Source organism: Xenopus laevis, chromosome 9_10L (assembly GCF_017654675.1).
Source record: "Xenopus laevis strain J_2021 chromosome 9_10L, Xenopus_laevis_v10.1, whole genome shotgun sequence".
Classification (NCBI taxonomy): Eukaryota; Metazoa; Chordata; class Amphibia; order Anura; family Pipidae; genus Xenopus; species Xenopus laevis.
The window spans coordinates 5,755,213-5,862,630 of NC_054387.1; the positions used below are offsets into that span (position 1 = coordinate 5,755,213).

Below are 107,418 nucleotides of genomic sequence, written 5' to 3' on the forward strand. Positions count from 1 at the left end.
TCTTGTACCGCACATGAGATATTTGGCCATTTATAAACACAGTATTTATTTTTCAATTACAAATAGTGCCATTGCTTTTGCACAACACTTTACTTTTAGTTAAAGGGCAACTCTACATTCATTTTTTCCTTTGAATTTTTTTCCCTGGAAGTACTAAGATATGGTTGCTTTATGCTTTTCTTTCCTAAATTCCATGGAGGTTACTGATTCAGCTTCCCAGACTTCCCTATTGTACCTTATTTACAGTTCTCCATATTCTCTCTCCTATAGCCCTAGTGCAGTATTACAGTGGTTCATTAGGCAGAGCAGCAGTAGAAACAGACACTAAGTTGCCTCTCAACTAGGGATGCATCGAATCCAGGATTCAGCCGAATCGTAATTTGCATATGTAAATTAGGGGTGGGCATAAATCAGGTTACTTTTTTTTGTCAAACTAGGACATAACAATTTTTTCCCTTTCCACCCCTAATTTGCAAATGTAAATTCGGATTTGGCCGAATCCAAAATAGTGGATTCGGTGCATCCCTACTTTCAACAGAGATACCATAAAACTGTAGGTATTCAATACCCATACTAAGCACAATTTTGCTCGTAGCCTGTACAGAGACTGTCACAACATTGGTATTCCCCCCCAATACTAAGAATAAGGCAGCTGGCAGTTAGGGGATGGTGGCCTCTTAAGATCAACATTATGCAGAGGATACATTTATGTCCAGCTAAACCGCAATCACCGTCATAAATAAAAGGCAAATGCATTTATAACTTGGCAATGACTCCCCTGCATTCAAACCCAAAAATTGGCAAGCACTTCCACTCGTAGGATAAAACGTTCAAGTTTATTTCAACAGGTTAAAAACATCACCATCCTGACGCGTTTCGTATCGAAGATACATAGTCATAGACATTTCACGGATATCCCTGTAGTAACTGCCAGTTTGCTCCTTTTGTCTACACTGCCATCTGAACCAGCTTCTACTCTCATCTAATTTTTGGGATTTAGACTGAACCACAGTTGGAACCTCACTGGTTGAACTCTTGGCTTGTAAGCAACTCATCTTGGTGCAGCTCATGATATTTTATATTTGGTTCTGTGCGCTACAGGGAGAGATTGGCAGCATCCAAGCAAATCCAGCTGAGACCAGGTTACGTCTATCAAGAAGTAGAACTGCAGACATCGGGTGCAATGTGACAAGTGAAGGGTTACTAGTGCAACAAATCACCAGGAAATTAAAATTCCCCAAAGCATAAATGCAAAATGTGCACTTTCTAACATGGGGTGCTTTCCATAACAGCCCTAATGATTGGATCAGAGCAATGGTGGAGAATGCAACTTGTGTGGCATGTACCACGTGGTATAGGAGAAAATAAATTATGGCAAATTGATAATTTGTACTGTGACTTGGCCTTGAAAAAGAAGTATTTTGGCAGGATGTAAAAACGCTTGAAATAAGGAATGTTCTAACCGCTTGCAGGCTCATTGTTTCCTATAGTGAAAGTGCTTTTTAGGATAGGGACATCCATTTACTGTATAATGTAAAGATTCAGCCAATGCCACACAGGGGTCTCTCTGCAGGTTGGAAACCATTGGTGCTACCTTCTCTTGACTTTTAATGGAAGCCTGACAGTGCTAGGATGCATTAGATGATGATAACACAAAAACAATGAGGCTTAAAGATACATTCTTAGGAAGAAAAAATGCCTGTCTGGCCCAAGTTTTTTTGAGATAAAGACCATTTCTGCTGGAGCAGGATAAGAGAGGTGGCGTAAGAGCTAAAAAGCCAGCAATATAGGTAGTGGCACCAAAGAGAAGAGAGATCTTCAAGGAGATGATGCCAAGAGGCTCAGTGATCAATATTTAAATTAATACTAATTAAAGGTAAGCATAGGATACACACTGTGACCCAAAGTATCCCAAAACCCTTTCATGAGCTGAACTGGGCTTGACTTTTATTGGAGCCATTGCAGTGGAAATATCATGGACCAACTAGTTTAATTGAGAAGGACACTTGGAGCAGAGTTCCTTTGTGTGGAAGCAGTGTCAGCACAAGGATTATTCTGTGGGTGCTCAACAACATGGGTTTCCACCATAAACATTGACCGGAGGGGTGTAAAGGTCTTGAGATAAGTGTGGAGAACATTATTGGCCAACTGTAATATTTAGAGATAATGGTCAGGGTCTATTTTTCATGGTTTGGGTTAATGTAATAGTGTCCTGCTTTGTGGTAACTGTTTGGAAAAGGCACTTTTAATTTTTCATCAGGATAATGCCCCCAAAGCATCTTTGAGATGGGAGTAGAAGAACTTGACCAGGCTGTACAGGACCTCAGCCCAACCTCTGAGATGAACTGTAATACCAACTATGAACCTGGCCAAATACCCAACGACAGTGCCCAACCTCTCTACTGCTCTTGTGGATGAATGGAAGCAAATCCCACCAACAATGGTCCAACATCTAGTGGGAACCTTCCCAGAAAAGCAGAAATGTGAAAAAAAACTTCATTTTAACACTCAATGTTTGAGAATTAGATGTTGGACAGGCAGGAGGCGATATAGTATTCAAAAGACTTGCCTGTCGGACCATCTAACGCAAATTAAAGCCAATGGTGAGGGCACATTTTCTGGGACCCACAAGCCTATGTTATAATATCTAGACCTTGCTTTCAATGTTTTTTTGTAGTTTGATCAGTTACACCATGTATCGCTAGTTATGCAATCGAGACTGAATAGATGGAATGTAGACAGGTGAGGGTATATTTTTTTATTTTTGTAAAACTTCCTTCTTTTCTGTTTTTCATTGCTGGTAAATGCCTTGTTACGATAGATTTAGCTGGAAGCATTTGTGGTTGTCATTCAAAGTATTTGTAATTTTCTTGCCTTTTTCTTCTGTGACTTCCCTGTAATGTCTAGAGTGGATTTTCCCCAGTTCAGAATCAAAAATATGTATTTTGCAACAGAAAATTCTCCCTTCAAAGAGGTAAAGTCTTTATGGGTTTAAAAGCACTTTCTATGGATTCAGGCCAAAAAATATTGGCACCTTTGCACTTTTTTTTTTTTCCAACTAAACATGACTAAAATAAATTGATCTAGTGCAAAATAAGTTTGAAGTGGAAAAACCGGTTTCCACCATACCTTGTTTCAAAGCGAAAGGTTGCAAAAAAATGGAAATTTAAGCCGTGGTTGCAAATTTAGTTTTCGGGGGGTGCCTTTGTGTATAAGATATATCGAACTGTTTCAACAGATGTGGTCTCTCTACAAGCAGGATTTGTGTTGGAGTTAGTTATTGACCCCACAAGTTGACCTGGTATTGAAAAACATCAGCAAATCTCCTCCATGTTTGACTGTAGGGAAGTTGCTGTTTTCTTTGAAGGCTTCGTTTCATTCTTCCAAACAGAGATGTTGTGCTTTACCAAAAAGCTACAGTTTGTCTCGTCTATTCACAGGACAATCTCCCAGAAAGATTTTGGGTTGTTCGTGTGTATTTTGAAAAACATGAAGTGAGCTTTCTCTTGGTTCTCAGCAAGTAGTTGGGTCTTGCTGGGTCCTCTACCACTGAGTTGGTAATAGATGGTACCAGTTAAAACGGCTTTACCTTTGTCTGAAGGGCAACTTGGTTCTCCTCAATTTGAACAATCCGTCTCTACAATAGAACTTTTGATTGTTTGTGTCCCAGGGAGGTTGGCTACAGTGCTGTGTGCCTCAGGCTTCTTGATTATGGTGGACAAAGGAAGATTTAGGTGGACTTGTAGCCTGGAGATACTTTCTTACAGTCTTCTGTCTCACAGTTCTCTGCTTTTCTGTCTCTTCTCCATGTTCAAGGTGGAGCACCTTGTGTGCCACTAATTGGGTCCAGTTCATTTTACAATCTCTGGTTGGAATAAGACCGGGTTTAATTCTCCACTGTACAAAAAAGCAATAAATATGTGGCATTGTTTTTGTCAACCATTTTCTGACAGGATTGGTGCAAAGGTTTCAATATTTGTGGCCACGGCTGTAAGTGAAGGTTGTTTGGACTTTATGTTTCTATAAATAATGGCTGAAACGTGATTATTAGATTGCATCAGAATACTTCCTGCAGCACTCCCTGATGAGTTTATTTACTAAATATTACTAAGCGTTCATCATCCGTCTTGCTGGGAGGTCAGACAAACTGGGATGTCAGCACTTGCCTAGCTAGGGCCATTGTCTAACCTGAATGCCTTTATTATGGGAGCCTTGGACAGACACTGGTTCCTGAGTTGGATGCCCAGCTGGGCACTATCTGCAAGGAGTCGATTATAATCATCTCATGTACTGACATCTATGAAGCCTCTGAGGGGCATAAAAATGTATTTGGAGGGCCACATCTGACCTGCTGGCCTCCAGTTGGACATCTCTGTACTATATTAAGAAATGGTCTCCTTTGTGTCCATGTCCTGAGATCTGGGCAATACCAGAAACCCGCCTGCCATTAGTTATGTTCTTATACCATCTAATTCCCAAACAATGAGTGCTAAAGTATGGAGCAACTGTTTTTATCTTCTTCATGCTTGAACTTATATTTCACTAAGACAAATCCTGTAAAGCGTTCAACTTGCACTCGGAAAAAGTCCCAACACCCAGCAGGTTCATATTGGGTGGCCTTGCGAAATACTATTGATGGCGAAATCTTGACCTCTTTCACATATATAGGGTCATGGCTAGCTACACAGGCAGCTAAAAGGGACTCTTCATGGCAGGAACATAAGCCCAGGTTGTTTTGTTAGTTTTAGATGCCATTGCCAATACTGAAAGATAAATAAAGCTATGCCAAAAAAGATATTCACATGTACTAAGCACAATTCAGCAGGAACAGCCCCTACGTCTGCTCATAGTCTGTACAAAGAAATGCCATAAATCTATAGCAGCATAGGTATTCCCTGTACTAAGCACAATTCAGCAGGAACAGTAAGTTTGCCCATAGTCTGTACAGAGAGATCCCATAAAACTATGGCAGTATAGGTATTCCCTGTACTAAGCACAATTCAGCAGGAACAGTCCCCTGAGTTTGCTCATAGTCTGTACAGAGAGATCCCATTAAACTATGGCAGCATAGGTATTCCCTGTACTAAGCACAATTCAGCAGGAACAGTCCCTAAGTTTGCTCATAGTCTGTACAGAGAGATCCCATAAAACTATGGCAGCATAGGTATTCCCCTGTACTAAGCACGATTCAGCAGGAACAGTCCCCTAAGTTTGCTCATAGTCTGTACAGAGAAATCCCATAAAACTATGACAGCATAGGTATTCCCTGTACTAAGCACAATTCAGCAGGAACAGTCCCTAAGTTTGCTCATAGTCTGTACAGAGAGATCCCATAAAACTATGGCAGCATAGGTATTCCCCTGTACTAAGCACGATTCAGCAGGAACAGTCCCCTAAGTTTGCTCATAGTCTGTACAGAGAAATCCCATAAAACTATGACAGCATAGGTATTCCCCTGTACTAAGCACAATTCAGCAGGAACAGCCCTTAAGTTTGTTCATAGTCTGTACAGAGAGATCCCATAAAACTATGGCAGCATAGGTATTCCCCTGTACTAAGCACAATTCAGTTGGAACAGTCCCCTAAGTTTGCTCATAGTCTGTACAGAGAGATCCCATAAAACTATGGCAGCATAGGTATTCCCTGTACTAAGCACAATTCAGCAGGAACAGTCCCTAAGTTTGCTCATAGTCTGTACAGAGAGATCCCATAAAACTATGGCAGCATAGGTATTCACTGTACTAAGCACAATTCAGCAGGAACAGTCCCCTAAGTTTGCTCATAGTACAGAAATATAATTATCAAACTATTAAAACAGAGGGTGCAGGGGTCCTTTAAGCATCTCATCTATTTGGTTTTGTGTGTCAAAATAGTTTTTTTACAGTAGATAAAAAGGAGATGTTGTGTCACTGTGTTGTTGGTTGCTGCTGTCACATTTAGCACAGGATCTCACACACACAACAATAGGGTGAACAGTTTGGCACATCCTCCCCCAAATACTTGTCACTTTGCTCCGTCCTGGTCCATTATATGGTTCATTACAATTCTCATCCTTCCTCCCAGTTCCTACAGCCCCATTATAAGACTTCCCAGAATCCTCAGTGGGTTTAAATAATCATGGATTTTGGACACCTTCTCTGTTCCGAGGTTATTGCTTGGTCTGCACTTTTCCTTGATTCGTGATATATATCAGTGGATTTATTTAATCACATCCACTCCCACTCAAATAAGCAGCAATATGCAGAGAATGAAGGCAAAATCCCTTCCGTTGATCATTATAATAAGGGTTCTCCCATGTTGGAGGGGTGGGGGTGCTTCACCCAATCAGAGATACTCAGTAACCCCAAGCTCTGATGTTCTTATTCCACAACCGGTCCCCTTTCAGCTTTGGTTTCTGTATCAGCATGGCAGCTCCCATGTGTACTAGATGCACCGTTGCAACAATTAACCAATTAAAACGTGGGTTTCTTTCCCTTTAAGTGTTGCCAGGGCATGGATTTAATTATGACATAAACATGAGCGTTTGGTGCTCCTGGCCCTTTAAAATCAGGGAGCAAGGTAAAGGGTTAAGGAAGAAGGTAAAGCAAGTGTCTGGGGTGGCTGCAGCTGTTTCCAGAGAAAGGGAGGCGTGGCTGATGGGAGTGGGAGGAGCCAGGTTTGTGCTGAATCTGTGACATTCATTAGAGCACAGATGCTCAGCGTGCTGCCTGCCCAATCTCTTACACCTCCTCAGAGAGAGCAGCGAGTAAGGCCAGCGCTGATACTGGGCATAATATATATATATATATATATACACAAAGCTAAACTGGATCAGCCTCCCCAGAATTAGATTTGTCTGCATGTCCTAAAGACCCAAAACCCTGTGCTGGATTATTATCTCCAGAACCAGCCCTCCTGCTCCATCTGGAATCAACTGCATCCCTGTGATGGTCATCATCAGATCCATACTGGACCAGGCCTGGCTGTGAGTGACCCAAATTTGGCTCAGAAGACACCATTGTCATCAGAACCAACTATAACCCAAGTCAGATCAAATATCCTTCATCAGAACATTTCTGACCCAACTCATTCTCAAGGCCTTTATCGTCAGAACACTCTCAGGTCAGGACAAGTCCATCATCCAAAGCTTGGAACGTAGAACCATCAGAACCACCTATAACCCTGGTCTGGTTGACAGAACTCACTCATCATCAGAACCGATTGTATCCCAAAGCCTGGGAAATTCTATGCAGGGAGCCTGGGGCCAAGAGGAGCCGTATTTACTCCAGGTTGGACTCTCGAGGGATCAGAACCAGCCCTGCTTTGAACGAATCCAGGGCAAAGCTCATTGACTTCTGAATAAACAGAACCAGCTCTGGGCACAATACTGGGAAGATGAGACTCTCCTTGTACTGACTCCAGTCCTGACCCACATTGCAGCACCTTGGACAGGAGCGAAACGCACAAAGGTAAGAGCCATAAGGCATCAAGGGGGAGGTCCATATAATGGGAATAACAGAAAGCACTAGGGATCTGATGCCATGGTATTGATTTGGGCTCACGGCACCCCCCCATCCCATACGACTGCATTATAATTAGGTTTCAGGAATCCCGGCATGTCATAGGATCAGCATTAATGGGAAGAAAGAACAATAGATTCCCTTCTTCTCACAAGGTTAATTATCTGCCGCCTTTGCTGGGAAGAAGCTGCAAGGTAATCACAGTCTTATTCCAAGGGATCTGTGTGTCCGTCTCATGTCTGTCTGTCCGTCTTTGTCACCATCCTCCCTGCCTGGACGTTGTCAATGTCTCCGGCTCATTTGCCCATGGCTAATTCCTTGGGTTTTCCTAGAGAGATTTCTTTCTTATGTATATGAATCAGTTGTTTATGGAACAAATACATTTCCTTTATTTCCTCTACAATGAGAATTCCTTTGAGCAAACAATAACAATGCTGTTTATCCTTACAGATATCATTATTCCCAATCCATACCATCCATTATAATATAGATCTCACAACTCTATTAGTGCATGCGATTTATTATTATTATAATAATAATAATTATTATTATAATAATAAAACCATATAAAAGACTAGAACTGGACCAGGCAGGACTCAGATCCATCTCGCTTTTGCAGATTGCTTAATGAATAAATAGGACTGAAACTGGGCCAATCCAGTGCAAGAACATGACGGGGTTCTGGTTCTGATTGGGCTTGTTTTTAAGATACATCAGGATCTGTTTCTGGGGCCTTGTTCCAAGGTTTTTTCCTGTTGTGACCTGCAGGGGGCATCTTCTGTATTCTCTTGTGCATTTTTCATATTTAGAGTATTTGTTTGGTTATGCTGCTATATCCTACTAGTAATTTACATGAACTATGTTATTGTTATTTGCTATAAGCAGTCCGTATCTCAGAATACAGTATCACACACTAATATATTAGCTGCACCCTCCCTTGGGGTTGCAGAATTCTGTAGCCAAGACAACCAACATGGCAGCCTCTTCTCTAATGGACACTGTAAATGCAGAAAGGAAAATATAGAACATATGGCACGTATGACCACCTTTTAGCATTGCCCTTCCCCCATTAGGGTTTCTAGGACCCTTTGCAGAGCTGACCTTATTGATGGCAGGGCCCATTACATGTTGTTGTTCAGCTCTTATTGATTTACAAATCCCAGCATGCATTACAGCCGCTGGTGTTGGTGTCAGTGGGAGTTGCGGTGCAACCACATCTGGAGGCTCCATTGTACCTTTATATAGACTATTCCATTCTTCTGTCTATTTTATAATTCCACTTCTCCACCCCATTCCTACCCTAAGGACCCCATTGAACTCATTGCCGGGATATTCCAGGGGTACAGGTTGGCTATCTGCTTTAATAGCAATAATGATGAATGTAGCACATCTATTTCTATGCTTCTAATGAGCTCTGACTCTTTACTTTATAATTAACCCAAATACAGGCCAGTGACAGGCTTGCAAGGTAAGGCCAACCCAAACCGGAATGTTAACTGATTCATAGTCCTTTACCTTCCCTACGACTGTAATGAGGCCGTTCTGTATGGCACAGCACACCCATATTTGGCACATTCAGACCTGGACTGGCAATTTGCGGGTTCTGGCAAATGCCACAAGGGCTGCTATAAGTTGCCATAGACACTGACTGGTCGGGGCTATTTGGGCCTCTGTGTACTTGGAATGCCAGGGCCTATTTTGACTCCCAGACCTGGGCACATTCTGCAGATAGACCTATTGATCCCAATAAGAGGGTAGGAATATGCACGTATGTATAGATTGAACTGAATGTGTGGCTTGTGTAAAATAAGGTTGGTCTCTGGGGGGTTCAGACTCATTGTTTGATCCATAAGGAAAGTGTAGAAGTGAGAGGGAGTAGGGAAGGGATAGTGGTGAGGAATTAGCACATAGGTATTGTTACAAAGGGGGTCGTAGAAGAGGGTGGCACAATGGAGTGAGACCTAAAGGTAAACCACAGAGCAGTGTTGGACTGGCCCACCAGTATACCAGGAAAACTCCCGGCAGGCCCAGGTGTCAGTGGGTCCTCCAGCTCACCCAACTATTTGACTTGTATGCCTACACCATGGCCATTCCCCATTTCTATTTGAAAACAAAGATGGGAAGGATAGATGATAGTATGTAAAGAGAAGCCAATAAGATAAGAGAGAGAATAATGAAAGTCAGTGAACAGAGACAGAAAAATAGCTTGGAGTATGGGCCTATGGTCTTATTGATGGCCCCCTGGCCCCACAGTCCAAATATGTAAGTGTAGCAGGCAGAAATGTGTAAGGGAAAGAATGGAACCTTGATGAAGAGAAGACTGGAGACTAGAATGGGAGGGGAAGAATCAGAGAATGGAGGCTGGTTACGCTGTTAAAGGATACATGAGGGGGAAGGAAAACATAAACAAGATAAAGAAAGGGGAGGGCGATGCTTGGCACAAAGGGGAAGAGCATTGGTGCAGAAGATGGAATAGAATTGAATGGTTTCCCTAGGGCACTATAACGCCTAGGCAAATGGTTCCAAATGGAAGATTTGGAGGTACAAAAATTGGCTTTGGCAAATTTGTCACCAGAGTGATAGTTAAGTAAATGCAGACCCAAATGCAGACTGCTCCAGTTCCAGCTCAGTCTGGTCTTATCTGGTTGGTCAGTAGTAGGACAGGACTTGCGTGAGACCAGAAGGACGCTTTCCGTAGAGTAACCAGATCTTATCAGTTCTCTAATTACCTCCTTTAGTTCATTAGGTTGCAGTAGAATACAAATTGTTGGACCATCCCCAATAGCAGAACTCAAAGAAGTGAATGTTTGGAAATAGGGTGAGATTGGATGATATGGAGCTATTGCAGAATCCTGTTTCAGTAGGATGACTTGAACTATTTTCTTTTTTCCTACCCAGGTTTTTCTTCGCGATTCCCAGGATCTGGAATGACAACCAGCAGCTTCCTTACTTTATAAGTGTTTCAGCTCAGCTCTTGAAGACTTCTGCTCTGAAATCAGAAGCTTAGCGGCCATGGGGACTGTCCTTTCCTTATCTCCTAGCTACCGCAAGGCAGGGCTGTTTGAAGGAGGCTCAACAAGCGTCGGCCACTACACGGCTGTCCAGAATAGCAAGAATGGAAAGTCTCTGAAGAGGCACTCCATTATTTCTGTTTTGCCATGGAAACGACTTGTGGCTGTCTCATCCAAGAAAAGGCAACCCAAAAAGGGTCAAGCCAACAGCAGCTACCAGAACAACATTACGCATCTCAACAGCGAGAACCTTAAGAAGTCCATCTCATGTGCTAACCTATCTAGCTTCACTCAGGACACAAAGGACTCTGTTAGCAAGGGTGTTGGGTCTTCATTTACTAAGGCAACTGGGCAGCAGACCCATGCATCTCCAAAACGTGTAGTGGTGCAAGCCTCCACCAGCGAGCTGCTGAGATGTCTTGGGGAATTCCTCTGTCGAAGGTGTTACAAACTCAAACATCTTTCACCTACAGAACCTGTGCTGTGGCTTCGAAGTGTAGACAGGTCTCTTCTTCTCCAAGGTTGGCAGGACCAAGGGTTCATCACCCCAGCCAATATTGTTTTCCTCTACATGCTATGCCGAGATGTCATCTCCTCAGAGCTGAACACTGAACAGGAACTGCATGCGGCCTTGTTGACCTGTGTTTATCTGTCCTATTCCTACATGGGCAATGAAATCTCTTACCCTTTAAAGCCCTTCCTTGTGGAGAGTTCCAAGGAAGACTTTTGGGACCGTTGCCTCTCAATTATTACAACGATGAGTGCCAAAATGTTGAGAATCAACGCTGATCCCCAGTATTTCACCCAGATCTTTGCCGACCTTAAGACTGAAGGCAGGCGAGAGGATAAAAATCGACTCCTGATAGGGCTGGACCGATGAACGAGAGCAAGTGAAAGGGACAATAGGACTCAGTGGGATACCTTGTTGTGTGCTGAGATATCTGATGAGTGTGAGTTGAGCACCATTGTTTTGAGAAAGCGATAGGGTTTTGGGATCCGGCAGATACTGTGTTATTTACTCACATGTGCAGGTCAGTGGTTTATGACTCTGTTTTCCTCGCCAGGTGCGTCTGGATAGTTGTCGAACCGGATTCCCAAAATGCTTTCCTGTGGATAAGTGTTTTATGTTTTCATTTATCAATTGTTTTGCACAAATGGTACTGTCCAACAACTGAGCCAATTTCTAGGTCATTTGTGCACTGCCTCGGTGCTGCTGCACTTTGAGTTCCCTGTTTTGTCGGGACCTTGGTCCCAGTCGGACAAATGGCGGATGTGATTTGCTTAGAGGCTAACACTAATCTGTCAGTCTAAACGCCGCCTCACTAAGCACCTGGTTGGAAACCATAATTAACCTTTGTAATTAGATCTGTTCTTTCATGTGCATCGTCGTTAACCTTTCAGGCAAGGCTGACAGACTCCCATGTAACCAGTTTCTGGTGCATTCTACTGTAGGGTTGGCTTTACCAGCAAGTGGGTTGGATCATTCGTTCCTGTTAATACTTCCAACCTCTATTAGCAATAATGCCATTGTCAAACACTCAACACTGATGCACTATTAAGTCCCTGTCCACTTGTCTGGACTACAACTACCAGCACTCCACACTCAACTGGTGTCACTAGAAATCTGGGAATTGTAGTCCAGCACAGATAAGGTTGCCACCTTTTCTGGGAAAAAAATACCGGCCTTCCTATATATTTATCTTTTATCCCTATTAATAACATTGGGATCAGCCATCATTTTTACCGGCCAGTCCGGTAAAATACCGGCCAGGTGGCACAGGCTCTCCAGATGTTGCTTTAACTTCAGCAATGGGAGACATCTACTTGGACATTCCATATGTAAAAAAAACATGATCTTCAAAACTTCGAGTCTCCAACCCCGTTTCTGGTTTTGAATGTTGGCTGCCAAGAGGTCAACCTAAATTAAATGTGAATTATTGGGTGGCCCTTGTTTCTTCAAGGGCTCGTTTACACTACAGACGTCGGTCTGCCGATGTACCATGCGCTGACTAGTTGCACCAAAGTTGCAGATGGTTCATCTGGACATGAAACTCACATTCAACCTCAGTAGAGGTCAGTAAATAGAAGTGATACTTGATCACTTGATTTGATTGTCCCCATTGTAACTTGACCTGTGCCTGTAGTGCGACCCAGCCCTAGGGGAACAGCTGCCTGCGGTGTTTGAGGTGGCGCACAGGATTTTTCGTGGCCATCTGCCTGAACTCAGGGACTAGCATGAAGCGAGGGAGAGTCAGATATCCTATGCTTAGAACAATTTTTGTTGGGGAATACACAAATATTGGAGTTCTAACATACAATCCATGTGCCATTAGTTCGTCATTTACCAGTGCCACTTAACCATTTGGCTGCTTGTAGGGGGAAGCACGGGGCTTGTGCGGCTAAAGGGTTAACACATGGGCATGCAAGGGGAACGTTCTCTTTGTTTATATTACATGTGCAGTATTAGAACAAAAACAGTGACTGTATTATTGTGAGAAGTAGTAGTATTGTTTTTGTGCAAGTGTTTTTGGGAATGGAGTGTTGTGATCTGGGTACTTGCCCGCTGCGTGTGTCGGACCAGGGTGGAGCACGGTGCATTCATTATGGGAGAAGGTGCAGTTGTTTTGATACGGCCAATGTTTAGTGACATACAGAGAGTTCATGCCCTGTAGGTTAATAACAGATGGGACGCATTCTCCACCATCAACTTCAGGAACCTTCTAATGATAGGCTTCTCCGCAAGGGTGTGACCTGGAGCTGCACTGGAGCTGCTGTTCCAATCCAGGTCATATCCCTACTGGACAGCTGCAGAATGACAAGTTCTTGGGGCCACTGCCAACATTCCCATAGACCTGGGCTTACTTGACCCAATCTAAATTTACTGTCATTTACATTGAAAGCAGATATAAATCTCTACTCTTAATAAGACTCTACTTATAAGACCCCTTCTCTCCAGTATAGGTGGCCCAAACTTCATTACAGGTCCAACAGGACTTCCTCAATGAAATTCCTACCTATCCGTCTATCCATCAGCCATCTTGCTCATATAAACAACAATGAGGGGATCCTCTTGGTGGCCCTTAAGAGCCAAGGAAAAGATGTCTCAAACAGTGTTGCTCAATGTCAGTTCCCATCATTCTTTGAGCCGTAATGGTTGGAATAAGCCAAGTTAGAGTAGGGTCAACCATAGCTGAACAACACTGTTATGGACAATTGTATCCCCTTTATTTATTTAATCTTTGCAAGGGCTGAAGTAACCCTTTGGAGACAGTGGAGCTAAACATCGTTTCTAGAGTCGTATTGACCTACCCGGATACCAGGGAATCTCCCAGCAGGCAGCAATTCTTTTATTTCCGCCATGAAACCAAGTCTTGCTAATAGCATTTTGTACATGTTATAGCTAATGGATATTTGGAAGGCCTCCTACCTTTGTAGAGGTGGGTAGGTTGTGTTAGGGGTAGCATGTATATTATATATTCATATATCTGTAGTGTAATGAATGCACAGAGCCAAACCCCGGGCCACATACATAAGCTGCATCTGTATGCTATTGAGTAGGAACAACTACTACCACCCAGGTCACATGAAGACGCATTAGTTACATACGTGTTGTGTGTTTATGTGTGAGCGTGTTTGAGTCACATGATGAGCAGAGAGGGTCGCGGATAAGAAGGAAAAAAAAACTCCATTCCGTGCTGTATCTCTGTCCCTTTAATTTATTTTTGTACAGTGAAAATGAAAATAAAGATACTGTGTGTGATCAGCTGTGCCTCGTGCTTGGTGTGTAGCAGTTTCACATGAAACCGCTTTCTCTGAGATCTGATCCCTGCAGTGCTGTGCGGCCTGCAGCTGCTGTCCTACTACATTTCCCAGAATCTCGCGGCTGACATTCAACATATATATCATATTCAACATTATATCTCTCAAAAGACCACAGGATTCCAAGGCTGCAATGTCCATGATTTTTATTACTCCGCGTCGGTTCATGTATTTTAAAGCTTCTAAGTGAAGACAGTGGTATGGTAGGTAGGAATGTGTGCACAGTCCTGCTGAAATAAAAATTATAGGGGAGCCAGTCCCCCGCCATTCAATCAAGCAAGCCTGGAAAGCGTGGAATTGCGAGCTGCTAAGCGTTGTGCCGAGATACAGGAAGGTTAATTGGCTGGAACACTGAGTGTGAAACCTGCACGGTTTTTGGTGAACTGAGGCTGTGACTGGTTGATCTTGGTTTCCACCGTAATTGAGCAGGACCGGCCGTGCTGTCTGCACTGGATTGGGTGCGATACTGTCACCTGCAGGGGCCTCCTCTCACTGCAAGGATAGAAAAGGGTAAAGACTGATTATTACATAATGATTCTTATCAACTTACAACTTCCTGCTGTAGGCCCATCTAACTCCTTTATAACTCCTCCTATACAGTGGCGTAACTTGTGAAAGCAGACTGCCCCCATAATCACCACCTGTCTGCAAGTCCAAAGGTTGTGCCACTGTTCCATATAACCCACCCTTCCTTATAACTCCTCCTATTGCTCCATATAACCCTTCCTTATAACTCCTCCTATTGCTCCATATAACCCTCCCTATAACTCCTCCTATTGCTCCATATAACCCTCCCTATAACTCCTCCTATTGCTCCATTTAACCCTCCCTATAACTCCTCCTATTGCTCCATATAACCCTCCCTATAACTCCTCCTATTGCTCCATATAACCCTCCCTATAACTCCTCCTATTGCTCCATATAACCCTCCCTATAACTCCTCCTATTGCTCCATATAACCCTCCCTATAACTCCTCCTATTGCTCCATTTAACCCTCCCTATAACTATTGCTCCATGTAACCTCCCTATAACTCCTCCATTGAGAGACTCTTGCCCCAGACTCCCCCAGCAATGACTAAGGATTAGAAATGAACACAAGGTTCAGCCTTACTCTGTACCATACACAATCCTGTTGCAACTTCCCTTGTTACCGAACTGTTGACGCAGTGAGAGGAAAGGGGAGGATGGTGTAAGGATGGTGTAGCAAGTTAGTGACAAGTCTGTACAAGGCCTACAGGTCCTGGTGCTATAGAATTATTCAACAGAGTAAAAGTAAAGGCACCGGGACTGACGGGCCCTTATTGAAAACCAGACAACATCAGATTCACAGAATTATAGCTGTCATTCTATTGATTCTGCTGATGGATAGAATTCTGGCTTAAGCAAAGCCAATTTAAATAGGTTATGGCGGGTTGGAAGGAAAGCAAGCTGGCTTCTATTAGGTATATATGTCCAAGTAGAGATGGGGAGGTGTTATAAGAGACCCAGAAACATATATGTTGGTGTAATAGGCTATAGAGGTTCATATAGAGGTCTCACAGCACTTAATGAAAGCAATGAAGCCCCTTCATACCAATAGTTAGGATAGGGATGTTCACCAGAAGCCCTGGGTCTGATGAAGGGGCACGCCCCCGAAACGTTACATCACTTGACGAAATAAACGTGCAGGGGAGATCCCCGTTACACTAGCCTGCGGTGTTTGGCAAATTTTTGTGCAGATATTGTTGGGAGAGGCGCTGACCCCTCCAGCCAGCGCTGGGCACCTATTATCAGGAAAGACCCAGGGGAAATTAGGTAATCTTTTTTGCTGCTGATAACAACCCTCTAAGGGTGGTGACATACGCTAAGATTCCAGGGAGATTAGTCGCCCATCGATAAATCTCCTCTTCTTCGGTGACTAATCTCCCTGAAAAGCCTTCCCGCCGACTAGAATGTAAATCGCCGACGGGGTGGCACTCAGAGTGCTTTGTTTTTTTGCCCGAAGTTTCCTTGTGAGGCAAGGAAAACAAACCGCTCCGAGTGCCACCCCGTCTTACATTATAGTCGGCGGGAAGGTTTTTCAGGGAGATTAGTCGCTGGGCAACTAATCTCCCCGGAATCTTAACAGTGTGTCACCACCCTAAGGGTTTTTTTTGCCCAAGTGGTTCCTGAGTCTTCTTTGTATGATATCACCAGTTTAACTAGTGAACATGTGACTCGTTCCATTATCTGCTAAGACAGGCATTAAATTAGCCTAAAAATGAGTATAAACTGGTGTTTTAGGGAAAGGGTAAATCAATGGTGGAGTAGAGAGCTACAGAGGAAGACAAGCGTGAGAAATGAGGAATGACAGCTAAAATTCTAGTAATCACAGGGGGTACATGCCAAGAGAAACTGCCCCAGGGCTCGGTGTTACTCAGAGGAGTGCATGGCAAGATGGGAAGGTTAAAGCTGGAGACAGATGCAATGCTGGGAGAATTCAATGCCCCCCTCTTTGTCTCAAATCCAAGAATGCTCCCACCATGGATCTATTCAGATGCTGATGATGTCGTCATAGCAACCTCCAACCCCCCTTTTGTCCCCTATAATGAAAAGAGATGTAAATCTAATAGACTGCAGGAGAGAGAGTATCAGAATGATTGGAAGAAAAGGGCTAAACAATGTACAAGGCGTGTGAATGGGAATAGTGAGTGCACATGCGTGTACAGGAGGCGAATGGATCAGAGAGAGAGAGAGAGAAGCCCAGGGAAATGTGATATGCATTGAGAGAGAGAAAGAGAGAGCGGCTAGATCAGACGAGACAGGGAGAAGCTGAAGAGTGAGAAGCGACGGAGAGAGGAAACACATGTGAATAGCAGAGATCATTCTGCTTCTTTCTCTTTCATTTCTTCCTGCCCAGGAATTTAGTCCTGTACAGCTGCACCTGTCGCTCACACCGCTCCCCAAAACGGGGGGGGGGTGGGGGTTATAGAACAAGAAATGAAATATAAAGAGATAGGGAGATACTAGGCAGGGAGGCCATGAAGATTGCTGAAATTGCTCAAAGGAGTAACAATTATTAAAGGGCAACTAAAGGTTGTATTTATTCCTCAGCCCATGGGTATTCTAGGCACACCAACTGCTACCATGCTGAATAATGGTTTCATATGGATAATGGAGGAGACGTGAAGCACGGACAAGTCTAACGGACGCCATGTGGCCAGTGATATAGCCCATAGAAACAAATATGACCTCCTCCCCATTTAGTGTTCACTGATCCCGCCGAAAAGGGGCAAACTTGCATGTGGCCAGTAACCCCCTCACCTTTTGAAATGGTTTGCCAGGACTCCAACCAGCTCCCCTATGCGGCTGTCGTAAGGGCCTTGGCCAGAACATCCCAGGCACACAATGAGGTCTTTGTTATCCTTCATGTGGAAGACAACCAGCTGATCCTTCCCACTGGTCACACTAATGCCAGACACCTAGAGACGGCACAGAAATAAAATAAAAAAACATTCAGTTAGGCTGTGCTCACTATACAGTATTGAAGAAATAAAAACCACAATGACAACACCAAGAATAATCTAGTCTGGGGTCTATGACCCTAGTAATCAGATAGAGAAAAGCAATTAATTAAAGGAGAGATATTGTGTAAAAAAAAACAAAAAACAAGAATATGCCAGTGCACTATACTCCTCTAAATATAGAAGGAATGTGCTTTAAAAAGTTCTCCAAAAACCCTACTAGTCCCGCCCATCTGTTCCACTTCCTGCTGCCTCATTTCCCTTTCCTCCCATTGTAGGATAAGAACCAATCAGCAGCCAGGCTGAACTGATAAGGGAACTAAAGCCTGTCTCTGCTTGTGTAACTGTAAAGGTGGCCATACACGGATAGATCCGCTCGTTTGGCGATGTCTCCCTCCGATATGCCCACCTTGAGGTGGGCAATATCGGGCTGATCCGATCGTGGGCCCTGGGGCCCAACGATCGGATCCTAGCGTTCGCCAAACGGGCGGTCGGATCGCGGGACCGCATCAACGAACAGATGCGGCCGCGATCCGACGGGATTTTTAATCCCATCCGATCGAGATCTGGCCGACTTTCGGCCAGATCTCGATCGGGGAAGCCCGTCGGGGGCCCCCATACACGGGCCAATAAGCTGCCGACACGGTCTGTATGTGTATGGCCACCTTAAGGCTGTGATTGGCTGTCCCCCTTCTACTGTGCATCTGGCAATGATGATTAGAACACACCCACACCTCATCTGAAACATGCACAGGGCTCTATGGGGAGCTCCAATAAAGGGGTCATTTTAAGAGGTAATGATCATTTTTAGTCCAGAGTGAATCCAGCATCATATATTATTCATTACTACCTGCAAGATTGGGGGCACTTTCACTTATGTTATACGTCTCCTTTAAAATACCACCTGCAAATTGCCTCAGAGCATCAATATTAACACTTTAAGCTTGGTTGGGGGCTAAAGCATGCTGGGAGATATAGTCTAGCAACATCTGAGGACCTAAAAAGTAAAACAGTTAAAGGAGAACTAAACCCTAAAATTAATATGGCTAAAAATGTCATATTTTATTTAGTGAACTTATTGCACGAGGCTAAAGTTTGAGCTTGTCAATAGCAGCAATGATCCAGGACTTCAAACTTGTCACAGGGGGTCACCATCTTGGAAAGTGTCTGTGACACTCGCATGCTCAGTGGGCTCTGATTGGCTGTTGAGAAGCTAAGCTTAGGGCTCGTCACTAATTATCCAGCAGAAAATGAGCTTCCCTGGCTGTAATATAAGCTGATGCTACAGGTTTGCTGATTATTAAATTCTGATGCTAATTGCACTGGTTTCTGTGCTGCCATGTAGTAATTATGTGTATTAATTACTAATCAGCCTTATATTGTGACATTTCTATTCTATGTGTACTGTATATTGTGAGTGGGTCCCTAAGCTCAGTAAGTGACAGCAGCACAGAGCATGTGCAGTGAATCATCAGAAAAGAATATGGGGAGCTACTGGGGCATCTTTGGAGACACAGATCTTTACTGCTAAAGGGCTGTGGTTGCCTAGGACTGGTACAGAAGCACAAAACATGATGTTCAACATTTCTAGCTACTTCTTTAGTTAAGGTTTAGTTCTCCTTTAAAAAAATAACATTTTAAAGAGTTTATATTTCCTCTTTATTCCTCATTATGTCGCACAGAGAGAGCAATTTCATCTGTAATCTTTTTTATTTGTGCTGTAATGGCTGCAGTCTGTGTCGGGAGAAACAGTATGGCACCCCCTGCTGCTTCCAACATGTATAAATAAATAGATTGCACCGTGTGTATCTGGGTAGGAGGTAAGAGTGATTTATATATGAAAACCAGAATAAATCTGCATGGAATGAGGAGAAAGGGCAAGTAAGAGAGGGAGGGGAAGGAGTAGAAAGTAGAATGGGGGGAGTAGAAGGAACAGAAGGTGAAAGGAAAGGGGGTGGATAATCTCAGCAACACGATGTGAGTAAAAAGCTGAATGAATCCAGAGCTGGACCACGCATCGACTGATCCCGTCTCCATGGAGATCCCCATGGAAACTACCCCCCCTCTGACGGGGCTCTCACAGAGATGGGATGCTCTTTCAGGCGGAGATATTGAATGCAGTTGGGTGTAATGTCATAGAATGAAGCTCACGCTCTCATTCTGCCACATTCCCCACCATCTTCCCTTCCTTTGCCCTCCCTTTGTATTGATTGGAGTTGAGATTAAAAAAAAACACAGTGTCCATCAAATTGAATCTTTTTGTCCAAGTGTAACCTGTCTGAGATGATACTATCTGATATATTCCCTATTGTCTAGCCCTGTTTTCAAAGCAGTTGCCCCACCTTTCTGCGCCTAATCCATTTCTTCTATACACCCCCTTATCTCTCTATAGTGTCACTTTAACCTCATTTTTGCTCCTATAATTCCCTTGCACTGCTCCAGCCTATAACACTTGCCCCTATTCTCTCCTCTCTAGTATTCATGTACTCCTAATAATGTATTTACATCAACAACATCCATCACCTGTAAATATTTATGCACTTTAATTCCCTTGAGTGCTCTTTAATCTGTTCTGTTACAAGGGGTTGGCCTGGAATACTGTCCATTCAGCCGGAATGTTCCGTGTATGCTATTGATTATAAGGACAATCAGCCGAGGCACTCGCCCAGGGTAATGTTCTCCACATCTATGTATAGCATATTGCTGAGGTCTGGGCAAGGGGTTGGACAGAGTAGCAAAAGCTTATGAATTACTTGCAAGTCTTTAATTAAACCCTATTTATGTTCAATGCTAAGGTGATATATTGCATTAAGTCAAACCAAGGTTGCAGACACAGTTTAGTCCATTCCAGACATCCATGTCAGCCTTCTTCCTCTGCAATATATCCGACTGCTCTAATGAGCAACCAATGCCATCATATAACCCTGAAACTGTCTATATCCGAATTACTTACATTATAAAGTGGAGTGCTGGTCATTACTTTATACTCCTTCCCAGGATCCATCTTATATAAGTGTCGGTCTGTGATAAAGATGGCGCGATCTTGTACCTTGTTAAACCGGTTGACCTGCAATAAATGAGAGAATCAAGTCAACTTTCAGTAGCTCTCACAGAATAATGCCCACCACTGTACACCGAGCACATAAACACAATAACAGAGAGAGGCAAGAAGAGACTGGCAGCCACTTTCCAGGAATACCAGCAGATACACAAGCACAACACATGTGTCCCATAGGGTAAAACAGTCCCAACTATTAGAGACCAACATGGTTTTTAAGGACATGGCCGCCCACTCTTGCCAATGTAAAGAGACCCAACAGTAACCAGCCCACCATGTATTACCCTCTCCAATGTGTGTGTACCTTCTGCACATGGCAGGAGAACAGTGCCTGCATGAACTTGTCCTTTCTTTGGAGCTCATTGGAGCGAGAAACAAACTGGTTAGAATTGCGAGCGTTCTCTTGATTCTGTAATGAGAACAGACTTGTGAGAGTGACAGAGGAAAGATGTCCTGCCTATGGACAAATGGTGTCAGGTTATTACAGAGCAATCTAAACCAGACAGACAGTTTGCATTAGGTCCATGGCAAATATAGAAGAGCAATGGAAAGAAGTAAATATGGTTTAATGCTATGTTCTACTGACAGACCCACTCTGGTGCCCCTCATGCTCACCGAGGCCAAGTAGCTTCCTTCCCAGCATCTCTGAAGTCCCATATCCACTCTGTGCCCTTTAAGGTTCTCAAAGGCAGCGACTTTAGCCCTGACCTTGGGTATTTCCGCTGGAGGCAAGCTCTTGATTATCTGGTACCCTCTCCATCTGAAGAGAAAGAACACAAACAGACTTATCATATGCACTCTTGGTGCCAACTAAAACCTACTCATATACTGTCCAGCTCAGACACACTTCGTACCTGTTGTAGATGTTCTGCAGGGCCTCCTGGAAGCGCCGCAGCACCCTGGGTGGAGTAGGCCATTTCACGTGTTTGCCATAGTCTCGACTGTTCTTTACTCCGTTGAACCTGTGCATGACCTCACGCAGGTAAGACTTCACCTTGTAGCGTCTGTAGTAGCGAAGGATTGTGAGGCCTGCACGAATCCTCTTACACCGCCGGCGTGCAAGTGTCCCCCTCCATAGCTGGTAACCCAGAAAAATACAAAAACTAACGACTGAACTGTTCACAAGTATACTGTATATGTGCATTTTAAAGGATAAGTAAACCTTTAAAATAAGTCAATGTAAAATTGATGAGGGTGTAATTCTAAGAAGTTTTGCAATTTACATTCATTATTTATTTTCTTTTTATTCCAAGATATTAAGGGATACATGTACTGTTAATATGAATGAATTTTGTTACAACAGCGCCACCTGCTGGTCATTTTTACCACCAGTCTGACCAGCAAGTAGTCAAGGAAGTTGTCAGGAGAAAGAAAGAGGCTGCTCTGATGTTCTTCTGCTTAGGAAAGATTTGAGAAAGGTTTCTAATTTTATTCCTACGCAGAAGAACATCAGAGCAGCCTCTTTCTTTCTCCTGACAACTTCCTTGACTACTTGGTGGTCAGACTGGTGGGAAACTGACCAGCAGGTTTCGCTGTTGTAACAAAATTCATTCATATTAACAGCACATGTATCCCTTAATATCTTGGAATAAAAAGAAAATAAATAATGAATGTAAATGACAAAAGTGCTTAGAATAGAATTCTCATCAATTTTACATTCACTTATTTTAAAGGTTTACTTATCCTTTAATTCAAACAATGAAGCTGCCATGTCGCTTGCATACAAGCATCGATTTAACATAGGTGTTGAGCTCAAACAATTCCTACCTATAGCTGATTCAGAGAAAGGTTAAAATTACACATTCATCTCCTATTTCTTACTGAAAAAAATGATGCCCTAAAAGCAGCAACTCTGACCACTTGGCCTTGCAATAAACCTTACTCACATATTGCTTTATTTTTTAAACTAACAAGCTGAAATCCTCCCATGCAACTGAGCTTTTATTTGTAGCTTTTTGCAATGATGTGTAATTACAGGTTACAGGCATTGCTTGAGTTTCATCCAGTAAGTTACCAACCTGCATCAGAGTGAAGCTTCAAACAACCCCAATAGGATTTTGTGGCAGATTTTTGGCCAGATATTGGTTGGCCCAATAAACTGGACAATAAGCTGCCAGCTTTTCTGATCTCTGCACATTCTGTCTTCCTGTTATATTTAAAATAACAAGCGGCACTACCAATTGCCAGGTCAGCTGCAGCTGGAATCCTTTAGGCCTACAGCACCTGGTAGTTCTGTCAACTGGGTGCTGAAATGCTGAATGCTGAAATCTATGTATGTTACTGGCCTCCACTCAAGACAGACGGATGCACTGACAAGTTGGGAAGGAGATGTGGGTGATTTGTATGTAAAACCAACCAAATATAATGAATTATTTTTTTTATTGAATTCCTTACATAAGACTGAAGAAGTATTTTGTATTTTTCATACTCCTTGTTTATGCACTTTAACATTTGGCCACTAGAGGGCAATATAATAGCATATTTACAACTATATATGTGTGTGTGCATAAGGTGCCATCATCATTTATCTGAAGAAGGCCCTAATAGAAGACCAAACGTTGCTGCTCCCTGTCAGCAGCCTCACAGATGCCTCAGAGATAACATCAGCTGAAAGAACAGTGAGTATAAAGAATGTTTAGCCTGTCTGTCTCCAGTCTCACCTTTTGCAGAAAGAGGATGATTCTGATGAGCATCTCGCTGCGCCTCTCCTCCAGGGAAAACAAGGTGCGCGGCGTGCGGATGAAGATCTTGGTTTTGCCATAAGCCGCATCGTGGTTGAGGCCGCAGTCGACCATGAATCTTTCCACAGCTATACGATCTGAAGGCAGGCTGTGGTTTGGCCAGGTCAGAGACGATATTAACTTGTACCTGAGCAAAACACAACATCTTGGTAAATACAATTTGCCCCTGTCACAGCGAGAGACTGTCTTGTACCGTGACGTGAAGCTGCTGACAATGTGAGGCACAAGAAAAACAAAATGGCCGACTAACCTGTGGAGGAACTTGTCGTACACTTGGCGATATGCAAATCCGGCTCTTCGGACCCGAACATTCTCCAGCAAACCCAGGTATTCCACTTGGTGCCTACACCTCACCTCATCGAATAGAGCGGGAGACTTCTTTTCGTTTGGTTTAATACAGCGAACGTAGTACGGTTCCTGAAACAGGCAAGCATGACAGTCAGGCCCTGTTCCCTCCTCGGCGGTTTCTGGATGATGTCACACATAAATAAACATTTCATAATGATGTCAGGAGTCATACCTTGGATGCCAGGTTATCTACTAGAGCAATCATGGAGTTTTTGAAGAGCGTGGCTGCTGTAAGTGGTCGCTTGGTGACCTCCGTGATGCTGAGCTTCCCTTCTGGCCACATGGTCTTCAGAACTGGGTTGGAGCTGAGGAATGAAAATAATAGGCATCCATGACAGCTGTAATCTCATTTTCTGCTAATGTTTTGATTTTTGAGGATCTCTTAAGTTTAGCAAGTCAGCAACAGCCCACAGCAGACTGAGCATGTGCAGTGTCACTGACACTCAAAAAATGTGGCCGTGGACAATGTGCAGGGCTGGATCATTATTGTTATAGGGCTCCAGAACCGACAGTAAAGTCCGTATATAAAATACAGCATTTCTAGGCCTTATGAATCTAATAGATTCCTTACCTGTTAAACATCAGCCTCTTGAAATCCTGGAAAAGCGTGTCCTTGTTCTTATCAATAAATCCCACCACAGAGTAACTGTTACAAAAGAGAGGGGAAAACATACAGTCACTTGATAGTCCCAGTGGAAAAAAAAACCAACTCTCGAGCAGGGGAGATTTGAGCTCAGGATAAACATCTATCATAATTCCCTGACAGGCTCAAGAGTAATACGGAAGCTCCCATTTTTATGTATAAATGAAATTATGCCGAAAAGGCACACTGTATGTTATGTGCTTATACTATAAGCAGAAAAACATGAAAAATTTGGAATATAAACTTTTTTAAGCTTATATATAGTACATTATTCTATAACCTTATAATAGAGTTGCAGGATAATGCCTTAAAATGTACTTTTAGATTGATGTAGAGAGGGATATTCTGAGACAATTTGCAATCGGCTTTCATTTTTTATTATCAGCAGGCTGGTTTCTAGGCTCTAAATTTCCCTAGCAACCATGCAATGATATGAATAAGAGACTGGAATATGAATAGGAGAGGCCTGAATAGAAAATGAGTAGTAAGTAGCAATAAATGTGTAGCCTTACAGAGCATTTGCTTTTTAGATGGGGTCAGTGACCCCCATTTGAAGGCTGTAAAGAGTCAGAAGAAAAAAGCAAATAATTCCAAAAACTATAAAAAAGAAAAAATGAAGGCCAATTAAGGAAATTAGAGAGCCATTCTATAAAATAGGAAAAGGTGAACCAGCCTTTTAAAGGGCACAGCACAAAAACTCACACCACATCTCCAGCGTAATGACGGATTCGGAAGTCTCGATTATACTCCAGCGCTTTATCTGTAGCACAGACCTGCAAGATGGAATCATAGAGGAGAAGGGATGTCAGTGAGACTGTTAGGAGAGGGCAGCGTGCATGATCCAATTACAGTGTACATCTATTGGATCTATTATCCCGAATGCTTGGGACCTGAGGTTTTCTGGATAAGGGATCTTTCTGTAAATCTCCATACATTGTGTGCTAAGTATCATTTAAACATAAAATTAACCCAAAAGATTGTTTTGCCTCTAATATGCAAGTACAAGGTACTGTTTTATCATTACAGGAAAAAAGGAAATCATTTTTAAATATTATATTTATTTGCTTAAGGGCAGAGACACATGGTCAGATTCGGGGGAAATTAGTCCCCCTGGCGACAAATCTCCTCTTCTTCGAAACAACTAATCTCCCCAAACTGCCTTTCCGGCACGGAGTGCTTCGTTTTCCGAAGTTGCCTCACAAGGAAACCGAAGTGCTTCGATTGCCATCCTGTCTGCAATTTTCTAGCCGGCGGGAAGGCAGTTCAGGTTGATTAGTAACAGGTTTCCGCGTAAGTAAATCCATTATTTCAGCGTCGGATTGGGGGTCCTGGGGTTCACTGGGACTGCTGCCTCTGCAGTCCGAGGAGGAGGGGACCAGGGAGGACATTCAGAAGGCGCAGTAGGCTTTGTGCAGGGAGCAGGTCTGGGCCCATGAGGACAGGGGCCACCTGTTTTTTTCCCGGTGTCCCGATGGTCCAGTCCGACCCTGGTTTATATAAATAAACTCAAATCTGCTGTTTCTGTGTTTAGTTCCAGTAATTAGAATGTAAGCTCAATGGACATGGGCTTTTTTCATATCTTCCCATGAAAGTACAGGTGACTATTCTCCCTACGTAATGGTACATGTGCCTTGTGTAGGGTTGCCACCTTTTCTCGAAAAAAAAAACCCGGCTTTCCTATCTATTTATCTTTTTTCCTATTAATAACATTGGGATTAACCATCATTTTTACCAGCCATGCCTGTAAAATACCGGCCAGGTGGCAACCCTAGCCTTGTGGAGCAACATAAATACACATGTATACGGCCAAGCAAAGGCCAATACCAAACTTCTGTCCTGTATTTTGTAACTACAGCAAGAATGGTTGCTTAAACAATCTGCCAGCCATTTTGTTTGTGTTAATCATATCACTCCCTTTCTGTACCAAATTTTATACTTGTATTAGCTGCTTTCACTTTACGCTGAGGTAAAAGTACCTGAAAAAACAATTTTAGAGTTTTAATTTTTGCAAGACGGCTGAGTGCCTTGAGAAGCGTGTGTGGAGAGCATAAAATGTATGAATTATATCTCAGCAATGGCTTCCGCTGGGGGCTTTTATCACGCACTCTGCTTAGGAATTTAGCTTTGATGAAGTCCCTGCCCCACTTCAGACAATGGACAAATAGACAGAGAGGCCACACAGATGAGACACAGTGCAGGAGGCAACATGAAGCAGTGAGAGCTTGGTAACAGGCCAGCAGTGTTCAGGCAGCCTTGATCAGGTGACCCCACAGACCTGTTCTTATTGGCTAGACATGACATCACTTACTGAACAAGGGTTTACCTCAGCCGTGCGCACACAAACAGACCATATAAATGAGCGAAGGCAATTAGACACACATGTCTGTGCCATTCGTGTTTACTTCTCCTCGCTGCCACCCATAAGTAACCGTTTATTCACCGGCCATACAAACTGACTAGGCCAATTAGGAAGCATTAAAGAAGCTCAAAAATCCAGTGTTGGTAATACATACCCTCCTCCTCTGACAGGACTATTTTAATTAACATTAATAAATGGAAGATTATAAGCATTGCGCACAGCATAGGTTGGCATTGGCACCCACAGACACTGTGTGGCATCTCCCATACCTTCCTGCTCGAGTAATGCGCGTGTTTCCCGAGCTGTTTGTTCAGAGCTTCCAGGAACATGTCGTCCGTCACCTTCCCGACATTCATACAGGCGTCGTCCAGCAAAGAAATGATCCCTTTGTGCTGCTGCTCCACCAGGTCCACAATGATCTGGTTATCAAAATAGTCAATCTGTGGAGATACAGGGGGCACGGGGGGAAAGGCCAGGGTAGTTGAGCTTGTGTAAAATTTTAATTTTTTACCGTAATTGTGCGTTTATATATTTTCATTAACTTTTACCCCTTGAAAGTGGTCTAGATGGATCCACTAGGAGGGTGAACATGCCAGGGGACTGAGAATCAAAACAGGCCTGGCATTTTAGATACACAGATGTCCAAACTGTCTCCCACCAGCCTAATAAATAATTACTGTCTATGGCAACTTACAGCAGCCCCTCTGCCATTTATCAGAACCCACAGATTGGCAGTCTGGGCCTGCCAGGGAAGATGTGACTAATGCAGCAGAACCAGGGCCTTGCATCTATATGTATGTGTCCCCTTATGGATATTCAGAGTATCATACATCATATCAGATTATACATTATTAACATCACTCCCTGCCCCAGTGCAGCTTATGATCTAATGGTCTCTATGACACACACATTGTAAACTGACCCAATAAACATAAAGATCAAATGATAAAGCCCAGCTGCATATATATATATATATTTATAGACAGTGATATGTAGTGTTTATCTATTTGTATTTGTCTTATCTGACCATAAATGATCAGGCTATATTGTGATAAATGCACTGACACATTCCTTTTCCGTTATTAATGTACATTAGCCAAGGACAGATACTTGCCCTACTGCTTGCTGGACAGATATAGCAAAAACATCATGTTGATAAACACTGGGATGAACAGCAGTATCAAGATGAATAACCTGAGTGGTAGCAGTTCCAATGCATGCATATAAATATAATTAGGCAATGAAGAAGTGTTGTGTGCACAAGGTAGGCCCAGTGGGAATGACCATGAAACAGGCCAAATGGTTATGAATAGAGTCCACTGACACCGGAGCCCACAGGGAGGTTTCCTGGTATACTAGTGGGCCAGTCCAACACTGAGCAGGCCTCATTCTATCCCTTTAGTTCCTGGTTATTACTAAACCAATAAACAGGTCATAAGAAGGCGACTACTGAGCCAGCCATACTGCTGGGCATGGTATCCCTACAAGCAAAATAAACCATTAATGCCATCATTACTCACATGTTTCCAGGGTATCCCCTCTCTCTGATATTCTGCCTGCTCCTGGGTTAATACAAGTTGGATGAACAGTTGCTGTAGCTTCTCATTGCAATAATTTATGCAAAATTGCTCTAGGCTAGAAAACAAGAGCAGAAAGGACACCTTCAGACTTTATTGACTTAAGCTCCCTTCCTTCTTTTGCATTTGGCCCCTAGCTTATTAAAAGGATAAAGCATTGCTATTTCACCTGTTTAATCATAATATGTAGGGTTGCAAGGACACCAAAAATTATCCATCCCAAATCCCACCCAAATTAAACTGCAGGCGTGTGTTCTAGGTGTATCTTGGAGAAAAAAGAGGAATTTTACCCCATTCTTACTCTAACTGGCCTTCAGACTGAGCCACTCCACTGGGCTCCACCAAGGGGGCCATCCCCACAGTTTGGGAACCACTGCGTTATAACAAGTGGTGGCACCTCAGCAGCTAATGGTTCTAAACAGTTAATCATGGTCTAATGCCCAAATGAATGGATAGCCTCTAACATGTTTAACTAAATCATAGAAACCAGAACTGAACTGGAGCAAGCCTACCAAGTGGGAAATCGGTAACATACTTGCTACTACAACTCCCACCAAACTTATCCAGTCCTTTATTACTAATTAACCCAGAAAACACATGTATATTCCACTCATGACATTCCATCGTCAAAGTGATGCCACTTCTCACTGCACCTCACCTGTTGTTATCAAAAATTTCAAAGCCGTATATATCCAGTACACCGATCACGGTGTTCTTTCCATGCAGAGAGGCATCCTGCTGTTTCACGTCAATTACATCATTTATCCGATTCACAATCCAGCAAAAGAGGCGTTCATAGATGGCCTGAAAGACATTAGAAGAATGGGTTTCCTGTTGTAGGACTTCTCTACCTTCCATAAAGCTGTTACCGACTCAGCCTTATCTTGTTGCAGCCATTCCGTTTAATGCTCCCATAGACTGACTTATATCCAGGCCTGACAAGAAACCATTATAGAGAATGTAGGGAGGACTATTTGTTTTTACCTTGGCAAAAGCATCTCTGCCGTAATTGGCTTCCTTCTCGGTATGCTGCTTGTCTATTACATCCCTTCCTGTGGCCACCGTTCGGAAGAGAAGGGCTTTCTCTACTTGCTCAGACCTAGTGCCCAGAAGGTCTGCCACTACTGAAACGACTTTGCCATTCTCTATTAGAGTGGTGTCCCCGTCCACAATGAACTTGAGATTCCCCTGGAATAGCAAATGTGAAAGAAATTGTAGAAAGACACTTTGAGGTTATGGACTTACTGTATACGAGACAATGGGCAGATTCTGTATCAGGATACCCTATCTCTGTCAGCCTGCAGGAAAACAGACAGACCCTGTAACCCTCTAAAAGAAAAGGGACAGACTTTACATCTTACCCTAAGAGATAAGGGGCAGATTCTGTATCCTCAACATGTGTTAAACTACAAGGCCCTATCTCTCTGCAGGAGAAGAGACATATGTAATATCCTTTCCAGGTGAATAGACAAACTCAATAGATGTCCCTATATTTGTGCCAGATAAGGGCAAGAAAGAGACTCTGGGTATAGGAATATATATTGTACCATGTAGCATCCTAAATCTGTGCCACCCGTCGGGTTAAGGGATGCAATTAGTAACCAACATCTCATCCTATCTTTGTAGACAAAAGCCACTGTGCAGCCATTAGTTTCCCTGCGCTGTGCCACCGTAGATGACATTGGGGAGACTTTGCTTCCTATTGGTAACCATTAGGAATACCCTCCCCCCTAAATCTGATATCTCATACTCACCAGGTGTAGAATGGCAGCCAGAATTTTGTACACTGTCTGAATCTCCTCTGGCTTGAACCCAATCACTTTCATGGCCTCAGCGACTTCTTTAAAATCTCCCGCATCATTATTAGAAGACTAGGAGAGAGATGTGGAGAGAATGTGGGCTAAAATATTATAGCTCCCCCTTGCTAAGTAGAACAAAGAAGCTCCTTGCAGAACTGACTTGTAAACCATAATGCAAACTTAAAGGAGAAGGAAAGTCGTCTTGCACTTGGGGGTGCCAAATGTTAGGCACCCCCAAGTGATTGTATTTACTTACCCCGGGCCGGCGCTCCTATTAGCAGAAAACTGCACAGGCCCGTGGTTATACCAGTGAGCACCACAGAGCGGTCCTCTTCCGGCTTCTTCTTTCTTCAAATTTCCCGGGGAAGACACATGCGCAGTAGAACGAAATAGCCGACTTTTTAGTTAAAGTTTGGCTTTTCGCTCTCCTGCGCATGAACAGCCGCGCAAAGAAAGAGGAAGACGGAAGAGGATTGCTCCGTGCTGCTCACTGGTATAACCCCGGGCTGGTGCAGTTTTCTGCTGATAGGAGCACCGGTCTGTGGTTTCAGGTAAGTAAATACATTCACTTGCGTAACATTGGGCACCCCCAAGTGCAAGAAGACTTTCCTTCTCCTTTAACAATGTGAAATTTTGGTTGCCCATTGCAACCTCCCCCTTAATGCACTGCTGGTTGGATGTTGTTTAGATGATGGATTCTTACCTTGAGCTGAGCAAGAGAGCGGGTGTAGGCGTATGAAGAGATATCCCTCTGTAGGTGGAGGGAGCGAAGGGTCTGCTCGGGGGCACCTAGAATCATCTGAAAGAGAATCATAACATCATTATACCAAGTGAATATCATGGGAAACAAGTACTCAGCTGTAATATGTGTAACAGTGCCCCTTAAAAGCAAAGGGTGGACTTTAATGAAGAAAGTAAGTAGGGGAATAAAAATGTAGAGCGAAGCTTCCATAGCTCTATACTTAAAGTGACAGCTGCAAATATAGTGTCACTTGTGTGTCTGTCCCAGCAGGTATCCAAACTACGATAACTTTCTCAATGCAGTCATCCTTCCAACTAACCCCAGACCTCCCTTGTTCCTGTCAGTACAAGACTACATTGCCATTCATGATTTTATAAGCACACCCAATTACTATAATTGTAGCATGATGTATGGTATAGAGAATGAATGGCTGCCACCCACACATGCATTAGGATGTGCACAGATGCTCCAGGCTATTTCCCGTACACGTGGTGCTATCAGTGGATGTGTCATGTTCTATTTATCCTTATCCAAACATAAAAAGAGTTTCAAGGCTGGGCCATAGGTCAATTCATCCGTCTTTCATTCTCCCTTAATCTCACTGCATGTCGAATCCTCACTGACCTGTCTCGGGCACTTCCATGTTCATCAGGTTTTCTTCATACTCTTCAGAGTAGAGTGTGAATGAGAGTTGGCAAAGATGACTAGAGGAAGAAAGATCGCCAGAGCAAAGGTTGAAGTTGGGAAGGAAGAGCACGGGTTGGTGAATGAGAGTAGGCAAAGAGAGATCAAGATAGTCAGGGATGAATAGTGAAGATCATGCGAGTGAAAAGTGCAATGAGTGAAAGTGTATAGTGGTTGAAGTAGAAGAGAGTAGTTGGGGAGAAAGAGAGAAAGAAGGCACAAGTTAGAGAGAAGAGAGAACTGGAAGCTATCAGTCAGGAAAAGAGAGAAGAAGGAGAAGTCAAGCAGATGCAAATAGACTGAAAGTGATAGGGATGGAGAGAAAAAAGGCAGAAATGCAAATAATAAAGAAGAAGGAAGATATAAGTGCAGAATCCCCAAGTTATATATCAAGTCTATGCAAAGCCGTCTAAGGCAGACATGATCCATAACAACAAGGCTCCTCTACAATACTATTGCATGTTGCTTGCTGCTATGTCAGGGCAATATCACATGCTCCATTTATTCCCTGGAACAGCCATATTGCAAGAAAAGCATCATAAACCCCAAAATCTCACAACTAACCTGATAAAAGGAGTGGAAGTTCCTCTCACCCAGTTGCTGCACAATAACTCGAGACTAAACCAGGAGACAAAGAACAGAATATGAGTAAGGCAGCTCCAACGCCGGTACATCATAGAGACATTAGGATTGTTTTAGTGATTGACAAGGTTGTGGTATAAACTTGTTTTGGTACAGCAGCAGCCAATCAGCAGTTCTATTTTACTGGCGTAATGCCCCTAAAATAATGAAAGAAAACATCCAAAAAAACTGCTGTTGTTATTGGACAAATTGAAACATTTGCCAGTGCTGAGTGTGTTTGGGTTGCACTAAAATGATTGTCAGAATCTATTCTTTTATACCGATCAACTAGTTAGTTACTGGACGATTAGTTGGAGTTGGACAATACTGGCAGAACTATATTATTTCATTTTCTAAACCTAGCTATCCTATAATGTCCCATTCTCCCTCATCACCTTCTCCAGTAAGTAGTTACTGATGTGCCCCCCGATGGGGTCTCCCTTGAAGTCAAAGTTTATATCCATATATTTCCCAAAGCGACTGGAGTTGTCGTTACGATTCGTCTTGGCATTTCCAAAAGCCTCCAGGACGCAGTTGGATTTCAGCAGCATGTTTTTCACCCTGCAAAAAAAACGATGAACTGGTAAATGCTACTCCTAAAAGGCGTATTCAGGCAGTGCAAATCCCTTATGGTGGGTGCCCAGGAGGTAAAGGTGGAATGAGCTCCAAGTCTAGTAACCTGTAGCAACCGTATAAAGCTCCATTTACGTAAAGCCTACAGTGGGTAACCATGGGGTATTTGAAGGAAATTACGCTTACCTCTCCACCTCTGCTCTCTGGCTGGGGTTGGTGATTGCAGCAATGTACTGCATGATGTACTTACTGGCTTCTGTCTTGCCAGCTCCACTCTCCCCTAAAATATACAGTTTAAAATTAAAAAAGAGCATAGGACAACATGGTTGGATGCCTGGCAAGCTGCTTATTGGCTGTTGAGTGACATCAGACCCCTGATTGGCTATCCCCGTATTAAACCTTAGAGCAAGTAGGGCCCCTGGATGAAGGCCCACTGGTTACATACGCACCTGATATGACTATACATGTATCCTTGCATCGTCTCTTCATAGCTTTGTAGGCAGCGTCTGCAATGGCAAAAAGATGGGGTGGTCTCTCATACAGCTCCCTCCCTTTATACTGCTCGATGGTATCTCTCCCATAGATAGGCAGGTTCTTGTACGGATTTACTGACACCACCACCTCCCCAATAAACGTATATATTCGGCCCTTCTCAAACCTGCAAGAGATGGAAAAAAAACACAGATTGGGGGTCACAAACCAAAAAAGGCAATCTCTTACTATTCATTGCATATCATCAGTAATAGTGAGACTCTGAAATCCCACCCTGGTGTGTCCAAGCCTTATGGCATTGCTACATCTATGAACTTGTAAAAGAATAAACCATTTTCATTGTTTACTATGGGGCAGACCACATGGATAACATTATTTACCCTTTACAATTCTCACTATTGAATTTTAAAACATTTTCTGGTCGCTAGGGTCAGTGACCTAGGCGACCAAAAACCAGATTTTAATTCCGAAGGACAGATGCACAAATCGCAATACTATAATCTAGCACAAGAGGGAGAGCTTGCTCAACTGTTTTTAATCAAGTCTTTTTGAACATTTTTCTGCTTCCCTTCAGGTCACAAACAAGGAGGTTTTTTGAACTTTAATGCATTTTCGGCACACAGTATATGATTTAAGTGACAGAATGAGGAAGATGCAGCTTCTTTTTAGCACTTCGCCTGGTCTGAGGTGGCGAAGTCAACGTTCAGTCAAATCTGCACTCTATTGAATTTGCGGAGTAACCTTTTGAAAGAGCGAAAAAGTCGCCTGGCGATAGAGTGCGAGCGAACGCTAGTGACGGTCTCTTTCGCTAACGAATTGACGCCTGCACCTGTTAGTGAATTGGTGATGTCCCTGCAGATGTGATTTCTGGCGGAAAGTTGCCAGCGTTAGCCACTTCGTCCTTTAGTAAATCTGCCCCAGAGATTTGGAAATCTTACGCAATCACAAAAGATCTGGGGCTGGTGCACCTTTATAGGCAACACTGTATTTCCCAGCAGGCCCGGACTGGCAATCTGTGGGTTCTGGCGAATGCCAGAGGGGCTGCTATAAGGTGCCATAGAAAGTCAGTATTTAGTGGGCTGGTGGGGGGCTGTTTGGGACTCTCTGTGGGCTGATTGGGCCTCTGTGTACCTGAAATGCCAGGGCCTATTTTAATTCTCAGTCCGGACCTGTTTCCCAGCATGCTGTGGTTAGCTGAGCAGATGCTAAAGGTAGCGGGTGCTTAATTAAAAAGCACTGGAGTCTTGGGTCTGGCTGCACTAGGTGCAACAGGGTGCAAAGTGCAGCCTCAGCGGGTGCAAGGCAGCCCTGTCCTTAGTGTCTATGATTCAGCAGCAGCTGGAATGGGGCAGGGTGGACTTGCTTGCGTTAAACAGCCTGTAGAGTGAAAATGAATATGATTGCATATAGTGTAGGCTGCCCTGACTCTCTCATTTAGAAATCAGGGACATATTGCACCCCCACAGCCTTCCATGGCCTAGAGCTGCACTATATAAACTCCCACATGGAGGATCAGATTGCAAGCTGCCAGGAGACGGTTATATAAACTCAGCCCCACGCTCATGGCTGGAATGTGAGTGGCAATCCTCCCGCTTACTCAGTGGTTAGTCACAGTGCAAGTGGGCAGGAAGCACAGCTATATATAGGTCCCTCACCCCCTCACTTCCCCACCGTCGGATAATGCCTCTGTATTCAGCAAACGGCCGGACAGACAGGGGCCCACAGCAGGCACCAGCGCTTGCCAACCTCACCCCTTTGAACCAGACATCCACATCCTGAAAGGCTTACAAACAATCCAAAAGGGGAGTTGCCTCAGCATTCAATTTTAAAAACAGGGTAGACATTTATATTCTCAGACAATTTGCAGTTGGTCTTTTTGGATTATTTGCTTTCAGTGCTGTCTGGTTGCTGGGGCAGCCACTCCCGGTAGTTCATGCTAAGATCAGGATTTTATTATTTTACAAGAGCCACAAAGAACTAGTAAAATATATATTATAAATAAAGCTTAGTGATGCCTCTGGTATCACAAATATGACTCTCTTATAGATGTCCCCATGGAGTTCCAAGACCTTTATAAAAGCACTATGAGGTTGTGTGCCATTTTATGGTACAGGTATGGGACCTGTTATCCAGAATTCTCGGGACCTGGGTTTTTTCCGGATAACAAATCTTTCCATAACCTTAAGTCTACAAATAAAAAATTTGAACATGAATTAAACCCAATTGTTTTTTCCTCCAATAAGGATTAATTATATTTTAGATTGGATCAAGTAAAAAGTACTGTTTTATTATTACAGAGAAAACGGAAAACAGTTTTAAAAAATATTTAATAAAAATGGAGTCTATGGGCTTCCCGTAATTCTGAGCTTTCTGGATAACGGCTTTCCAGATAACAGATCCTATACCTTGGTGTAACATTATCACTATACTACTTATCAGGTGTTCTACTGTTCATAGTGCATCATTCAAACCGACGTCTGGTTGCTAGGATAAGTGGGTCCCTAGCAACCTGATATAGGGCTAGACGTAGCCTTCCAAATTGATGTTTATATACTCCCAGCGTGCAACCTCTTTGAATTTAAATCAGATCTGGCCTTTGTATGTGCAGTATAAGAAATAAAAGAATATATCAACTACATGTAGTATAGGAGCATTAGGCTTTAGAACACAAGAATTGGGACTTGTCAAGGGGCGGGATTATATCAAATTGATGACATCATAAGCAAGAGCGAATGGGGCCCATAGGTAGTTGGGGGGTAAACTGAGGATGATGGGAATTGCAGTTTAGTAACAGGAAAAGGGTTATGGGATTATTCGATCACCTTATTTATTGCCTATTCTGGGAGAAAATATCATTTATTTAAGGGGATATGGGGAAACCAGTTTTTCTATATTAACGGTAGAATAATGGATGGGGGCGGTACTGTGGGTTGAAGCAGTCTCCATAGACCCGCAACTGTTGTCCCAGGGAACAATTGGATCCGGTTGATTTTCCCTAATGCCTTGGGTGTTAATTTTGCTTAACAAAGAACATTAGATCATAGAGACTTGAGAAGAATTGAGTGGTGTAATTGAGAGTGATCTTCTCAGATTGCCACATAGGGTGCAAGGAAATGCTGGGGCGTGTTCCAAGACTCTCCCATCCTGTGCCGGGGCGTGACACGTACAAAATCAAGTGGGAGAACATAAGAGCACCCTCCCTTGCCTTGCTGCTCACTTCTAATCTGTCTCCCCTCCCTATGGAATGAGTGTGTCGGCTGCACCCGTGTGTGGAAGGAAACACAGCAGGTAAAGGTTCTATACTAACAATGATACACTGCCCATACACAGGTAGATCTACTCAGCTCTAATGAGTTGGGCCAATGAAACTGTTGGAAAAGGTCCACATCAACCACTGTACCCCTTACATGAGTCAACTCAACAAGCTTCCAACCCCTAAGGCTTGTGTAGGCCCAGATTAATACCCAACATGCATCACTGCATCAACTACAGCCATCTTCAGCCAATCGTCCAATCAGAATTCTTTGAACTGAATAATGGTTCCTACATACCAAACACGTGGCTTGCTGCAATATACATTTCCCATGGTTCTTCACAAGCCAGAAGGGCCTTGTCCCTGATTTCTGACTGTTTAAAGAAAGATGGGCTACACGTATGAAATCCCTGTGGAGCATCTCTAAGAAACCTTTTCCGTTGCCATCTCTCCAGGTGTTGCTAATTCTCAGTATTCGTCCTCAAGGGGGAATGTTAGGCAGGTGCACATAATCATGGTCTCACCAGGGAGAAGCTTATGTTTTGCACAATAACGTATCCTGCATTATATATTGCAGGCCATGAAATCAAACTATTGACACAAGGGTAAATGTATAAAAAGGCTGCAAAGCACAAAAATAGTTGCAAAGTGTTTCTGTATACAGAGGTGGGAGGCACATGGGTGTCCCCTGGGAAACCCCTAGCTTGCCTTGCGTGTCATTCAGAATAAAATCTAAGGGAGCACTGGGGATTGCCATGTGTTTTGGGAGCTCCCTTCTGCTCATATGAGATACAATCTTCATCTAGGCAGGTGCAAACTAAGCTTTACATTGTTCAGATTAGTTTGCACCTTGGAGCAAGGTATAAAGCTTAGTTTACATCTGCCAATGGCACCGGTGATATTGCTTCCTATATGGGACCACTTACTGCTCCAGCTCTTACTCTCTTAAATGAATAGTGTTTTGCTAATACAGGTATGGGACCTGTTATCCAGAATGCTCAGGACCTGGGGTTTTCCGGATAACGGATCTTTCTGTAATTTGGATCTCCACACCTTAAGTCTACTAGAAAATCATGTAAACATTCATTTTGCTTCCAATAAAGATTAATTATATCTTAGTTGGGATCAAGTACAAGCGACTGTTTTATTATAACACAGAAAAAGGAAATAATTTCTTAAAAATATGGATAAAACAGATTCTATGGGAGACGGCCTTCCTGTAATTCGGAGCTTTTTGGATAACGGATCCCATTCCTGTATTATACCGTGTGTTCTCGGGGCCTTAAATATCAGGTTGGCTTTGGATTCTGCTCATTGTTCAGGGGGCAATGCATTTACTGTATGTGTGCATACAAATTTCGGTTATTTGGATAAAATTGAGTCTATGGGAGAGGGCCTTTCCCTACTTCGGAGCTTTCTGCACAATGGGTTTCCGGATAACGTATCCCATACCTGTACCTTTAATCACTTGGGTATTTCCACGAGCAGTGCAATAGATAGACAGATGATAGACAGATAATGGTTAGATAGATAATAGACAGATAGATGATAGATAGATAGATAGATAGATAGATAATGGTTAGATAAATAATAGATAGATAAATAGATAGATAGATAGATAATAGATAGGTAAATAGATAAAAAATTATAGATATACAGATATATAGAGACTGAAATAGACAGATAGGTAAATAGATAATAGATAGATAAGGGTTAGATATAGAGATATATGCAGAAACATATTAGGCATGTGTGTCCCTCTTTACATGGGAGAGTTGGCTTGTTCTCAAGCAGAGATAACAAAATGGACTGGGAGCATTGGAAGGAACTTTTCATAGCTGTGCGCCAATGCCCGGGTGGGTCAGAAATATCACTGGTGCTGCATGGAAATAAAATGCAAATAAAGAGATATATTTTCTCCATGGAAAGCATCTTATTTGTGTGAAACAGAACACGTGTAGGAACATGTGTCAGTCGCATCCAAACTGCACGCGGTTAATAGTCAAAGGACATGTGGCCTGAGTATCTGAACAGTGTTTTGGTAGCCTAGAATAGAGTGGCGACTATGTTACAGCGCTGGTGGCCCGGACACATTGATGACACAGGTATCATCATGGAAAGCACCTTATCTTTAAACATCAGTTTTATGACATGACTGTCAGTGACACCTCTGTATACTCTGCATACGTCTCTGTATACTGATACAGGTATGGGACCTGTTATCCAGAATACTCGGGACCTGGGGTTTTCCGGACAATGGATATTTCCGAAATTTGGATCTTCATAAATTATGTCTACTAGAAAATCATATAAACATTAAATAAACCCAATAGGCTGTTTTTGCTTCCAATAAGGATTAATTATATCTTAGTTGGGATCAAGTACAAGCTACTGTTTTATTATTACACAGAAAAAGGAAATCATTTTATCATTTTACAATTTGTAATATCATTTTTAAATATTTGGAGCTTTTTTTTAAAAAAATTCAGAGCTTTCTGGATAACGGGTTTCCGGATAACAGATCCCATACCTGTATTATTTAAGATCATAAAATCGTGCCTAACTGATACATGAACATTTAAATTGCCTGTGAGGCAGTGAGCCGTAAGTTACCCCCCCCAAGTCTGCTCATGGCCTCCATAGATGTTATAGTTTCAGCAATCCGGTTGCTAGGGTCCAATTGACCCTAGCAACCATGTATTGATTTGAATAAGAGGCTGGAATATAAATAGGAGAGGCCTGTGTGGAGCGGAGTCCTAAAAAGAATTAAAAACAATACATTTGTAGCCTTACAGAGCATTTGTTTTGTAGATGGGGTCAGTGACCCCCATTTGAAAGCTGGAAAGGGTCAGAAGAAGAAGGCAAATCATTTAACAACTAGAAAAAAATGAAGGCTAATTGAAAAGTTGCTTAGAATTAGCTGTTCTATAACAAACTAAAAGTTAACCTTGCTATGTGTACATACAAGCCATATTCAGAGTACAGAGTTTAGCCTGATGAAGGACACCTGGCCCTTGGATGTGTATGTTGATGATAACCCTGCTGCTTAATGCCATAAAGTCATATGTAATGGGCAAAATATGCAGCAGAAGACTTTTTATGACTTAATAACCGCTAAAGGAAAATAAACTCTTTGCCCTTTAAATGCAGAAGGGAAAGAGGGATAAGGGGGCGGCCTGTGACCCCCAAAGCCGTATATTCAGCCTGGAAACACCTGCATGAACAGCTGCCTTCAGCCAAGCGCTCAGCATCCACGCAACATTCATTCCTAGTGTAATTAAACAGAAGCCTTGTCATTATATATCAGTCTCATCTCCTTCCTCTCCACGCACAGCCAGGACCGGGAGCTGGAGGAACGGCACCTTATGGGCCCTTTAAAGGCAGTGGGTGATTGTTCTGCTCATTAAAAGAATATTCTATCTAGAAGGATTCAGCCATAGTAACCCTACACACACACACAAAAACATGCGCAAATAAATGCATTCAACCCGGGAACAATGGGCAGAATCCAAAGCCAACTTGATATTTAATACACCCAGAATTTTCATGAATAATACAAGTATGGGATCTGTTATCCAGAAAGCACCGAATTACAAGAAGGTCATCTCCAATAGAATCGGTTTTATCCAAATTTTTAAAACTGATTACCTTTTTCTGTGTAATAATAAAACAGTCGCTTGTACTTGATCCCAACTAAGATATAATTAATCCTTATTGGAAGCAAAACCAGCCTATTGGGTTTATTTCATGTTTATATGATTTTCTAGTGGACTTAAGGTATGGAGATCCAATTATGGAAAGATCCATTATCCGGAAACCCCCAGGTCCTGAGCATTCTGGATAACAGGTCTGATACCTGTACTTGATCCCAACTGAGATATAATTAATGTTCTGTTATTCGGAAACCCGTTATCCAGAAAGCTCTAAATTACAGAAAGGCCATCTCACATAGACTCCATTTTATCCATGAATCCACATTTTTTAAAAGTGATTTCCTTTTTCTGTGTAATAATAAAACAGTCGCTTGTACTTGATCCCAACTAAGATATAATTAATCCTTATTGGAAGCAAAACCAGCCTATTGGGTTTATTTCATGTTTATATGATTTTCTAGTGGACTTAAGGTATGGAGATCCAATTATGGAAAGATCCATTATCCGGAAACCCCCAGGTCCTGAGCATTCTGGATAACAGGTCTGATACCTGTACTTGATCCCAACTGAGATATAATTAATGTTCTGTTATTCGGAAACCCGTTATCCAGAAAGCTCTAAATTACAGAAAGGCCATCTCACATAGACTCCATTTTATCCATGAATCCACATTTTTTAAAAGTGATTTCCTTTTTCTGTGTAATAATAAAACAGTCGCTTGTACTTGATCCCAACGAAGATATAATTAATCCTTATTGGAAGCAAAACCAGCCTATTGGGTTTATTTAATGTTTACATGATTTTCTAGCAGACTTACGGTACGGAGATCCAAATTACAGAAAGATCTGTTATCCAAAAAACCCAAGGTCCTGAGCATTCTGGATAAGAAGTCCCATACTAGTACTTGATCCCAACTGAGATATAATTCATCTTTACTGGAAGCAAAACCAGCCTATTGGGTTTATTTAATGTTTATATGATTTTCTAGTAGACTTAAAGTACAGAGATCCAAATTACGGAAGATCCGTTATCCAGGAAACCCCAGGTCCTGAGCATTCTGGATAACAGGTCCCATACCTGTACTCCAGAACACCTGGCAGGAGAAATGTGGCATAACTAGCAACGGATGCCACCTCCCATCTCTCTGCCATCAGCTATCATGGCTCTGGCAGGCACCAAGGGGGTGCAGACCTAGATGTGATCCCTCCGCACCCCAAAACAAAATCCCTATTTTTTGCAAAATGAAAGAAAATGCAATTCTAAGTAACTTTATAACATAAATTGATTAAATATGTTCAGTTGTTTAAAAGTTATTTGCAAATGTAATTGCTGTTGAAAGCATTAACTGTCTGTTTAGATGTTCTCCTGGTTCTGACTCCTGAAACAGCTCACTGAAAGACCTGGACAAGTTCTGACTCCAGAGAACAGAAAGGGATAAACAAATAAGACTTTACACAGTATGAATAGCTTTAAAGCCATTTATTTAATGAATGTATATTGGAAATAATTTTGAGTGGAGTTTCCCTTTAAACCTACCGCAATCATTCCACTTCCCCTGAAATAAAGTGTAAAGGTGAGTTAAGATATTACAAAGGATTTGTCTTGAAATGATGTTGCCCAAAGCTCTTAAATACAAAAAAGCCAGGAATAGTCAGTGAACTATATACTTTAATGGCACTTAGTGACATCATTAGTTATAATCTGCGCTTAGTGTTGTCCCTTGTTTCACGTGGCTTCTACCTGACCTGCAAAACTCAGCCTGCAGCCTTGTGCCTTTATATGGTCACAGAACAACCCCTCAGTGACTTCTAATATCCTTATCATTTACAGTAGGGGGTACATTATCCCTTATAATACATGAGTGATACTCAGAGTTCCCTGTATAACTCAGCCTGCAGCCTTGTGCCTTTATATGGTCACAGAACAACCCCTCAGTGACTTCTAATATCCTTATCATTTACAGTAGGGGGTACATTATCCCTTATAATACATGAGTGATACTCAGAGTTCCCTGTATAACTCAGCCTGCAGCCTTGTGTCTTTATATGGTCACAGAACAACCCCTCAGTGACTTCTAATATCCTTATCATTTACAGTAGGGGGTACATTATCCCTTATAATACATGAGTGATACTCAGAGTTCCCTGTATAACTCAGCCTGCAGCCTTGTGTCTTTATATGGTCACAGAACAACCCCTCAGTGACTTCTAATATCCTTATCATTTACAGTAGGGGGTACATTATCACTTATAATACATGAGTGATACTCAGAGTTCCTTGTATAACTCCTGCAGCCTCAGTGACTTCTAAAATCTTTCTAACATCTAATTCCTACATTCCCTTTATTAACTTTGTTGCTGCACTTTCTCTACATCAATAACATGCTTTTGGTGGCTTGGTGATCAACATACTGCACATTCTGCATAAGCTCCTTTAAAAAAAGAGGCAAAATAAGGTAAAGTGAAGACTAAGTAACAGGTAGCGCCATTCACATTGGGATTCTTTCATAGATCTCAATCTGTTGACAGAGATTTAGGAAGCACGCGCACTCGGCACATCTACACCCGGGGCCTCTGATCTCGCAATGTGTTTCCATTTACTAGGGACATTTTTGTGGTGTAATTGACTTATTCCACAGGGGGGAAAAACCCTACAGTCTAGAAATTCCTACACTCAGATCTTGGCAAAAAGAGTTTAACCCCTGCAGAGCAATGCCTGAAAATTTTAGGGTCCCAATTTTAGAAAAAAAATGGGTGGCTCTGCTCCGCATGTCAGTAAATTCGACATATTGTTACAATAAGTGAGCAGTGAATATATACCTACGTGCCATTAGCCAATCAGGAATGGAAATATACAGCAGGGACATATACACAACCAATTAGGGGTGTGCTTATAGGAACATACTGCAGCATTTGGGGTTTATAGAATCTGTTGCAGAAGGTGTTAAAGGGGTTGTTCACGTTTGAGTTAACTTTTAGTAGGATGCAGAGAGTGATTTTGCAATTGGTTTTAATTTTTTTTTTTATTATTTGTGGTTTTTAAGTTATTTCGTTTTTTATTCAGTAGCTCTTCAGTTTGTAATCTCAGCAATCTGGTTGCTAGGGTCCCAATTATCCTAGAAACCATGCATTGATTTCAATAAGAGACAGGAAAATGAATAGGAGAGGCCTGAATAGAAAGATGATAAATAAAAAGCAGCAATAACAATCCATTTGTAGCCTTACAGAGCATTTGTTTTTTAGATGGGGTCAGTGACCCTCATTTGCAAGTTGTAAAGAGTCAGAAGAAGAAGGCAAAAAATTCAAAAACTCCAAATCCCAGCACCCCCTTGACATATCCATCCAATGTTACATTTTGGATTTACGTTTCACCTTTTGATGTATATTTGTGTATGTTCAGATAGAGGGGTCTTTGGGGATAGACGCCATAATATCCAGTGCCCTCCTTTTTCAGTTTGGAACACAAGGCGTTCACGTTCCCCCGACACTCCCTTGTCACCATGAAACCCTTTCTATTTGAGGAACGAGCAAATTGTAGGATAAGTGTGCGGTCGCACTCCTGGCTGCTCTGCCACAAACAACGCCCGTGGTGCTAGGAGGGGTGCTGGTGCTAAATGTGGTGCCGTCTTTGAGGTGGGATGGTCCCAGGCCATGTTAGGCCACATTATGTCTCTTTAGGCAGCTGGAAACATTTTTAAGGATCACTGAACCGTAGGGGTAACTGTTAAAAAAAAAAAAAGCCTTAAGGCCCCATAGACGGGTCGATAAAAGCTGCCGACATGCCAAGTTGGCAGCTTATTGGCCCGTGTGTGGGGCCATCCGACGGGCTTCCCCGATCGATATCTGGCTGAAAGTTGGGCAGATCTCGATTGGGCAGGGTAAAAAATCCCGTCGGATCGCAGCCGCATCTTCTCGTTGATGCGGTCCGGCAATCTGATCGCCCATATGGCCTCCATTCTGATCCGATTTTTGGGCCCTATGGCTAGGGTTGCCACCTTTTAAAATAATCTTTACCAGCAGGTGGAGGGGGCGGGGTTAAAAGGGCAGGGCCGTGACGCTAAAGGGGGCGGGGCTGTGACACGCTATTGGCTGGCCGGGTCGTGCCGTCAAAGGGGGCGGAGCCAAACACGCAAATTTGGCAAGAAGCCCAGGAAAAAAGGTGAGTTTGGAGCAGGCTGGGGGCAGGCCACGGGCTTTTTTTTAGGTGTTTTACAAATTTACCGGCAGCTACATTGCTGGTAAATTTGTAATACCGGCCCCGGCCTTGGCTGGTGTTTTACCGGCCGGGTGGCAACACCACCTATGGCCTACAATCGGCTCGTTTGTCGATGTCGCCAAACGAGCGGATCTCCCTGTGTATGGCCACCATTATGCTTATGTTTGAGCAACACTACAGGAGGGCACTGCATGAGGGCAGCTAAAGCCCCAGAGGATTAGACAAGAGTTCAGTATCTTGTGTCCAGAGCATCTGTAAGCCCTTTGGAGTCTTCGTCAGCTTTACTAGACATGTAAGTACCCATGGCAACTCAGAGTACACTGAGCATGTGCAGTGTCACTGACACCTGGAAGAGGGGCGGCCTAGATCTTAAAAATACAGAATTACACAGATCAAACTGGATGAACCCAAAATCACTATTGTGGAGTGCTCACCTCCCAGAAAAGCAATTTCTTGTGTCAGGTGCATAATAAAGGGCCTGGGAGGCCCGAAACGTTGCCTTTTTGTATGATGTGGCCTTAATAAATTCTTTTTTGTGCACTACTGCAACTTGTTACAGTGTGCTGCAACCCAAACCTACATCTTCCAACCCCATGCCCCTCCACTACCATCATAAAGCCATAAGCTACTTCATTCAAGTATGTTGGAAGAGAGATGGAGCACCCTATTTTCCAACCAGAGAGCCCTAAATACCAGCCTGTACCCTGATCTGCATTAATCCACCCTATACCGCAGCATCATGGGCAGAACTGTTCTTAATGGTTAGAGGGCCTGGGGCAAAGCATAAAGTGTTGCGGCCTTCATATTGCAGGATCCCACTCCCAAGTTACCATCAATGCAGGACCCCCTTTAAATGAACTTTTAGTATGATGCAGAGAAGGAGACAAGTCTGAGACAATTTGCAATTTTTTTTTTACATTTTTTTTGTGTTTTTTGAGTTATTTAGCTTTTTATTCAGCAGCTCTCCAGATTGCAATTTCAGCAATCAGGTTGCTAAGGTCCAAATTACCCTAGCAACCATGCATTGATTTAAATAAGAGAGGCCTGAATAGAAAGAGGAGTTATAAAAAGTAGCAATAGCTATAAATGTGTAGCCTTACAGAGCATTTGTTTTCAAGATGGGGTCAGTGACCCCTATTTGAAAGCTGGATAGTCAGAAGTTGAAGGCAAATAACTCAAAAACTATTTCAAAAGAAAAGAAGAAACTATTTGTATGTTTAATGATTTATCTGCAGTTAACTATACACGGGGGGTGCAGCACGTACAGTTATAAAGGCACTTACTGTATGGTTATAAAAAAACTGTGATTACGTTTTACGGCCAAGTATACAAAGGACATACTACCACCCCCACCTGCTCTCCTGTAGCCTTTGCCTTTATTTTTAGGTCTTTGACTTGGGGGCGACCCCACCAAATAAAGAGGAGAGCAGGATCATCTCCAGATGTGATTTTATTCTCTGCACTGCTGGATCTGACTCCTGAAACAATGTAGCAGAAGCCGTCCGATGAACAGACCTGGAAGAGAACTGACTTCTGCCACATCGTTTCAAGAGCCAGAACATTGGATGGAAAGCTCCATGGCTGTTTTCCAGTAGGATTCGCACTGTCGGCAATGGGGAATGCATTCCTTGCGTTATTTTTAAAGGGGATATCTTTCGCTTTATTAGGCAACAGGATTAGCCACCGACCTTCAGAATTCTGACTTTGCACTTTGCACGTGTATTGCTTTATTCTAGAGCCAAGAGGATAAAGTTATCACTGCTGTAAAGGGAATGAGTTGAACTGCAAGGGCTGTAAACTTGGGTCAGGCGTGGGTAGGTATTGCTCTTTCACATACAATGGACATGACTGGGAGCTGCCATATTGCTTTGGCATTCTCTATAGGCTTGAAAGGGCTTTTCTATGCAGTTGAAGTAACAAATGTATACATATAATTCAAGAAGTAAATATTCTATGAATAGAATCGCCTGCGTCTTTCTATAGACAGGCAAATACGTGGGAGGTAAGTTATACAATAAGTTTTATTTTTCCATTTTAAAGCAGAAGTAGAGCCTGTATTAGGCTGTAAGGGCTGGATATAAACATGCCTGCCTTCCACTAATTCTTGCCTGTGTCTCAGGTTTATTAATAAGGAGGAGTTCCAGTTAACACTGGGGGGCAAATTCACTAAACGACAAAGCACCTAACGCTAGCGTGAATGCCTAGCATAACGCATTTTCATTAATTCGCCGATTCACTAACGGACGCTGGCGTAAACTCGCTAGTGTTACTTCGCACCCTTACGTCTGGCGAATCTGCGCAACGGACGTAACTACGCAAATTCACTGACCCGCAAATTATTCTGAACGCTACCTTTTACGCCAGACTTCCTTCGCCACCTCAGACCAGGCGAAGTGCAATAGAGTAGATAGGGATTGCTTCAAAAAAAAGTTAAACATTTTTCTAAGTCCCAAAAAACGCTGGCGTTTTTCTTTTTATATGGGTGATAGGCTGAAAAAGATCGAAAAAATTTTTGGGGCTACCCTCCTTCCCCCCCTACATTTCTACTATACAGTGGGCACATGTGTAGGGCAAAATAAAAATGCTATTTGCTGTTTTGAAGGTTTCCCAGGCTTGTGTAGTGATGCTACATATACCTCCATTGTAACTTCAATTTGGCGCCGTATGCAAATTAAGCATCGCTAGCGTAACTTTGCTTGGCGAATTAACGCTAGCGCAATTCGCAACCTTACGCTTCCCCTGAGCGCAACTTCGGATTTTAGTGAATTTGCGTAGTGCTGGCGGAAATACGCCTGTCGAAGTGGACGCTGGCGCAACTACGAATCTTAGTGAATTTGCCCCTGGGTGTCTGGGGCTGCCACCTCAGTCATAAGTTGATGCTGCAAATCTCAACACCGTGTACCTTATACGTCTCCGTTGCGGCTGTGATCAGAGGGAGCACCGATCGTTTTCCGGAGCATTTGAAAATGAGCCCCATTTACCTTTCCTACCCTGGGAATCTAGCAAGTGAACTCTGCAACACAGAAGGGGTTAAAGACGCAGAGATAGGGGAAGAGAGAGAGAGAGAGGTGCTATACTTTTATTGCTGCTATAAACAAAGTATTCACAGGAGATGCATACCAGATGGCAGATAGGGAGGAGGACTTTGTACTCCCAACAAAACCATAAAACACCCCCCCCTTTTCTTTATCATTTTCTCATTAAAGCAGAATTAGGGGCCATAATCCACTGCTCGGTCAACAGGGGAGAGGTAGACTAGCGAGGACAATGGATCAACTCCAGAAGAAAAACAGAAAAGAAAGGAGACCAACTGCAAGCTGTCTTTCTACACTGCTGTCATTATTCATTCTAAAGGGATACTGTCATGCGGAGCAAAAAAAAATTCAAAGGGGTTGTTCACCTTCAATCAACTAGTTGGTTTCAGACAGTTCACCAGAAGTAAATACTTCTCCTAATGACTTTCTATTTTCTATGTGTCACCGTTTATTGAAGTGTAAAGTGTCATTTTTCACCTTCTAAAGCAGCTCTGGAGGGGGGGGGGTCGCCGACCCTGTAAACTGATCTAAATGGATACATTTAGTTGATACATTTCTTATCTTTGTCCCTGCTGAGAAGAATCTCTTGGTTTTATTGCAGGTAGCTGTTTGGAAGGTGAACAACCCCTTTAATAGTGCTGCTCCAGCAGAATTCTGCACTGAAATCCGTTTCTCAAAAGAGCAAACAGATTTTTTTATATTTCATTTTGAAATCTGACATGGGGCTAGACATATTGTCAGTTTCCCAGCTGCCCCCAGTCATGTGATTTGTGCTCTGATAAACTTCAGTCACTCTTTACTGCTGTACTTCAAGTTGGACTGATATCAGAACAGAACAATGGGTAGGTAACCAGATAGCAGCTCCCTAACACAAGAACAGCTGCCTGGTAGATCTAAGAACAACACTCAATAGTAAAATCCAGGTCCCACTGAGACACATTCAGTTACATTGAGTAGGAGAAACAACAGCCTGCCAGAAAGCAGTTCCATCCTAAAGTGCTGGCTCTTTCTGAAAGCACATGACCAGGCAAAATGACCTGAGATGCACCTACATACCAATATTACAACTAAATACACTTGCTGGTTCAGGAATGACATTTTATATTGTACAGTGAATTATTTGCAGTGTCATTTAAGACATAAAAAAGACATCATAAAAATCATGACAGAATTCCTTTAAGTTCTACTTGCCCTTTAAGTGTGCACCCATAGACGCAAAGATCCGATCGTACGAATCATCGACCGATCGGACTTCCGCATCTCCCGACCTGCCACTAACCATTCAGATCAAATAAAGTAGTAAAAGAACAGATCAGCCGATGTTCTGCCCCTGACAGTAATCGTACGAAAGTTATGTCCGACCAAAACTGGTGACAGTCTCCCTCTGAAAATCGTACGATCGGCAATAAACGCAGAGATATCGACAGCCGAAAGAAATCTTTTTAACCTGTCCGATCCACCAAACGACCGATCTTCGCCCGACGAAAAATGTCGGGACTCTCCACACAAGGTCCTAAATTCAGACGAATCCTCGATTCGTACTATCTGATCTTTGCGTCTATGGCCAGCTTAAGGGCTCTTACAAATGGGCAGGAGTAGACGCACTCAATTATTGTGAAGGGGGCTGTACTCACACAGACGCATGTATGCGCCGAACGCAGGTGAAATGCAATATGCTGCGTCCTTACATGCGTTTGTGTGAATACAGCCCCCTTCACAATAATTGAGTGCGTCTACTCCTGCGCTCCCCTGCGGCTGAACGGAAGGGCAACGCAGGAGAGCGCAGGTAAAACCGCCCGTGTGTAAGAGCCCTTAGGCCGTTGCTCTAGTGGCTCATTAGGGCAGGCGGTGGGATAGCCCATGTGTAATTAGATGCAGTGATTGCAGGTAGAGGAATGATGTGGGTAATTAAAGTGAAATTCGCCATTGCGTGAGCCTCACGTTTCCCATAGAATCTGCCCCCCCCTTCCCTCTGATAAACATCTGTGCACCAAGTGTGTTCAATTGCGCGTGACAACAATTCTGCCTGCCCCATGCACATACCTTGCTTAAAGTGTGCTGAATTTATGGGGTTTGCTGCTTTTAGTCTGTACCCTAAATGCCTGAATTCATTTATGGTCAGCACTTGGAGTCGTAGGTTTGATACAGGGCATTTGCTATTTAGATGGGGTCAGTGACCCCCGTTTAAAAGTTGGAAACAGTCAGAAAAATAAACGAATAAATAAAGAAATAATAAAGACCAATTGAAATGAAATATTAAAAGTTAACTTAAAGGTGAACCACCCCTTTAAATACACTGACATCTGATGATTGCTCTGTGCGAGGAGAGAGTAAACAGAACCTTTGGATCTCTCCCCGCCCGGCATTTCTCTCTGCTTTGTAGGTGGGTGTAACAGGTCGAGGGAGAACATCCTTCATTCATAATAAAGCTTTTCTGTAATGAGAAAATATACCCCCCTTTTTGACAGGTGCTCATTCAGTTGGGCATATTTAGGAAAGGTGCATAAATGTATCATTTCCCCGACCCCTTAGCCTGGCAGGGTCCTGCCTTGAAATACCGGAAATACAGGTATGGGACCTGTTATCCAAAACGATTCGGACCTGAGGTTTTCCGAATAACAGATCTTTCTGTAATTTGGATCTTCATACCTTAAGCCTAGCATGTAAACATTTAATAAAACCAATAGGCTGCTTTTGCCTCCAATAAGGATTAATTGGGATCAAGTACAGATATGGGACCTGTTATCGAGAATGCTCGGGACCTGGGGGTTTCCAGATAACGGATCTTTCTGTAATTTGGATCTTCATACCTTAAATCTAATAGGAAATCATGTAAACATAAAATAAACCCAATAGGCTGGTTTTGCTTCAAATAAGGATTAATTATATCTTAGTTGGGATCAAGTACAAGAATGGGATCTGTTATCAAGAATGCTAGGAACCTGGGGTTTTCCGGATAACGGATCTTTCTGTAATTTGGATCTTCATCCCTTAAATCTACTAGAAAATCATGTAAACATGAAATAAACACAATAGGCAGGTTTTGCCTCTAGCAAGGATTAATTAGTTGGGATCAAGTACAAGCGACTGTTTTATTATTACACAGAAAAAAGAAATCAGTTTTATAAAATACTGATTAATGGAAAAAATGGAGACTATGGGAAACGGCCTTTCTGTAATTCAGAGCTTTCTGGATAACGGGTTTCCGGTTATGGATCCCATACCTGTATGACAACTCCCCTTTAATCCACTCACACAAGGTTTGGGAAATCTCTCCCAGCATACTGTATATCCATGGCCAAAGCTACATAGGAAGGGATCCTGGAAATCAGAAAGTTTAGGGCCCCCGCAATCCAAACTTCTTGCAGCTATAAACACATACCCCAGGTTGGGGGTAAATCCCAACATTTAAAATATCCCCCCTTACGCCATTCGTTTCCATTGTTATATATTCCTGCGCTATGATAAACACATGAATAATCCAGCCTCTGCCATTCACCATTATAGACTTCCAAGCCTGTCTTTCATTGCACTAGTTTGGGTTTGCTTGACCTTTATTCTTGCTGATGTAGCATCTCTCATTATCTCTTAATTGCCCTGCAATAATTAGGACAAGTGGTTAAAGTCAAAGTGCTGACTAAACGACATTCCAGAAGGTTTTCAGACTGCAGGTATGGCTGGGCCGTGGGGCATGTTCTGGTATCTGGTTTGGTGTCAGAATGCTCGCGACCTGGGGTTTTCTGGATACCGGATCTTTTCATAATTTGGATCTTCATACCTTAAGTCTACTAGAGAATCATAGAAACATAAAATACACCCAATAGGCTGGTTTCGTCTCCAAAAAGGATTAATTATCTTAGTTGGGATCAAGTAGGGCACCACTGCGAAATACAGGTATGGGACCTGTTATCCAGAATTCTCGGGACCTGGGGTTTTCTGGATACCGGATCTTTTCATAATTTGGATCTTCATTCCTTAAGTCTACTAGAAAATCATGTAAACATTAAAAAAAAATAAGTAGGGGTGCCAATGGGCAATACAGGTATGGGACCTGTTATTCAGAATGCTTGGGACCTGCGTTTTTCTGGATACCAGATCTTTCTGTAATTTTGATCTCCATACCTCAAGTCTACAAGAAAATCAAATAAACATTAAATAAATAGGCTGGTTTTGCCTCTAATAAGGAATAATTGTATCTTAGTTGGGATCAAGTAGAGCCCCACTGGGCAATACAGGTATGGGACCTGTTATCCAGAATGCTTGGGATACTGGGGTTTTCCAGCTAAGGGATCTTCTTAAGTCTACTAGAAAATCATATAAACATTAAATAAAGCCAATAGGCTGGTTTTGCTTCCAATGAGGATTAATTATATCTAAGTTGGGATCAAGTAGGGCACCACTGGGCAATACAGGTATGGGACCTGTTATCCAGAATGCTCCAGGCCCTGAGGTTTTGTGTATAATGGATCTTTCTGTAATTTGGATCTTCATACCTACAGTCTACTAGAAAATCATATAAACATTAAATAAAGCCAATATGATTGTGTTGCTTCCAATAAGGATTAATTCTATCTTAGTTTGGATCAAGTACAAGCTAGAGTTTTTAAAAATTTGGATAAAATGGAGTCTATTGGAGACGGCCTTTCCTTAATTCAGAGCTTTCTGGATAACGGATCCCATACCTTTTTAACTGCATGGCAAATGTGGTTCTTCCCTGCACTGCTTTCCTGAATGCATAAACAATGTATCAGTAATCAGCCTGCGAATAAGAGACTTATGAAGAAGGAGAATAACAGGAACGTGCAAGGCATTGTGGGAATTGTCAGTACTTTCATTCTGCGCTCCAGGAAGCAGTGCAGAGAACAGTAAAGGGTGTAACTATAAAAAATCAATGAATGTGTATGGGGAAGTTGCTTAGAATGAAATCCCCAGTAAATATTTTTTATATAAAATACAGTATTTCTACCCAGATTCTGTTTTAGGTTTTTAGTTCTCCTTTAAATGGGGAAGCTGGCCAAACAGAGCGGATTCGAACGCAATACAAGGCATTAGCCTTGTTTTGTTTGTCAGACAATAATCATCATTGTGCAAATACCAACTAAGCCTGGGACTTGTTAGCCAGGGAGGTAAGTGGCCGCTGCGTGTAGCTGTCTGCAAAGACACAGTGTACAATGCCCCATAGGCAACAATGAAAGCTATTTCTACAAGCCTGCGTATGCTGCTTACTTATTGAACTACCTGCTGGAGAAGAAACACATGTAATAAAATAATGTCCTTCCCCACCCAGTTCTCCGTTTCAGCTCCATTCCTCCGAAAAATGACAAGAATGTGACTTTATTGCAGCAAAGCAAACACAAAAGTAAAAGCTAGACATGACCTACCCTTCTGCCCACTGGTTCCCACTAAACTGCCAGCACGACAGCGGCCAAGCAAAGGTGTCAACTAGAAGGTTAGGAAATATGCCACCCTTTCAAGGGGAAGTAAAACCCACACTAGGGGCACGTCTGCGCCAGCTGGAAAATGCGGTTGGAGAATAAGCCATGAATATTAAAGGAGTGGTTCACCTTTAAGTTAACCTTTAGTATGTTATAGAGTGGCCAATTCTAAACAACTTTTCAATTGGTCATCATTGTTTATTTTTCATAGTTTTTAAGCTATTTGCCGCCTTCTACTGACTCTTTCCAGTTTTCACTGGACCCCATCCAAAAACAAATGCACGTTAAAGGACAAGGAAAGTTAAGTAGCTAGAAATGTTGTACATTATATTTTAGGCTTCTGTACCAGCCCCAGACAACCAAAGCTCTTTAGCAGTAAAGATCTGTGTCTCTAAAGATGCCCAAGTAGTTCCCCATCTTCTTTTCCAAGATGGTGACAAGTTTGAAGTCCTGGATCATTGCTGCTATTGACAAGCTGAAACTTTAGCCTCGTGCAATAAGTTCAGTAAATAAAACATTACATTGTTAGCCCTATTCATTTTTAGGGTTTCGTTCTGCTTTAAGGCTACGCATTTATAGTTATTACTCATCTTTCTATTCAGGCCTCTCCTATTCATATTCCAGTCTCTTGTTCAAATTAATGCATGGTTGTTAGGGTCATTTGGACAAATTACAAACTGGAGAGCTGCTGAATAAAAAGCTAAATAAGTCAAAAACCACAAATAATAAAACATTAAAACCAATTGCAAATTTTCTCAGAATATCCCTCTCTACATCATACTAAAAGTTCATTTAAAGGGGAACAAGCCCTTTAATCAATGGTACCAAGTTAGGTTACTCCCCCGTTCCTTGCACAGCTCCAGTGTTTGTGCAAGTGATGCACTAGTGAGAGCAAAGCTATGGGAAGGAAAGCACACCCTACTGTAAATATCTTCCATAGTGTCAGTTGCTATGTTTATATATATTCTCTGAGCCCCAGCGTGCCCAACACACTGCAGATAAAGCCCTATATACATTGCTACTGTATGTGCTACAACTCCATGGGAACCCCTACTGCTCCATCTCATGATGACAATGAGGCCTACACGCAGCTACTACTACTACTTCTAAACTATATTGTTTTCCTATTCTCCATGTGGGTAGGAGCTGCCCTATAGCTTGGCATGGCTGAGCCATTATGCTTGGACAAGTCAAGGCAGTGCCTAGGAGTTCTCTCAAGAAATTATAGGGCAAGTTTGCTATTTATTTTTAACTTTCAATGGAATAATGCCATGAGTGCAAGGGGGGGTTAAATGCCCTGTAATGAATGCCTGCACCAGTTGTGGTGCCACCCATCCAGAGTTGGACTGGTCGGTTCAGGGCCCACCTGAGCTGCCTAGACTCCCCTTTAGGGCTCCTGCTGCTCCACCAGCACCCCCATGGGCCCCTACACTCCCCTATAGGGCCCCTGCTGCTCCTCCTGCACCCCCTTTGGGACCCCACACTCCCCTATAGGGCCTCCTTTACCCCCCCCTGTGGGCCCCCATACTCTCCTATAGGGCCCCTGCTGCTCCTCCTGCACACCCCATGGGGTCCCCACTACGCCAACCAGTACCCCCCTATATGGCCACCACCACCAACCCTACCCCCTCCCCTGTGCATGCATAAATTTAAAGTACCATAAGCTCATCAGTGGAGATCTACAGCCTGGGGGAGAGATGGCGAGCGTGGGGTCTGGGTCGGCAGGTCCCACAAGGGTCGGGTCCCACCAGGTTTTTTGCCGGTGTCCCGCCAGCCCAGTCCGACCCTGCACCCATCCATAACCATCTGCTGCCGTGCCTATAAGCACCAGGGAATTGCCCCCTAGAGAAAAGCTACCTGTAAGATTTATGGGCAAATATCCCAGCTGACACTTGCTGTGTGGCTGCCGGCTGGTGGTATCCTTATGATTATTATTCTGTAGGGTAAGTGGCACTGCCGTAGCTTGACATGGGGGAGATGAGGAAGATCAGGGTCCATTATCAGCAAGACTGAAGGTGCAAATATACAGAGATACCTTTACAGAGGCCAAGGAAAGCCCTGCAACAGGAATAGCGAACTTTAATCTCTTAGACAAATACAAAGGCAAATAACGGTGGTGCAGCGCTGGCATCCAAGGCTCTACAATGAGTTTCTATGGCCTCCCCCACCCATGTGTACAAAATCTGCACCCGTTGGATCAAGTTCCATCTAATAAGCTGTGCCCTATGCAGATGCCTCACTGGGAAGGTAGATGAGAAGGATAATTGAAACCAATGGCTTTACTTGCCCTTTAAAGGGGTGTCTCACCTTTAAGTTAACTTTTAGTATGTTGTTGAATGGCCAATTCTAAACAGCTTTCCCATTGGTCTTCATTATTGATTTTTTTTTATAGTTTTTGAATTATTTGCTGCCTTCTTCTAACTCTTTCCAGCAGCCTTCAAATGGGGGTCACTGACCCCCCATCTAAAAAGAATTGTTCTGTAAGGCTGCAAATGTTATTGCTACTTTTTCTTACAAATAGGTCTCTTCGGGCCTCTCCTATTCATATTCCAGTCTTTTATTCCAATCAAAGCATGGTTGCTATGGGAATTCAGACCCTAGCAACCAGATGGCTGCTGAATAAGAAGCTAAATAACTCAAAAGCCACAAATAATAAAAAATGAAAACCAATTGCAAATTGTCTCAGAATAGCACTCTCTACGTCATACTAAGGGGTAAATTTACTAAACAGCGAAAATTCACACCCATCGCAACACTTTGCCAGGTGAAAATTCGCTGGGACGACGCTAATTTAATAAAATGCATTTTCATCCTGACTGACGGAGCAATTCAAAGCGAAGATGCGCTAGCGTTCAATTCTGAATAGTGCAAATTCATTCGAGGTCTTGCGCTCAGGCTAATTTGCATACGGTGGGAAATTTAAAGTTGAATGCAACTCTTTCTGTTACTTCACCTGGTCTGAGCTGGCAAAGGCAAGTCTGGCGAAAGAGGTAACGGTCAGTAAAATTGGTGAATTTGCAGAGTAACGTCCATTCGCCAGAGCAAAAAGTCGCCTGGCGATAGATTGCGAATGAACGCTAGCCTGCGCCTGTGACGATGTCCCTGCGGGTGGCAACGCTGGCAAAAAGTCTCTAGCGTTAGCCACATCCCCCTTTAGTGAATCTGCCCCTTTATAGGGCAGGTTGCGGCAAAAAGAAAACGCACATGTGCGGTGTGTCGGGGGAACTAGCGTCCGACCCTGGTATGAAGGGGTCAGTGTGTATATGTATAGATGCTGGGTTTCATTTGGAGGGATTGAACTTGTCTTAATGGTATTTTTTCAACCTGTTTTACTATTTGCGGAGTTAACGTCCATTCGCCAGAGCAAAATGAGGGTTAGCCTGCGCCTGTTAGTGAATCTGCGAATTCCCTGCGGGCGGTAACACTGGCAAATCATCGCCGGCGTTAGTCACTTTGCACTTTAGTAAATCTGCCCCTAAAAGTTTACTCAAAGGTGAAGAACCCCTTTAAATGAAGGCTAAACACTAACAGAGCACGGGGTATAGGTTGCCCTTGAAGGTTTCCAGCGGGAGGTGATCCAGCTAAAAGGGCAGCAGCAGCCGCCATGTGGATTCAAACAGAAGAATAACAGCTGTGCCAGGGTTAAATTTGTGTTCCAGAATCGTCATTTCCTCCCCAGATTGTGCGATCCCAGACGTGAAATCACAAGGAGAAGCCACTTGGCACACCTCTGAGACGGATCTGAAGGGGGGCAACAGGGAATGAATAGAGGGGAGGAAGTGGGCAGGGCCCTGTCTCATGCACAACCAAAATACACACAAATGGCACCAGATTATAAAGGCTGCCCTGTGTCTGCTCAATGGGATTAAAGCAGATGTTGCTGCTCTATAACTCCCCTATGGCTGCTGGGGATGCTGGGAGTTGTAGTGCAGCTACATACAAACTGGCCAAGCCTCCACTATAGGGACACTAAAAGTAAACATATATATATATTATAACAAATGTAAGCATAGAAAGGGTGTTTCCTGGAAGTAGGTTGCTCATTGATAAAGGGAAAGTTAACCTTTAAATGACGATAAAGTGATATCCAAAGAGAACCTGCATCTGGCCCCCATTTATTTGACGCTTATTTTTTTTTCCAGTCTGCCTATAATCCTGCTAGATAGTTGCTAGGGCACGTGAACTTAGCAACCAGCTAGCACTATACATGAAAGGGAGAGATCGGTGATCACTGGCAAAGTGCAAAAACTGATAGAAATTGGCAGTTGCCCTGCAACATCCCCTGTCCCTTGTCATTCTGAAAGCCCATTGTGACATCCCCAAGTTGTGTATATTGTAACACAGTGATTTTTTACGTTCTTGTTTAAGGGCTCTTACTGACGAGCGGTTAAAGCTGCGCTCCCCTGCATTCCATTTTTTCTGCGTTCAACCGCAAAGGAGCGCAGGAATAGACGAATTACGTTTTTTCCAATGGGGCTGTACTCACACAGGCGCAAAACGCAGGAAAAAATGCAGCATGTTTCGTCTCAACCTGCGTTTGGCTTCCCTGCGGCTGAACGCAGAAAAACGGAACGCAAGGGAGCGCAGCTACAACCGTTCGTCAGTAAGAGCCCTTAGAGGGCTCATTTTTTTTAACATAGGGGCTAAACTGCAGCCAATCTGCAATTAGCCCTGAACAAGGGCAATCAGAATACTGCTGATATTTTAACCCAAAAGTGGCCCCCATTTATTTGATGCTTATTTTTTTTTCCAGTCTGCCTATAATCCTGCTAGATAGTTGCTAGGGCATGCGAACTTAGCAACCAGCTAGCACTATACATGAAAGGAATTGATCGGTGATCATTGGAAAAGCGCAAAAACTGATCGAAATTGGCAGTTGCCTTGCAACATCCCCTGTCCCTTGTCATTCTAAAAGCCCATTGTGACATCCCCAAGGTGTGTATATTATAACACAGTGATTCTTTCCCTTCTTGTTTAAGAGGGCTCTTTTTTTTTAACATAGGGGCTAAACTGCAGCCAATCAGCAATTAGCCCTGAACATACAGCTGATATTTTAACCCAAAAGTGGCCATGGTCATATGGGAAAGTCTAGGACCTGCTATAGACAAGCTGTTGGGGAATTCTTAATGTCAACATTGCACTATTAACCCTTGGCATGCTTTTGGGGGAATCTATACACAATCAGACAAAAGGAGGGGGGGTAGAACTATCCCCCCTCATTAAAATAAACAGTCCATGCAGACCACCCCTAGGACCACCCATTCTACAAAGCACTACTTTTTAATGAGGCTTCTGCTGGGGCCAAAGTGCATCAATGGCATTTTACAGGCATGAACTGAGACCCCCTGTATGTCCCACCCTGTACATATAAGTAAGTTATGTATAGTGACTCCACACCCTGCATTTACAGCATCACAAAGTACTTGCTCCACAGCATCAGGAGCGGTTAAGGCTGTGAGTCAGGGGTTGTGATTCAACTGTCAGCTCCTTATGGCAGGCGTGGGGCTGACTATTAGCTCCATCACTTACTGACAAGTCATAATCACCCTATACCTCAAGTCACCATCTTTAGATTGTAAGCTCAGTGGTTCAGGGACACCCCCGCTCCTGATTATTCCTGTCTCACATCTTTAGATTGTAAGCTCAGGGGTTCAGGGGCAGCCCCTGCTCCTGATTATTCCCGTCTCATACCCCCTGTTGGATTATTGGGGGCACAGGGTTACTCACCTGAGCTTTAGGTTCTCCATGAATTCCGGTAAGGTGACCGAGTCCATAAGAACAAAATCCGCCTTCCCATACTGCAGCCCCTCTTGTTCCGCCATGTCGGCTGCCACACAAGTATATCACGGCACTGAAGGACCACGTTCACACCTGTAGCGCAATGGAAGCACAATGCCCAAGGGATAAAGAGGGGTGACAGGATCACCAACCTATTTGTCCTGCACCCCAACTATAGAGAGGCAGTGGGTACACAATAAGCAGCACTTTTATACAGATACACAACGACAGCAGTGCTCAGTGCTACACCCTGCCAGCAGGGATAGGAGTGTCTCCCTCTCGCACAGGCTCAATCTCCTTTCCCAGGGTGTCTCTGTCATTCCCAGGAGCCCTCTGATTTCCCCCAGGCAGTCTCATTCATTCAGTAGCCGTGTCCCACAGTGCAGGTGTCCAGCCCAGGCTTAGGCAGTTTTCTCTTTCTGTGTCTGAGAGAGAGGGGAAGAAGTTTGGAGCAAGAGACGAGACCCCTGTTAGAGTGCAGTGCAGACCCCCTGGCCAGGACTCAGGAGGGGGGAATTCAGGGTGGGGGTCTGGATGCTTCTAGGACTGTGCTCCTCTCCCAATGTCCCAGACCGGACTTCAGTAAATCCATAGAGAAAGCAGGAAGATTGGGTGGAGGGAGGTGAGAGGAGGAGAGAGGGGAGGAGTGTGGGAGGGGGGGAAAGGTGAGGAGCGTTACAGTAGGGGAGGCAGGGAAAGGTGAGGGCACGGGTGAATATAACAGAAAAAGAGCAGAGCAATAGGGGTGGAGGGGACGGGGTGGAAATGAACACTATAAGCACAACTTGAGCATTCCAGCTGTTACAGAACTCTCAGCATCCACAATAACTGGCTACGGGGCACATACAGGGAATTGCAGTACTGCAAGAGCTGCCCAGCTCAAAATCAGACCCTAATTGTTCCCTCCCAGCACTTGCTGTGAGGAATGGGTCTAGGGCAATATCCACAGATGTGTAGGGGAAACATTAGATCCCCAAACTAAACCAGTTTTAGTTTGTTATAGAATGGCCAACTCTAAGCAACTTTTCAATTGGTCATCATTATTTATTTGTATTAGTTTTTAAATGATTTGCCTTCTTCTTCTTCTTCTGACTCTTTCCAGCTTTCAAATGGTGTCACTATCTAAAATAACAAATGCTCTGTTAAGGCTCTTACACACGGGCCCTCTCCTATTCATATTTGAACCAATGCATGGTTGCTAGGGTAATTTGGACCCTAGCAACCAGATGGCTGAAACTACAAACTGGAGAGCTGCTGAATAAAAGGCTAAATAACTGAAAACCCACCAATAATAAAAAATGAAAACCAATTGCAAATTGTCTCAGAATCTCACTCTCTACGTCATACTTAATGTTAACTCCAAGGTGAACAACCCCTTAAATGCTGTGTTTGACGTATCACCTAGTCTTTCATTCATTTAACAGTTATTAAATAATAAATAATAAGCCAAAGAACTGGAGGCAGTGTCTGCTCGGCGGCTATCTGACCATTTCTATTTCTATTGACATGAACGGGAGCTGCACTACTGGTTGCTCAGATGTGGGAAATGCTGAGATGATTTATAGGCTCCAATCAATCTAGTGGCTCCCTCTAGTGACCACATCATAAAAATGTTATAAAAATATTTTTGGAGATGATCATCTTGGGCTCTTATTCCCAGTATTGGATTTATTGCCCACCTGTCCTGCTGAATAGTTTCCCATATTTCTCCTTCTTTGTCTTTTACACGCTTTAACGCATTATTTTATTGGTGAGATTTTATACAGTATTTTTTATATAGTCATCTTGGGTATTAATATTGGAAATTAACACCCTTGACAGCTCTGGAATTTCCCCAGCCTCCCTATATTGTAATTGATTTTTTTTTATATTGTGACTTTACTTGTCCTTTAAGCACACCTCCCAATCTATTAATATTGAACACATTTTAGGTCACACCCTTGACAGCAACGCAATTTTTTTTTATTGTGACTTTACTTGCCCTTTAAAGGGAATATCAACCCCAAAAAAATTTTTTTGCCTAATGAAAGAAAACAATCCTTTTTTTCTACGTTTTTTTAAGTTATTCGTACATGTATTGATACAACACAGGCCTGTCATTGCTGGGGAACTAAGATTTTTGCGACATTGTTTAACAACTAGACGTTAGGCAAATGCTTTCAATAGCAATTGTATTTATAAATAACTTTACAAGCAACAAAATAATGTTTAATAAATATATATTGAAAGGATGCTTAGGATTATATTTTCTTTTATTTGGCAAATTTTATGTTGGGGTTGACTTGTCCTTTAAGCACGCCTCTAAATATTTTAATATTGCAAACTGGGACAATATAGGCATAATATACACACCTCCAGCCTATCAACCTAACATGCCTTCAGCACCTAACATGCCTTACTGTTCTTAATTATGGCCAGAATCCCAAAATGGTACCTAGTTGTCAGGCTGTAAATGGTAGCCACCACTCTCACTGCACTCCGCTAACTCTCCTAACCCAAGGGCATATATAGAAACTTTGGGGTAACAGTACCCATGGCACAAATAATGGCACAAATAATCACTCACTCCAAATCTCCCCCTAACTGGCCTTCAAGCTGGGCCCCCTTAGCTCATAACAAGGTTACAGATATATAGAAACATTGGGGTGTCACCCTGCTATAGTTCCAGGGGTGCCCAGGACACAAATAAGTACTCACCCTAAATCTCCCCCTAACTGGCCTTGAGACTGGACCCCCCTTAGCTCATAACAAGGTTACAGATATATAGAAACATTGGGGTGTCACCCTGCTATAGTTCCAGGGGTATCCAGGGTACAAATAAGTACTCACCCCCAATCTCCCCCTAACTGACCTTCAGACTGGGCCCCCTTAGCTCATAACAAGGTTACAGATATATAGAAACATTGGGGTAACAGTCACCCTGCTATAGTTCCAGGGGTGCCCAGGACACAAATAAGTACTCACCCCAAATCTCCCCCTAACTGGCCTTGAGACTGGACCCCCCTTAGCTCATAACAAGGTTACAGATATATAGAAACATTGGGGTGTCACCCTGCTATAGTTCCAGGGGTACCCAGGGTACAAATAAGTACTCACCCCAAATCTCCCCCTAACTGACCTTCAGGCTGGGCTCCCTTAGCTCATAACAAGGTTACAGATATATAGAAACATTGGGGTAACAGTCACCCTGCTATAGTTCCAGGGGTACCCAGGGCACAAATAAGCACTCACCCCATATCTCCCCCTAATTATCTTATTATTATACTCCACTTTCTTCTGCTATTCCAGTTTGCTCACAGCTCAGCCCATCGGAATGAATCACATGAGATTGTTTTGAGCCAACAATATCTCAACGCAACGGGTGCACTGGCTTGGGATTTTGGGGAATGCTGTAAAGCAAATATAGGACAAGCCTTTAATAAGCAATTTAATTTGTGCTTCCTAAAAATGTATTTCTGTTTAATTTATTAATAAAATCCCATTATTGTGCAGAGCTGATTTATTTAGAATTGTAGTTTTAGTGACCATTACAAGCATCATGTCTTTGTAGTTTCTCTATACCTCCACTAAAGGGCGCCATCAGGTCGCAAAAGTTTTGGGTCTGAATTTTTTCATTCTGAATTGCTTGGAATAATATCTCTGGGTGCATATTTTTTCCAGAGCCAGGGTAAAACTTTCTGCCATATATAAGGAAAAACTTGGTGCCGACTGGCTGGGCTAGAGGAACATAGATGGGTGCCATATGGAAACCTTGAGGCTATTTACACTAGCACATGGGTCAAGGTGTTGCACAGAACCTGCCCTACTTTCACAGTGGAAAGAACAAGTCTATCTCTTGGGAAACTGTAGGAAACCCAGAACCCAACATGAGATTTTCATACCCTACATCAGTGGTGGTCAAACCTTGTCCATTCAAGCACCACTAGAAGGTCCAAACTTTGGCCAAGGTGAGCCTTTGGTCAGCACTCTCTTCAGTTCATTCAGTCATTGTTTCAAGAATAACTAGGATAGCAATACTTATCCCAAAGCTCACCCTTACCCACCTTCAAGTTTGACTTTCAGGTGTATCTAGGACAAACAGCCATTTTCCCCAGCTCTCGCTATAACTGGTCTTTAGACTGAGCCCTGCCTGCCATTGATCCAAGTGCCCCCCAAGGGGCCAGCCCCAATATTCTGGAAACCACTGCCCTACAAGATGAAGCTCTACTCTCTCTCTGGATTTTGATTAGATCCCAATAACCCAACACGCCCAGCATATGTGGAGCCAGAGAGTGGGCACACATGAACAGCCCATTTGAAACAGCCTAAAAAAATGTGTATGCAAAATTCTGGGAAAGCAACCCATATGCTGACTGTAAAACCCTGCACTACTCTGACAAGCCCCACTAATGAAAGACTGGTCTATAGTTATATCTGTAAGCATCTACCCATCCTTGTTGTGCTTCAAAATCCAGATGGTGAGCTTCAACGTATAGAAGTGGTTGTACTTCTGCAGTTGAAGCTCAACTTGGAGTTACATTTGGTTAGGGTCCCCTTTTACTCATAACAAGGTTACAGAACAGAGGAAATCGTTATGTTCAGGTTAGTTGTTGAACTGTTATATCAACAGAGCTACAGATGTCCCTGAGTATTTCTCATGCTCTCTAGATCCTTTGGGAGAAACCAGCTCATGCCAAAAAATTAATGGAGAGCAGCTTGTGTCTTCTGCTAGTGACTTCTTATTCTCCTCGTTGGAGCCTCTGGCTCCTCTGATAACTACCCTGGTCCTTACATCCTCAGGCCAGTTATAAAACTGCCAGTAAAATACTTTAACCCAGAAATGGGAAACATCTTCCCCCTCCCAACTGTAAATTGGGACCAGCTCTTGGTCGTTCCTAACCTTCCTGGAGACCTACCTGAAATAAACGTTGGCAAAACCTTTACCCCTTTCCAGTTATTTATTTATTTTATTTTTTTTGCACTGTATCTCTCTGGATGAACAAACATTCTAGAAACATATTAAGGTGTAGGACTAGAGGAGTTCCACATGTAGTTTTTGCAATGACCTTTTCAATGTCATTGGTGGGTGGTGGGGCTGATTCCAAAAGTGGAAACTCAGCTGCGTTGGAACCACAGTTCCTATCTCTTGAGCACAAAGTGAGAAAGGCTGAGATTTCACTTGTTGTTTGAACGTGGATTGCGGATCTGAAATGTGATCTTCGGCTTTTGCATGTGGTCTCTCCGACGCATGCTCCACCGCATGGCTGTCTCAGAGCAAACATCCCAGCCGCACGTGTAATGAGCTTTAATTAAAAGAACTGTTCCATTCTATACAATGACAGCTGTCACATGTGCATGGCTTCAAGCTAAGGCAGGTTTAACCAGAAGGACAACTATGTTTGTGAAGATTCTCATTCATCCAGGTCATGGTATATCTGTAGAAATAAGTCAAATCAACATTTTGAAGACGTTTCACTAGTCATCCAACTGGCTTTCTCATTCCAGAATAACTTGTACATAGGATCTTTCTTCGGTATTTGTTGCTCCAATCAGCATAATCTGTTTATCATAATCCACAATGATGCCATTAAATTAGGTGTTGATTGTATTAGCAGGATTGGACAAATACTTATTATAAAGCACTTTCTATTCCAGTTTTCTTGCAAGAGCGTGCCTCTCAGTACTTATTCAGGCAGCATTTCTGTTTGGTCCCTTTAAATTCTCATCCATAGTAAGAGTCCTGGCTTAATAACTTTGGAATTAGTCATCCTGGAGGCTGAGGCTCATTTTACTTAGTAAGAAAACTGAAGCACGGCCATATAATTGCTCAGCCAGTGTCATGTTCCTTAAACATTCCCAGTCGTGGAACACGGGCTGCATTTACACTGTCAGCTTGCAAACATTCCAGCTTCAGGATAGCTTAACTACTGTAGCACTTAATGTCTGATAATATTAATATTACTGTCACATGTTAGTAAAGCTTTCACTCTTATTTCTTACAGGATCCATTGCTACAGGGCAGCACCAACCTTGTATTTCCTTATGTCTCAGGCTTTTTTTTAACCTCCTGGCCCACTGGGATTCTGGTTCTGCCTCCTCATCTGGATCTCAGTTACAAGTTTGTTTTGATGGCTACAGAAGGGTGGCTTTCCTAAAGGGGTGATCAAACCCCTAATCCAGCAGAGATCAGCTGGGAGCCATATGGGGTGACTCACAAATCCCTAAATGTATTGAGTGGCAGGAATTGTTTCCCATATCTCTAACCTTAAATCCAGCTTATTCATTTCTTCTAGGCCTCAAACCTTGATTTACGTTTGCCCAGGAACCATGTATAGTCTGTATGTTAAACACACAGGCGCTGTACAGTCCTGCTACCTGTTCGGTGGGATTAAGGTCACCCCTTAAATTTGGGAAGCGTTGTCAACTCTACCTAATTTTAAGGCCCCCAGAAAACAGTGTGACTGACCTATCAATGTCCCTTTTATAAGTTTACCAGTGGGACACAGGTGTTTTAAAGGGAAAGTTAACCTGATTGTTTTCATCTTAACCTCATTGGGTCCCTCCTTAAGGTGGCCATACATGGAGAGATCCGCTCGTTTGGCGATGTCGCCAAACGAGCGGATCTCCCTCCAATATGCCCACCTTGATATGCCCAACGATCGGATCCTAACAATGCCCAAACGGATAGATGCGGCCGCGATCCGACGGGATTTTCTGTCCCATCCGATCGAGATCTGGCCGACTTTCGGCCAGATCTCGATCAGTGAAGCCCGTCGGGGGGGGGGGCCCCATGCACGGGCCAATAAGCTGCCGTCACGGTCTGTCTGCAGTTTTTATCGGCCCGTGTATGGCCACCTTTATTGTTAGGACCATAGTTTAACTGGTTGTTGTGATCAAGCCATGAGCTGGGGGGGGGGCAAGAGAAGTGGAATTTTGGGTCAGAGTAATGCGAGGGTCCTAGGTACAGTTCCAGTCAGTCATGTGTAGTAGGTTTTCTTAGAGGCATCCATTAAGGTCTGGGCCCAATGGGAGATCCTTTGGAATCCTGGCAGGTCTACCTGCAAATTGTATTGGGGCCAAGTCTCCCCTCCTCCATATATAGAGGCAGGGTCGGACTGAGAGGACTGTGGCCCACCGGGGCTCCTGTCCCAGGTACCCCTACGGACCCCCCCCCCACTGTGTAAGTGCGCCACATGTGTTCCCATGCTTGCAACGTTTTTACCTCAACCGCCCGACAAAGTGAGGTTGTGGCCAGAAGAAGCCACGGATCTGGCCGGCAGGGTCCACAAGAGCCGGGGGGCCATCTGTTTTTTTCCCGGTGTCCCGCCAGCCCAGTCCGACCCGGTACAGAGGGGCAGCCCAGAAACTAAGGAGGAAGAATCGCAGTGAGTATTGCACGGATAAGTAGAAATAAGGAAACTTTAATACCATAACACTGTACATGATACTAGTGGCATCCCCATGGCAAATAACAAAAGAATATAGCTTTAACCAAATGAAACAACAGCAGCGGATGTGCAAACCATGTGATACAGTTACATAAGTATATCGTTTCCTGAGCACAATACAGTGTCCCTAGGGCAAGGATGTTCAAACTGCACGCAAACTGTTGTCAGGCTATAACTCCCAGCATCCCTCGAGGCCCAGGTTTGAAATCCCTGCTCTGGATTTATTTTGCACATATAATTTTTCCTACTGGCTTGTGTTCAAAGTCCATTGTTCAGTTCATTTTGAATGTCTTATGTATACATGTACATCTCTACGTGCCACCCGTGTAGCGGCCAATCAAAGCTTTAGAACTTCAGACGTAAACAAGACCAAATGCAACATGAACATTGCCGAGCCCTCCTGACTTTCTATACAATATGAAAGGAAATTCCGATAGGTGATTGATGCATTAGTGTGTTAAAGAACTGAACCTTTTTCTATACCGATTTTTCTATACCGATTTTTCTATACCGTGAGACTGATGGACAGGACTAGATAGAGCGGCAGTTGCAGGGCGTCCTTTAAAAAATAGGCCTATCAAATACGGGGCCTGAAGATTCCAGGAGCAACCTTATAATCCAGTTCAATGCATTTTGTTTGCAGTATGAGCGGGCAAATACCAAAACCTGTACATGTCAATGCATTTTGCTTCTCTGAAGATACAGTAGACTGGTTCCTCCATTTGTTGGTTCCAGTGTAAAGCCACAAATACTAAGCTATTTTCCTGTCTGTGCTTCTTCTGTGGGGAAAATAAGCTCATGGGGTGAGCGCCAGCTGTCCCAGCCACTGAGACTTGGCATCTGTATAAGGTTGGCTGGAGGACTATCATGTGAAGAGCAGTCAGCAGGGATTGTGAGTAACCTGCCTAGAAATGAATACAGGTTAATGTTGATGAACAATTTTATTGATACCTTACATTTCATATAACATTCAACATTCCCTACACGGACTGGTGCAGTACATACTGTAGGTTATTATACACGGTATGTACATTGTATTGCAAATATATCCAGACACCCCCTGTGCCGCATACATGCCATATGCTGGGGTAAACATTGCCACCGTCGGACTGTGGAGCAGTGAAAACGTTCTCTGGAGTGGTATCTTTCTTTGGAAGATGCCAGGAGATCACTACCTACCTAGTCAATAAGGAATGATGATTTGGGGCTGTTTTTCCATCCACAAGAGTCCCTGGTTCCCTTGAAAGCAAAAAACAATGATGTTGTTGACAAGTCCGTTTTGTGTCTAAAGTTGGGGAAGGCCCTTTCCTGTTTCAGCACAATAATGTCCCCATGTACAAAAGCCAGGTCCGTACAGAATGGGAACCTAAACTCCAAGTCAGACCTGATCTCCAACATCAGTGCCCAACAACACTAGTGTTTTTGTGGCTGGATGGAATCAAATCCCACCACCAATGGTCCAACATATAGTGCAGTGGTCCCCAACTTTTATACCAGTAAGCCACAGTCAAATGTTAAGAGTTGGGAAGCAACACAAGCATGAAAAATGTTCCAAATAAGAGCTGTGATTGGCCACTATATGGACTGGCAGTCTGGTTGGCAATAAACCTGGTTTTTATGTAACCAAAACTTGCCTTTAAGCCAAAAATTCAAAAATAAGCACCTGCATTGAGGCCACATCCAAAGGGGTCAGAGAGCAACATGTTACTCAGTTGGAGAACACTGATCTAGTTGGAACCTTCCCAGAAGAGTAGGGCCAAAGGAAGGACCAACCTCATATTAATCCCCTTGGTCTCGAAATTCAATGTTGGACAGGCAGTTGCCGGATACTTTGGGCATATAGTGTAAGTTGCAGGCTGTATTTGTTCCAAGTACTTTGAGATCAAGCAGATAGGAAGCATTTCAGGTTTCAGTAGAGCAGCAGTAGAAATCAGCCAAGGTCAGCTTGCCTACAAGGAAATGCAAATCTTTAGGACTGGAGCCAAGCGTTTGGGCAGGTACCTGTGTGTTTAGTGCCTGGCACTGGCTCTGGATTTACCCAATAATTAACTGATTAACCCGATAATGTATAATCAATGGCGGTGGCACTTTGTAACATCAGTTGTGCAGATCTTACATTCAACTACGTGTAAAGGTTTAAAGGGGAACTATCACCAACATAGTTCGTATTTCTTTCTGAATCCAACGGGTAATGAAAGAGAACGGAATTTTTTTGTGGAAAGGTTACTTTTGCATTTCAGGATTTTGCACCCAGCCGAGGAATATTAATAGTGGCATTTATTCCATGCAATTAACGCTCCGCTTTAAAACGAAGACAGGGGACTTGGCACAGTAGGATGAAATCAATCTCGCATTCTTCATAATCTCATTACTTCCTCATTAATAGGTCAACTCTTCTCTCTGTGTGTCTCTCTCCCTTCAGCAGCTGAACACTTTGCACCCACTCATGCACACACTTCCTCTATTTCATTCCTCTTTCTTTACAGCTAAAAAAGCTCTTCCAACAGCAATGCTGCAGCTCCAGTGCCTCTTAGCTGCTTAGATAGATATATATATATATATATTCATTGTTACGTATGGGTTCCTCTCTGCAGCTCTGTCAGTAAGGAGCCCAGGAGTGGCCCGAGAATGTCTTTATCCCACACCCACACACAGAATAATGAAAACCACTAGTAACCATTCCGCACCCACTTGGAAAACATATTCTTGCTGTAAAGCATGTGCCTGTGATTCCTTTATATTCCACTAGACAATAAAATCCAAGGGTCCAGAACTTCTTTCTGGACATTTGTAGGAGATGCCATATTGCTTGCCCAAGCTGTGACATACAGACAACAGAATCCCAGTGCTGTATATTTATGATTATTCTCATTCTAATTTAAGGTCCCTATCACATTCACACACACCAGGGACAATTTTTATGAGCAGCCAGTTAAACTGCCGGTATGTTTTTGGATATACTGTATAGTGAATAAAGTACCCCCTCTTGTAAAATATAAGGATATTAGAAGTTACCGAGGAGTTTCATGACCATATAAAAACTCAAGGCCGAAGGCCGAGTGTTTTTATACAGGTCATGGAACGCCGAGGTAGCTTCTAATATCCTCACATTTTGCAACAGGGGGTACTTTATTTATAATAATACACAAATTTTAGTGAGTCATGTGACAGAAATGACATCACTACTCACCGTTTATAACTGATGACATCACTACTCACCGTTTATAAGGATATAATTTACAGGATATTCATGGCTTTTGTGTATTATAGATGTATACAGACAGCCCTCTTAGAAATACGCTATTGTATATCGTGTGCATTAGACCACTCTTCTGATACGGGACATGCAGAACTCTTCCACAGAAGCAATATGGCAGTTAAAGGTATACATACAAATAAAGAAGGAGTGGTTGGAAGAAGATAATGCTTTAAAGATGGAGCACTAACCTAACCTGAAGCTCCTCTGCTGGAGGCAGGGTTGCCACCTTTTCCCCAAAAAAATATCAGGCTTCCTATATATTTATAATTTTTCCCTATTAATAACATTGGGATCAACCATCATTATTAACGGCCAGGCCGGTAAAATACCGGCCAGGTGGCAACCCTAGCCGGAGGCCAGTAAGGGTGTAAAACCAGTTGTTTGTATGCATGTAATGCAAGAGAGGCAGAACTACATGTGGGATGCAGACTTACTATTTACAGTGAATTAAGATGAAGTATGAAGCAAGCATTTTATGTGCACACATAAGCAGTTATGTAAGGGTTTCAGGAAATAATACACAAATATTTATTTGCCAATGCGGGGTTCAGGCAGGGACAAATGCCCTAGGGTGCATAGCAGAGCCATGCAGTGTGTATTAGGAATGTGGGGTAGCTCAATAGAACACCTTGAGTGTGCAGGCAGCACAGCAGACCCTGTAGTAGCAGCAGGGATAATAGCCCTGGCCCAGGTCAAGGAACCACTGTCAAAATAGAGAAACATGGCGGCACAGCTCCCTAATGAAAAGTACCCCCCTGTCTGTCAGTGCCATAACTAGATATTACTGGGCCAACCAGCAAATTGTTTTTCAGGCCCCCACAATGTCTAGAGGTTGACCTGTTTTACCAATATTTATTGAAATTGTACATGAGTTAAGTCCTCGTGTGGCCCCTATACCCCCTGGGGCCCCCCTGCAGTCGCAGGATTTGCTTCCTCTGTAGTTGCGCCCTCGCTGTTTGCTGTCCATGGTTAGAAATTAGATTCACTTGGGTTGAGCTTTTCAAATGGCCACTCTCCAATGAATTTGACATTAGTGGTCCTTAAAAGGATAACAAATGATTAAAGAAGTAGGGTGGAAATGCCTCTTACTCTCAATATACAGTATATACTGTATAGAATATCAAAGTCACCATACAACACTAATTAGTAATTAATTCAGGTTTTCATTTAAAGGAGAAACAAACCCTTTACCAAAAAAACCTTCCCCCCCCCCACACCAAGTAGACCCCCTCGACCTTCCCCCCAGCCTAGCTGCCCCCCCACCGCAGCCATCTTCCGAGTCTTTGTGACTTCTTCCGGCACTTCGGCAATTTCCATCCATTTTGGCGCTTGCACAATTGTTGCAACCCGGTAAATTGCTCCAACTGCGCATGCGCCGCTTCGCCAGTCTCCGTCTCAGCTTACCGAAGACCCGGAAGATTGCTGCGGTGAACTCTGATGCTGTGACTCTGCTCCAAGGGGTAAGTAAAAAGTTAGGGCCATTTCCATAGGGGGAGGGGGGCAGCTAGGCTGAGGGGGGAGGGAGTCTACGTGGGGTGTTTTTTTTTGGTAAAGGATTTGTTTCTCCTTTAAAGGCAGTCTGGAAATCAGTGCAATTTGCATCAGATTTCAAAGACAAGTGAACCTCACTTTCTCCTTGATGATTTGCAACGACCCCCTAAGCATAGCTTCTCAACAGCAGCCCAGAGCTCACTGAGCATGTGCAGTGCCGCTGACACTCCTAGCACAGTCCAAAATGGAGAGCTCCTGTACACAACAGACCTGGATTATTAATGCTGAATTTAAAATTTCTATCCTATCAGTCTTTAGTTCTCCTTTAAATGTGTGGTTCGCCTTTCAGTGAACTTTTAGTATGTAATAGAATTACTAATTCTCAGCAGGTTTTCCGTTGGTCTTCATTATTTATAGTTTTTGCATTATTTGCCTTCTTCTTTCGACTCCATCTTTCAAATTGGGGTCACTGACCCCCATCTAAAAAGCAAATGCTCTGTAAGGCTACCAATGTAGTTATTGCTACTTTTTATCACTCCTCTTTCTATTCAGGCTTCTCCTATTCCTATTCCAGTCTTTTATTCAAATCAATGCTTGCTAAGGTCATTTGGACCCTAGCAAGCCAATTGCTGAAATTGCAAACTGGAGAGCTGCTGAATAAACAGCTAAATAAGTCAAAAACCACAAATAATCAAAAATGAAAACCAATTGCAAATATTCTCAGACTATCACTCTCTACATCATACTAACATACTAAAACTTAGTTTTTACATAAGAGCAACTTGCGGTCATGTTTAAGTGTTCCCTTTAGAGGCCACACACTTGCATGTGAAAAAAATGTCAACCCCCGCAGAAGTTTAGAACAGTCTCTAACTCTCTAACCCAATGGCTGTTGTCTTCCTGTAAATACTGTACGTCTCTTTGCCTGGAAATCCCATGAGTTGAGGAACCAATCAGAACGTACCAATGAGCTCACCCAAAGAAGGGGGCGGGCGAGGAAGACGAAGAAGAGGGTTATGGAAGGAGGAGCGGCAGTTGCTGCTGAACAGGCAGTTGAACTTAGAGAACTGGGAGAGGAGTGAGCAGTCTGGGAAAAAAGTGGGGGTGAAATCAGTGAAAACTGGAGGGTGGGAGGAAGGAGAGCGTGGACTTTCTGTGGATACAGAGGAAGAAGACATTGTGGAAGGCAGAAAGGAAAATAAGGACAGGAGCTGGTAAGTGGTGCCGGGCTCAGACTGAATGGGAGGGTTGTGTGTTTCAAAGTCAAAATCATGGCGCCAGTTAATGTACTGTATATACAGTAGGTGTCACTTGAGTTGGGTGCTCAATTGGGCTTCCACCGACTGCGTAGAACGTGTGTCTACGTGCAAAAGCGACCAATGGATTGAGTGCAATATATCCACTCTGGGGGCCTCTTTAGAGGTCAAAATAGTTGATTGTAGGTTCTGCAGAACATTTGCATGCAGAAGCTTTATTGTAAGGTACTTACTGTATGTATTGGTTGACTTGGCCGCTAAAGTGCTTGTCCAGTGTAAACTCCCCATCTGGATAATAGGAGCCCGGCCTGGGAATATATGCACACTGAGGGGGTCTTAAAGGCGTTGTTCACCTTTGAATTAACTTTTAGTATGATGTAGAGACTAGAGAGTGATATCCTGAGACAATTTGCTATTGGTTTTCATGTTTTATTATTTCTGGTTTTTGAGTTATTTCGCTTTTTATTCAGCAGCTCTCCAGTTTGCAATTACAGCAATCCAGTTGCTACGGCCCACATTACCATAGCAACCGTGCATTGATTTGAAGAAGAGACTGGGAAATAATTAGGGGAGGGACTGAAACGAAAGATGAGTAATAAAACGTAGCAATAACAATACATTTGTAGCCTTAGAAAGCATCTGTTTTTAGATGGGGTCGGTGACTCCCATTTGAAAGCTGGAAAGAGTCAGAAGGCAAGTAATTCAAAAACTATAAAAAATAAATAATGAAGACCAATCAAAAGGCTGCTTAGAATTGGCCAGTCTATAACATATTAAAATTTAATTTAAAGGTGAACAACATTTAGAGTTGAGAAAAAGAGTTGTAGGCCGCCTTGGCTTGGAACAATGAAGACTTTGTGCCGTCACCCTGGTGTAGACCCATGCCAATAAGTTGTGGAGCCCACTGTGGGTTTTGGGGACCACTACTTTCAATAGATAGTACAAAATAGCAGAATAGTTGGTGGTGTGCAAAGTTCTGCACACTTGAGCACAGGCTGCCATACTGGTTGCCTTGGCTAAGGTAATACAGGTATGGGACCTGTTATCCAGAATGCTCGGGACTTGAGGTTTTCCAGATAACGGATCTTTCTGTAATTTGGATCTTCATACCTTAACTCTACTAGAAAATCATGTAAACATTAAATAAACCCAAAAAGCTGGTTTTGCCTCCAATAAGGATTCATTATATCTTAGTTGGGATCAAGTACAAGCGACTGTTTTATTATTACAGAGAAAAAGGAAATAATTTTTAAATATTTGGATTATTTCACTATAATGGAGTCTATGGGAGACGGCCATTCCATAATTCGGAGCTTTCTGGATAACAGGGTTTCCAGATAACGGATCCCATACCTGTACAAGCTACTGTTTTATTATTACAGAGAAAAGGCAAGTCATTTTTAAAAATCTGGATTATTTCATTATAATGGAGTCTATAAAAGATGGCCATGCCGTAATTCGAAGCAGTCTGGATAGCGAGTTTCCGGATAATGGATCCCAAATGTAACTTTTAAGGAGTTTGCAGAAGATGCAGCAGCTCTTGCAATATGGCAGCTTCCACTTATGTGTTAACGTTAGAAATATTCCTTGTGTCAGAAAGATGCAATGGGGATAAATACTTTAAATGAGATGAAGGATTTTGCCTGTAGGTGCGGTTGGATATGAGAGCCTTGGTTGATTCCTGAAGGCCCTATTCTGAGTTAAGAAGAACTATTATTGCTTAAACTCGCAGTACCCTTTTGCATACAAGAAAGTATTTGAAAGAGAAAGCAGTCAGTAATAACTTATTTCATTTATGGAGATGCTATCCTTTTAAATGTTTGGGGTGGTGGTGAGTTTGTGTTATTTCTTGGCATTATCTGCATGTAAGTGAATTCACATGAGAGTTCCTGTGCGCTGGTTGTGAGTGGGAGGCCGGTGGCGTGACTCATTTGTCAGTACTCTAACATGGATTCCAGGCCTCTCAGGCAGACAGCCCTCCCACATGTCCCAGCCTGATGGCAGCTGCTGTGCGTCTCAGTATTACTTGGTGTGTGGCTTGGATATGGAGTGCATACATTTGGAGCCTCTTACAAAAAAGTAGTAAGTTATGGTTGAGGGAGGGCCCATTACTGAGAGCAAGCAGCATTCCAAAAACTCCACTTCTGCTCTTGTTGGACGCAAGTTGGGCCACTATCTTACCCTACTGTTGACTTCTTGATCTGACAACTTCCTACCTACAACTGCTGCTCTTCAGGGGGTCCATGGGCAGTTAGTTGCTTCTATTTGTGTTCCCCATAGATAAAGCCACCTGGAAACTCTGGCCAAGTGTAAGAGGAAAGTTGCATGGAGCAATTTTTCCTTAAACATAGGAAGCTGTTGGTCCTATGGTCTTAAAACCATGGCACATTTTTCCAGCAAAACTGGTTCCTTTCAGCTGAAACCTCCTTTGTGGTCAGCAAAACCCATGATTGTCACCATAACAGACCATAAACAGCTCATTCTAATGGTGTCAAAGAGAAATGACCTGTGGTTACAGTCATAATTTTTGATTGCCATTGTTAAGTCACTAATTTGAACTGCAGCAATTTGCATTTTCTTATCACTACAACGATTTTGGATTAATAACAATAATTATATGCATGCCATGAGCCTAAAACGAGATGACTAAAGAATACCGGTACAGCATTTTACATTTAAATTAGGAATGCACCCGCAATCCATCTGGGCAGGAATACAACTTGAACTTTATAGATTAAGGACGTCCGTGTGTCATTGCCTTTAGATTGGCACTGCTTAATTTATGATTGAGAATATACAGTAGATGTATTCTTCTTTATAAACCCACAAGTCAACATCATCAGGCCGGCAGACCCTGAGGTTGCACCTTCAATGCTATGATGCCCAAATGCCAATTTTTTGGGATGTCTTTTTTGGGATTAGTGATGGTAATGAAGCTGGGCATGACAGAATGTGTTGAGTTACGGTGTATTCAGATATATCCATGGGAACAGTGATGGTGAAGGGCAGGAGTTGACAAAAGGAATATGTTAGGGAGTATATGGCCCAGATGCTGCTGATTTGGGTTATTAGCGAAAACCGCAAATTTGGATTGGTCTGGACCTCATATAATTATGAAATAAAATAACAATAACAGATGCTTATGAGCTTATGTATTAATCATGTATAAATTAGGGATGCACTGAATTCAAGATTCAGTTTGGGATTTGAACATTATGTAACTTTATGTAAAGCTTTGATCTAGCTCAAATTTGATTACACAAATGTTTGGTGGAAGATGTGGTTTTAGGGTAAATCCAAGAATTGGATAAAATTCAAAATGCCCCATTACCTCCAAGTTTAACTAGCAATAGGAACATCATCAATCACTTATGTGTCATAAAGGCCAATCATTTCTGCGACAGCCCAAGAAAGAATGGTCGGGTGGGATGGTTAAGATTTGGGGTGAATGCTTAATTACTTTATTGGTTTCAGCTGGAACCATACTATCATAAGTATGTAATCTTGTTATGAGCTAAGAGTTTGAGCTAACTAAATGTTGGGCAGCAAAAGGGTAAGCTGCTTGAACCTAAAGGCTTGGGCCTCCACTGGCTAATTTCAGCTCTACTGCAGGCAGTAGCCTCCTCTCGTTTCCGCATTGAACTGGCTCAACATGAACAGACTCCGGCGGATTTCGGCTCAAAATGCAAAGACTCTGTTTGCGCCGAGCCAAGCCGTTTCAATGCGGAAAAGAGAGGAGGCTACTGCCCGCGGTAGGGCTGAATTCAGAAAGCAGATTTTGGCTAGCTGATTTCAGCCCCCGTGTGTCCCTGGCCAAGTAGTCTGAAAGGCTCTGCTATAAACTTAAGGGTGGTGGCACACATGGCTACTGGGGGAGATTAGTCCTCCAGCGACAAATCGCCTCTTTTTCAGGCGACTGTGTGCCACCACCCTAAAGGACATGGACAGCAGGGGTTAAGCAAAAGCAAATACCAGCAGTTATTGTTATTGCCACTCCCCGTGTCTCTGAGATAAGGATTACAGAGTCTTTGTTTGTATACTGAAGTCCTATGGAATCGATGTGTGGCTCACAAAACTATGTGCTGGTGTATTTGCACAGTCATTAGCAAGAACTTTGATACCAGGGTCACTTCTCAGATGGCAATATACTAGAGCCAGAGAAAAGCAATGGCACTCTCTGCACAGAGTAATATGGTCATCAGATTGACCCCGGTGGTGCAACAATGGGTCAGGGGATTATGGTTTGGTAACTCATAATTTGTCAAGTGTTTCTGAGCAGTAATCATCTGACCAGCGGGTGTACTAGAGGGGCCAAAGTGATTACAAAGTCTACAAATAGAACATTTGAGTGTTTTGCTGCCTGCAAGCTGGCAGCAAAATGCTTGAATTTGTGGTAAGTGCCATAGCCCTTAAAGAAGCAGAATGACCCCTTTTCAGAGCACTAAATCGGGCTTGTGAAGAACATACTAACATACTTGCAAAATCTATGGATTATGTTATTTAATAAGCTTATCAGGGCAAACAGGCAGATTGAAGCTACTCCATGTTTGGCCCTTGCACGGTGAAAAATGAAGTACCGATGCACAAAAAATCCTTCTGAATAATCTATTGCATGTCTGCAGGCCAAAGCGGTAATGTCATTATTTACCTCTGAGAACCAAACACGGAGTTGCTTCGTTTTGCCTTGTTTAGCGCAACAAAATCCATTGATTTTTCTTAATTAAAACAGGCAAAAAGTATGTTCAGCGCAAGCTGTCCCCTGATTGAGGAAAGATATGTGTCCTGCAAGTGTAGATCTGAAAGATACAAGTGTTAATTATTAATACCGGGTATTTATGAACATTGATGTGGTTAAAATAAAATGATACACAATAGGAGCATGGCAAAACCCCTATTAGTAAAAGACTATTATTATAATCAATAAAATATAATTACTTGATATATATCTTTATAAATACCTAGCCTCTTCCTTTTACTGAGAGGGTTATATAATGATGGGCATGTACAGTTCCTAGACAGCAATCTGAGGTAGATTCTGTTACTAAGATAATATAGGTTTGCCTGCATCCCACATTGCTTGTGGCTTTACAGACTCACAGAAACGTCCATGTTATATTTTTCTATAGTGATTGTGCAGAACAAAATCTTGAATCCCCAGTTAATTTGCTATGAACCAACCCAGTGATAATACTAAGCTTTGACCCAGGCCTAGAGCAGGAGTGTTGCTGCATTCACACAGACCCAGGTACTACAGCCTCACATCTAATACGAATGGTAGCGTACATAATTATTCCTGCCATACTCCATATTTGCACTGAGGTGTCTGCGGTGGGCCTCATGGTGGGGAGGCCTGGGTGTTGTTGCTTCCCTCTGCCCCCCTTGTAATAACTTCACGTGCCTAGGGTACTTGGTTGGGGAGCAGCATACCAGGCAGCCATAGTGTGACATTGAAATATGGCTGTACATTAGGGGGCAAATTCACTAGAGGGCTATTTCTCGCCTGCGAAGGCTACGCCACACTTCGCGCCACTTTGTCAGGCGGAAAATTCCCTTCCAATACGCTAATTCACTAAAATTCAAAGTTGCATCTCTGCAGTCGAAGCCTGGCGAAGTTTTGCTAGCGTTAACTAGTCAGCGTGTGAATTTCCTGGCGAACTTTCGCTAACGTTCGTTTCTGCCTAGCGAACCTTCATTACAATACTTGCCGTTAGGTCAATTTGAATGGGACGGGTACATATAGGTCATCTATACAGATATGGTATCCGTTATCCGGAAACCCGTTATCCAGCAAAGTGCCGAATAACGGAAAGGCCGTCTCCCATAGACTCCATTATAATCAAATATACCAATATTTTACAAAGGTATTTCCTTTTTCTCTGTAATACTAAAACAGTAGCTTGTACTTGATCCAAACTAAGATATAATTATTCCTTATTGGAAGTAAAATCAGTGTACTGGGTTTATTTAGTGTTTACATGATTTTCTAGTAGACTTAAGGTATGAAGATCCAAATAACGGAAAGATCCGTTATCGGGAATACCCCAGGTCCCTAACATTCTGGATAACAGGTCCCGTACCTGTATTTATATCTATATATCTATATATATATATATCTATCTCTCTCTCTCTATATATATATATAGATATATAGATATATATCTTTATTAGAGATGTTGGTGCAAATCCTTGACGTGGCCTTATTATTACCCATAAAGGAAGCTAAATAAAGACAAAAGAGATCCTCTAATGCCCTAGACATGAGCCCACCCTAACACAAATGTGGCATGCCCCTTAAATGGTAAAAAAAAAAAAGTTAACAATGATATTTAATACTTTAAACTTTTAAAGACAATCCCGCTTTGAAATATGAAAAAATGCCAGCGTGTTTTTTTTTATAGTTTTTATGACTTTTCAGCATACAGGATATGATGTCACTGACATAAGATTAAGGAGGATATAGCTGCATCTGATCAGTTCGCCAGGTCTAAGCTCTGGCGAAAGGGGTAACGTAATGAAATTGAGTGAATTTGCGGAGTAACGATCGTTCACCTGAGTGAAAATTCGATAGAGCGTACTCTCACTAGTGAATTGCCCTCTACAACCCTTAGTAAATTGGCCATGCCCCTGTGGATTGGATTTCTTGCAAATTTTTGCCACTTCGCGCTTTAGTAAATCTGCCCCAGGCTATTACTAAAATTGCTATACGGAGCGTGCACCAAGACAGAGCTATGGCTCGAAAATGAAGAAAGCACTCCTCAACCAAGCACCCTAGACTAGTTACACCCCTTAGATTCCACAGTTATATACCTTTCCCCTGACACCAGATAAATCTGCAGGGCCCAGTTGTTTTATATTCCCACTGTGTTACAAGATGGCCACCTCTGGATGCGTCTCCTTTAACCGCAGCTATAAGGAGCAGTGGCAAACCATTATTCCATAATCTGCAATACAGTGTACATAATATTAAATATATCAGCTGCCGTAGGGTTGTTTACATTTGCGTGCCTCATTTCTTTTCTTAACTAAGTCTTTCTGCTCATTAATCCTGTACAAAATCCTGTGGTGATTTCAAACCACTCTGAGGGTAAAATAAAGACAGCTAGAATCTAGAACTTTTATTTGAAACACTACACAATCTTTACAGGCTCAAAAACAAACGTTATGGTGTCAGAGGCCAGAGCAAAAAAGTAGGCCATCTTGTCTGACATGAGGAGCTGTGCGGTTCTCATCACTTCCTGGTTGGTTTCCGTGGAGATGGATTGGCTGATTAGGGAACAAAGAAGGGTTTTGTTTTCTTGTGATTGAGTCATCTGCATACTTGTCTAGTTGCCATAATGTGCTGCCAATTTGATATAAAAATATAATTACAGTAAATACATAGCAATCAGCCGCTAATGTGGTACAACTGGCCTATAATGGAAGCTATAGTTACTCAACCAGTTTGTAGCAGGGTTGCCGCCTTTTTTTCCCTGGCCTTGCCAGCTGATGATGGTGTCTAGAGGGGGCAGCGGTGTGGTGTTTTTGGGGTGGGGTCTTGATGTTTTGGGGCGGAGTTATCACATTTTGGGGGCCATGGCCGTGAAGGGACTGAAGTGCTGAGGAGTGGGCAGGGTTTTGAGAAGTGGAGACAGGGCTTTTGGGAGGGACGAAGGTGAAACAACTAAGGCAATTACATTGTAATTAACAAATTACATTTGTATATAGTTACATAGTTAAAACAGGTTGAAAAAATACCAAAGTCCATCAAGTTCAACTCCTCCAAATGAAAACCAAGCATCTCCATATACACACACTGACCCCTTCATACCAGGGTCAGACGCTAGTTCCCCCGCCACACCGCACATGCACGTTTTGTTTTGCCACGATAAAGGGGCAGATTCACTAAAGGGCGACTTGTCGCCAGACCACTTCGCCAGGCGCAAATCCACTACCACTACGCCAATTTACTAATATGCAAAGTTTCACCCTGGGTGCTGAATGCTGGCATCTTTTCGCTAGTGTTACTTCGCAGTGTGAGCATTTCATAGTGAAGATGCGCTAGCGCTTAGGTCAATTTGCATACGGCGGGTAATTTAAAGTTGTATGGACGTCTTTATTGTGAATGTTGGTGCAAATGCTTGAAGTTACCACTTTTTATTAGAAATGTCCAGGGAACCTTAATAAAGACAAGAAAAATTATATAATGCCCTACACATGAGCCCACTGTAAAATTAATGTTATATTTTAGAAATATGCTAAAGTTTGTTAGGACTTTTGCAGCCAATCCCGCTTCACAAAAGGAAAAGTCGCCAGCGTTTTTTGTAACGTTAATGCATTTTTGGCACACAGGATATGATGTAAGTGACAGAAGATTGAGGAAGATCTAGCTGCTTTTTAGCACGTCGCCTGGTCTGAGGTTGCGAAGTCAACTCTGGGTAAAGAGGTATCGTTCAGTAAAATCCGCACTTTACTGAATTTGCAGAGTAACGACATTTCGTGAGAGCGAAAAGTCGCCTTGCAATAAGAGTGCGAACGAATGATAGCAATGTCCTATACCAATATCTATACTAACTATAGCTTTTAGTATCACAATAGCCTTGGATATTATGCTTGTCCAATAAATCATCCAAGTCCTTCTTAAAAGCGTTAACAGAATCGACCATCACAACATCACAGCCATATTCACTTATCCTTTTATATAACACACAGGTTATCTCTCTCAGGAGGAAGGCCAATACCCTTTGTTTCCTTGTTTGTGGGATGGAAAATGGATGGAAAAACATAGTTCCATTAAGCTGACTTCCATGTTATGTGGTGACTGCCTTGTAGGGGAAAGCATAAGAGAAGGGTTCCTGTGATAATGTGTTAAATACGGTCATTTACACGGCAACCCCATATTACAGAAATGACAGCTGTTGATAGGCCTGTACTGGGATTTAAAATAGGCCTTGGCATTTTGAAGACACTGAGGCTCAAACAGCCTCCCAACCTGCCCAAAAATAGTTAGTGTCTATGGCATCTTACTGACGCTCCTCATCATATCATCGAGTTTTCAGAATCAGCCACATATAAAGATTGGGATCTACCAGAAGACCTTTAGCTGGTGACCAGTAGATCTCAAGACACTGTCAACAAACAGCTTGTCTAAATCACCCTCCTGTTTCATGCTTCTCATTCAGATATTTATTCTGTTAAGGTCACATAAGAAATAGTTGTTTGTTAAATATAGCAATATACATTTTTTCATCAATCAGAATTTAAATAATATTTTCCATGGAACAGAATGCTAACAATGCTTTTATTTATGTACATCCTAATGGGGCAAATACACTAAAAGTAAACCTTCCATTAGCAATGTATGGGCACGTCTGTCCATAGACAGTCACTATTTATTGGGCTGGTGGGGGGACTGTTTGGGCCTCTGTGTACCTAAACGGCCAGGGTCTATTATGATTCTCAGGTCAGACCAGGGCCAGAACCAGGGGTAGGCAGAAGAGGCATCTGCCTAGGGTGCAACAAAAGCGGGATGCTGGGCAGGTACCTGTCCTCTGCCTACCCTTAGTCCATTTTTGCTACTTTCTCTCCCCTCCGGTGTTCTCTCCCCTGCCTTCAGACGCTCACTCCCCTCCCTTCCGACATTCTCTGCCCTCCAGCACTCCCTCCCCTTCTGCGCATGCGCGCACCTTCCGACGCTCTCTCCACTCCAGCGCTCCCTCCCCTTCTGCACATGTGCGCACCTTCCGACGCTCTCTCCACTCCAGCGCTCCCTCCCCTTCTGCGCATGTGCGCACCTTCCGACGCTTTCTCCACTCCAGCGCTCCCTCCCCTTCTGCGCATGTGCGCAACTTCCGACGCTTGCTCCACTCCAGCGCTCCCTCCCCTTCTGCGCATGCACATACACTTAATCAAGGGAAATCGCAGTGGCCGGCCGAGACACCTAGGGCCCGGAGCTGGTCCAGACCTTACCCTCAACCCCATGGTGAAGCTTAGGAAGAACATAATGTCATTATAGTCACTTATTGAGGTTTCTGTGGATTGAGCCATTGTGTGTGTGTGTGGGGGGGGGGGGTGAATTTATGGCACAACTTGAATGTGTTTGTAGGGGGTTGTAATGGTTTATCTCAAGTTGCAGAACCGCAGCACGGGAGGTTAGTTTCGAGAATTTCTTTTTCCTGTTTGTCTCACTGAGGCAGTTTTCAGAATCACAATAACAGTTCTAGAGAAGTGAAGACTCAGTGAGAAGGGGCGGAGGTGGAATGAGAACTTCTATTTAACCCACTCGGCTACCAGCGGCATTCTGTGTTTCCTCCATCTCAGGTCTCTATGCTTTGTTCCCAGGGTCCCGGGTTCAACTGGCAAGGTAAATGCTCTCTCAGGCGTCAATGGCACACATATTCTTTCATTTCAATAAGAGGGTCCGTGTCTAAAGAGAGAAAGAGATATGGGTTCAGGGAAGGAAATAGGCAGGAAGAAAAGGGAGGATCCTGGTCAGAAGAGGAGAGCGGGAAGCAGTTTAAGGAGCGAGGGGGAGACACAAGTTACCGGCAGGGTTTGGAAGACATCCGAATAAAACCTCCAGTGATCTTAATTCATTAGCATTTCCCCAAACAATGGCAGGCCAAAGGATTATCTAGTAGTATAAGAGGGAATACAGTTTGCACAAATGATTTTATCCAGTAAATACACATAAGTGTGTTGCAGCAAGCAGCATTTTATTCCTGTTAATGTTTCAGAAGAATAAATGGCACATTGTGCTACACGTGCCTCCGGGATTGGTGAAAAGAATTTCATAAGCACATCACACTTCCTGCTCAGAAATATACAAATGCAGAAGATTAGGAAGGGGTCACTCGAGTGTTCCACCCTCCCCCCATCTATAGCATATGCTCTAAATTGTTAGAAAAGGAACAACTCATTGACGTCTAATATCCTCATAATTTACAGTAGGGGGTACATTATCCCTTATAATACATGAGTGATACTCAGAGTTCCCTGTATAACTCAGCCTGCAGCCTTGTGCCTTTATATGGTCACAGAACAACCCCTCAGTGACTTCTAATATCCTTATCATTTACAGTAGGGGGTACATTATCCCTTATAATACATGAGTGATACTCAGAGTTCCCTGTATAACTCAGCCTGCAGCCTTGTGCCTTTATATGGTCACAGAACAACCCCTCAGTGACTTCTAATATCCTTATCATTTACAGTAGGGGGTACATTATCCCTTATAATACATGAGTGATACTCAGAGTTCCCTGTATAACTCAGCCTGCAGCCTTGTGTCTTTATATGGTCACAGAACAACCCCTCAGTGACTTCTAATATCCTTATCATTTACAGTAGGGGGTACATTATCCCTTATAATACATGAGTGATACTCAGAGTTCCCTGTATAACTCAGCCTGCAGCCTTGTGCCTTTATATGGAAACAGAACAACCCCTCAGTGACTTCTAATATCCTTATCATTTACAGTAGGGGTACATTACCCCTTATAATACATGAGTGATACTCAGAGTTCCCAGTATAACTCAGCCTGCAGCCTTGTGCCTTTATATGGTCACAGAACAACCCCTCAGTGACTTCTAATATCCTTATCATTTACAGGAGGGGGTACATTATCCCTTATAATACATGAGTGATACTCAGACTTCCCTGTATAACTCAGCCTGCAGCCTTGTGCCTTTATATGGTCACAGAACAACCCCTCAGTGACTTCTAATATCCTTATCATTTACAGTAGGGGGTACATTATCCCTTATAATACATGAGTGATACTCAGAGTTCCCTGTATAACTCAGCCTGCAGCCTTGTGTCTTTATATGGTCACAGAACAACCCCTCAGTGACTTCTAATATCCTTATCATTTACAGTAGGGGGTACATTATCCCTTATAATACATGAGTGATACTCAGAGTTCCCTGTATAACTCAGCCTGCAGCCTTGTGCCTTTATATGGTCACAGAACAACCCCTCAGTGACTTCTAATATCCTTATCATTTACAGTAGGGGGTACATTATCCCTTATAATACATGAGTGATACTCAGAGGTCCCTGTATAACTCAGCCTGCAGCCTTGTGTCTTTATATGGTCACAGAACAACCCCTCAGTGACTTCTAATATCCTTATCATTTACAGTATGGGGTACATTATCCCTTATAATACATGAGTGATACTCAGAGTTCCCTGTAAAACTCAGCCTGCGGCATTGTGTCTTTATATGGTCACATTACTCCTCAGTGACTTCTAATATCCTTACCATTTACAGTAGGGGGTACATTATCCCTTATAATACATGAGTGATACTCAGAGTTCCCTGTATAACTCAGCCTGTAGCCTTGTGCCTTTATATGGAAACAGAACAACCCCTCAGTGACTTCTAATATCCTTATCATTTACAGTAGGGGTACATTACCCCTTATAATACATGAGTGATACTCAGAGTTCCCTGTATAACTCAGCCTGCAGCCTTGTGCCTTTATATGGTCACAGAACAACCCCTCAGTGACTTCTAATATCCTTATCATTTACAGGAGGGGGTACATTATCCCTTATAATACATGAGTGATACTCAGACTTCCCTGTATAACTCAGCCTGCAGCCTTGTGCCTTTAAACTATGCAGAATAAAAAGATTATTTTCCACCCCTTAAAGTTTAAATGATCTTCCTACAGAGCCATATAAGTAAACATGCCTCATGTAAGTTATTATATACAATATAAGGTGTATTCATGCATAACTGTGCTGCAACGCCTACACAATGTTTGCGTACGGTTATGGTATATATATATATATATATATATATATATATATATATACAGTGCAGTTCTGTTATGGCATGCTGTCTCCCTGTGGCAAAATACATTTCACATTTGTACTTTCCATTTCTGTATAAAACAAAATTCAGATGATAAAGGTATACACAGAATCTCTTAAAGGAGCAGTATACCCAGCCCCCCATTGAATAGGGCTTTGCTCAGCATATTTTTTGCATATTGTTTTAAACATGAAAATATATGTTTTTTTTTGTTATTTCTTGACAAAAACAGGGAAAAAAGGGAAATTGAAGCTACTCCATGTTTGGTTTCTGTGAGGCATACAATTACATTACCAGATCCAAATATGCAATTCAGGCGGCACCCCGGAAAAGTTTGAAGGTTTATTGCAACAGCATCGCCTCATGCATTTCGGGAAACATTCCCTTAATCATAGGCTGCTGCTTATATGTCGGCCTAGACCAGGAGTCCCCAAACTTTTTTTACTCATGAGCCACATTCAAAGTGTAAAATAATGTTGGAGAGCAACATAAGCATCCAAAATGTTCATGGAGCTTCCAAATAAGCCTTTGCTTGGGTATTTGTAGCTCCTATGTAGACTTAAAGCCAACAGGAGGGTCTATTTGACAGTACACGTGTTTTGTTTTGTTTTTTTCAAACAAAACTTGCCTTTAAAGGAACAGTGATGTCAAAAAATAAAAGTGTTTTAAAGTAATGAAAATATAATGCAGTATTGCCCTGCACTGGTAAAACGATTGTGTTTGCTTAAGAAACACTACTATTGTTTATATAAATAAGCTGCTGTGTAGCAATGGGGGCAGCCATTTAAAGGAGAAAAGGCTCGGGTTACACAGCAAATAGCAAATAAGCTCTGTCTGTCTAATGGTGTTATCTGTTATCCATTAGTTAACCTGTGCCATATAGCCGTTTTTCAATTTCCGCCATTGCTCCACAGCAGCTTGTTTATATGAACTATAGTAGTGTTTCTGAAGCAAACAGATCAGTTTTACTAGTGCAGGGCATATGTACATGATATTTTCATTACATTTTTTGGTGTTACTGTTCGTTTAAGTTAGGAATTCAAAAATAAGCACCTGCTTTGAGGCCACTGGGAGCAACAGCCAAGGGGTCGGAGAGCAACATGTTGCTCACGAGCCACTGGTTGGGGATCACTGGCCTAGACAGTCACAACAAAGGGTATGGAAGGGATTAAATACTAGTAATCTACTTTGCTAGGACTAAACATGGAGTAGCTTCAGTAAATTGCCCTGTTTAGTTCAGGAAATAACAAAAATCATTTAGACAGTTAGATTATTAACATCACTTAACCTAGGAAATGATTTAAAGAACACACAGGGAGAATGACAAGAAAGGGCCTCAGCTGCAATAGAAATAAACATTATGAATAAAAATGGAAGGTCACAATCTTTAATTTTTAAATTAAGGTTCCAGGGAGGAAGAAGAGGATTAACTGCAATCCCACCAGGCAGCCCATGGGTTAAGCCCTCGGCTCAGTGGCATTGCGTAGTGAAATAGAAACTGCTTCCTTTAGGGAACTGGTTTAACCAGCTTTGCCACCACATTCAATTAGTAATACGCAACTTTTCTTTCTCCATGTACCTTATTTTTTCAAACCGCCAATGTTTTGGAATCGCAACTGAAAGCTAGTAAGCTGAGTAGTCTCATGGACAGTAGACAGATCATGACATTATTATTTGGGGGGCTGCTTCCCACTACTGTCTTTGTTCTTGAATCAGATGCAACTCCTGATAAGATCAGAAGGTTCTTGGGTGGCACAGCCCACTGAGAAGAAGTCTTTGACCGTTCAGGAATGTCATATTGTAAATAATAATTGTATTAAGAATCACATTAAATCTGGGCCAAAACCAGCTGAACCAATAGTCGGACATTATTATTATTAGGCTTTATTTTATAGTAGCCTATACAGACCCATCAGGAGATGACCACATTGCACTGGTGTGGTCCTTTCCCATCGGGATATTCAGACCTGTCTAATAGATATTTGGTCAATCCTCAGACTTATATTATATTAGGTTGTCAGGTTGGCCCCATATATGGTCCAATAAGATGCTAAGCAAGAAGCCTTGGTCTGACCTATATGAGACACACATTCCATCTGAATTTACACATAATGCAGTTATGGGACCTACTATCTAGAATGCTCAGGACTTGGGAGTATCTGGATCAGGGCTCCTTACTTAAATTGGATCTCCATAAAAAAAAAAAGTAAACATGTAATTCAACCGAAATGGATTGTCTTGCCTCCAATAAGGATTAACTATATCTTAGGAGACAGAAAGTCACCATGCAAACAACTTTCTCACTTCGTGGAGGAATGAGGAAAATACTTTTAATTTTTTTTATTGGTGGGGTGTGGTGGCAAAAAAAGTCTCGTGCACATCTTTATGGTCTTTGCCGATCAAGAAAAAACATATTTAGAATGTTTTGTTGTAACTAAAAATATTGGAGACAGACAGAGTTGATTTTAGTAGTGGTGTGGGCATGGGGCAAAATTATGCAAAGTGGGATCTGCCCTGCAGCTAAATAATACATTGTTCAACAGTCTGAATACATGGTTTTGGTCAATTCCCATAGAGGACAATGGGGACAATCCGGGGTGTTTTGGTCCTGCCTTCCAGGCTAAAAAAACACAGAAAAGTGTCTGAAATTGCCTCCACAATCACAATATTGTTAGTGTTGGACTGGGTCTCCTAAGGCCCACCAGATAACCCAACACCTTGTGCCCACTCTCATAACAATCAAATACAGTTTCAGTAGTATAGGTTTTTATATACTGTAGGCCCACGGTGGAAATGAGGATGGGCTGATGGGGTCCACTAGCACCTGGGTATACCAGGAGATACTTATCCACTGACATTACTAAGCATTGGTGTATTTGTACAGGTGTTAACGACAGCGTCCAATCATAGCTTGTGTACGGCAGGTGACCTCTGTATCCTTTGCTTTCAGGATAACTTGCATCAAGAACCATGGCTGTTGGTCGTCAGCAGTCCTCTCACCTGGACCCAGACATACCCCAAAAGGTATACAAATATGAAGGGACAGTGGAAAAAGAGGCGGTGGAACCTGGAATGCCAAAAAATCTTAAAAATCTTCTGCCCTGGAGTGAAGTGATAGAGAAAGGAACAGCCAAGGAGGAAAAACAAAGTCCATCTCTATACATCTCAATCATCGCTCAACCTGAGTGTAAGACTGCAGTATTTCTCCTCCATATAACTCTGTCTTTTGCTCCATATAACCCTTCTTATAACTCCACCCATTGCACCATATAACCCTTCTTATAACTCATATGGGCACACTGTAACTCTTCCTATACATTTTTTTTTGTTTTAGGTGAGAATAATCATGAGATCTGCCCAAGTTTCCAGCAACATCAGATTTACAACACTGACTCCAAACAGTACAGGTAATACGACTAGCTATAAGAGACTACCATGATCCTCTGTGTCTGCAAGTTCTCTCAATGCCATGCTTATTTTAGTGGTTTAGGAGTCTTACTGTTTTGGTCTTACTGTTCAGTTGTAATTTGTAATTCTTCATACCTCATTCTAGTCACTTGGACACTGAGCACACAGCCAATAACGTGGTGAACTCAACAGAAGGAAAGCCAGCCCATCAGTCAAAGACTCCACGTATCAAAGGGAAGAAAGCAAAGCGAAAGAGAAGACAGAAAAATGGTTCTCAAAATCCAGATCAAAGGATTTCCAAGCAGGAGTGTCGGGCCCCAATCCCTGTTCAGGTATGAAACAAAAAAACTATCCCTAGAGAGACAATGAACACCCCATCCTCCTCAAACCTTTTCTCTGTAGGGTAGACAAATCCAACCTGATGAACAACCTGACATTGACCAGACACAGATATAATATACAAAGATATAACTACCCAATAGAAGTGCATCATATGGACAAGTTACAGTAAATCACCAGCTTACTGTTACAATGATATTTCTGTTTATGTTTTCTTCTTGATCTCAAGGATGAAGAGTCACAGCACAACCTAAATGTTTGGTGGAGTGATGGGAAGGAGAAGAAAGAAAAACATAACACAATATCTAATGAACATCAATGGCAAGAGCTCTATCTACTTAAAGAAGATGGACTGAAAGAACACCATAAACCCATTAACATTAAACAGTGCATATACCATATAGGAGGTGGTAAACTGCCACCATCAGCTGCTCTCCAAGACCCGTCCCTAGACAGTATTTCTGAAATTCTTAAAACCTTGGGGACAAAGAGATCTTGCGATGTAGACTATGGAGAGATCACAAGCCCAAAGTATGGCTCACCCAAGCTCAAAAGACCTTATGAAGACTCAAAGACTGATTCTGTGGAAGAATGTATGCTTGCAGCTCTGAGAGGCAGCGTGAGCATGGGGGAGCCTAAAAGCCTGTGCACCTTTGCCGAGGCCTGGAAACAAGAAGCAGATGATGAGGATAGAGAAACGGACACTGAAGGGGTCATACTAACAGAGGTACAGTATTGAATTGACTTTTTTCTTTACTCGAGTTCAGTTATACTTCTGAGGGACTCCACCATGGATTCATAATTTTTAGTTCTTGTCTCACTCCTTTTTTTTACATTAAAGAATTAATCCAATTCATACTAATTGTCAGAATTATTTGATTGTTTACATATTTGCAATTCTTTTTCATCTGTTTGGCCAAAGGACACATTTTTGAGATTTTTTTTAAACACTCTTTAGAAGCTGAAGACAGAGGATTACGAATACAAGGAAGATATTCACTGGACCAAAGACGGAGAAGCTCTGGGGTCTGGCTCCTTTGGAGATGTACTTCCTGCAAAGGATGAGCAAACTGGAGTTAGATTTGCCGTCAAAAAGGTTAATATTAGTGACCCTCAGCTAATTTATGAAGGATATAGTCTCACACTCCAGCTTTGTATGATCATTTCCTCTTCACCATTATGCAGGATTGCTGCTTAGTCCACTTTTATGTCCAATGAGCATAATTCATTTCTCTAAAATGAGTCTCAATTACTTTGCAGATACATCAGAGCAGATTCCGTTCCCAAGAGCTGAAGTCATGCCTTTGGGTCTCATCTCCAAAACTTGTCCCAGTGTATGGAGCAGTCCGGGAGGGACCTTGGATTAATGTATTTCTTAAGCTCATGACAGGTAAAAAATTAGAGCTTTGGTCAATTTTGGCCTTGAAGAGTCACATAATTACATTTTTCCATACTTAGGAGAGGGTAAAACCTCCACTGCAATTGATCTCTATGTACAGGCTATGATCAGACTTAAGCTGGCCATAGACGCAAAGATCCGATCATACGAATCATCGTACGATCAGACTTTCCCATCTCCTGACCTGCCACTAACCATTCAGATCAAATAAAGTAGTAAAAGAACAGATCAGCCGATGTTCTGCCCCTGACAGCAATCGTACAAAAGTTATGTCCGACCAAAGCTAGTGACAGTCTCCCTCGGAAAATCATACGATCGGCAATACATGAAGATATTATCAGCAGACGACAGAAAATTTTTAACCTTTCCAATTGACCAAATGACCGATCTCCGCCAGACAAAAAATGTTGGGACTCTCCACACTTTCCGAAAATCGTACAAATCGAGGATTCAGATCTTTGCGTCTATGGCCAGCTTTAGGCAATACCTGCTACAGATATGCCTGTATGGTTTCATTTTTCTTGATATTTTAAAACAGCCAAGTCCCCACCGTCATCTGATCATATACAATTTGGTCACTAAACTAAACACTATGGAAGGACTACTGGAGAACAATTGAGTCCTACACAAGAGCGAATCTAGTCACTATAAATTGGGCGGGTGTGGGGCTGTTTGGGCTTCTGTGTACCTGAAATGCCAGGGCTTATTTTGAATCTCAGTCCAGACCTGACGGGGGTGTACTATTCTCTGTTGCAGGAGGTTCACTGGGACAACTCATCAAATTAAATGGGTACTTACCGGAAGATCGGGCCCTTTACTACCTTGGACAGGTACTGGAGGGCCTTACACACCTTCATGCTAAAAGCATTGTGCATGGAGATATTAAAGGTTAGTACCCGCAAACATTTTCTATAATATCATTTTCATTCTCTGCCCTCTATTAACTGCCACAGAAAAGCTGATTCACTTGACAGTCACACTGCTCTTCATCCATATCAACCCCAGCTCCATTCTCAATTCTTACATACACATACCTTCTCTTTCTATCTACAGTTTAGAACCTTCTATACAGTACCTTTTGTTCTTTTCCCCTGCACAGCTGACAATATTCTCCTGTCAGAAGATGGCAATGATGCGTACCTGTGTGATTTGGGGCACTCTGCGTATCTGCCCATGGATGGATCCAAGAAGCAGCTTCTGACGTGTATGTAATGTCTCAGTCTCAATTTATTTCAAGGGAACTGCTCTTTTTTTCTGTAAGCATATAATTCTTTATGTATTGGGTATGCTCCAGTAGCATCATGTCATACCCATTTTGCCTTCTTCAGGGAGTAACAGATTACAATAAGAGGCATTAGAACCTTGTGGCCGGCCACCTTGAGATACACTAGTATCTTAGTCAAGGATAAAATGTGCAAAGAGGAAATAAAAAATGGAGATATAAAATAGAGAGTAAGCTACTATGCACAGAATATTCCATCTTTTGCTTGCTCTGCAAATATAAGATATCGTGCAACGTGATGAGACTTTTTCTGGTTGCTTCTCTGTAGCAGACTATGTTCCGGGGACAGAGACACATATGGCCCCTGAAATAGTACGAGGGGATGCCTGTGATACAAAGCTGGACGTGTGGAGCTCCTGCTGTATGATGCTGCATTTGCTGAATGGCTGGCACCCATGGAGCCGAACTCACAAGCCCCCACTGTGCCTGAAAGTGAGTATGAAGTGCTAACATAAAGAGATAGAACCTGAACCAGAAGAGAGGAGGGAAAGCTTATGCACTTATGGGCAAGGGGCAGGGGTATCTTACTGTCTGGCACAAGGGTATCCAACCTGCCTGTTTGCAGCCAATTGTGGACTGGGTTTGCAAATGAGGCCTATGATGTTTGTTTACTGCTCATAAATCTGTGTTTTTGGGAAAATATTTGTAAGTAAACATTTGTAGTTGGTGCCTGGAATGTAGTTTTGATACATGTCCTGAAGTTAAAATATTGAGTGTAATAGATGCAGGGAGGCAGCTAATAGAGGCCAGATAAGGCAGGCTGGGATTTTGGGATAGAGTTGAGTTCTCCTTTAATGATGATAATGTGGTTGGATGATAATTCCCTTTTGAGTTCAGATAAATGTCTTTCTCTCTTCTACCATCTGCGTAGATTGCCACTGAGCCACCCCCTGTGAAGGAGATACCCCCCACCTGTGACCCTCAAACGTGCGAGGTTATTGTAGCAGGTCTGGAAAAAGATCCATTCAGGAGAGTGACAGCAGCACAGCTACAGGAGAAAGTGAATCTGGCTTTGCATAAAAGTAAGAATACCTAATAAGGCATATGTATATACAAAAATGTAGGGCTGATGTCACATTTGCTATTGGCTTAGAAATTAAAGTACGTGGGATGTGGAATTGTCTATCACAGAAGGTTGGTTTCACCAAATGAGAGTTATGGGATATAATCAGATTCCTCCGTCTGGACTAAAACATGTCTATTATGTTTATTATTATAAGTGAACTACAGTTCGTTCATGGACATGTCTTTGTTTTTTATATTTTAGTTGGGGGACTGAAATCTCCATGGAAATCTGAATACAAAATGCCAAGGAACTTCCCAGATACCACCTTATCTCCCAGCCCTGTAATAGCAACTGAAACCCCTATTCCTAAACATGAACCTGCCTTGCATGATACCAGGCCCAATCCCAACAAATCGAAGCCAGAGCGCATTAAGCAGAAGACTGACAGCAGTGCAGTGCAGCTAGACATCTTCCATGGCAAGGAAATCCAGATGGAAAGAGGTGAGTGACGTTCAGAGAGTTTGTGGACATCACATCTACACACTCACAGCCACTTCTAAAGGTCATTCCAATCATCTGAAGAGAAGCACTTGCCATTTAAACTTCAAGAACATTATACAGCGAGAGGATCTGGCACTCCAAAAACATGATACAGTGAGAGTCAGTTTATTCTATGCTCTTATTTTCCACTCTCTGTTTAATGAACATCACTTTTATACGTATGGTGCAAGAATCCACCACCTCACACTCTGTAAAATGGGGTGTCAGTAACCCCTGCTTCTTACTGCATACACAATACGTTAGCTACCAGTACCCACTGCCTTTTATTCTATATTATCAAGGCAGGAGTTATTTAGTGCATCTGTGTACTTTGCATTTTCATGCCATTTATAAAAACAGGCTGAATTTCACTAATGGCAGTGCACTTCATCCTCCATAGAATATTTTCTCACCAATCTGTTCCTGGAAAGTTCCCTGGAAGAACAGGAGCAAATGTTGTCTTGCCTGAGCGAGGAGAACATGGATCTGCATCGCAGTCACAAGGTAAGACAGAAATTTTTCACATCAAGTTACTTTTTTCTATTAGATCCCTGCAACACCTACATGTACTTCTTTCCTGCAACCTTGCAGCCCCCATTGTATTTTTCCTGCATCCTCTACTTCTATTCTTTACAGTGTCCCTCTCACCTGTACATGTTCTACATCTCTTCTGCATCTTTGCCATCCTCACTTGCTTTTCTGTCCTGCATCTAGGTCTTCTTTTACTTCTCTCTCATATTTACTTCTTTCCTGAATCCCTACAATCCACTTCTCTAAGTTAACCTTGTCACCACATCATCCGTCTCTACCCACATCCCACCGACATTTGTATTTCTCAATTCTTTTTCGTTTTCCCATTCCTTGTTGTAGTACATGCACTTTCCTCTCCATATTGTGACTTGTATTTCTATCCTGCATCTAGGTCTTCTTTTACTTCTCTCTCATATGTACTTCTTTCCTGAATCCCTACAATCCACTTCTCTAAGTTAACCTCGTCACACATCATCCGTCTCTACCCACATCCCACCGACATTTGTATTTCTCAATTCTTTTTCCCATTCCTTGTTGTAGTACATGCACCCTCCTCTCCATATTGTGACTTTCTTCTCCTTTTCCACTCTGTAGGACTCAGTGCATACTTTTGACACAGCAAGCTCTGGAATTTATTCTTGGGACAGCAAGATGGATCCGCTAAGCCTCAAAAGTGACTCCCTTATCAATGCAGGGGTCCCAACCACTCCCAGCTGTTTCAACGGTATTGATTACCTTTCTATGCTCTCACAGTGATGGGTTGCAAGTCTATTTCTACGGTATTATAAAAATACTATAAAAGAGCACTCATATTCTTTGACCCTCCATTTCTAGCGTTTGAGGCCTCCTTCTCAAACCAACATCAACCACTCGCATATTTTCCTTAAATTTCAAAATGCTCTAGACTAGTAATAACAAGTGCTGTATAGTTGGTAGGGGTTACAAGACAGAACTAAACTAAGCCCATGCTGCTATGTAACCATCAACTGACCTTTCACGTGCATAGCATAGCAATTTAGTCATTCACTTAGTAATGTCTGTTGAATAATTCAGCCATTTGTAGCTATGTAAGGGTTTTTGTATTTAATCCTGCCAATGAACCTTAGGAGAGATTTTAAAACCCGTTTACCAAAATAGTTAGATTAATATATTAATGCTGTATAACCAAAGCCCACGTCAGTGGGTGGTGGGAATGTAAGGTCCTGTATAACTGGCAACCACTCACTCTTGTCTATTCACTTGGGCACAGGGTATAAGGTTCAGCTGCAAACACTGAGTGGGGAGAAGCTGCACATCTTGGAATCTGGAGGGACTAAGCTTGGAGATCTGGCCGTGGGGATTAGCAGTCAGGTGAGAATACACGCATCTGCTCAATCTGTACTGTACCAAGTAACTATAGCAAGTGTTTGGATTAGAGTTTGTAGGTTTAATAAATCTACTTACATAGCACATGCCCTGTGTCATATATACTATGTGTTTCTACCTCAGACTTGGGCCTATCCAAAGCACAGATGGACCCTCAAAAACCAGTGTGTTATCAGTAGGCTGCTAGAATATCTACAGCCTAAATCATTGATGCAGATAGCCCAGCTAATGGTAAACATGGGGCTATTTTTTGAGCTAAACAGTGCAGGGAAATTGAAGCTATTCCATGTTTGGTCCTTGCAAGGTAGATAAGTACATTACCATTGCACGTATAATAGCCCTGCATAACTAAGTCCTGCTAACAAAATATTTATAACAAAAGGGTTAAGAAAGAGTGTTGTATAATCTTATTATCTTCCAAGGATCAAACATGGAGTATCTACAATGTCCCGGTTTAGCTCAAAAAATAACAATCATTTATTTTTTGTGATTAAAACAATAGGCAAGAAGTATGTTAAGCACAAGACCTATTTATTGCACTTATGTGTTTTTTAATAAAAACCAAGATTTAACAGTAATTTTTGGAGCCTTAATCTCTATACAAGTATCCAAGTGAATAAGGTGCAAGCCTCACATTCTACATCCTTTCTCCTCTCTCAACATGTGCACAGATCCCGTTGCAGTCCTTCACAATACTGACCCCAGAAGGAAAGCCAGTACCATGGAGCACAGATATCGCTGAATGTGGGATACACTTGCAGTGTGCATTAGCCCCAGACCATGGTGGAGGCTGGATCTGGAGAGTGATGAGAGGAAGGCTGGAGCAGGGACCCATGGGAGAGGTGTATAGAGGTGGAGGCAGTGGTGGTGGCTCCTGCAAGAGAGAAGAGGCCTTTCCTTCAATCTAATATTGCCTTTCCCTCCCTGTACCTCAATTGCTCCAGTGGTTTTAGATGGTGCTCAATTCAAAGCTGATTGTTCAGTAACAAAACTGATCCCGTTAAACCATTCTGAAGAGCCAATGTTCAGTGGACAGGTTTCTAGCTAAGGTGAGATTACCTCAAATATGAACATTAGCATTATTATTTCCACTTAGACCTAAAAAAGCCTAAGGGGGCTATTATGCATTAACATATTTTCCGGATGCATTATGGATAGTGAACCTGTCCTCTAAAGAAGTGGCTTAGTCTTAGGGAAATGACGAGTGGCTTAGCCTTGAGGAAAAGTGTAATCGATATAAAATACACAGAGGTATGCATTTTCCCAATTGTACACCCAGTTACTGAAGTGATTTTGAAACATAATCAAATCAATGTAATGTTCTATGTTTTTAAATAGTAAAATTCTCTGAAAAGAAATTTGGTTTTGGTGTTTTTTATATAATAAAGTTGTAGTGCAACTCAAGGGTAAGAGTGCCCCTAGACCTCCTTTTGTTCCTAGCACACTGCCAATCTACTCCCTCCCAACCCCACTGCAATGGAAGCGACTCAACTGTTGATTGGGTGGCCAAGTACTTCAAACAGCTGTCAAAATCTCCCATGTATCCCCAGTGCAGAAGTGGCACTGTTACCCTAGGCCCAGGCCTTTGTGAGATATAGGGAACCAATCACCCAGTTATTTACATTAGTCTACCTGCACAAAATAGACTCGCTACTGAACCCAACCTGTAACTAAACTCACTATACATTCTGATTTGTGGCATCATCATACAACTAGAAGTTGGACAAGCAGAAGTTGGAAAAGCAAGGGAAGCTTTTTTTGATACCCTACCGACACCTATATTTCATACCCACATAATGATCTTTTTACCAATTCTTCCCTATTTAAAAACGTTGGTCTTGCTAGGATAGCCATGCCTCTTGACTATAGCTTGAAAGTCCTATGGAGGTCTATGAACCTCAGCCATAGAAGGTGCTAAAAATCATGGGGATCACTCACATAGTAGGCTCTGGAATCTGTGAAAGCTACTGGGTTTGGCTGGAACCAACCAATAAAATAAACCCCCCCTTTCAAAATGATATTACACTCATATTGATATTGAGGATTCTAACTTGGTGGAACAGGAAGAGTAACCAAGACCCAGCAAAGAAAAACAGAATAAAGAAATAGCTTGGGCTGTACCAGTATGAAATTCCTAGATTAGCCCCATGCCATGTTGGCTCCTTATGGACTAATCCTCATTATAAACTTGTTTCCACAACCCTTGCAATTGGGAACAAATACCCCAATCAATAAACAGCAGTAAAGAAAATGACTATTCTTCAACTTGGTGGCCTGAAATATCCTGGACATTTTGCCCAACCACATCTCATTCCTCTTCATTTTAAAAGGTTGCAGAAGTCACTATACAATGAAAATAGGACACAGATGATTTATTTTTTTTATAAAAAGTTTATTGAGTTAGTTAAATGTTAAAAATAAAAAAATATTTGTTTCACGTTTTTCTAGGAACATCTTAGTAGGCTTGGCAGTTTTTAAACTTCATTTTCAGGACTGAATTTAGGACAGCATTTGCAGTAGTAGCAGCAACACTTGATGAAAAAGATGATGAAAAATAATACTGTGCAGACTAGAAAACAGAAGCCAAGGACCTTGGCAGCAAAAAGGGTGTCTGCATCGGTGAGTTTGCGGCGCTTGGGTGGTTCTTTGCTCACAGTCAACTTGATAGATGATATTTGCTTTCCGTTAAGCCAGCAAGTGTACAGTCCTTTATCCGTGAATTGTGCAAATTTAATGTGTAGATTGTTCCCATGGTCAATGAAAAGGTTCATGTATTTGCTTGTTCCTATCAGGTATTCGCTGTGGTACAATCTCTCGTCATCTTTGTCCCAGGCTACTGCATCGTCTGGTTTTGATCCTGGACATGTAAACGTCACTTTTCCACCCAAAGTAGAAACATACTTCTGAGTGGGCAACTTGTGTGTTGGAAGAAAACCAAAGCGTTTCTTCAAATACGCTGACAGATTGTTTGCGGCATTCACAACTTTTCCCAGCATGCCTGGTTTGTTCTCGGCACAGGCGACTTCGCAACTCCTGAAAAATATCTCCGCTGGCCGATTGGCAATCAGTGGCTTGAATCTTTCAGGGACGGCGTCTGAACCACACGAAACGTCGTCGCCTTTGATTTGGAAACGTGGATTCATGTAGGGGCTCCTGGCAGTGCACAGGCCCAATTTCCTTTGCTCTCCTCTAACTCCACATCGATCGCATTTGGACCATTGTCCAAAACTGGTGTAGGCTTGAAATCCGTCTGTATTAATATCTGGAAGGGGTTGCTCATCCTTGTCACTGAATATCACTCGGGCATCAGTGGATCGCTGGATATCAAGTTCATAACCATAATAGAACTCGCCTGTCTTTGAGCCACAGATATAAATGCCAGAGTCATCAGGATGGGCGCCGACAATCGTGAGGTCTAAGTCGATGACATCAAACCTTGCATACAAATCGTTTTGGTCCTTATCTCTTGCACTATCCACTATCACTTTATCTTTGACGCTATCCTTAAACAATGTGATGTGCTTGCTGTTAAGATGCCTTTTGTAGTACCATATCACTGATGTGGTGCCATCAGGCTTACATCGGCAAGGAAGTTCAACATTCATATCCTGCAGAAATGCAATCTGCTCAAACATTAAGGTGGCAGGACAGTCCATCTTGGGTAAATCAATCTTTGCATCGCTTTCTAAAGCAATCATTTGGAATGTTATCCGTATCAGAATAATGATAATAAAAAGTGTATTCATTTTCTTCTTGGTGTAATTTCTGAAACACAAACAAAATACAGCAATTAGTCTAATGAACTAGGAATGACAAGAAAACCTACAATAGAGCATTTCCTCCAACTGCCTCTGAACCCCCAGTAATACAGTTAAATACAGTTTGATTTCCCGGTAATGTCCAGCTATAAGATATAATCTGCTTCCATAACTTGCCTTCTTATTAAATATTACACATATCTATATATTCAAAGACATTTTGTTGACCCATAGTGTCAATTTAATAGATACAATTAACTTCTATAACTTACCTTGTTAGAAAGGTCTAAACAAGTGTGTTGTCAGAAAACAACTGAGCTTTGGCTTGCTAGCCTGCTAAATATATAGTGTAGGGACCATTATGACATCACAATGACATTGCAATGACATCATGACGCTGCAACAACATCACAATGACATTGCAATGACATCATAAAGGATGGAGAATAAACAATAATTTCAAGCTTGAATTCAAAACCATCAAAAATGTTTTTTCCCAAACAATTTTTCCTTTTAAATGCAATTGCATGAATTATAACTCTTGTTATTAGAGTCAGAAAATTGTAAAATTCTCAGGCAGTAACAATACAGACTGAATAATAGATCTGATATGTACATCCACCTAATGCATATTATTAATAACAACAATAATAATATAACAATACTACTACTACTAATAATAATACAACCAATAATCCTAATAATAAAACAAATAACAATCATTTAGAATACTTTGAATATATATAATGAATTTCCATAACATAGACTTGCCTGGTTATTATAAGGGTCTGAATAAGAGTGTTGTCAGATCACAACTGAGCTCATCTGTCACATGACAGCCTTATATAAAGTGCAGGGACCATTATGACATCACAGTGCATGATGAACAAACAGAATGGGAGCTAACCACATTCAGCTTAGTGTCTGAACACTGAGTGAATAATCAAACTATACACGACAAGCGTTATATCTTTAACTTCAGCCCACCCATAAACAACTCATGTGCTATAATAATAATAGCTTGAGTGGATAGAATTAATTTTTATAACGTAAACTTACCTGGTTATAAGTAGGTGTTTAGAAGGGTCTGAACAAGAGTGTTGTCAGATCACAACTGAGCTCACCTGTCACATGACAGCCTTATATATAGCACAGGGACCATTATGACATCACAATGACACTGCAAACGACATCATAATGACATTGCAATGACATCACAATGACATTGCAATGACATCATAAAGTTGGATAACAAACAATAATTTCTAGCTTAAAATTCAAAACCATTAAAAAAAAGAATCCCAAATACTTTTTCCTTTTAAATGCAATTGTGTAAATTAATAACTCTCATTATTAGAGTCTGAAAATTGTAAAATTCTCAGGCAGTAACAAAACCGACTGAATAATATGTCTATTTGATATTTACAGCTACCTAATCCATAATATTAATAACAACAATAATATAACAATACTACTACTAATAATACAACCAAAAATCCTAATAATAATAATTATAATAAAACAAATTATAATAATTTATAATACTTTGAATATATATATAATGAATTTCCATAACATAAACTTGCCTGGTTATTATAAGGGTCTGAACAAGAGTGTTGTCAGATCACAACTGAGCTCACCTGTCCATGTACATATTGATATTGAGGATTCTAACTTGGTGTAACAGGAGGAGTGAGAAAGACCCAGCAAAGAAAAACCGAATAAAGAAGTAGCTTGGGTTGTACTGGATGAAATTCCAAGATTAGCCCCATGTGATGTTGGCTCCTTATGGACTAATCCTCATTATAAACTTGTTTCCACAACCCTTGCAATTAAGAACAAATACCCCAATCAATAACAGCAGTAAAGAAAATGACTATTCTTCAACTTGGTGGCCTGAAATATCCTGGACATTTTGCCCAACCCCACCTCATTCCTCTTCATTTTAAAAGGTTGCAGAAGTCACTATACAATGAAAATAGGACACGATGATTTATTTTTTTTATAAAAAGTTTATTGAGTTAGTTAAAATGTTAAAAATAAAAAATATTAGTTTCACGTTTTTCTAGGAACATCTTAGTAGGCTTGGCAGTTTTTAAACTTCATTTTCAGGACTGAATTTAGGACAGCATTTGCAGTAGTAGCAGCAACACTTGATGAAAAAGATGATGAAAAAATAATACTGTGCAGACTAGAAAACAGAAGCCAAGGACCTTGGCAGCAAAAAGGGTGTCTGCATCGGTGAGTTTGCGGCGCTTGGGTGGTTCTTTGCTCACAGTCAACTTGATAGATGATATTTGCTTTCCGTTAAGCCAGCAAGTGTACAGTCCTTTATCCGTGAATTGTGCAAATTTAATGTGTAGATTGTTCCCATGGTCAATGAAAAGGTTCATGTATTTGCTTGTTCCTATCAGGTATTCGCTGTGGTACAATCTCTCGTCATCTTTGTCCCAGGCTACTGCATCGTCTGGTTTTGATCCTGGACATGTAAACGTCACTTTTCCACCCAAAGTAGAAACATACTTCTGAGTGGGCAACTTGTGTGTTGGAAGAAAACCAAAGCGTTTCTTCAAATACGCTGACAGATTGTTTGCGGCATTCACAACTTTTCCCAGCATGCCTGGTTTTGTTCTCGGCACAGGCGACTTCGCAACTCCTGAAAAATATCTCCGCTGGCCGATTGGCAATCAGTGGCTTGAATCTTTCAGGGACGGCGTCTGAACCACATGAAACGTCGTCGCCTTTGATTTGGAAACGTGGATTCATGTACGGGCTCCTGGCAGTGCACAGGCCCAATTTCCTTTGCTCTCCTCTAACTCCACATCGATCGCATTTGGACCATTGTCCAAAACTGGTGTAGGCTTGAAATCCGTCTGTATTAATATCTGGAAGGGGTTGCTCATCCTTGTCACTGAATATCACTCGGGCATCAGTGGATCGCTGGATATCAAGTTCATAACCATAATAGAACTCGCCTGTCTTTGAGCCACAGATATAAATGCCAGAGTCATCAGGATGGGCGCCGACAATCGTGAGGTCTAAGTCGATGACATCAAACCTTGCATACAAATCGTTTTGGTCCTTATCTCTTGCACTATCCACTATCACTTTATCTTTGACGCTATCCTTAAACAATGTGATGTGCTTGCTGTTAAGATGCCTTTTGTAGTACCATATCACTGATGTGGTGCCATCAGGCTTACATCGGCAAGGAAGTTCAACATTCATATCCTGCAGAAATGCAATCTGCTCAAACATTAAGGTGGCAGGACAGTCCATCTTGGGTAAATCAATCTTTGCATCGCTTTCTAAAGCAATCATTTGGAATGTTATCCGTATCAGAATAATGATAATAAAAAGTGTATTCATTTTCTTCTTGGTGTAATTTCTGAAACACAAACAAAATACAGCAATTAGTCTAATGAACTGGGAATGACAAGAAAACCTACAATAGAGCATTTCCTCCAACTGCCTCTGAACCCCCAGTAATACAGTTAAATACAGTTTGATTTCCCAGTAATGTCCAGCTATAAGATATAATCTGCTTCCATAACTTGCCTTCTTATTAAATATTACACATATCTATATATTCAAAGACATTTTGTTGACCCATAGTGTCAATTTAATAGATACAATTAACTTCTATAACTTACCTTGTTAGAAAGGTCTAAACAAGTGTGTTGTCAGAAAACAACTGAGCTTTGGCTTGCTAGCCTGCTAAATATATAGTGTAGGGACCATTATGACATCACAATGACATTGCAATGACATCATAAAGGATGGAGAACAAACAATAATTTCAAGCTTGAAATTCAAAACCATCAAAAATGTTTTTTTCCCAAACACTTTTTCCTTTTAAATGCAGTTGCATAAATTAATAACTCTCGTTATTAGAGTATGAGAATTGTAGAATTCAAAGGCAGTAACAATACAGACTGAATAATATGTCGATCTGATATGTAAATCCACCTAATGCATAATATTAATAACAACAATAATAATATAACAATACTACTACTACTACTACTACTACTACTAATAATAATAATAATAATACAACCAATAATCCTAATAATAAAACAAATAACAATCATTTAGAATACTTTGAATATATATAATGAATTTCCATAACATAAACTTGCCTGGTTATTATAAGGGTCTGAATAAGAGTGTTGTCAGATCACAACTGAGCTCACCTGTCATATGACAGTCTTATATAAAGTGCAGGGACCATTATGACATCACAGTGCATGATGAACAAACAGAATGGGAGCTAACCACATTCAGCTTAGTGTCTGAACACTGAGTGAATAATCAAACTATACACGACAAGCGTTATATCTTTAACTTCAGCCCACCCATCAACAACTCGTGCTGTAATAATAATAGCTTGAGTAGATAGAATTAATTTTTATAATGTAGACTTCCTTTATAGAGTAGCGTGTTTAGGAAGGGTCTGGAACAAGCGTGTTTTGTCAGATCACAACTGAAGCCTCACCTGTCACATGACAGCCTTAATATATAAGCACAGGGACCATTATGACAATCACAGATTGCTTTCAACGACATCACAATGACACTGCAAACGACATCACAATGACATTGCAATGACATTGCAATGACATCACAATGACATTGCAATGACATCATAAAGTTGGATAACAAACAATAATTTCAAGCTTAAAATTCAAAACCATTAAAAAAATCCAAATACTTTTTTCCTTTTAAATGCAATTGTATAATTATAACTCTCATTATTAGAGTCTGAAATTGTAAACATCTCAGGCAGTAACAATACAGACTGAAATAATATGTCTATTTGATCTGTACACGCTACCTAATGCAATAATATTAATAACAACAATAATTAGATAATACTACTAATAATAATACAACCCCAATAAAAATCCTAATAATAAAAACATTTAATAATTTATATACTTGAATATATATAATGAATTTTTCATAACATAGAACTTGCCTGGTTATTATAAGGGTCTGAACAAGAAAGTGTTGTCAGATCACAAACTGAGCTCACCTGTCATGTACATTTGATATTGAGGATTCTAATTGGTGTAACAGGAGGAGTGAGAAAGACCCAGCAAAGAAAAACCGAATAAGAAGTAGCTTGGGGGTTGTACTGGATGAAATTCAAGAATTAGCCCATGTGGATGTTGGGCATCCTTATGGACTATCTCATTATAAAACTTGTTTCCTACACAACCCTTGCAAATTAAGAACAAAATACCCAATCAAATAAACAGCAGTAAAGAAAATGACTATTCTTCAACTTGTGGCTGAAATATCCTGGACAATTTTGCCCAACCCCACCTCATTTCCTCTTCATTTTAAAAGGTTGCAGAAGTCCAACTATACATGAAAAATAGGACACAGATGATTTATTTTTTTATAAAAAGTTTATTGAGTTAGTTAAAAATGGGTTAAAATAAAAATATTAGTTTTAACGTTTTTCTAGGAACATTTCTTAGTAGGCTTGGCATGTTTTTTTAAATCTTCATTTTCAGGACTGAATTTAGGACGCATTTGCAAGTAGTAGAGAAGCCTTGATGAAAAAGATGATAAAATAATACTGTGCAGACTAGAAAACAGAAGCCAAGACCTTGCAGCAAAAAGGGTGTCTGCATCGTGAGATTTGCGGCGCTTTTGGTGGTTCTTGGCTCACAGTCAACTTGATAGTAATATTTTGCTTTCCGTAAGGCCAGCAAGTGTACAGTCCTTTATCCTGAATTGTGCAAATTTAATGTGTCGATTGTTCCCATGGTCAATGAAAGGTTCATGTATTTGCTTGTTCTATCAGGTATTCGCTGTGGTACAATCCTCATCGTCATCTTTGTCCAGCTACTGCAATCGTCTGGTTTTGATCCTGGACATGTAAACGTCACTTTTCCACCCAAAGTAGAAACATACTTCTGAGTGGGCAACTTGTGTGTTGGAAGAAACCAAAGCGTTTCTTCAAATACGCTGACAGATTGTTGCGGCATTCAACAACTTTCCCAGCATGCCTGGTTTGTTCTCAAGGCACAGGCGACTCGCAACTACCTGAAAAATATCTCCGCTGCCCGATTGGCAATCAGTGGCTTGAATTCTTTCAGGGACGGCGTCTGAACCAATGAACGTCCGTCGCCTTTGATTTGGAAACGTGAGAATTCAATGTACGGGCCTCCTGGCAGTGCAAACAGGCCATTTCTTTGGCTACTCCCTCTAACCCAACATCGATCGCATTTGGGGACCATCTGTCCCCAAAACTGGTGTAGAGGCTTGAAAATCCCGTTGTATTACTATCTGGAAGGGAGTTGCACATCCTTGTCACGAATTCACTCGGGGCATTCAAGTGGATCGCTGGATATCAAGTTCATTAACGCATAATAGAATCGCCTGTCTTTTGGAGCGCACAGATATAAATGCACAGAGTCATCAAGGATGGGCGCCGACAATCGTGAGGTCAAGTCGATGACATCAAACCTTGCATACAAATCGTTTTGGTCTTATCTCTTGCACTCTCCACTATCACTTTATCTTTGACGCTCTCCCTTAACCAATGTGAAATGTGCCTTGCTGTTAAGATGCCTTTGTGTAGTACCAATCACTGATGTGGTGCCTTCAGGCTTACATCGCAAGGAAGTTTCAACATTCAATCCTGCAGACAATGCACTCTGCTCAACACATTAAGGTGGCAGGCACAGGTCCATCTGGGTAAATCAATCTTTTGCATCGCTTTCTAAGCAATCATTTGATGTTATCCGTTATCAGATAATGATAATAAAAAGTGTATTCATTTTTCTTCTGTGTAAATTTCTGAAACACAAAACAATACAGCAATTAGTCTAATGAACTAGGAATACAAGAAAAACCTACAATAGAGCATTTCCTCCAACTGCCTCTGAACCTCAGTAATACAGTTTAGATACAGTTGAATTTCCCGGTAATAGTCCAGCTTAAGATATATATCTTGCTTCCATAACTTGGCCTTCTTATTAAATATTACACTATCTAATATATCAAAGACATTTTGTTGACAGCCATAGTGGTCAATTTAATAGATACAGATTAACTCTATAACTTACCTTGGTTAGAAAGGTCTAAACAAGTGTGTTGTCAGAAACAACTGAGGCTTCTGGCTGCTAAGCCTGCTAAATATAAGTGTAGGGGAGCCATTATGACATCACATGACATTGCAATGACATCATGACGCTGCAACAACATCACAATGAACATTGCCATGACATCATAATAGGATGGAGAACAAACAATAATTTCAAGCTTGAAATTCAAAACCATCAAAATGTTTTTTCCCCAAACAATCTTTTCCTTTTAATGCAATTGGCATGAATTATAACTCTTGTTATTAGAGTCAGAAAAATTGTAAAATTCTCAGGCAAGTAACAATACAGACGAATAATAGATCTGATATGTCACATCCACCTAAAGCATATAATTAATACAACAATAATAATATAACCTACTACTACTATTAATAATAATAATAATAAATACAAACCAATATCCTAATAATAAAACATAACCATCATTTTAGAATAACTTTGAATATATATAATGAATTTCCCATAACATAGACTGCCTGTTATTATAAGGGTCTGAATAAGAGTGTTTCAGATCACAACTGAGCTCTATCTGTCACAATGACAGCTTATATAAAAGTGCAGGGACGCATTATGAATCACAGTCATGATGAACAAACAGAATGGGAGCTAACCAACATTCCCGCTTCGTGTCTGAACACTGAGTGAAATAATGCAACCTAATAACACGACAAAAGCGTTAATATCTTTAACAATTCAGCCCACCCATAAACAAGCTCATGTGCTATTAATAATAATAGCTTGAGTGGATAGAATTATTTTTGTAACGTAACTTACGCTGTTTATAAGTAGGTGGTTTAGAAGGGTCTGACAAGAGGTTGTCAAGATCACAACTGAGTGGCTCACCTGTCACATGACAGCCTATATATAGCACAGGGACCATTATGACATCACAATGACACTGCTAACGACATCATAATGACATTGCAATGACATCACATGACATTGCAATGACATCATAAAAGTTGGATAACAACAATATTTCTAGCTTAATCAAAAACCATTAAAAAAAGAATCCCAAATACTTTTCGCTTTTAAATGCAATTGTTGTAAATTAATAACTCTCATTATTAGAGTCTGAAATTGGTAAAAATTCTCAGGCAGTAACAAAACGACTGAAATAATAAATGTCTATTTGATTATTATAACAGCTCTAATCCATAATATTAATAACAACAATAATATAACAATACTCATACTAAAATACCCACCAAAAATCCTAATAATAAAATTATAAAAACAAATTCTAATAATTATAATACTTTGAATATATATATACATGAATTTCCATAACCCAAAACTTGCTGTTATTATATAGGGTCCCTGAACCCAAGGTGTTGTCCAGATCAAACTGAGCTCACCTGTCATGTACATCATTGATATTGAGGATTCTAACTTGGTGTAACAGGAGGAAGTGAGAAAAGCCCAGCAAAAGAAAACCGAATAAAGAAGTAGCTTGGGTTGTACTGGAATGATAATATCCAAGATTAGCCCATGTAATGTTGGCTTTCCTTATGACTAATCCTCAGTTATACAGCTTGTTCCACAAACCCCTTGCCATTAAGCACAAAATACCCCCACTCAATAAACAGCAGTAAAAGAAAATGACTATTCCTTGCA

At 42.0% G+C, this 107,418-nt stretch overlaps 4 protein-coding genes and 1 pseudogene across 6 annotated transcripts; 2 read left to right on the forward strand and 3 right to left on the reverse strand.

Moving 5' to 3' along the window:
• Window positions 1-6,123: 6,123 nt before the first annotated feature.
• Window positions 6,124-14,273, forward strand: cdk5r1.L (cyclin-dependent kinase 5, regulatory subunit 1 (p35) L homeolog). 2 transcript variants are annotated; one of them, XM_041577262.1, is made up of 3 exons: window positions 6,124-7,448; window positions 7,579-7,693; window positions 10,398-14,273. In XM_041577262.1, exon 3 carries the CDS (start codon window positions 10,512-10,514, stop codon window positions 11,388-11,390), a length of 879 nt encoding a protein of 292 aa, XP_041433196.1. In that variant the 5' UTR covers window positions 6,124-7,448; window positions 7,579-7,693; window positions 10,398-10,511; the 3' UTR covers window positions 11,391-14,273. The 2 variants fall into 2 exon arrangements, with proteins under 2 accessions (XP_041433196.1, XP_018090332.1); XM_018234843.2 differs by lacking the exon at window positions 7,579-7,693 and having other exon boundaries at window positions 6,127-7,448.
• Window positions 14,274-14,458: 185 nt separating this feature from the next.
• myo1d.L (myosin ID L homeolog) lies at window positions 14,459-59,401 on the reverse strand. The gene is given in 22 exon segments (NM_001089637.1): window positions 14,459-14,821; window positions 17,613-17,770; window positions 20,766-20,879; window positions 21,175-21,279; window positions 21,486-21,630; window positions 21,725-21,948; window positions 23,531-23,738; window positions 23,862-24,028; window positions 24,132-24,264; window positions 24,531-24,605; window positions 25,305-25,375; window positions 27,231-27,401; window positions 28,482-28,596; window positions 29,197-29,342; window positions 29,523-29,726; window positions 30,293-30,409; window positions 31,041-31,136; window positions 32,328-32,381; window positions 32,780-32,945; window positions 33,144-33,237; window positions 33,407-33,615; window positions 58,768-59,401. Coding segments are annotated over 22 exon segments (3,024 nt in total). The 5' UTR covers window positions 58,863-59,401; the 3' UTR covers window positions 14,459-14,664.
• A 12,615-nt stretch (window positions 59,402-72,016) lies between these two features.
• Window positions 72,017-96,277, forward strand: map3k14.L (mitogen-activated protein kinase kinase kinase 14 L homeolog). Of its 2 annotated transcripts, none has more exons than XM_018234845.2 (16): window positions 72,017-72,209; window positions 88,000-88,236; window positions 88,384-88,456; window positions 88,603-88,789; window positions 89,026-89,523; window positions 89,755-89,892; window positions 90,057-90,186; window positions 90,952-91,083; window positions 91,295-91,399; window positions 91,746-91,909; window positions 92,349-92,499; window positions 92,745-92,984; window positions 93,424-93,527; window positions 94,149-94,278; window positions 94,804-94,904; window positions 95,591-96,277. In XM_018234845.2, exons 2-16 carry the CDS (start codon window positions 88,020-88,022, stop codon window positions 95,825-95,827), a joined length of 2,607 nt encoding a protein of 868 aa, XP_018090334.1. In that variant the 5' UTR covers window positions 72,017-72,209; window positions 88,000-88,019; the 3' UTR covers window positions 95,828-96,277. The 2 variants fall into 2 exon arrangements, with proteins under 2 accessions (XP_018090334.1, XP_041432186.1); XM_041576252.1 differs by lacking the exon at window positions 72,017-72,209 and adding an exon at window positions 82,318-82,590.
• A 1,080-nt stretch (window positions 96,278-97,357) lies between these two features.
• Window positions 97,358-99,089, reverse strand: LOC121397942 (Ig-like V-type domain-containing protein FAM187A). The gene has a single exon (XM_041576253.1). It carries the CDS (start codon window positions 98,663-98,665, stop codon window positions 97,394-97,396), a length of 1,272 nt encoding a protein of 423 aa, XP_041432187.1. The 5' UTR covers window positions 98,666-99,089; the 3' UTR covers window positions 97,358-97,393.
• Window positions 99,090-100,579: 1,490 nt separating this feature from the next.
• LOC121398296 lies at window positions 100,580-102,157 on the reverse strand (annotated as a pseudogene).
• Between the last annotated feature and the right edge of the window lie 5,261 nt (window positions 102,158-107,418).

Excerpts from the sequence above, each read along its gene's own strand:
- cdk5r1.L (XM_041577262.1), top strand. The coding sequence starts at position 10,512 with ATGGGGACTGTCCTTTCCTTATCTCCTAGCTACCGCAAGGCAGGGCTG.
- map3k14.L (XM_018234845.2), top strand. The coding sequence starts at position 88,020 with ATGGCTGTTGGTCGTCAGCAGTCCTCTCACCTGGACCCAGACATACCC. Across the intron at positions 88,237-88,383 it reads AATCATCGCTCAACCTGAGT|GTGAGAATAATCATGAGATC; the intron begins GTAAGACTGCAG and ends TTTTTGTTTTAG. Across the intron at positions 91,910-92,348 it reads AGCCCCCACTGTGCCTGAAA|ATTGCCACTGAGCCACCCCC; the intron begins GTGAGTATGAAG and ends CCATCTGCGTAG.
- LOC121397942 (XM_041576253.1), bottom strand. The coding sequence starts at position 98,665 with ATGAATACACTTTTTATTATCATTATTCTGATACGGATAACATTCCAA.